Raw genomic sequence first — 144,179 nt, forward strand, 5'->3', positions numbered from 1 at the left:
TTCTAGCCGAGGCGACAGCCATCAGGAAAGCTAGCTTGTGTGACAGCAAATCTAATGGAATTTCCTTGAAAGATTCAAATGGTTGTTTCTGTAACACAGACAGCACAAAGTTCAAGTCCCAAGGACACATCGATGACCTAATGGTGGGAAGCAAGCGAGTTGCCCCCTGGATAAAGGTTCAGACTAGTGAATGGGAGGTTAAAGGCCTTTGGAAGAATACCGATATGGCCGAAATGTGACCTCTGATTGTACTTATCCTTGCAGACAATGGTAAAAAAAAAACTGAAGTGCTTCTTGTGTGGGAGGGTTTATATAGGGGATCACTTCCTGTCTAAAGACCTTGGATCTACCAGTGTCCATTCACCTGGAGATGAAGAATAACCAAGCAGGTAATGAATATTAGCCTGACTCTGTGTCCCATGATGTATGAAAAATAAAAAAAATGTTACTATCCAAAGTTAAAAACAACAAGGGTAGAAGATTTAATACAGTGGTTCTCAATCTGGGGGTCAGGAACCAGTCGGGGGTCGAGTGATGATTTGCCAGGGGACGCCGAATCCTGGGCTGTTCCTGATGCTCCTATTTCTCTCCCAGGCTTTTTGCGGCTGCCCAGTTGGGCTGTTCCTTGAGCCTGCGGCCACCCACTCAGCCTCTTTGCAGCCGCCCATCCAGTTCACACTGGGGGGCAGAGACTAGAGGTCAGCTGACTGGTGAGGAATGTGAAGTGGGAGGGGCTAGAGGGGACCCTATCTCCCGATTTCAGCATAGGTGTCACTGCTACGAGACACCACAAAGTTAAAGACATGGTGAAGCCGGACACACAGCTACCTGTGATTATAGTTACCAACTACAGTTCTCAGATCAGCAGATGACCTTGATCAAGAGCATTTAAGTTGGCTGATCAGAACTCCCCCCAGCACTGCCGCTCATCCCAACTCCCACCCACCAAGGAGTAATAGAGGTAATAAAAAAGAAAACATGGAAGGGAGAGGAAAAGAGGGAGAGGAACAAAGAAAAAGGCAGAGAAAGAATAAGAGAAAGAACAAGAAAGATGGGTAGAGAGGGATGGGGGGCAAGAAATTAGGATAGAGAGATAAAAGGGAAAGAAAGGTGAACAAAAAGAAAGTGGTACATCCTAAAATGTACTATAAGGGGTTTTAATGCTGTACGAGTGGAAGGGACTCAGGGAGCGCTAAATGCTCGTGGGTTAGGGGCGCAAATTACTTGTCTTGCCTCGAGTGTCGACAACCCACGCTACGAAAATAATTTTACTGTTAGGGGTCCCCACCACTTGGGAAATTTTATCAAGGGGTCATGGCACTAGAGGGGTTGAGAACCACTCATCTAATAGATGGAAAGTTGAAAAAAAAGACTGAAGGTCCGCTTTAAATCCACTATATGGCTGAAGGTTTGTGAACACCTGTCAGGTACGGATGACTTGCGTGACTTATCCGCCACCAACTAGGGTTTAAACCTCAATGTTTTAGTGCACTTTCTGCCTTGAAAACATCAATTTTTCTGGCCGCTGCTACAGCAGCGGCTGCAACAATACCTAATTTTTCAGGCATGTGTATATGCCTAATTTTTCTGGCCTCTGGTGCAGCACTGTGGCTGCAAAAACAAAACCAAAAAAAAGGCACATACATGTGTCAATTCCCCTTGATCGTTACCTTGTTGTGGTGAAGGGGCTTGCGTATCACAATGAAGCGACCACCTCTATGAGTGTGTTGGCAATGGCAATGTTGGCACACCCCAGATGATACGGTCGTTGCTTCATTGTGAACAGACCAAAAGCGATCGGCTGGATAATTTTGCATAGAAAAAATATTAATTTTCTTTGTTGTAGCATTGACCCCCGAAGGAGCTGCTGGTTTGATTTGGGCCTGCACTCTACCAATAAACCCCACTAACTCAATCCCCTTGGCACAGCTGTGATGCAATGCAATACAATACAATGTAAGACAGTACAAAATACCTGTATTGTCACCCCAGGATCCACTGACTGCACCTGGTGAGGGAAAACAGTATGCCACAACAACTGGATACTTAACCAGAGATATATTTGACTGTAGAATATGCAAAAAAGTGATTACAGTAATTGTGCTGCCATTCCAACGTAAGACGACAGCACAATTGATTTTAATATAAACAGTTTGAAAAAACAGTATGTAACGCTACCCCCGAAGGAGCCGCTGGTTGATTTGGGATCTACTCTCTTTTGGCTTAGCTCACCCCTATTTAACTAGCTCAAACCCTCCCTTGACACATCAGAAGTCTGGTGAGTGAGATATTGTGACCTCTGCTGGGCTGGGGTCACAATAACAGGCACACAGCATGCAGTGGCAATATAACAATGAATTACCTGTTGTTATGGACGGTCCCTCCAGATGAGAAAATACACTCCACACAGTGAATATATTTAAATATAAGGGGGTAAGTTTACTGTATAGAAACTTAAGGAAGACAGGCATCGGATTTAAACACAAACACAACTGGCAAGTAATGAGTCAAAAATCAGCAATTAATGTAAGTAAAAGAGATTTAAACCTAAGAATGGTACCATTCACCTAAACTAAACAGGCAGTCTATGCTCGCGAGCGCCCTCTAGCGGGCAGTTCTGCAGAACAGCTAAAATCACGTTGCGGCCGGTTGGTGCACGTTAAGTTTATAATCCACAAGTGATAGATAATAGGGGAAGAATGATTAAAAAAAGTATCCTGAACAGCAACGTTGGTGAGCTGATTGCTAGCCAGCATCAGTCACTTCAGTATATTAACTATGAACAGTGAAAGGGGCCTCTAAACTTCAGCTGGAGGCCCTACACGTGTCTCCGGCCTGTGAGATGGCACTAGGTTAACTGTCTAAAGGGTAAGTTTCAAGCTGAGCATGTGCTCTCTCACTCGACAGGCCGATCTGCCTGAGTCCTTCTCAGAAGGTGTGATGATAAATCACTGCTCCACAGCATAAGGATCCTGGATGGAGGGTTCGCCACTGTTTCAGTTGTCAGCTGGGTTGCCTCTCTGATCTCCGGGAACTCGGGCTGGATGCTGGAGTCTTGCTTCCTTCCGGATGGCTGGTCTCTCAGTGAATTTAGGTCCAGGCTTCTGGCCTAGCAGCACGGCTGTGCTCCTGAGCAGATCTGCCCAGGAGAAGATGCAGATCCCCAAGAGAGTGAGAGAAGCCCCTCCCTTTCCTTAAATAGCCTCTCATATCCGTCTGAGTGGCTGAGCAGAGTTGTCACATGTTCCAATAGCACAGGGCATTGTGGGAAGTGTAGTCTGTTTCTCCTAAGAGTCAATGGAGTCCATATCTCCTGCTACGTGCATAACTTTCATAAAGGTATCTTACATATTTACAAGCGTGAATAAAGTTCCAGCGGGGATGGCCTGTCATTAGGTTCTGACAGAAGGACCCCGCTACAAGTATATATATATATATATATATATAGGTTTATACCTGGGAGCTCCCCCTACTTTATAAGCTATGTGTGAGATCTCACTTGAAGTACTTAGTCCTGGATCTTCTTTTCTTCGCTAGCTAAAGTGGCTCCTTGTAATTTGTAATCCACAGTTTTGGTGAGTTAAATTGAAGTGAAAATGCTCCTGGTGTAGCTGTAACAACTATTTTAACATTGCTTGAGACATCAAGGTAGATAGGCCTCATGCCTTCTCAGTGTCAGTTGCTCTGCTCCTTTGTGGAACTATAATTTCCAGTGAGGCCTGCATATGAGTCTAACTGCGTGTGAGATTTAACAAACTGTGGCCCGTGACCCGCGCACCCACTGCCTAGAGACTCCGTGTGGTAACTTTTGTGCAGTGACTGCAACTTGCTTCTCCGTCAGCTGGGCCAATCGCTTCGTTCAGCTCCGCTGGGTGGTTCCGGTCCTCCGATGCTCGGATGAGTGTCTCTGGGTCTCTGCAATCCTGCCACCATCTCCCCACAGGTCCTCTCAGGCAGGCCACACGATCACACTTTATAATCAGTTACAGAAAACATTTGTTTTTTTTCTTTTGGGGATAAAGGTTTTGCGTAAATAAATAAAAGCAGATCATTTTAATCGCCGCTGCAAGTTATTTGTCTCATTACATGTAAGCTGTCATATTCTGCTGGAGAGCTTGAGCTTTTGAAAAACAGTAGACTTGATGGCTGGATCATCAGATGAAACTAGAAGAAAGAAAGCCTAAAAAGGAAACAAATGCAACCATCACATCTAACGCCGCGTACACACGACCATTTTGAATGGTCTAGAAAAAAACATTTTTTTCGACCTGATTCTTGTCAAGCCTGCCTTACCTACACACGATCATGAAAAAAAAAAAAGCTCTAGCAAAGCGCGTGACTTACAACACGTACGCCGGCACTATAAAGGGGAAGTACCAATCGGATGGCGCCACCCTTGGGGCTGCTTTCGCTGATTATGTGTTAATAAAAGTTTGGTGAGAGACGATTCACGCTTTTCAGTCTTCGTGCCTTTCAGTCTGTTACAGCGAATGTGCTATCTCCATTACGAACGCTAGTTTTACCAGAACAAGCGCTCCCATCTCAAAACTTGCTTCTGAGCATGTGCATTTTTTTCACGTCGTTAAAGCCTACACACGACCATTTTTCATGATGTGAAAAACGACAATGTGAAAAACGACGCAAAAAATAGAGCATGTTCTAAATTTTTAATGCCCATTTTTCACATCATGAAAAATGCTCTGGAGCCCACACTTTTTTTTTAAAAAATGACATTTTTCACGTCATGAAAAACGGTCGTGTGTACGCGGCATAAGAATTGGTAAGTTTGTGGATGGGTGCAATTTGGTGCTGCAGCACACTCAGATGCAAATAATGAAACTTGTATTGAAGTAAATGAAAAACAGTTCACAGGAAGCCCAACCGGGAACCCTCACAGATGACAGCAGCATGTAGCGGAGCAGGTTTTGGACGAATTGACAGCATCTGTCTGGAGGGGTGGAATGCGGACAGGTTGGACCGAGCCCAAGTGAGAAGGTTTCCAAGAAGAGTGGCAGATCCCTAATGCCGTGTACAGACAGTCGTTTTTTGTGATGAAAAAAAAAGTTGTTTTTAAAAACGTCATTTAAAATGACCGTGGTGAAAACGTTGTTTTATGTCTTCTGAAAAACTACAAAAAAAAAATTCGAACATGCTTGAATTTTTGGTGTCATTTTTCAAAACGTCGTTTTTTGTGTCAATTAAAATGATAGTGTGTGGGCAAAACGTTATTTAGAAAGACGTTTAAAAAACCTGTGCATGCTCAGAAGCAAGTTATGAAGCTAGCTTCAATGGAAAAGAGTGCTGAACGTAACTGCGCTTTTCTAGAGCATTTAAAAAAAACGATGGTGTGTAGGTAACGTCGTTTTTGAAAATTAAGTTTCAAAAACGTTGTTTTATTTCATGATTTAAAACGTTTTATTTCATCACAAAAAACGACTGTCTGTACGCGGCATAAGCTTTCCTTATTCATTTGGAACCTTTTCCTATTGCTAATACTGTCCCTGACAGATGGGTGACCTGCCCCTACACTACCCACCTGCTGAATGTGTGCCTAACCCATAAGCCAGTGCCTTAAATAGACTCTGCCTGACCCAAGACGGCTGCCAGGGTCACACGAGCTGTCTGCATCCAACCAGATCGCTGCCCCAGTGACCCAGGAAACCATAGAGGAATCATGCTCCTTCCTCTCCCTCTGCACTGCTGCTGGGGTTGAGCAGCACCTGCAGTGGAGAAAACAGACTGCACCTGCCTACAAGCTTCAATATAATAAAAGTTTGCTTTTGGGTTTCACTTCCTGACGGGCGTATGACTTTATACGGCCGCAGGGTGGATCTAAATTTCCGGGAGGCCGTCTATATATGGCCTCCAGCCACTGGGGGGCGCGCGAGGCACCCGCCAAGCACCCACGATCGGCGGTTACAGAGACAAGGACGTGGATCTGTGTGTGTAAACACACAGATCCACGTCCTGTCAGGGAGAGAGGAGACCGATCTGTGTCCCTTGTACATAGGGACACAGATCGGTCACCTCCCCCAGTCAGTACCCTTCCCCCACAGTATGAAAAACTATGCAGGGCATGAATTTTAACCCCTTCCTCACCGCCTAGTGTTAACCCCTTCAATGCCAGTCACATTTATACAGTAATCAGTGCATTTTTATAGCACTGATCGCAGTATAAATGTCAAAAGTGTCCGATGTGTCCGCCATAATGTCGCAGTGCTGATAAAAATCGCAGATCGCCGCCATTACTAGTAAAAAAAAAAAATAATAAAAAATAATTATTCTGTCCCCTATTTTGTAGGCGCTATAACTTTTGCGCAAACCATTCGCTTATTGCAATTTTTTTTTTTTTTTACCAAAAATATGTAGAAGAATACGTATCAGCCTAGACTGAGAAAAAATTTTTTTTTTTTTAAAAAATTGGGCTATTTATTATAGCAACAAGTAAAAAATATTGATTTTTTTTTCAAAATTTACGCTCTTTTTTGTTTATAGCGCAAAAAATAAAAGCCGCAGAGGTGATCAAATACCACCAAAAGAAAGCTCTACTTGTGGGGAAAAAAGGACGTCAATTTTGTTTGGGAGCCACGTCGCACGACTGCGCAATTGTCAGTTAAAGCGACGCAGTGCCGGAAGCTGAAATTTCACCTGGGCAGGAAGGGGTATATGTGCCCAGTAAGCAAGTGGTTAATACTGCTTTCATTTTACTAATATGCAAAACATGAAGATCGTTCTCTCCCTTTTTCCTTCCTTCTTTCCTGTTCATCCTTTTCCATACATGTATTTAGTTGATGGCTACAAGTGAGTTTCCTAGCTACAATGAACTAGTAAGTGCGTAAAACTCCATAGAATGCAATTTAGAACTTCCTTAATAAGACTACTTGGCATTATTTTAGAGGCTCTCTTTAATCAGGTACCTTTATAATCCTCTCTTGTATTCGTCTCATTCTTTAAAAGCATGTTGGCATCTGCAGCACTAATACATCACTACCTGTGTAATCCTGCTTTTAATCCTGCTAATCTGTTTTTCTGAAAACACACTTCCAGTTTATGAATAGCTGTATTATGTACACTGTACTCCACCCACACTGAAGTACCAAGACACTTTTGTGAACCACTCAATTCCACCTGAGCCAGCTAATGTTTACCATAACCTACCATCTTCCTTTGTTGTCACCTTTGTGTATCACAGGCCTTTCCTCACCTTAAGGCCCCGTACACACGACCGAGTTTCTCGGCAGAATTCAGCCAGAAACTCGGTCGGAGCTGGATTCTGCCGAGAAACTCGGTCGTGTGTACACTTTTCAGCGAGGAACACGTCGAGGAACTCGTCGGGCCGAAAAGAGAACATGTTCTCTATTTTCTCGTTAGTCAATGGGAAAAGTCGGCCCGCCGAGTTCCTCGGCGGCTTCCACACTGAACTCGACGAGGAACTCGATGTGTTTGGCACGTCGAGTTCCTCGGTCGTGTGTACGGGGCCTCACACCTTGCATGAGTTAAAAGAGCACTTTACACAAGTAATGTAGGAAACCGGCTGTGACGCTTGAAGGCTTCACTGCCAGTTTCCCTTACTTGCAATGCTGACGCCTGCACCCTAAGCTGATGGATGAATTGGCTTGGGGTGTGTCGACATTGCGGGATCCCTGGACAGGTAAGCATCCTTATATTAAAAGTCAGCAGCTACAAATATTAATAAAAAAAAAAAATCAGATGGAACTCCGCTTTAAGGGTTAATTCACACCAGAAACTGCACATAACTGCGCGTTTTAAAAAGCACGTTTACATGCATTTGAGGAGTGCTTGATGCGCACTTGAATGTCTTTTTCATGTGTTTTGTGCTGCGTTTTGCAATGCATTTGTAGCGCATTACCTGCATTTGTGGTGCAGAAAAATGCAGCATGCTCTACTTTTTCTTTTCTTTCAAATAACATTTTTTATTGATTATATCAATCAGCAAAAGAACATAAGAAACAAAATCAAACAAAAGCAACAATCTAGCCGGTGTTTACATTGTATCAGCACACAACATTGGAAATAGTAAAAAATCATAACTGACAGACTGCATATGATAGCAATCAAGAAATAACTGCCACAGACCTCTAAGGGCCCTTTCACACAGGCGGATCAGTAATGATCAGCTCCGTGTGTCCGCAAAAGCTCAGCGGGGATCCTCCGTAAAATCCCCGCTGAGCTGGCAGCTGACAGGGCGGTCCCCGCACACTGTGCAGGGACCGCCCTGTCTTTCCTCCGCTCTCCCCTATGGGGGATCGGATGAACACGGACCATATGTCCGTGTTCATCCGATCCGGCAGATGGAAGAAAAATAGGATTTTCTTCCGTCCGCAAATGCGGATCTTTGCGGAGGCGGACGATTACGGGTGTCAGCGGATGGTCATCCGCTGACACCCGTAATCACATAGGGACCAATGTATGTCCCGTTTTCATCCGCAACGGACGGATGAAAATGCTGACATACGGTCCGCACGTGTGAAAGGGCCCTTAGGCTGGATTCACACCTACGCATTTTTAGAGCTTTTTGCATTATGCAGATTTGCACTGCAGAACGTGTTCCATAGGAAATCATGTTAAATGGTCTGTAGTGCAAACTACAAAAAGCACTAAAAATGCAAAGGTGTGAATCCAGCCTAAAAGGCCAGAGAAAAACAGGAAAAATAAAGAAAAGAGCGAGATAGCAAAGCGAGAAAATGGAAAAATAAGAAAAACTGAGAGGGGGGTAACGGGGGGGGGGGGGGGAGAAATGGGGGGCAAGGATAGGAGCTGGACCTTCCGCTCAGGGCATGCTCTACTTTTTTAACTGCGCTGAACTGCACTGCAATGATGTGAACCATGCCCATTAAAATATATTGGTTTTGGGCTGTCTATGCAGTTCAAAATGCATCCAACTGCAGTTAACTGTATCCAACTGCATTCAGTGTGAAAGGCTCTTGGGCCGCGTTTTTTCCTTGTACATATACATGCATTTGATGAGTGTTTTACGTGCAGTTGATGTGCGTTTATCTACCTGCATTTGTCCTGTAAGGTAACTTACCTCTTCTTTTATTTCCTTGGGTTTTCTATGTGCACTGTAATGTGTTGAAGTGAATTTGCGTGCGTTTTTGTGCTTTGTGGTGCAGAAAACTGCAGAATGCTGTACTTTTCTGCACTGCACTGCAATTGTATGAACTATGATCATAGAATAATTTTGGACTGTCTTTGGAGTGCAGTCCAAAATACGTCCAACTGCATTCCACTGCGTTAGGTGTGAATGGGCTCTTACTCTTCTCCAAATAATAGTAAAGTATTAGGACTTTAAAGCGGAGTTCCAGCCTTTATTAGGTTTATTAAAAGTCAGCAGCTACAAAAAGTGTAGCTGCTGACTTTTAATAAACAGACACTTACCTGCTCCACGGTCCAGCGAGCTCCGCTTCGCTCCCCCCCCCCCTCTCTGGCCGGCGCCTCCATTCATAGTGTAGGCACCCGGCCGTGAAAGCTTTCGGCTGCGCTCTATGAATGGATAGGCGATCTCCTGGGACCTGTCACGTGTCCCTGGAGATCGCCTAAAGGGAGGGGCCGCCTGAGGCGGTCCCTGGGTGGAAGTAGGAAGTGGGACAGGAAGTCCCACTCCTACCGTAGCCCCCACTCCCCCCCCAAAAAAAATGACATGCCAAATGTGGCATGTAAGGGGGTGAGGAGTGATTAAAGCGAGGCGTGATTAAAGCGGAAGTTCCACTTTTGGGCGGAACTCCGCTTTAACACAGGCAGGTGTGTTAAAATGTAGCAGAATTTACCTTTTAGATAACAAGCGCCTCCAACTGTCTGAGATGCTTGTCATTCCTCTTTCAGAGCAGAAAAGGTGCAATAATTATAAACCATAATCAAAATCAAGAGCATCACTTGCTATTATCTAACTGTCTATGGCCCGCTTTACTGACAAGATTAGACAAGAATCATGTTGCTCTGCACAACCCAAGTCACCCCTCCCTTTATTTTCTTATGTGAGGCATAAAATGAACCAGGTCATCCTGCTTTTCAGGATCCTGTGGCTGTCAGTGTAATTGAGAACCCTCATAACATGACCTTGAGACTAATGCTGGTGGTTTAATTTTCAGTATTTAAAAATTATTCTAAATAGAATAAAAAAATCAAAGATCAACCCAGGAGTAAGAAAAACTGACACTATAGATATCTGATTTAAATCATTAAAACATCCTAGATATCAATAGATCTTAAAAATAACTTTATAATTTATGCGCCTATAAACACTGCATAAAAAAGAATCAAGCCAATTTAGGTTCATCGTTGTAATACAAGATACAAGACGCATAATTAAAGTGGTAGTAAACTCAGTTTTTAAAATTGTACCTATAGGTGAGCCTATAATAAACTTGTTTGCAGGGCCAGATCCACAAAGACTTACGACGGGCGTATCAGTAGATACGCCGTCATAAGTCCGAATCCGTGCTGTCGCAACTTTAAGCGTATGCTCAAACTGAGATACGCTTAAATGTTGCTAAGATACGGCCGGCGTAAGTCTCCTACGCCGTCGTATCCTAACTGCATATTTACGCTGGCCGCTAGGGGCGTGTATGCTGGTTTACACCTAGAATATGTAAATCAGCTAGATACGCCTATTCACGAACGTACCCCTGGCCGTCGCAGTAAAGATATGCCGTTTACGTAAGGGGTTCTCAGGCGTAAAGATAAACCACCAAAAACATGGCGCAGCCAATGTTAAGTATGGACGTCGGAACCGCGTCTAATTTTAAAAATTTTACGTCGTTTGCATAACTCGTCCGTGAATGGGGCTGGCCGTAATTTACGTTCACGTCGAAAGCATGAGGATTTGCCGACGTCATTTGGAGCATGCACACTGGGATACGTCCACGGACGGCGCATGCGCTGTTCAAAAAAAACCGTCATTTACGTGGGGTCAAGTTGAATTAACATAAAACACGCCCACATCTTTGTCATTTGAATTCCGCGCCCTTACGCCGACACATTTACGCTACGCCGCCGTAACTTTAGACGCAAGTGCTTTGTGAATACAGCACTTGCCTCTCAAAGTAGCGGCGGCGTAGCGTAACTACGATACGCTACGCCTGCTTAAAGTTACGCCGAACTACGTGGATCTGGCTCGCACTGTTTAGGAGATATGCACATTGCATGCAGCCGGTGGCATCACTGGCAACGGGTGCTGTGCCATAGTTGAGGGCTCTTGTGCGCATTCACTGGAGTGACGTCATCGCGGCCACAGCCACTCATGTAGGCCACGAACCCAGAAGGAAGAATGGGGGAAGATGGAGGGCTTTGTTTTATGGTAAGTCTCTCATAATGTGCTAGCATGCGCTGCATACTAGCACAATATGACTTTGCCTTGCAGGGGATTTTAGTTTATTTTTAAGCTGCTGTTTACTACCGCTTTAATATCACTAAAGTGTGAAAGGCTTTGATTGTAAGCTCTAAGGAGCTCTAAGCTCTGAATCCTACTGTATTGTATTTGTACTGTCTACCCCCAAGTTGTAAAGCACTGCGTAAACAGTTGGCGATATATAAATCCTGTATAATAATAATAATTAAAAAAAGAAGACTTTGCTTGTATTTTTATTTACTAGGATACTGGAAGGAAGAGGAAGAAAGAAAGGAGAGTAGAGTAAGGAGAAAAAGAAGAGAAGGAGGAAGCAAGAACCAGGAAGGAGAAAGGATAGAGAACATATATTTCTAGAAACTTTAAACATTTTCAACATGTTTCTTATTCATTTGGTGGTTTCATCAAAGCTCCCAAATGTCCCTTATGCCTCATTTCAAACAAAATCCCTCTATCCGTCTTTCCATTTAATTTGTCCCTCTTTTTGGTCTAGAGGTAAAGTCCCCTGTGGCCTATTGTGGCAGATGGCCTACTGTATGTTTAGTTAGCATTTGGCTGCCCAGGTTAGGGGGAAGGAGGTAATGTTTTGCCGCCTTCCCTGAGTGTGTTTGCGGGAATTTTCTAGGGTCCAGCCGATGTACGCACAGCAAGGTCCAGGAAGAAGATAGCACAGCGCGGATCTCTGGTCCCTTTTATAGTTCCTCCCAGGAGTCTCTTCAGGTTGTAGCAAGAATCCCTGGGATGTCATATCATGCAAAGGAAACCTTGGTCTGAAGAACTACTAATCCCACAATCCTTTCTGGTCGGGCTCACAGATGTGATGACAGTCACTGGCGCCCAGCACTAGAGGGATATGTCTATAGGTAAAGAATGATGGGGAATTGCACCATTGAAAACGTCAGTATATGACGAAACGCGCCTGGGTGAGACGTATTGACGTCACCATGGTGCTTCAGAGGAGGACGGGCTACTGTATTTGTCGGGCAGCAACTTTTTACACAATATTTTAATCCATTTACATGTAAGTATGTATGTAAGTATATGACGCTATGGTCCGTATTCCTTTTTTTTCCCTTGAGTATCCAATCTACTGTCACGGACCTCTATGACTTGGTGGGGGATATCCAGCTGGCCATTCCGATTCCTGTTTTAATTCCTGTTTTTTTATTCTACGTGCAAGCCAATGGCCTTGGCTGGGTTCAGGGCAGCCATCAGGAATTATGGGGCCCCTTACACAGCTTCAGGCATGGGCCCCCTGGAGCAGAGAACGGGGGGGGGGGGGGTGCTGTCGCCATCCGGGGCCCTGGGGACCTCTGGGCCCTTTAATAAAAAATAAATAAATATATATATATATATATATATATATATATATATATACACAAATTATTAAATTATTTTATTTTTTTATAAAAAGAAATTACAAAAAAGGGGGGTTGCCATCCGGGACCTCTGGGCCCTTTAATAATAATACAAATAAAAAAAAACCTCTGGGCCCTTTAATAATAAAAAAAATATATAAAAAATAAATAAATAAACAGTTATAAAAAAAGGGGGGGGGGTTGCCATCCTGGGCCCTTTAATAATAATAATAAAAAAAAAAGTATATATAAACAAAAAATAAAAAATAAACATTTATAAAAAAGGGGGGGTTGCCACATGGGGCCCTGGGGACCTTCTGAGCCCTTTAAAAAAAAGATTATATATATATATATATATATATATATATATATATATATATATAAGAAATAAAATAATATAATTTTTTTTTTTTTTATTAAAAAAGGGGGGGTTGCCATCCGGGGCCTGGGGACCTCCGGACCTCTAAAAAAAAAAAAATTGGCCCTTTAATAAAAAATAAAAATATATAAAAAATATATATTTTTTTAATAAAAAATAAATAAAAAAAAGGGGAGTTGCCATCTGGGGCCCTGTGGGCCTCCGGGCCCCTGGGGACCTCCGGACCCCTAAAAAAAAAAAAAATTCTAAGGGGGTTGCCATCCGGGCCCCTTACATGTGTACTGCCTGTACCTCCTGATGGCGGCCCTGGCTGGGTTACAGCCAAATGGTCTCTGTGTTTGCCTTCTGGTAAGCGGTAATTTATTTCGGTGGTGGGCACTTGCAATTGTGTGAATCACGGGGGTGTTGTTCATGGAGATTGGATCTAACACAAGGACTCTAGCTTACCTTGCTTAAAGGGTCACTAAAGGGAAATTTTTTTTTAGCTGAAATGACTGTTTACAGGGTATAGAGACATAATAGTTAACTGATTCCTAGATAAAAATCAATCATATAATGTGCCTGCAGTTTAGTTTCGTTTTTGCTGTTGTTTCCTGGTTCTCTGATGTACAGAGAGCCAATAGAGGGCAGTGAGCCAGTAGAGGGCAGTGATACTTTGTCTAAAACTCCTCAGCACCAATCCAGTTTCGTTTTACACACAGTAATCACACCTCCTTGATTAGTCACCACAGTGAGAAATCTCCCAGTACTGTGGTGATCAGGAAACAGACAACCAGGAAGTGTCCAGAACAGAGAGGAATTACAGCAACATCAAAGCAAAAACGAACAATGAGGACATGAAACCAGGACTGCAGTAAGGTAAAGGAAGCTATTTAGCTAAAAAAAAGAATTCCTTTAGTGACCCTTTAAGTGTTCAGCATTTTGATCTTCTTGGCGTGTTATATTAATGGTTTGGACACTATTGATATATGATACGGGCTCATGTGAAGATTGTGTGCTATATCAAATTTATGGGTCTTATTAAGTAATATTAAGTAATGTTTGTATTATCTTCAACATGTCATTTTTAATATGTCATTCTAAGAATTGATGTGTTTTCATTGGCGCGGCTTACTACCTTTGTTTAGGAATTGTACCATGTTATGACTGTAGTCCACATCGCTACATATGTAAGGATCCGCCGTCACATTCTACAGGTACATGAATCATACTGTAATGCCGCAGTCCATGTGCCTATGATCAGGGCCGTTTGAAGGAATTTGGGGGCCCCAAGCATAGAAAAAAAATTGTCACATTGTCACATTTTCAAGTTGAGAATCGGGGGGGGGGGGGGCTTACTGAATTTTATTAAGTTATGGCCTGGGGGGGGGGGGGTTTGCTGCCGAAAACATTACTTAATTTGTTAGGATATCTTACAATCTTCTCTAGCCTGCATACACGTGTATGGGCAGCACTCCTCTCCCCACCACCTGCATACATGTGTATGGGCAGCACTCCTCTGCCCACCATCCAGGATACCACTATACCCCCGCACAAGACACTCTACCTCTATCCTCCGCAGAGCCTCACAAGACGCTGGCATATGTTGGCGTCCACGCGGCAGGAGATTCAGTTTGCTGTTCCCGGGCCGGACTCAAAGGAAGTGAACACTCAGTGTGTGCACTTCCTGTCAGTCCGGCCGGGAACATATACATACACACACACACTTTTGTGTTCTAAGCTTTGAGTGCACACCCTAATGCCATGGTCTGCGCACACCTATGTGGAGAGGGGTGAATTTCGACTGAAGAAGGTGGTGGTCAGTGCATTTAGACTAAGTAAGATGGGGGGCAGTAAATGTGGACTAAAGAGGTTGCAGGCAAAATTCATACAGTAATTAGAAAAAGTTTTCACATCTGAAATATATGCAGTTACGATTGATGTCAACGTGCCCTTATGGCCCATCCTTAGATATAAGTTTGGCATGCTTGTTTTAAAACTAAACCTGTCATCACAGTATTATGGGAGTTGCCATTGCTAGCATTTTAAAGGAGTTGCTAGTTCTCTTACGTCTTTTACTTTAAAGCAAACCTCAACATCTGGACAGGGTTTTTGTTGGAATCAAATGCCGTTTTTTATTTTTTCATCATCTTTTGCATCTTATGCCCCGTACACACGATCGGAATTTTCGATGGAAAAAGTCAGATGGACTTTTTACATCGGATTTTCCGATCGTGTGTAGCCCCATCTGAGTTTTTTCATCGGAAATTCCAATGAATTCCATCACAGTTTAGATAAAGAATATGTTCTATTTTTTTCCGATGGAATTCCGTCGGAATTCCAATGTGATTTGGCCTGGCAAAAGCCTGATCGTGTGTACACGGCATAAGTGCTGCAGATCTCCTCCATCCTCTTTTCAGGCACTTCCTCTCCAGTATTGGCTGCTGTGGTTTGGCTCCCTGACAGTGGCAACTGATTATGAATCGTAGTCTTCTCCAGGGATGTGTGTTATGCCACATACACATGATCGGAATTTCCGATGGAATAAAATCTGATGGTATTTTCTGTCGGAATTCCGATGCAGCTGACTTCCATCAGTCTTGCATACACACTGTGGGCCAGATTCATGTACAATGGTGCAGATTTGCACCGGCGTGGTGCATCATTTTTAGACTACACCGGTCCAGCGCGGAGAGGCAGTTAGGTGATTCAAGAAACTTTTTTTGTCTACGATGCCCCAGCGGGGCGGATTTTAGACGGCGTAAGGCGGGGTAAGGCCAACTGGGAGTCACCCTATGCTAATGAAGTGCCGACCGTGGCGCAGGGGTCACGCCGGGGCGCATCTTAGACCGCACATGCTCAGTGACATCCAGGGGTAAATGCCCCAATCTGCACATGCTCAGAACTGCGCCCCGGCGTGATCCCTGAGCTACGCCGACCCACTACCAAAGCCCAGTCCATGAATCAGCCCAGACTTCCGCCCTGCAGGTGCAAATGTACTGAAGCTTTTTTTTTTCTAAGCTAGGTCGTTTGCATTGTGGTGGGGCAGTTATGGCTGATGAGGAATCCTCAGGTGGGCGGATGACCAATTTCAGCCCAGAGGAGAGGGCTGTAATTATTGAGGGCCTCTCCCAACATGGGGACCGCCTCTATGTGTTGTCCAGCAAGTGTTGTTGCTCAGTTCGTTTGTAAAGCAGCAGCGTTTGTAACGCTGCTGCTTTAGCTGCTCTCCAGCTGACCTCTGCAAGTTTGGTGCAAAGTTACCCCTACTTTTATGAGGTGTAACTTTGCACCGGAAATTTCAGCTCCGCTCACCGGGAGTAGCCTGCGCCGGTCAAGCTTAAGTTGATGAATCGGCCCAAAAACCTCATTTGCATATTTAAAACACAAAAACCATGGCCGCGCCAGATCTGACCAGCGTAAATCTGCGCCAACGCCGCGCCGGCGTGGAAAGGTTACACCGAGGCGATGAAGTCTATTTGGAGGCGTAATCTGGTTCTCTGGGTAAGGCGCAGCGATCCGCCGGCGCAAATCTGCACTTACGCCGTGCATCTACCAAAAAAACGGTGTAAGTGCTTCATGAATCTGGCCCAGTCAGACTAAATTCCAACCGTCCAAAATGCGGTGACGTAAAACACTACAACGAGCTGAGAAAAATGAATGCGTCGACTTGATTCTGAGCATGCGTGGGTTTTTTCTCCGTCGGAGTTGTACACAGACGATAGAAATTTCCTATCGTTCCTATCGTTTTTTTTTCCATCGGAAAAAAATAAAACATGTTCTATTTCTAAATACCGACAGAAAAAAAGTCTGATGGGGCCCACACACAATCGGAATTTCCGATGAAAAAAGTCCATCTGACATTTTTCATCTGAAATTCCGATCATGTGTACGCGGCATAACAGTGTAAGAGTGTACACCCCTCACAATTTTGTAAATATTTTATTATATCTTTTCATGTGACAACACTGAAGAAATGACACTTTGCTACAATGTAAAGTAGTGAGTATACAGCTTGTATAACAGTGTACATTTGCTGTCCCCTCAAAATAACTCAAAACATAGCCATTAATGTCTAAACCGTTGGCAACAAAATTGAGTACACCTCTAAGTGAAAATGTCCAATTTTGGTACAATTAGCCATTTCCCCTCCCGGTGTCATGTTGACTAGATGTGTTAAAAGGTCTCCGGGGGGGGGGGGGGGTTGGTGAGCAGGTGTGTTAAATGTGGTGTTATCGCTCTCACTCGCTCATACTGGTCACTGGATGTTCAACATGGCACCTCATGGCAAAGAACTCTCTGAGGATCTAAAAAATAGAATTGTTGCTCTACATAAAGATGGCCTAGGGTATAAGAAGATTGCCAAGACCCTGAAATTGAGCTGCAGCACGGAGGCCAAGACCATACGGTGGTTTAACAGGACAGGTTCTGCTCAGAACCGGCCTCGCCACAGTCCACCAAAGAAGTTAAGTGCACGTGCTCAGCGTCAAATCCAGAGGTTATCTTTGGGAAATAGACGTATGAGTGCTGCCAGCATTGCTGCAGAGGTTGAAGGGGTGGGGGTCAGCCTGTCAGTGCTCAGACCATACGCTTAACACTGCATCAAATTGGTCTGCATGGCTGTTGTCCCAGAAGGAAGCCTCTTCTAAAGGTGATGCACAAGAAAGCCCGCAAACAGTTTGCTGAAGACAAGCAGACTAAGGACATGGATTGCTGGAACCATTTCCTGTGGTCTGATGAGACCAAGATAAACTTATTTGGTTCAGATGGTGTCAAGCATGTGTGGCGGCCACCAGGTGAGGAGTACAAAGACAAGTGTGTCTTGCCTACAGTCAGGCATGGTGGTGGGAGTGTCATGGTCTGGGGCTGCATGGGTTCTGCCAGCACTGGGGAGCTACATTTCATCGAGGAAACAATGAATGCCAACATGTATTGTGACATACTGAAGCAGAGCATGATCCCCTCCTTTCGGAGACTGGGCTGCAGGGCAGTATTCCAACATGATAAGGACCAAGGGTCAAGTCCTAGGAAAAAAAGTGTAAACAAGCTCTTTACAAGATTCACCTGACTATTTATCATTGCTTCTACAAAATCTAAAATCTACATTTACATGGGGGGGGGGAAGATATGGGGCCCCCTTCTTGCCCGTAGATGCCCACAACCACCGGCCATGGTTGTGAAGATGCGGCCCTTGTCCCCATCAACCTGGGGACAGGGTGCTTTGGGGTGGGGAGGCAGAGTTGTGATTGGTCATAGTGATCACATGGTGTACACTCTACAGGGCCAATCAAAGGGGTATGTACCATGGGATAGCTGTGGCCAATCACAGCATCGCAATAGCGAACAGGAGTAAAACAAGAATCAGGAATGAACGCCAGTTGTGACAATTAAAATGATTGCTGTTACAGTGATCATCACTGTGACAAGCAATCACAATGTAAAAAAAATATATCCCTGTCACCTTCCCAGAGTAGTACAGTATCACTATAGTGACATTGTATTACTCTGGTGACTGTATGTAAAAACAATTGTAAAACTTATTTTTAAAGAGGAGTTCCAGTCAAGTATCTAAAAATGTAAAGTCAGCAGCTACAAAAACTGTGGCTGCTGACTTTTAATAAACAGATACCTGCAGGGCTTTTTTTCAGCGGGAATGCGTGGGAACGCAGTTCCGGCACCACCTGGACTGACTGTATGCAATGGCAAGAGGTGTTGGGGTGTGCTGCAGGGTATTGATGGTCACTGCTGGGGATCTTTTTTTGCAGGGGGTCTGTTGTTGCTGGGAAGTTCTATTGTTGCTGGTGGGCGACCTATTGTTTTTTGGGGGGGGGTCTTATGTTGCTGAGGGGTCAGTTGTTGCTGAAAGAGATCTACTGTTGGGGGAGGGGTCTATTGTTGATGGCAGCCAAAGAGTCTATTAATGCTGACTGTGCGGAGATCTGTTGATGCTGCCGGGAGTCTATTGTTGCTGGGGGGGGGGGGGTTTTGTTGGGGGTTGTCTATTGTTGTTAGGGGGATGATCTATTGTTGCTCCTATTTAGGAGACTTTAAAATTCATATTGCCTAAAAGGGTACAGGGAGGTGGGTAGGGGCGGAGAAAAGGGGTGACTCGGAAAGGGGGAGTTCCTGCACCTATTGTCTGTGAAAAAAAGCCCTGGATACCTGTCTCAGGATTCAACGCTGTGCTCACCCAAGCCGTTCGTTCCACCAGTCTTTGGTCACTAGTGGCAGAATCTTCACTGTGGGCACCCGGCTGTGACAGCTTGCGGCTTAATAGTTGGCTGCCCACTGCGCATGCGTGAGCCGCGCTGCTCATTGTGAATTGTCCCGCAGCCTTTAGGGACCTCTGATGTGTCCCAGAAGACTGCAGGGAGGGGGGGGGTACGGCAGAGAGAAATTCTAGGCAACCCAAGTGGAAGTGGGAGCGGTTACCTGTCGAAAACCAGGTACCCACTCCCTCTCATCCCCCAAAAAACACTTAAATTCCCGGGACTTTCACACCCTTCCTGCCCAGGCCAATTTTCAGCTTTCACTGCCGTCACACTTTGAATGACAATTCTGCGGTCATGCAATAGTGTACCCATATGAAAGCTTTATTTTGGTGGTGTTTAATCACAACTGGGTTTTTTATTTTTTGCTAAATGAAAAAAGACCAAAAGTTTTTCTTAGTTTCTGTTCTAAAAATGTGCAAAAAAGTAATTGTTCTTCTACACCGATGTGCGCTGATGAGGCTGCACTGATGGCCATTGATGAGGCTGCCCTGATGAGGCTGCACTGATGGGGACTGATGAGGCTGCACTGATAAGCTGTACTGATAAGCTGCACTGATGAGGCTGCACTAATGGGCACTGATAAGCTGTACTGATAAGCTGCACTGATGAGGCTGCACTGATAAGTTGCTCTGATGGGCACTGATAAGGCTGCACTGATGAGGCAGCACTGATGATGCTGCACTGATGGACACTGATAGACCACACTGATAAGCTGCACTGATTAGCACTGATGTGGCTGCACTGTTACAGTAATTAGTGCCCTGATTATCAGTGTAAAGAATGTACTAAGAGCCTTGCCGGTTATCAGCTCTCTTCCTCACACAGACACACCTTGTGAGGAAAGGACTGGCGATAACCGACATGTCTTTTTACATGTGATCAGCTGTGATTGGGCCTCTGTGATTGGCTCTTTACCTCTGTGATCAGCTATGTCCAAAGGACACAGTGGTCACAAAGCACGCCCATTGTACACCCCAGGAGGGCGTATGGGAGGAAGTCCATAGTGAGCCAATGAATAGAGAGGGGGCAGGGCCGGCTGCGGCTCTGTATCTGAATGGACACCAGGGGCAGACTGACCATTCGGGCACTGCCCAAGGGCCCCATGCCACTAGGGTGCCCCATCAGGGTTGCCAGCCTCAGTAAAACCAGGGACAGTATGTAAAAATCTGTGTTTTTTTTCACATCTGTCCCTGAAATGTCCCTTTCCGACAACCCTTTGGTCTAAAAAAAGATTATGGCTGACCTGCCTCTCCAGTACCTTTTCAGTGTGTGTAAGTGTATTCTGTGTATGCATACAGTATGTATGTGTGTATACTGTGTGGCCCTATTGCCTGGGGGCCCCATAATCTCCTATTGCCTGGGGGCCCCATAATCTCCTATTGCCTGGGGGCCCCATAATCTCCTATTGCCTGGGGGCCCCATAATCTCCTATTGCCTGGGGGCCCCATAATCTCCTATTGCCTGGGGGCCCCATGAGTTGTCAGTCCGCCCCTGATGGGCACACAGAGTTGCGGCTCGGCTCAGGTGCCCCATAACAAGCTCCTTGCTATAGGGGGAACTTGGCAGGGGGAGGGGCCAGAAGCACGCAAAGAGGGGCCCCAGAAGAGGAGGATCGAGGCTGCTCTGCTGGAGAGGAGGTGAGTATAACAAGTTTGTTATTTTCAAATGAAAAAAAAAACCTCAAACATTAGTACCACTTTAAAGTAGAACTTTCCCTTTTTGGTGAAGCTCAGCTTTAATGTTTTACACAGCTAAACATGCAAAAGGGGCCAGAATGAAGTCATTTAGCATGACTTAAAGCGGAGCTCCACTCAAAAGGGTAAGTTCCACTTTAAAGCGGAGGTTCACCCCAATTTAAAGTCAACCTTAATCACACGTGATCAGTTTCTATATTTCAAGTTCGCTGTCCAAAAAAATGTAAATCGATTCCATACCTTGTTTTGACGTTTCTGAACCAGGCACTTCCTGGTTTATCTCCCGCGGGAGTGGGCGTGTCGCTTTACCTGCGATCGCCCCAGTGATTCCTGGGATTAGTTTTGCAATGTCTCCTGGGAGCACAGCGTGACGCTGCCCAGGAGACGATTCTCTAGCTATCCAGAATCACTCTCGCGCGATTTGACACTGTATCCCGGAAGGATTTGCTTGTGGGCTTCAGAGTGCCCACAAGCAAGATGGAAGCGATCAGCAAACATTTTTATAAAATATCTTTTGCGGCAGAATGACAATGCGGAGGCCTCTGAAAATAGCACACGTGAGTACCCTCCCTTCCTGCAGTCATCTAGGATACGTCAGAGATCTCATTCCAGACAAGCAACGAGACTCGCGCATGCGCAGTGAAGCCGCAAGCTGTCGCAGCCGGGTGCACACAGTTAAAATGGTCAGCTGAATTCAGTCATAGAAACTGTATGGCTGAAATCGCATTGCGTTCGCACCAAAATGGTGCAGGACCCTTTTTTTTGTCCGCACTGGAATCAGATCACGTGGGTGTTTACACCCATGCGTTCCGATTCCTTTACCATTTCACAGTTTGAACCGATTTGAGGGTGACGTTAAAGCGGAGCTCCACCCTAAAGTGGAACTCCCGCTGATCGGAACCCTCCCCCCCTCCGGTGTCACATTTGACACCTTTCAGGGGGGAGGGGAGTGCAGATACCTGTCTAAAGACAGGTATTTGCACCCACTTCCGGCCACACAGTCTTGGGCAGACTGCGGGCATGAAGTCCAAAGCATAAGTCCATACCCCTGGAACCCCAACTGGGCTCCCACAAGGGATAATTAAGTAGTAGTTCACATCCTTCGCAGCATTTAGTTCCTTGAATAGGGAGACCTGGAACTGAACCTCTGAACATCTTACTAACTACAACCAGGGCTGGGACAAGGGGTGGGCAGGAGGGACGGCTGCCCTGGGCACTGTGGTATCATGTAAGGTGCGGGGCACCACAAGGAGATGGGGGGGAAGGAATTTGTGTGGGAGGGGGTATTTAGGGGGTAGCAGGAGGTAAGAATTGTTCCAGATTGTTTTGCTAATAAAGGTAATATGGGGGGGGGGGGTTGTGCTATGAGGGGAATTTTGGAGTGAGGGCGGACTTGTGCTCGAAGGGAAGATTTGAGTGGTAGAGGATTTGTGCTAAGAGGGGGGAATTTTTTCGGGGGGGGGGGCGTTAGCGCTCAATTTTTGGGGGGCATTTTTGCTGACACGTAATGCTCATATATCTTGCAGGGGGGGGGGCACAATTTGGCATATTCGCCCTGGGCTCTAGATGACGTCCCGGCACTGACTACAGCGCCCACGAGGTGCGGTTCATTCCCTTTTTATGTTACATAGTTAATTACTTAGGGGTAGATCCACATAGAAGTAGATCGGCGTAGCGTATGTGAGATACGCTGCGCCGCTGTAACTTACATTGGGCTGGTTTGAAAGAATTTGCGCCATAAGTTACGGCGGCGTAGTGTATCTCAAGCGGCGTAACGGCGCGGAATTCAAAATCGGCGATTAGGGGGCATGTCATTTAAATGAAGCGCGTCCCCGCGCCGAATGAACTGCGCATGCGTCGTTCCGAAATTTCCCGCCCGGCATTGCGCTAAATGACGTCGCTAGGATGTCATTTTTTTAACTTAGACGTGAGTTACGTCCATCCCGATTCACGGTCGACTTACGCAAAAAAAATTAAAAATTCAAATTTCGACGCGGGAACGACGGCCATACTTAACATGGCAATTCTAACTATACGCCGCAAAACAGTAGCTTTAACTATACGCCGGAAAAAGCTGACTACAGACGAGGTAAAAGAATGCGACGGCCGCGCGTACGTTTGTGGATCGTCGTAAATAGCCAATTTGCATACCCGACGCAGAAAACGACGCAAACTCCACCCAGCGGGCGCCAAAGTATTGCATCTAAGATCCGAAGCCGTACGCCTGTCGGATCTTACCCAGATGCCGTCGTATCTTGGTTTGAGAATTCAAACTAAAGATACGACGCGGGAAATTTGAAAGTACGCCGGAGTATCAGTAGATGCGCCGGCGTACTTGCTCTGTGGATCTACCGCATAGTTAGTCAGGTTGAAAAAATACACCATCCAATTCAACCATAAAAAAAAAAAAAAATATCGGAAGTAAATATGTTTTACTTCCCGAAAAATCCCGGGGAAATCCTGGCCAGCAGCGTTAACCCTTCTCTCCCTGGGAGAACCATTGCAGAAACATCCACCGGCTTACAAGCGTTCACTGGCGCGCTGGGCTGGGGAAGAGGGTGGGCACAGCTGGCTCTGCCTTTCAGTGGCATGCTGAGAGATGGAGCTACCTGTCAATCTGGCAGCTGGGTGGATCCCTACAATATGGACGGGATGCCTTCAGAACCTGGAGACTGACAGAAGACAATAATCTGCTGTCAGATGACTCTGGGTCACTCACATTGAGGGCACAAATAAGTGAGCTTCTGTGACCCACAAGAAAAGTATGGACAAAAGAACTTTGGTCATTCTTCTTCTATAATCTTGACACCAGTTGTTGCTCCTCCTCAGGCATGGCTGCGAGCTCCCCGGCATGTATAGTGTTAATAAACGGTAGGTGGGATTAGAGAGTGTACACCACGTGACACGTGAGTTGTGTAACGCAACACAGTCAGTTACACAAGATGCCCGGTACTGAGCACAGCGCCCCCTGCAGTCCATGAGAGGAGTGCGCTACTGAGGGGGAGAAGAGTCCGGTCACAGGGGCGCACCCAGTTTGGAAGGAGGAGAGGAGAGAAGAGAAGAGGGGGGTTCCCGTCCGTCACCATGGGGATAGAATAGGCGGGAGGAGGGATATAGCCCTATAGACAGCCCGCGCCCATCACTTAGCCTTGTATAACATTGTTTACAGAAGGATCCATGGAGCCCGCACTCCTCATCACCGGAGCCTCGTTCTGCTCATTCCGCTTGTTGAATAGGCGGCTGGGCACTTTGATTCCCGCTCCCAGCTCCGCTCTCCGGAACCCCTGGAAATGGAGGAACATCTGGACTTCATTGATACACAGCCTGCTCACCGGGATATGGGCGCTGCTCGGGTGAGAATCATGTCACGTGACAACAGGTGTCCCCCCTGAGCACACAACTCCCCTGGTGTCACCGAGCCCAGACATAGAGTCTGTGGTCACGACTTATCCTGACTTCACTATCACGTGTTCCTGACCCAGAGGCAAAACGCGCTGCTTTTCATTCATAAACGGCGTGTCGCGCGTTTTGTCAAATTATTTTCTAAAATTAGTTAGATACTTTTTCTCCATGTTATTAGTTTTTTTTTTATGGCTTTGGTAGCCCATTCACAGGCTGATGTACCTGTAATGTGTGCGTGTAAACGCACTGTACATACACGATCCGCGTTATTTATCGTCCCATCGGTGGTGGTATTGTGTGTAATCATAAACCCGCGTTATTTATCGTCCTATCGGTGGTGGTATTGTGTGTAATCGGAAACCTTTCCTGTGTTTTAGATTCTACCTGCACCCAGAGATGGCGGAGGACCTGATCTCCACACATTCGCGCTTCTCCCATTGGCTGGTCGCTGTGTCTATAGGTGAGCCGCACTTATCTTCCTCCCTTTTCTTTTTTTTTTTTTTTTTTTTTTTTATTCCTTTTTTTTTTTTTTTTTTTTTTTAGTTTTTATAAACTTTCCTTTTTACACCAGTGGTTCTCAAACTCTGTCCTCATGTACCCCCAACAGGCAACTTCCCTCAGATAAATTCGCTCTTATCAAATACCATGTCATTGATATTGATTTAACTCACCTGTGCAAGATAAAGGAAAACCTGCAAACGTGGCCTGTTGGGGGTACTTGAGGACTGAGGTTGAGAATCACTGCTTTACATGACTTCTTTTGTATGCCAAACGCCATAAGCTGGCCATAGAGGGGTTACAATTTTTGGCCATTTCAGGGAGCGGCTGAATTTCGATCCATCTGTGGCGGTTTCCGCACGATAGAAGTTGTTTTAATGATCGGCTGCCATTGAACGGGAATGTTGGAAAATGTTTCTGTAATGCTGCACTGCAGGAGATCCAACTAGCAAAGCCAGATATCGCCTTGTAAAGGTCTGATTCACGGTGGGGAAAATTATTATTGGATCTCCTGCAGATTTTGTAAGTTTGCCCACTTACAAAGAAATGAAGGGTCTATTATTTGTATCATAGGTGTATTTTAAATGATCGAGACAGAATATCAAAACATCAATTGCAGCCTCACTGTGCCTGTGCCTGAGTTTGGTGCCATGTAAGGATGAGCTCCGGCGTGTTCGCATAGAACACGTGCAGAGCCCGCCAGGAAGTGTGCACGGCGCTGTGCTAATCACAGCCAGGGAGACATTGTTCCCGATGCTCGGCTGCGGGGATCGTGAAATGTCTCCCTGGCTGTTATTAGCGCAGCGCCGTACACACTTCCTGGCGGGCTCTGCACGTGTTCTATGCGAACACGCCGGAGCTCATCCTTCGTGCCATGCCATCAAACGCAGTCACTGTGCCCATCAATTGTCGCCACTGTGCCCATCAATTGTCGCCACTGTGCCATGCCATTGTCGCCAGATTGCCCCTCCCCGCCCGGCACTTGCCTTTCTCGGTCAGCCATCCTCCTCCACGATCCCTCGATGTCGCTTCAGCCAATCAGGTTACCGGTAACCAGATCCAGTGAACCTGATTGGCCGAGATGCGTGTCAGTGTTAACCATGGAACGCACACCACGTGCGCCCTCTGGTTAACTATTTGGAAGCCGATTACAGCCGATGGCTCTCATGGACACTTCCACAGCCAACCAGCTGCCGTTATTCAGATGGCCGGTGCTCGCCAGGGGGTCGGCCATCTGAATAGTGGGCCGCAGCGGCAACACATAGATTCATGCAATGCATGAATCTTTGTATTGTTTTTAGTGGCGGTGCAGGAGTGAGAGGGGGCGGCGCTCCTGCGCCCTCTATGGCCACACCGCCACTGTACAAATGTTATTAATTGAGTTGCAGTTCAGTGAGAAAAAAAAGTATTTGATCCCCCTAACAACCAACAATAATAGTGGCTCCCACAGACTGGTTACAGTATGTGGTACACAGATTAGACCTACACAAGGCTGGAATGGGCTACAAGACCATCAGCAAGAAGCTTGGTGAGAAGGAGACAACTGTTAAAGTAATTATTTGCCCTTGGAAGGAATACAAAATAACCATCGATTGCCTTTGGTCTGGAGCTCCATGCAAAGTTTTGCCTCATGGGGGAACAGCAGAGGGGAGACATCCAGGGTCTTTTAGACATTGGATGTGTCACCAAAAAAACCCCCCAGAGTGCAGGGGTCCCCAGCCACTGGGCCACCGCACACTACCAGGCTGTGGCCTCTCTGTAGCCAGGCCATGGGGGCGGGCAGCATGAGAGAGCAGGCAGGTGGACGGGTGGATCAGAGAGGCAGGTGGACGGATGAGAGAAGCAGGCTGGCAAGGAGAGATGACATCATCTCTCTCCACCCACCCCCTCATCACCGCTCTTGTGCCATAACAGCGCAGGGCTCTTCAATGTCGGAGCTGCGCGGGGGGTGGCAGAGAGATCACATTGTCTCACCCCCCCCACCCCACATCACTGCCCTCGCTCAGGAACGACCACTAAATGAACCTGTGCTGCCACCAACGTAGTGACATTCCACATCTGGTGGCACTGCCAGGCAATGTGGCAAGTGTCATTCCACATCTGGTGACAGGCAGCGTGGCAAGTGTCATTCCACATCTGGTGGCACTGGCAGGCGATGTGGCAAGTGTCATTCCACATCTGGTGACAGGCAGCGTGGCAAGTGACAACCTGCATCTGGTGGTATGCGACATGGCAAGTGACAACCTGCTACTGGTGGCAAGTAACAAGCTGCATCTGAACACAGGCGACGCGGCAGGTGACATTCCACATCTGATAGCAGGCAAAGTGACAAGTGACACGCTCAGGGCTCCCACTGATTCCGAATTATGGTGGGTTAAACTATTTATTTTTATATTACAATGTAAAAATAGACATAATGCGCTTCAATTGCATCCAGGCACCATACCAACCATGGTGCCGTGATGATTGAAGCATCAACACCAGTCATTGCCCCAACAAATTGCCCGCAAAAAATTGCTTTTTGCCTACTGGGTGTAATGTAAAGTGGTTCTAATTCTATGCATGCTTAAAAATGAACTAACCCTTTAAAAATAAGGTAAAGCCCATGGCATTTAATGGGTAGTCGTCCTTTATTGCTCTGCTCTGTAGTGAGGGACGATTTCATTGCTTCCATGGATTACTTGGCATGTTATCATTCTCTCTGCACAGCCATAGAAAATTAGCCAGTTTTATTTCTGTCCCATGCCACATATTATGCAAAACCTATTGCAAAAATAGGACATGTCCTAACCTATGAAGGATAACCAGTGTATATTGATATTGGTAGCAGTGAGAAATTTGATTTGAACCCAGCACACAGAGGATAGTTGCAGGATTTTCACATAACTTTTCTGCGTCCTCTTCTCCCTATTTCTTTGAAGGGGTTGTAAAGGCAGAAGTTTTTTTTTTTTTTTTTTTTTTTTATCTTAATGCATTAATGAGGTCCCTCTCTGTCCAGCTATTTTCACGACTGTCTCAGCAGTCCGAGATTCTCCTTCCTAATTGGCTGAGACACAGCAGCAGCGCCATTGGCTCCTGCTGCTGTCAATCAGTCAGCTAGCCAATCAGGGGAGAGGTGGGGCGTTGTTGGGTTAGGGCTCCGTGTCTGAATGGACAAAGGGAGCTGTGATTCGGCTCGGGTGCCCCCATAGCAAGCTGCTTGCTGTGGGGGAACTAAACAGGAGGGGGGCGGCAGGAGAGCCGAAGAGGGGCCCGAGAAGAGGAGGATCCAGGCTGCTCTGTGCAAATCCACTGTACAGAGCAGGTAAGTATAACATGGTTATTTTATAGAAAAATAAAAACGAGCCTTTACAATCACTTTAAAGCCCAACTACAGGAAAAATAAAAAATCAGGCCGTGCAGGGGGGCCACCCACCCTACAAGAGTTAAATGCTTGTTTAACCACTTGCTTACTGGGCACATAAACCCCCTTCGTTCCCAGGCGAAATTTCAGCTTCCGGCACTGCGTCGCTTTAACTGAAATTTGCGCGGTCGTGCGACGTGGCTCCCAAACAAAATTGACGTCCTTTTTTCCCCACAAATAGAGCTTTCTTTTGGTGGTATTTGATCACCTCTGCGGTTTTTATTTTTTGCGCTATAAACAAAAAAAGAGCGACAATTTAAAAAAATATATATATATTTTTTACTTGTTGCTATAATAAATATCCCAATTTTTTTTTAAAAAAAAACTTTTTTTTTTTCTCAGTTAAGGCCGATACCTATTTTTCGACGTATTTTTGTAAAAAAAAAAATCGCAAATTATAGCGCCTACAAAAATAGGGGACAGAATTATGATTTTTTTTTTATTTAATTTTTTACTAGTAATTAGCGGCGATCTGCGATTTTTTTTTTTTTTTTTTTTTTTGGGACTGCGATATTGCGACGGATGTATCGGACACTTTTGACACAAATTTGGGACCATTCACGTTTATACAGCGATCAGTGCTATAAAAATTCACTAATTACTGTATAAATGTGACTGGCAGTGAAGGGGTTAACACTAGGGGGTGAGGAAGGGGTTAAATGTGTATCCTTGGTGTGTTCTAACTGTGTGGGGGGAGGGGGGTGACTGGGGGAGGTGACCGATGCTGTGTCACTATGTACAAGGGACACAGATCGGTCTCCTCTCTTTTGACAGCACGTGGAGCTCTGCACAGAGCTCCACGTCCCTGCTGTGTTCCCGACGATCGCGTGTACCCGGCGGACATCGCGGCCGCCAGGTACATGCATCGGCTTCCCAGCGATGCGCCGGGACAGTGTTTACCCGCTGCGCGCCCCCCAGTTGGCACCTGAGAGCCGCGCTGTTGACGTCTTTTGTCAATAGCGCGGGTCTCAAGTGGTTAAGCTGGACATAGAAGGTACAAATCTCAGCTGGTTCAAACCATGTATGGGCAGGCTGATTGTACCCAAGGCAATCAAACAATCAAATTGGGTCATTAAAATTCAAAAGTTTTATTTTAATAAAAAAAAAAAATATTTGAGAAACCGCAATACCGTGTAAAAAAAATGCTACACCCACCATTTTTTTCAGGGCCTCTGCTTTTAAAAAAAGATATAGAATGTTTGGGGGTATTTTCTAGCAAAAAATACAGATTTTTTACCTGTAAACTGTCAGAAAAAGCCATGGTCTTAAGATATAGGGTAGTGCTTGGTGTCAAACACAAGGCCCGCGGGCCAAATCCGGCCCTCCAGGCCATTTCATGTGGCCCTTGCACCTTTCCTGCAGCTGTGCTCCAGCCCTCCTCTGGTCCTACTCCAGACCCTTACTTTCTGCTTTCAAGCAATGCATTCAGCTTTTTCCCAGTAGCAGCATAAGAAAAAAGGGGGGTGCACTGTGATGCAAGGAAGAGTGGGGGGCTCAACTTCTGATGGTGGGGTGGCTCGTGACATCTTATGTAAAGGGGAAAGGGGAGGGGATGCGCTGGACATCTAATCTTACAGATACAACCGGCCCTTTTGAGGGCAATCATAATGCTAATGCAGCCCACGATGAAATTGAGTTTGACACCCCTGCAGTAAGGTATAGTTGATAAAGTGTTACTAAACTCAATATATTTTTTTTAATTATTCTTAAAATGATCCTTCGGCAATCTTGGATCCTCCCTCCTCCTCCCATAGTAGTACCATAGCCACTGGCTATGGGGAGAGGTAGATCCCGAGCTGTGTCTACAGAGCCGCACTCTATAGACTTACACAGCTGGACTTAGGCCCGCCCCCCACTTCCTATGACAGCAGCAAGAGCCAATAGCTCCTCCTGCTCAAATGCAGTGTAAAGTAAGGGGAGAAAAGATGCATCCCTGCACAGGGGTGATCTATTATGCTTTCTCTTCCCCTTCACACAGGGAAGAGGGGGGGGGGGGGGCACAGGGACAATTAAAACGTGTATATTAAGGTATAAAATGTTGTAAGGTTTAGTAGCATCTTCATTTTTAAGCCGTATTCTGTACAATGCTCCTGTCACTTGCTTTTTACAACATACAATATTTATACTAAACATTTAAATGAAAAATATTAATATCGAATACTATTGTTTTTCAATAGTAGTCTTTTAGTATCCTCATTGACTGTCTGTTCTTCCTAGTGACATCTCCTTCACGAGATTCACATTTCTTCAAAGGGTCCTTTGTTTAAAGTCAAATGACTATTCTTCCTTTTTTTTTTTTTTTTTTCTTTTTTCTAAACTTTTGAATATCTTCTCATTACAAATTGCTGTTAACAGTACAAAATGGTTTTCTGGCTAAATAAAATTTCATAAATGACTTGGATGCTTGTTGGAGCAACTGGTGACCCTGAAACTTGGTGTGTGGAATAAAAAGTAGTGTGCTTATATTCTTGAACGGCAGCAATATTCTTTATTTCAGGTAATTTTTATATAGTGCCAACAACTTACGTAACTCTTTACATATATATTGTACGTTCACATCAGTCCCTGCTCTTAAGGAGCTTACAATATTAGGTCCCCTAACTCGCATTCATACATACTTGTACTAGGGCCAATTTAGACAGGAGCCAATAACTTATTGGCATGTCTGGAGTGTAGGAGGAAATCTACACAATCACAGGGAGAACATGCAAACTCCAGGCTGGTAGTGCCATGGCTGGGATTCAAATTGATGATCCTAGTGCTGCTAGGCGGAAGTGCTAACCACTCGGCCATTGTGCATAAGCTTATGAAGGATGTACCGTATTTATCGCATTTTTTTCCCCTTAAAATAAGGGGAAATCGTGGGTGCGCGATATACGCCGATACCCACTTCCCGCGCTCAATTTGAATGCCTGCGCCGACATATACCGAATGCAGTACACTCGGCTACATTCGGCCAGGCTCGGCTTCGCTCGTGCTCACGCATAAACGTCACAGAGCGTGAGCCTGGCCGAATGTAGCCGAGTGTACTGCACTCGGTATATGTCGGCGCAGGCATTCAAACTGAGCGCGGGAAGCGGCGATTCAACGAGGGAGAAGCCGGGAGGACACCACCGAAGCCGGACCTGACGAGGCCGCCGCGCAAGACGCCAAAACTGTAAGTACTACCTTTTTTTTTTTTTTTCAGGATTTGCGGGTCCACATTAGGGGTTTTGCGCTATACGCCGGAGCGCGCAATACCCCGTTAAATACGGTAATTCACTCCAGATGTGTTTGGTACATTTTCAACACAATGTGCCAATAACAAGAACCTGTAAAATGTAAGGTATGCGAGTGGGAGCAGTTCACACTGGTGCATTTATTTATTTATTACGAGGCATTTTACGGTAATGTGGGTCAGTGAAAAGAAAACAGCAGGCCAGCACAAGTTTGGCACCTCTGTCTTGCTGTAGATCTTTCAATGTTCCAAGGAGTAAAGAGGACGTGTGTCTGGCTGTGTAAGGTGCACAGGTTGTGAGTGAGTAACTTGTATACCTCTAACAAATGCAAACTGAATCGCCTCAAGGCGCTTTTGTCCAACTTATCCAAGCTCCTTCAGAAGTGATGAGTCTTAAGTTTATTTATTTTTTCTGAAGGCCTGATAGTTTTCTTCCATGCAGGTGTTCGTAGGTAGAGCGTTCCATAGCTGTGGTCCTTGGACTGCGAATCTTCGTTCTCCTTTAGATTTGTAGCGGGACTTGGGGATGTGGAGGAGATTTTGATTCGTTAATCAGAGTGCCTGATTGGGGGTGTAATGTTTTATTTTCTCGCATAAGCATTGAGGCTCGTTTCTTTGTGGGTGAGGCAGAGGGTCTTGAATGTAACCCAATCCTTTCCTCAAGGCTGGGATGATTGTTTCCCAGTTTTTTTTTTCCTGTTATCAGTCTTGCTGCTGTGTTCTAGACGACTTGTAAAAGAGGAATCTGGTATTTGTGTAGTCCTAGGCAGAGGAAGTTTGCGTAGTCTAGTTGGAAATTGATGATTGTTCCAACTACTACTGCTGTGTCCTCTTCCGGGATGAATGGGATGAGTCTACGCAGCAAGCGAAGAAGATGACCCTATTTGGGCGTCCATAGTCATGTCTGAGTCAAAGATGACTCCGAGGGTTTTGACTTTGGTGCTTGGGGTGATGGTTTGTCCCAGAATGGTGTGAATGGATGCTTATGTGATGCACATGTTGTGGTGTGAATGGATGCCCATGGCAGAAATGAAAATGGGATGTCTTCTATATCCGTTTTTTTTTTTTATCAAAATCACACAACAATGTCAAATGAATCCAGTACGGTGCAGCTAAGCCCAGCTCTAAGTTGTAATTGCGCAATTTTACAAGAACCACAATTGGTGTCATTACTAGACTATCATGATCTCCATGCATAGTCAGGGCAATGCTATATTCAATAGATAGCACACCTCTAGTTTCACTAATACAATACTATGTGGATAGACATGATGCTAAAATAACATGCACATAAGGAGAAAGCTATTCGGTGACTCGCTCTGTTTTTTAGATACCCTGCGCACTTTTTGTCTGTATATTAAAACCAGTCAGCTAACGGATGCTGGTGTCCCTGCACTTTTATCCGTGGTGCCAACCCCAGCTTCTAAATGCCTGCTGCTGAAATCTGCCAACCTCAAAGCAAGCAACATCCAATCGCAATATTGCACAGTAATACGTTACTTCATACGGTTAGAGCATCATCTTTTATTAAGATCTAAACAGACGTGTCTTACCCACGTTACATCATGCAGCATCCTTAAAAGGAGCTTATCAGAGGTGCTTGTTGCTTAAAGTCTGGGATTGTCATACTTATCCTTGCTTTAACCACTTCCAGACCTGCGCACGACGATGTACGTCCTATTTTTAAAGACGGATATCTCGGTAACGGCAGCAGCTGCTGTCACAACCGAGGTATCCATCTTTAGTGTGCGCGGTCTGGAATCCGATAATGGCGGTCTCCGCGGCGGATTCACCGCGAGATCGCCGTTATCGGTGGGGCCCCCCCCCCTCCCGCCGCTCTCCCGCGCCCTCCGCCACTTACCGGAGCCGTCGGTAGCGGCGGAGGGGATCGGATGCTGTCGGCTGGTGAGCGGGGACGAGACTGAAGGAAAAATCTCCTTCGCCCGTCCCCATAGCTCGGCTGGGCGGAAGTGACGTCAAAACGTCAGTCCCGCCCAGCCTCTTAAAGAGACAAATTTTTTTTTTGGTCATTTGAAAAAATGACATTTTTTATTTTTTTTCTATTTTTTGCATTTAAGCCCAAATATGAGATCTGAGGTCTTTTTGACCCCAGATCTCATATTTAAGAGGACCTGTCATGCTTTTTTCTATTACAAGGGATGTTTACATTCCTTGTAATAGGAATAAAAGTGATAATTTTTTTTTTTTTTTTTTCAGTGTTAAAAATTCTAAAATAAATAAAAATAAATGCGAAAAGCAAAAAAAATTTTTTTTAAAGCGCCCCGTCCCGACGAGCTCGCGCGTAGAAGCGAACGCATACGCGAGTAGCGCCGACATATGAAAACGGTATTCAAACCACACAAGTGAGGTATCGCCGCGATCGTTAGAGCGAGAGCAATAATTTTAGCCTTAGGCCTACTCTGTAACTCAAAAAATGCAACCTGTAGAATTTTTTAAACGTCGCCTATCAAGATTTTTAAGGGTAAAAGTTTGACGCCATGCCACGAGCGGGCGCAATTTTTAAGCGTGACATGTTGGGCATCATTTTACTCGGCGTAACATTATCTTTCAAAATATATAAAACAATTGGGCCAAATTTATTGTTGTCTTATTTTTTAATTCAAAAAAGTGAATTTTTTCCAAAAAAAGTGCGCTTGTAAGACCGCTGCGCAAATACGGTGTGACAAAAAGTATTGGAATGACCACTATTTTATTCTCTAGGGTGTTAGAAAAAAAAATATATAATGTTTGGGGGTTTTAAGTAATTTTCTAGCAGAAAAAAATGTTTTAGTCTTGCAAACACCGAATCTGAAAAACACCTAAGGTCTGGAAGTGGTTAATGCTTGGAGTGGAATTAAACCTTACTGGAAACGAAACAAATTTGAGAAGTATGCACAGCATATTATCACGTTAGGTTAGACTTTCCTACCATCCAATCTCCTTCTGCAGTGCAGTGTCAATTTTCCTGTTGGTCACACACCTCCATCTTTTTTCCCAGTCTTGCTTCAAAGTTCTGACTCTTGAGCCACTTGATTGGCCTGGCCGTGATGATGTCACGGGAGTCCCATTGTTTCAGCACAGAGCTGTACTGTAAATGTAAACTTAACTGCACGTGTGCTGCTCAGTGTACGCTGACAGGAAGAGAGAAGCAGCAATGACAGAAGAGAAATTCTTGCCTGACAGATATTTTTGCAGAAAAGAAAACTTACTTTTTATTTTTCCCTAAGGAACCTGGCAAGGTCAGCTCAGAGGTGCAAACAAGCTCTGCAGCATTCAGGCTCTACCTGCATATGGGCTTACTGTTTATAAGCTGCAGGGCTTGATGATGAACTACGAGGCAGCTGATCAGCGACCTTGCAGTCCATTGAGAAGTACAAGCTGTCAGCCGCAATGGCTTATGGTAGTTGTAGTTCGTACATTCACAGGAAACTGTATAAATGATACAGCCGTGTGGATGTTCTTTGCAAATGGTGACAGCAGGTCTTGGGAGATGATTTCTCTCCTCTCGCTGTGACAAGGAGGTGGTTAGCGGCTGCAGCTGCTGGAATATATTACATGTTTCATTCTAAATACTGTTGGAATATGTTCCAAAAGGTGAACTCCTCTTTTAATGTCTGGTAAAACTGCTACAGGCAGCGAGGGTAAAGTTTTTTTCGAATGGAGCCCCAAAAACCAACATGGAATTCTAATCTTTTCCCCATGGTATCTAAAAGTAGAAAAAAAAAATTGTACATACATACATACATACATACATACATACATACATACATACATACATACATACATACATACATACATACATACATACATACATACATACATACATACATACATTCATACATACATTTTAAGGAACTATCAGATCTAACAGTGGAATGCACATGCTTGTTCGGAATCAGTTGGCAAGTAAGAAAATAATGACATTTGGACAGTGTGGATTTCTTAGCAAGTGCAGGTTCCTGTCCCTAGCTAGTCAGTGAGGCTCAATTCCATGACATATACTGCAGTATATGAGATCGAACACTGACACCAGTGTATGCTGAAGCTATCTCAATCTATTGCATGATTGAAATTAATATTTATAATAGAAAAGATGCAAGTTATGCAGTCTTTGGTCAGATGTTGGTGACGGCTATTGATCATTTTAGGAGACTTCTAGACTTTCCACTATTTGGGAATATTTAACTTTTATGATTCAATGTTCCAAGACTTTGCACTGACCCTTTTATGGACATGGGTTGTAACACTCGGGTGTCTGAATTGCATGTGTGCATTAAACATAAGGAAAAAGAGTTTACTCTTAAAGGAGCCATCCTATAACTATAATTCTAAAATCACGAGTAAATATTTTAAAGGTTTATCTTGTCACCATATCTCCACCTCTTTATCATTATACTGATGACCCTAACTTCCTATATCAGTTGTCCCAAGTCAAAAACACATAACTCGTTATGTGTGTCCCTTCTCTCAGGAAGCCTCTGGTGTAAGAATTCCCCCCCTCTCTGTAGGCAGGCTGGGGTGTGTAGTCTCTGCCCCCAGGGATTGCTATGGGGCCATTGGTGATGAGGACATAAGGGAGCAGGGGAGGGAGCATAACGGGTGGCTGGATCTCTGCGAGCGTCACTCGCTACACCTTTGAAAAGGAGAGGGAGGGGGGAGAAATCCCCTGCAGGAGCTGATAGACTCTGTCTTCCTCAGAGCCTGCAAGTTCACATTCCTGTAATGGCCGGCATGAGGTGCGGGGCCCTGGATGGCAGGACGGCACCTGCTACATAAGTGTACAGTTTATAGTAAACGCAGTTCTAGTTTGAATGCCCAATAGGAGTCCTAAATCAAATGCCCTCCTTTTCTTCTCAACTGGATCTATGCTTAAAGTTGAACAAAATGCTGAAAATAATGGTAAGCTTATTTTTTCTAAAGATTGCTAAAGTGTGCAAAGGCAAACCTTAAGTTACTTTCTTATTTGTTTCCCTTAGTACTTTACGAGTAACCCTGTGCATTTTTGTTCCAGGATATTTTATCCATGATTTTGTGGATATGCTGCAGAACCAAAAGATGCACCAGTCATGGGAGCTGCTATTCCATCACACTGTTGTAAGTAAGCCAGAAAACATTTTTTATTTTTGTTTTCAAGGTATTTTATTCACAAAAAACAAAACCTAGAAACAATCTTTCAGGGCATGTCCAGAGAGAAATCAAGGTAGCGTTAACAAGAAAGTAAAGGTACATTTCTATAACTGATTAGATGTGACGGCAGGTTTTCACAAATATCAGACTTCATAGATCAAGTACAAGGAAAACAGGGCAGTTTATTAGACCAAGAGAAAGACTAAGACCATATATTGCCAAATTTTTCGCATGGTATTGCAAAGATAAGCATCTCTCTCAAAGGCAATGCTTGTATTCACTTTATGTATCCACTTGTTCACGAACATGAGTGTTGAGGAGACTCATTTCTTTTCAATTCTTTTTAATAGTTTTCGATAAAGAAAAACTTACAATACTAGCATTACAAAGTATAATGGAGAAAATTGATATAACACAGCAGAGCTTGACAAATCCCGGGCGCCAGGTCGCCATGGCAACTAGAAATAGTGTCCTGGTGCGTGGGCTGTGGGGTCTTGGCTGGGAAGGTGGACATGGCCCGGGCCTCTTAGGGCTTCCAGACACAGAGTACTGCCCATCACTGTCATCATTTTGGAACGCGATTAGCGGGGATGGAGCAGTAAGAGAGCAGTACGACAGCCACTGACATGGCTGGAGGAGCAAGCGACCATCAGAGTGCAGTCCAACTGGGTATCCCTGACGGCTCATCATCTCCGCTGCTGTCACTCTCACCCAGAGTATTACTGGAGCAGGCCCGGCTGAGGGAGGGGGCAACTGGGCTCAGGGACATGGGGGCTCGGGAGTCGGTGGTTTCCTGGCACCCAGAGGAGCGCCCTGCTCCTCTGGGTGGAAGAGGTGCTGAGCCAGGAGCAGTTCATTAAAATGCTGGAGAACCAGGCTGGAAGGAGTGCAAGGAGGTAATTAGGACTGGGTAAAAAAATTTTTTTTTTTAGATATTATTTTTTTTTTTTACATAGGACCGGCACTCCGCGGACTAGGCCGAAGCCGTGGCCTCGCCTAAAAAATCCTGCCCGCGATCCTGGGAAAAGATCGCGGCGCACTGTGGGCAGGAAGTTTTAGACGAGGCTGCGGCTTCAGCCTAGTTCGCAGAGCGCACGCAGCCCTCTGCATAAATTGTCCAATACTGGAGAAATACCTGAAATGTGTCACTGCCCGCCCCTATGTGCAGCCTTCTTAACAAGGGCAATATATGACGCAGACGTTGAATCTGACAGATCCCCGAGCGGGCTCATTGTAGAGCAGGGGTCTCAAAGTACCGGCCTGCGGGCCGCAACCGGTTTTAAATGGCCCGCAGGCAGTGCGGGGGGTGCTGCGGAAGTGTAGATGCAGTGTAGTGCAGGAAGTGTCTATCATAAGTTCACTTGTCTCTCATGTCACGCTTGCGCTGCTACTCCCCGGCCGCCCCCCCCTCTCTTCTCGTCCATCCCCAGTTGCTTGTGACATCATCTGAGATGGACAAGAAGAGAGGGGGGAGGGGCCGCCGGGGAGTAGCAGCGTGACACGAGAGACAAGTGAACTTATGACAGAAGCTTCCTGCGCTACTCTGCCTTTGAAGAAAACCGGTAAATGCTGACCTGTGCCCTGATGTGCTCTCATGTGCCCTGATGTGCTCTCATGTGCCCTGATGTGCTCCTATGTGCTCTCATGTGCCCTGATTGTGTCCTGATGTGCCCTCATGTGCCCTGATTGTGTCCTGATGTGCTCTCATGTGCCCTGATTGTGCCCCATGTTCCCTCATGTGCCCCATGTACCCTCATGTGCCTCATGTACCCTGATGTGCTGGGCTCTGTACATCAGGGTACCCTGTGCCCTGTACCCTGATGTGCCATGTCCTGATGTGCTGTGCCCTGATGTGCCCTGATTGTGCTCCCATGTGCCCTGATTGTGCTCCCATGTGCCCTGATTGTGCTCCCATGTGCCCTGGTGTGCTTGTATGTGCCCCATGTTCCCTGATATGCCCCATGTGCCCTGATGTGCTCGGATTGTGCCCCATGTGCCCTGATGTGGCCCATGTACCCTGATGTGCCATGGGGCACATGAGAGCACATCAGGGCACAATCAGGGAACATGGGGCACACCAGGGAACATGGGGCACGGCACATCAGGGTACAGGATATGGCACATCAGGGCACAGCACATCTGGACAGAGCACATGGCACATCAGGGTACAAAGCCCAGCACATCAGGGAACATGGCACATCAGGGTACAGGACACATGAAACAGCACATCTGGGTACAAAGCCCAGCACATTAGGGTACATGGGGTACCCTGATGTGCTGGGCTTTGTACCCTGATGTGCTGTTCATGTTCCCTGTCCTGTACCCTGATGTGCCATGTGCAATGTCCTGATGTGATGTGCTCTCATGTGCCCCATATGCCCTGGTGTGCTCGTATGTGCCCTGATATGCCCCATGTGCCCTGGTGTGCTCGTGTGTGCCCTGATTGTGCCCTGATGTGCTCTGATTGTGGCCCATGTACCCTGATGTGCCATGTGCCCTGTCCTGATGTCCTGTGCCATGTCCTGTGCCCTGATGTGCCATGTCCTGTGCCCTGATGTGCCATGTCCTGTGCCCTGATGTGCCATGTCCTGTGCCCTGATGTGCCATGTCCTGTACCCTGATGTGCCATGTGCTGTACCCTGATGGTGAGTGGTCAGTGTGTAGTGGTCAGTGTGCAGTGTAGTGGTCAGTGTGCAGTGTAGTGGTCAGGGTTAATAATGCGTCCGCTCACACCAGTGCTGGGGGGTTAATAATTTGTTCGCTGACACCAGTACTGTTTTTAAAGTTGGAATGTTTGCATGCGCCCCCCCATGGGATATGTCTTGTGGCCCTCAGGTAATTTGAGTTTGAGACCCTTGTTGTAGAGTAAGGCTGCTTTCACACTGGGGCGCCTTGCAGACACTATTGCGCTAAAAATAGCGCCTGCAAAGCGCCCTGAAACAGCCGCTGCTGTCTCTCCAGTGTGAAAGGCCCGAAGGCTTTCACACTGGAGCAGTGCGCTGGCAGGACGGTAAAAAAAGTCCTGCCAGACGCATCCGATCGATCCTAAAGCACCCCTGCCCATTGAAATCGATGGGTCAGCGCGGCCGTGGCACTTTGCGGGCGGTTTTAACCCTTTTTTGGCTGCTAGCGGGTGTTAAAAGCGCCCCGCTAGCGGCTGAAAATTGCGCAAAAAATACGGTAAACTTTACTACCAACGCCCCAGTGTGAAAGTACCCGAATACAAAAAAAAAACAACTGGCTCCTAACTTTTTTAGCTGGCTCCTAGATTCAAACAAATTTTGTCAAACCCTGTAACACAGTAATAAATGACATACCTGAGTGTCTCTATCAGTTGTAGGGACCGCGCATCCTACTTCACAATGTGGATGCCACGGACCCCTGAAGTGGTTATGTACAGGTGGGTTATATATTTTATCAGAAGAAAGTAAACTTATTACTCGTCTATTGTAGGCAAGCCACTATATAATGAATGATGAAGAAGGTATAAGGAAAGTAAAAACAAATACAACTGTACCAAAACAAGAGGATTGATCATATATTGGTTGTAAGGCATCCATTTATAAGGTCAAGCATCATTTGGGAACCTAGAGGTCCATGGTGACCAATATGCATTAAAGACCTTTTAAGGTGTTAGATTGAATAGCAAAGTGTCTTTCATAATAATGTTGTGTTTTAACCCTTTGTACAAAGTCATCGGTGTTGGGGGGCTAAGGTAGTTTTCCATTTAGCTGTAATTGTTAGACGCCCCGCAATAAGAATGAGTTATTATGCTCATAAGTTGGGTTGGTACTTTCTTTATGGTGAGGTTAAGAAGGGCTAATTGGGGATTCGGTTTAATGATAAAGCCAGTTATGGAGGAAATTAAATTTTAAAGACTGCGTACCAAAAGTGTGAATATTTTTACACTCCCATAATATGTGAATAATGCTTCCCTTTGCGCCACATTGTCTCCAACAGGAGTTGGGTCCTGAAGGGAAGATCAAAGACATTCTTACTGGGGTGAGATAAGATCTGTGAAGCATTAGGTCCCAGTGATTAGTACAATGGGAATACCGGTAGCAAGTTTGAATCTCATCACTCCATTCTGTATGTGAATGTGTTGTGCCCAGTTCCTTTTCCCAATTAGTCATGTTGGAAGTTTTGGTAAAGTTGTACTTGTTTTGTAGGAGGGCATAGAACCAAGACAACTCTTTTTAGGCTTGTCGTAATTGGTCATGGGGTATTGATATATGTCTTTGTATTTAATAGAATGTTGCTGAGTGGGTAGCATGGAAATGCTGTAGTTGGATCAGGGCATATGTATGTGACACCAGCTGTTTAGAGAGTAATTATTTTATATGCGAGTATGTCTTCCTGTAACCAGGGGTGAATCCTAAGATTTGGGATTAAGTATTCATATATTTGGAGATGTGTGACTTCTTGACGTATTTTAGTAGTAGGGTCAATGTTAGTATGTATTTTTACCCATGCAGAAAGGGTCGCTGCTCTTGAAGGGAAAATGGGGGCAATTTAATGGTATATTTGTTAGTTTAACTAAAAGTAGGGAGGGTAGGTCTCTATTGTTTAGAATGGACTTTTCGATTCCAACGGCTGGTACACACGATAAGAGAATCAGACGAAAAGTACTGTTTTTTTTTTTTTTTTTTTTTTTTTTTTTGTTTTTTGAGTCAACGTCTGATAATCTGATTGTTGGTACACTGCTTTTGAGAGCAGATCATGAAAGCTCATGAGAAAATATCTAAAGGCACAGGCATGAAAATGTTTCTCTTACTATTTGTACAGAAAAAAAATCATGTGACTAAGACCACGCATGCTTGGAAATTAAAGAATATAATACAATACATCACTTCAAAATTAGTATTTTGTCCCTTTTTTATTTTTTATTTTTCTGAGAGAGAGAGATATCATCTCTATCTATATAAAAAAGAAATGGCGTTGTAATAAGAATAACACTAATGACTGTACTATAGCCTTCTATGTGGTATAATAGTACATTTTTCTATACTGCATATTACCATCAACTTTTTCAGAGAAAAACTAAGTCAGGATGAATTAGAAAAGGAGAAAGAACGGGGGGAGGAAGAAAAATGCTATAGTAGAGTAGCACCCAGCAGAGAGGACCACTATAAGTCTGCTATTAAAGAAAAATGAAAATAAAAAAAATTCAGTGATTCGCTAACTATTCTGGCTCGACCAAATATGGCTAGCATAAGTAAGGAGGAGACAGTGACTAGCTATCTTTTATAGGATTGGAATAAGGGAGATTGAAGAAACGCCACCAAGGGGTCCACTTGAATTTGTTTTTGTTTGCTGTAGAAATTAAGGCCTCCATTCGCATAGTGTGGTTCATCTCAGCTACCCACTCCTGTAGAGTTGGCGATATGTGAGATTTCCAATATTTTGGAATTCATGCCCTGCCTCCCATCAGCAGGACGCTGAATAAGCCCTATTTAAATTATTCAGGGATCATAGAAAAAAGTGCTACCCCTGCGGTCTCTGGCCATTTTTTGCCCATGACCAATTGACTAAGCTTAAATATAGCCGACCAATGTGGTGTTCTTACCGGACAGGACCATCAAAGGTGTAAAAGTGTGCCTTCTCCAGCATTGGTCTGATACAGCAGGATTAATATGAACAAGAAGGAAATGCGCCAAACTAAGTGCATTAAATATGGGTTTTAATTAGAAATAATGTTTTAAACAATAAATTGGCTACTCACAAAAGGAGTGAAAACACAAGCATGGTAGGGCAAGAGGCTGGTCTGGTGTCACAGCGGGTCATCTGTAGCTGCAGGGGTTCAGTCTGGCAGGTCTCAATACTGTGGAACCGGAGGAGATGGACATCCAGGAGTTAGGAAGCCATAGGGAAAACACAGGAGCTCCAGGAACCGCAGGTGCTGCTTCAGAACGGCGTGCGTTCCAGCGTTCCTACGTCACTTCCGGTCCTACGACGGTGCGTTGCGTTTCACGCTGGAACGCACGCCATTCTGAAGCAGCACCTGCGGTTTCTGGAGCTCCTGTGTTTTCCCTATGGCTTCCTAACTCCTGGATGTCCATCTCCTCCGGTTCCACAGTATTGAGACCTGCCAGACTGAACCCCTGCAGCTACAGATGACCCGCTGTGACACCAGACCAGCCTCTTGCCCTACCATGCTTGTGTTTTCACTCCTTTTGTGAGTAGCCAATTTATTGTTTAAAACATTATTTCTAATTAAACCCATATTTACTGCACTTAGTTTGGTGCATTTCCTTCTTGTTCATATATATCTTTCAGAGTTTGCTTCTGCTTCAGGATTGCTGCCGCTAGTGCTATTGGACTATTATTGCATGATTATATTCACTTAATTTTTATTATTGACATGGACCTTATGATGTGCTGATGTTACTGATTACTAATTATTGATTGAGCTTGTTTAGTCTTGCGCCATCTACCTATACATTTTTTACATACAGCAGGATTAATCTTGTTTAGTAGAACCAGGCAATGGTACCATCTTGTTAAAATCTTGCAATTCCGTTTCTGCTAGGGCTGTCAAATTTAATCGGTGCATCGCGTTTCGGGTGTTCCCGATTCGGCACCGATGCATGCGACCGTAATAATCGATGCCTGGCCCCGCCCCGTACACGCCCCCACCCCTCCCGGGAGAGCGCTCCGTCGTTCGGACGTTGCCTTGTGTTTGTATAAGGCGCGCTCACTCATGTTACTGCTCAGCCCGCCTTATTCTACGTCTCACGTCTCATGTCTCTCCTGGCGTCAGCCCCGCCCACTGACTGTAATGATCAGATCAGTAGAAAGGCAGGAGGGGCTGATTCCAGGAGAGACATGAGAGCATGGTGGAAAACTGCAGAGCGCTCCGCCTCCCGTCCTCAACTCCTCATGTGCAGACTGCCGAGACATCAGTGAGGCAACAGGCAAGTCTGTGGCTGACGAGGGAGAAAGAACCCTGGCACCGTGGCTGCAGAGAACACAGTGAGTGGAGCACAGAGGATAGAATCCTCACTGTGTATTGCTTACACACAACACAGCATGGCATGTTGCAGTATGTTTATTTACAATTATGATACTTGCACAGGCAGCATAGTCAGCATGTGCTCTGTAATGGTCTGTCACAGTGTCAGATTGCTGTTGGGTGCTTACTTTGTTATGGCTGTACTGGGTTAAAGTTTGTAACGCACAGTACAGCCAAAGTCAGAACCCAAAAGCCATTTTACACTGACAGATCCATGACAGAACACATGCTGTCTGTGCTGCCTGTGTGATTTTCATAATGCTGGTGAAGATGCAGTGAGATGTTGCTTTACACTTGCATTAGGGGGGGCAGTAAACAAACATGTGCCCCCAACCACTTCCCTATAACCACTTCCTGTCCAGCGATGTACTGGTACTATGCCCTCTGTACTGTACTATGCCCGCAGTCTCTGATCATCTCCTGTACTGTGCCCGCAGTCTCTGATCATCTCCTGTACTGTGCCCGCAGTCTCTGATCATCTCCTGTACTGTGCCCGCAGTCTCTGATCATCTCCTGTACTGTGCCCGCAGTCTCTGATCATCTCCTGTACTGTGCCCGCAGTCTCTGATCATCTCCAGTACCACGTCTGCAGTCTCTGATCATCTTCTTTAGTATTTTGGGGGGAGAGCCATGCGCACTTGCGCTGCAATCGTGATGCATCGTGATGCATCGCGGAATCGAATCAAATCGTGGACTTGATAATCGTAATCGCATCGAATCGTGAGACCGGTGAAGATGCGCAGCCCTAGTTTCTGCTAGTAAGAGGTTAGAGTTAATTTAAATGTGAGGGGGAAAGGATTTATCCTATTCCTCGGGTCAGCTTTTTGCCTAATTCTGTCTCCCAGTATCGGATGTAGAAAGGACGGTTGGAGAAAGCACATGATGGTAAAATACCATAGATTTTAGAGAGAGCATGAGGACATTTTGAGTCGGGGGAAAAAAACAGCTCCCCAAACTGAGTCAAGGCCCTACATAGCCCCTAATATGTGAGGAATACAGCGCAGGTCTATGGATGTAATTAATAGTGACGTGATGTCAAAATAAATTAGTGTGTGCGGCTGCTGCAGCAAAAAAAATGTTAGATGAACAAATGATATAGAATGTAAAGAGCATTTATTCTCTTTACCTACATAGCCCCTCCCTGCTCAACTCTTCATAGAAGTGGCATATAAGAAAATATTGTAGCCACTCTCCTCCCTTGGAGTTGAATGGGGAGCTCGGCTTTCCCTACGGTCTCAAGCCACCATCGATAAATGAACACCAGATAGGTCATGGGTGCCAACAAAGAAAGCCCTTATCTGACATACCTGGTGGAAACCCCAGATTACTCAATATTGGGGTTAAGATTCCTGGGTGTGTAGATATCTTATCTTATGTCTTAAAAACCTTGTCCTAAACATTTAAAATAAGAAGAAAGCGGGGGCGTTACCTGTGTTAGGAGGGTGGTCATTGGGAAGAAGCTATGGTAGGGGGGTCAGTAGTACGGGTTATAAGTCCAACTCAAGAGTGACCCACTGCTTAAAGGAACCATAATGGAGCCAATCTAATACCCTGCTAAATAGTGCGGCCCTATGATATATAGCGTCAACTGGGGCAAGCGAGCTCCACTAGCATCTCGCCTCATCACCAATATATCATACCGAGTCTACCCAAGAATTTAGGCCAAATAAAGTAGTGAAGACCGTGCTGATCTATAGAACGAATGTGAGACTTGAATCAGGATAGTTTTATAAAAAATGATATAGAAATCTCGGGAGGATGTCCATCTTAAAAAATTAAACATCTGCCCCAACCATGAATGTCGCATTGATGAACATCTCTTAAGGCGTTGTTGCATATAATGCAAAAGTGGGTGGTGGTTTAGCTCGTATAATTTATGTAGTTGCCCAGGTATCTGGATCCTCAAATATTTAATAGAGTGCTGGGCCCGTTGGAAAGAATATTTATTGGCAAAAGAATCTCGAGTCCCTGCAGGAAGAGAAATATTTTAAGCAATGTGATTTGGCTGCATTGATTTTGAAATTTACTTGGAGTACTAAAAAGTTCTAATGCCTTTTTATAAGAAAGGGAAAGTCTACTAATGGATCAGTTATATCAGGGGTCTTCAAACTACGGCCCTCCAGGTGTTCAGGAACTACAATTCCCATCATGCCTAGTCATGTCTGTGAATGTCAGAGCTTTACAATGCCTCATGGGAAGTGTAGTTCCGCAACAGCTGGAGGGCCGTAGTTTGAGGACCCCTGAGTTATATGAAGCAAAAGATGGTCCGCAAACAGGCTAATTTTTATATTGCTTGCCAGCAATATCGACCACCCCTATTGAGTTGTTCGTTCGCAAGAAAATTTGCCAAGTGCTCCATCGCTAATATGTACAGGAGTGGCGAGAGTGGACACCCTTGGCGGGTCCCGTTAGATATAGGTACTGGAGCCGAAAGTAGGCCATTCACCCTAACACAAGCTGATGGGCAGGAATACAGGTCCATAACAATTTGAATTAATACCAGGGGTAAGCCTATTTGTTCCAATGTCGCTTTCAGGAATGTCCAGTCCAGACAATCAAAAGCTTTTTCTGCGTCTAATGAAAGGAGACAGAGGGACCTTCTGTGACCGATGCTATGAGATAAGAGATAATAATTTAATGGTGCTGTCCCATGTTTCCCAGGTAGGGACAAGGCCTACCCTATCTAAACTAATGATAGAGGGTATAACTGACTGAAGTCTAACTGCTATTATTTTTGCATAAATTTTAAGATGGACATTGATTAAACAGATTGGATGATGCCTTGAACATTCAGTGTGATCTTTCTGGTCTTTATGGATAAGGGACATGTGGGCTTCCTGGGATTGACCAGGGAAGTGGCATGAATCAGAGATCTAGTTAAATGTCTAGAATAGAGGCTGGAACATCCCTTAAAGTTGTTTGTAGAAAACGGTTGTGAAACAGTCAGCACCTGGACTCTTGCCCGATGGGAGTGCCTTAATGGTTTGATTTTCCTCTATAGTGAAGGGAGGGCTCAATAAATCAGCAGCACCCTGTTCTGGCCTTGGAAGAGTTGTATTCCAGATGTATTGAGCAATCCTTTCACGTCCCTGTGTGTTCCGAAGTTGTATTCTGTCCTACAATAATTTTTGTAACTTTAATAACCTATTGATTTTCGATATGAGACAAGCATGCACCTTAATGCATCCTATGAAAAAACTTCTGACCCTGACCGGCTCAAAAGCTTAGGGCAACACCACAATTGATTTAATTGGGGCTCTTTCACACAGGCAGCCAGAGAAAAATAGAAAATGTGCTATGAGCAGAAAAGGAATATATGGAATACCATAATTGCATGCAATAGCCGCATATAGCTTTTGGAATACTGTAGTGACCAGCAGAGGAGAGAGCTGGAAGAGGGCGTTTTTTTTCATTTAATGGTAATCCTTTTCGAAATTGTCTAAAATGGCTTTGTTTCAACATTTTAGCAGTGACGGACAACAGACATTTACTAGAAGTCTAATTCTATCAAGCATTTCATGTTTATCCTGTCTTTTACATAGCTGAGGGAAACCTGTTGGGGAGTGTCTGCATTGTCTTCATGTCAGGTATTTTGTTTCATTGTAGCCCAGTAACATGTCATGTATGAGTGACATTCCCAAAGCTATTTTTTTGAAACAATCTCTAGCCATTTGACACATCGCATCTAGGTGACTATCTAATTATACTCTGCATTCTGTTTGCCTTTGGCTTGCTTTCAGACTTCACAGTGCGAGAAGTTGTTGAAAACCAGAGATGCTACATGACTTTTAGTGTGTGTGTGTGTGTGTGTGTGTGTGTGTGTGTGTGTGTGTGTGTGTGTGTGTGTGTGTGTGTGTGTGTGTGTGTGTTTTTTTTTATTTCTCACTGAATCTGTTGCATCTCTTTGAGAATTGCATATGTTTATTCTCCAAAAGCTTGTTCTAGAGGCTTAACCAGGATTTGCTGGGCACCAATATTCTTTGACATTCCCACCCACCTTTCTAGGCATGTCAAGGCTACGTAAATATGCCTTATTTTTGGCAGCTATTCTACTTCCTAGAAAGGTAAAAGTGACTAATAAGGATGAGCCAAACCGTACGCTGGCATTAGATGTTGTTTAATATAATTACGTACAAAATACCTGACCTTCTTTTATGAGCGATTTTATAACCTTTTCAGATCATTTAAAGGTAAATGATTGTGTATTTTCAATTAAATTGATATTTGAAGGTAGTTTTACAATAATTTATGTGACTGCAAAATCTTAGCATATTTGTATAATCCTATGTAAAATACTGATTTGTAGCTTCCTCTTCTGTCCATTATAAAATGCAAAACATCTTTTGCAAACTATTCCAGGTAAGCAACCTATTCTGTGCAGTGGTTTAAACTAAATTATTGTGGGTCTTTGACGTAGACCAGAGGTCTCCAAACTTTTTAAACAAAGGGCCAGTTTATTGTCCTTCAGACTTGAGAAGGGCCAAATTCTGGCCAGCAGGGGCAGAAAATGTTACGGGCCCGGCATGAGGATATGGCCTCAGGATTGGTGGTCAATCGGTCAATTGGTGGTCAATAGGAGTGGGAGTACTGTCCCTATCGTGTAAAGAAATAGTGCCGCATTGTTGGTGTCAGTGGGAGGAATAGTGCCCCAAGGGCCGGATAAAGGCTAGCAAAGGGCCACATCTGGACCTCAGGCCATAGTTTGGAGACACCTGACATAGACCATCAGATATGTCTGATAGCAGCAGGTTGTGACACATCTATCTGTTGTAGCTGGACTGTCTTTTACTTTATAATGTTAGCCATACACACAGTTGTGCTCATAAGTTTACAGAATTTGTTTTCTTGGCCATTTTTCAGAGAATATGAATGACAACACAAACTTTTTTTTCTTTCACTCATGGTTGGTGTTTGGCTTAAACCATTTATTATCAACTGTGTTTACCATTTTTAAATCGTGATAACAAACTACCCAAATGACCCCGATCAAAAGTTGACAATTTTTTTTCTCCTGATAACATGCACACACGCAAGGCAACCATCCTCACATGTGATCTGTTTGCTTGTATATTTGTGTGTGTGTGTGTGTGTGTGAGAGAGAGAGAGAGAGAGACTGACTATAATGAAAGGTACACCATTCCTACTGTGAAACATGGAGGTGGATCACTGATGTTTTGGGGATGTGTGAGCTACAAATGCACAGGGTGTGTTGTCAAAATTGATGGCAAGATTAATGCAGTACATTCTCAAAAAACACTAGAGAAACATTTGCATTCATCAGCCGGGAAGCTGCGCATGGGATGTACTTGGACATTCTAACATGACAATGATCTAAAACACAAGGCCTAGTTGACCTGGCATTGGCTACAGCAGAGTGAAGGTTCTGGAGTGGCCATCTCAGTCTCCTGACCTCAATATCATTGGGCTACTCTGGGGAGATCTCAAACGTAAAGTTCATGCAAGACAGCCCAACAGCAACAGGAGTCTTTTTGCCAGGAGGAATGGGCAGCTTTACCATCTGAAAAGATAAAGAGCCTCAGCCACAAATACCACAGAAGACTTCAAGCTGCCATTGATGTTAAAGGGGGCAATATATGGTATTAAGAACTGGGGTATGTAAACTTTTGATCAGGGTCATTTGGGTAGTTTCTGTTGTGATTATGATATAAAAAGAGTAAACACAGTTGATGGTGTTTGGCTGAAGCCATTTATTAACTATGAGTGAAAAAAGTTTTTGTGTTATTCGTATTCTCTGAAAAATGAGCACAACGGTATATAAATTCCTCCATCCATGCTTAATGCTGTAGATGAAGGAATCTTCCCTGCTGGCTACCCAAACAGCAACTGCATCTAGTTGAATGTAATCCTCATTTGGCTGACCATATTCCACCTGGCTCCTTCAACAAAAGTATATGGAACATTTTACTTTTGTTGAACTTGGGTGAGAGAGCCACCCATGGCACTAATTTTAGCTGATTTGGCAGCAAGGTGGATTTGATTTAAATCGCTAGTAAAAAGGCTTGATTTTTAAATCATTTTTAAAGAGCAACGGTTATCTCTGTCCCTTTAGCGGCTTATCCTCTGGCCCACTGACGGCCCCATTCACTTTAATGGGATGGCTGGTGATGTGGCAGTGACACAACAAGGTGAGGGAAGTGGCGGCAGCAGATGAGTGGATGCTGCCATGATGGATCTGAAATGATAGGTGCTCTTTAAATGTAAGGACTTATTCTTGCTGGTAGTTGGAATCTTTAATATTTTCAAACAAAATGAAGGTTCAGATTTAGAATAATAAGCTGTCAGGTTAGTAAAATCAAAACCAATTCAATCATACAGTTTGTAGTGTACATAGATTTGCAAGGGGAACAAAACCGGAAGCGCCACCTAAGTGCAATATGTCAGTCACAATTTATTTGGTTAAAAGGAAATGCACTTACAAACATGTATTAAAAACAGGCTCATCTGTGTGTAGTAATCGCAGTGCGGTCTGGTTTCAGGTGCATCCAGGCTCACGGGTAGGCAAGGAAGTGTTGTTCATCCTGTGGCCATCAGGAAGCTGGCCAGAACCAGCGTGGAACGCAGACGATGACGTCACCGGAACCAGAGAGCATCGAGTGAGAGACAATATGGGACAAACCACTGAGAAACTAGGCTACGCGCTCGGAGCCTTCTGCTTCTTCTGAAGGCCTAACACAGTACTGCAGCTGTTGTGCTATTTATGTGCTGTGACCGTCAGTGGGACAACAGATCCAGCACACAATAGAGGCAGTTGACAAAAAAAAATATGCTAAAATACCAAGACCCAGAATGGGGGGGAAGAAGGGGATGGGGAAGGAAAAAAATGGGGGGGGGGGACGGGGGTAGAAAAAGATGAATAAAGTGTATATATACAATGTAAATTTAACTGGCAAAGGAGTCTTAAAGCGGAACAACCGCAAAAAAACGGGAAACTCTTTACGGTGTAAAAACTGTATCTTCACCATATGATACATGTCAATAATTGCATGCTAATATATAGGGACTATAAAAATGCAATTATATAAAGGAAGAGAGGAGTATATATGTAAATGTATTTATATATAATAAGATATGTGCATATGCACTAAATAAAATGTCTTCTCATATAACACATAAATATTAAAACTAATGGATCACATATCCACATTTAAACACCGATATTGCACATGTACTGAGACGCCCTGTACATAAATAATAGAAAGGTACAGTGTATATTGTATTGACTATGTGTGTTGTAACGTATGCACACTAATATATTCATGTGTAGACAATATGAGTGCGTATGACATTGCATCCTATATACAAGTGGGTGTAAGCGGTATGGGTGGATATGCCACCGGGTACTAAAGTCCCTAGAGAATATATCCAAAAAGATTGCTGCTGATATATTCTCTAGGGACTTTAGTTTTTGCGGTTGTTCCGCTTTAAAGACTCTTTTGCCAGAAAATTTAGAGTGTGTGTGTATACTATTTTCAGTTATTTCTACCCCCCGTCCCCCCCTTTTTTTTTTTTCCTTCCCATCCCCTTTTCCCCAGTCTCTTCTGACTTGGGTCTTGGTATTTTAGCATATTTCCTTTTGTCAACTGCCTCTATTTTGTGTGCTGGATCTGTTGTCCCACTGACGGTCACAACACATACATAGCACAACAGCTGCAGTACTGTGTTAGGCCTTCAGAAGGAGCAGAAGGCTCCGAGCGCATAGCCCAGTTTCTCAGTGGTTCGTCTCATATTGTCTCTCACCCGATGCTCTCTCTGGTTCCGGTGACGTCATCGTCTGCGTTCCACGCTGGTTCTGGCCAGCTTCCTGATGGCCACAGGATGAATAACACTTTCCTGCCTACCCGTGAGCCTGGATGCACCTGAAATTGGACCGCACCGCGATTACTACACACAGATGAGGCCGTTTTTAATACATGTTTGTAAGTGCATTTCCCTTTAACAAAATTGTGACTGACATATTGCACTTAGGTGGCGCTTCCTGTTTTGTTCCCCTGTCTTCCCCTCACAGAGCCGGTTTTCTCTGAGGACAGCTGCCGCCTATCATCCTCTCTCTCCCCCCCCATTTTAAAGGGTTGGTTATCACTATATACCAGCACATGGACTAAAGAACTGTGACTGTGTTTTTTAGATCTATCCTCTGTACATTTGTTATGCACTAGTCTTTTGCGCTAACCATTTACCTTATTGTTTTTACATAGCTTTGCAAAACCATGGGATAAAGGAATATTCCTGAACTTTGTTTTATCTCATGGTTACTGTGAAATTGTGTGAATGCATCAATGCAGTACATGTTATCTCAGCTTACAGAGCTTGGATTCATTGCATAAGTTTACCAAAAACATATACACTATAAACAGCATTAGCGCTACACGTATGCATCCATTTTTTTTTTTTAATAAATTTAATATATATTTATAAATTCTAATATATTTATGCGAGTGTGTGCCTGTGTAGTTGTATTAGTAATATTTTATAAATTATGCTGCTATTTATAATGGCATCCTGGATGCACCAGGGAACATAGGTTTACCTATCCCATAGGGGTGTGTGTGTGCGCCACTTGACATTTGTTGCAATTTTTCAGTTGCACACTAAACTAGATTTAAGTATGCTGAGTAAGCATACCATCGTGTGTGTGTGTGTGTGTGTGTGTGTCTGTGTCTATGAGAGCCTCTAGGCCCCTCCGCTTTTATGTTTTTAGTTTATGCACAGCAAGATGGAAGACCTGCCATCATTGTCTGTTCATCCACTTTTTTTTTGCCCGTTCATCACTGTTCACATTCACAAATAACATCTGATTGACCGTGTGTATACATTCACTTTGGTCACTAATGGATGTCTACACAAAGATGGTGGCCATTGAGCTCTGAGGATGACCTCCTCATTACACTGTGATGGGTGAGCAGGAAGTGACATCTGGAGCGCATTTCCGGGTGCACCTCTTGGGAATATAAACACTACAGTGTGCGTTCCAGGCACCAGCGTGATAGCCGCGGTCAAAGCACATAGCAACGAAACTGATGTCCATTTTTACATTACCAGCAATGTACAACAGTAGCATACATAGATTGGTATGTCACTATGCCAATGTATGGACTATTGGCTATTACACTATACTCTATCATTATATGTCTATGTATGTAGTATCCTTGCACAATATGCTTGGTACTCAATGGTTTAAATGTTTCAATCATGGTTATACTACGTAGTGTGGTAAAGTCACTTTCCATCTGTCATTGTATTCCCACCCCTTCGTAGGAACACCCCCTTTAGTGGGTGGTGGCCTGAGGCTCTCAAGAGATTTCTAATAAATGTATATGTGTATATAATTAACTGAAGGAGCCATTACCACCAGGCTCTGAGGAAGAAGGTACACCTTTGAAACGCGTCAACGAGCAGCGGTCCTGATTTCCTCCCTTTTGCTATTCGGAGATTGTTGGTTCCAGCACTGATTGCCACAAATAGGTGGCTTTTAAAAAGCAATAATTCTCCACATGTTTGAGTAGTAAATTGTTTTTTTTTTAATTGCATTGGTATAATGCATGAGGCTGGTGTGCCCTCCTTCTTCTTTTTATCTTCTTTATGACTATTCGGATATCCCCTATCATGGAGGGCAGCAAGGCCAGAGAAACTATCCCTTGAGTCATAGACCACCTGGTCATCGCACTAATGTGCAAGAGTGTTTGCTGTTGCAGAATATACAGCCTCATGCTACATAATAGAAAACATCATTAGATATATTTTTACACCAAAAGCATTTTATTAAAATACATTTAAAAAAAAAAAAAAAGTTTTTTTATTATCCACCTTGTTTAGCAGGTGGATGTTGCCCAGAAAAGATTGTTCGCTAGTCAGCCATTGCTCCTTTGTGCTGCGAGAGCAGCTTGAAGCTTGAAAAATGCATATGGCCCACACAGACGAGGCCACCGAGCCAGTCTGATTTCAGAGTGAATGCATAGAGACAGCCTGGGTACAGAAAAAAACAGTATGCCTGGGCTAAACAATTGACAGTATGTAGGGTGAGCAGACAAGTCCAGTCTGGTCACAGTCAGGAGGCTGAAAGATGCTGTTGGTGGTTCTGAAGAACAACCCCTGCATTGGCAGAACACTTGTTACTTTGACATTTGGATGAATAAAAGTGTTCAAAAAGCCCTAAAACACATCCTGCTGAGTGGACTGAACTTTTTGAAAACTCTCCCTTTTTAAAGCTGAATCTCGCACTGTCCTTGCCAAAAAAATAGCCACATTGTCAGGAACCACCAATGTTCTGCTTCCCCTTTTGAAAGCGTGATCTTTATAGCTGATCCAGTTGTGGTGAGATAGCGGTAACTTACAATCTCCGTAGCATTTGCAGACAGTGACTCTATCCAAATATCTGGCAGATCATGGAAAGATCTAATCGAAAACTTGTTCAGCTCTTCACAGATGAACACCAAAAAGATGAACAGGACAAAACTTATAGTAGGTGTAGCTTCAGCATTTAAATATGCACTGAAAAGAGCGTAGGACTAGCTATATAGAGTGACTACAGGCACTAGCTACAGAGTGAGGGAGGGACAAAATATATTTAAAGACAAATGGCAATGCATGTTTAACACGATACTCCCTGTTGAAATCTGTTCTTTCAAATATTAAACAATTAAGTATCAAGCCCATATATCGCAAGAGAAGAATATTCCTGAAAAAGAAGAAAGGGGGAAAACATTGAAAAAAAATGCAAACCATGAAGAAGTATGGCCAAAGCTATTTTGGCCTTACTTCTCCTATGGATCACAGGAGACCAGTTAGTTCTGCACGCCTGTGACTTTTCAGCCGACAGTGAGCTAAAGTCCACTGCCAGTCCAGGCGCTGGATCCTGACTTGACAGTTGAGATCCGCCCAGATGCTGGGATCGGCAGATGCCTCAGCCTCTGTGAGCCGCTGAGGTAAGGTGCAAAGGTAATCCTTCTCCCAATGACTCCAGAAGACATAACACATTTGTAAAGAATGAAGGAATGAAGTTGTGATTGGACTTCCTCAGAGATCTCTCTCCTATGTCTGGGTAAATCCAATCAGAATGCAATCCATCAGATGGGAATGTCCATGACATCATCACAATGGGCAGAGAACTGAGGAAGACCATGCTGGCTGTGTTGAATGAGCTGTCAGACCGGGACACAGGCAATTCTGAAAACTATGATTTTATGGATAGTATACTACATGCAAGTCTTTTTTTAGAGAGTACGTACACCCAAAATGTAATGTTCTTGATCTGTGCCATGCACCAGGACTCGGCCCCACGTCATTGGATTTGAGCCAATGGCTGCGCTGCTATCAATCTATCCAATTGGGACACCTGCTAGAGCTGGTGTGCTCATTCCCAGCCGGAAGATGACAGCTTTCAGGTAAGTAAAACGGGGGGCGGGGGGCTGCAGCACTACAGCAGGGTTGTCACCTTAATGCATAGAATGGATTAACCACTTCCCGCCCGGTCAATCGACAATTGACATCCGGGAAGTGGTTGTGAAAACCTGACTGGCGCCGATCGTTGATGCGGGCTGTCAGTCTGACACCCTGCATCTCTGATCTCGGTAAAGAGCCTCCGGCGGAGGCTCTTTACTACGTGATCAGCGTGTCCAATCACGGCTGATCACAATGTAAACAGGAAGAGCCGGCTCTTCCTCACTCGTTTCTGATAGACGCGAGTAGGGGTGCAACGGATCAAAAAACTCACGGATCGGATCGATCCTCGGATCAGGAGTCACGGATCGGATCATTTTCGGATCAGCAATAAAAAAAAAAAGGTTCCTTTTTTTAATTGGTCCAAAAAAAATATATATATATATATTTTTTTTTTTGGACCAATTAAAAAAAGGAACCTTTTTTTTTTTTTTTTTGCTGATCCGAAAAAAGAGCACAATAGCAATTCACAGGGGTGGATTAAAGAGGAAGCAGGTGAGGCTGTTTGGGACTTAAAGTACAATCTTGATGTTTTTACAGCAAAATATATATATATATATATATATATATATATATATATATATATATATATATATATATATATATATATATATTTTTTTTTTTTTTGCTGTAAAAACATCAAGATTGTACTTTAAGTCCCAAACAGCCTCACCTGCTTCCTCTTTAATCCACCCCTGTGAATTGCTATTGTGCTCTTTTTTCCCCCCTTCCCCCCCCCCCCTCCTCTCACACCAGTGCTTCACTGCTAACATTCCCATTCAGCTTGCTAGAGCCCAGTGCACAGCGTGACACGCCTCCCCGGGGAGGCGGGGAGGCGTGTCACGCTGGGCTCTGGCAAGCAGACTGGCCGCCGCTCCGGAGCTAGGCCGAAGCCAGGGACTTTCCTGGGCCTAGGCTCCGGAGCGCTCCGCGGATCGCGGGGTGTGCCGATCCGAACGGGGTGGCCCGTTCGGATCACGGATCGGTGACGATCCGTTACACCCCTAGACGCGAGTAGAGGAGAGCCGATCGGCGGCTCTCCTGACGGGGGGGTTTGCGCTGATTGTTTATCAGCGCAGCCCCCCCTCGGATGCCCACACTAGACCACCAGGGAAGGGGGAGCGCTAGGACCTGATGACCGCCAGGACCACCAGGGAAGGGGGCAACATGTGGATGGCCAGGTACATCCCCCCCCATGGCCATCCACATGTAAAAAAATAGGCACAATAAATGCCAATCAGTGCCCACAAATGGGCACTTACTGGCAACATGGGCACTGATTGGCAAAATAGTAAATAAACAAGTGCCACCCCTCGGTGTCCATCAGTGCCACCCCCCAGTGCCCACCCATGAGTACCCATCTGTGCCGCCCATGAGTACCCATCTGTGCCGCCCATGAGTACCCATCTGTGCCGCCCATGAGTGCCCATCTGTGCCACATGCCAGTGCCACCTTATCTGTGCCCATCAGTGCCACCTTATCGGTGCCCGTAATTGAAAAAGAAAACGTACTTATTTACAAAAAAATTAACAGAAAAAAAAGAACTTATTTTTTTCAACATTTTCGCTTTTTTTTTTTTTTAGTTGTTGTGCAAAAAAATAAAAATTTGGCAGAGGTGATCAAATACCACCAAACGAAAGCTCTATTTGTGGGAACAAAATTATAAAAAAAATTGTTTGGGTACAGTGTAGCATGACCGCGCAATTGTCATTCAAAGTGCGACAGCGCTGAAAGCTGAAAATTGGCTTGGGCAGGAAGGTGCGTAAGTGCCTGGTATGGAAGTGGTTAAGGTGAAAAACCATGAGGGTTTACAAACCCTTTAAGGTCTGGAGACTGAGTAGGCCACTTCATGACCTTTTTAATATGCTTCTTCTTGAGCCACTCCTTTGTTGCCCTGGGCAGTATGTTTTGGGTCATTGTCATGCTGAAAGACCCATCTATGACCCATATTCAGTGTTCTGGCTGAGAGAAGAAGGTCCTCATCCAAGATTTTACTATACAATGCAGTTAAAGTGTTAGTAACGGAATTATTTATTTATTTTTTCTATTTAAAATAACAAACATGTTATACTTGCCTCCACTGTGCAGTTCGTTTTGCAGAGTGGCCCCGATCCACGTCTTCTGGGGTCCCTCGGCGGCTGTCTCTGGTCCTCTCCGCAATTACTCACCACAGTCATGCGAGAGCTCGCATGGTGGTCAGTAATTTCGGGCGCGCTCACTGTATCACTCGGCCCCGCCCCTCGGCGCGACGCGTCACTGGATGTTCTTGACAGCAGCGCCAGCCAATGGCTGCGCTGCTCTCAACCAATCCGCTCTAGCCAATCAGCGGCCAGGCTGAGCAGCGAAGAGGATCTCGGGACTTTCGAGGGGTCAGGTAAGTAAAACGGGGGGGGGGGGGGGGGCGGCAGCATCCGATTTGTTTTTTTCACCTTTAATACATAGATTGCATTAAGATGGAAAAAAAAATCTTTACAGTCTATCTTTTTAGCAGAGACATCGCCCTTAAAGCATCATGTTCCCACCTCAATGCTTGACTGTAGAAATGGTGTTCTTGGGGTCATAGTCAGCATTTTTCTTCCCCCCAAACACTGCGAGGCACGTGTGCAGTCATACCAACGAACATCGAAAGGATTCGGAGAAGAATTGGGAGAAAGTGCTGTGGTAAAGATGAGACCAAAATTAAGCTCTTTGGCACTAACTTGCTTTTGCCGTGTTTAGAGTAAGAAAAATGCTGACTGTGACCCTAATGCCACGTACACACGACCGTTATTCATGTCATGGGGAAAAAACAATGTTTTTTTTTGACGTGATTCCTCGCCTGCCTTGCATACACACGTTCGTGAAAAAAAATGCTCAAGCAAAGCGCGGTGATGTACAACACGTAGGACAGCACTATAAAGGGGAAGTTCCATTCGAATCGCGCCACCCTTTGGACTGCTTTGCTGATTTCGTGTTGGTAAAAGTTTGGTGAGAGACGATTTGCGCTTTTCAGTCTTCGTGCTTTTCAGTCTGTTATAGCGTGATGAATGTAATATCTCCATTACAAACGCTAGTTTTACCAGAACGAGCGCTCCCGTCTCATACCTTGCTTCTGAGCATGCTCGCCGCCCCCCCCCCTCGTTAAAGCGTATACACGACCATTTTTCACGACGTGAAAAAGAACGACGAAAAATAGAGCAGGTTCTACATTTTAACAGGCATTTTTCTCGCCGAGAAAAATGCTCTGGAGCATACACACGTTTTTCACGACCAATTTAAAAAATTGCATTTTTCTTGTGTGAACGCGGCATAAGAACACTGGGCCAGATTCACCAAAGAGATACGACAGCGTATCTCCTGATACGTCGCCGTATCTCTGTGTTAGGGCCGTCCTAACTATGCGACTGATTCATAGAATCAGTTACGCATAGCTAGCCCTAAGATCCGACAGGTGTAATTGAATTACACTGTCGGATCTTAAAGATGCAATTCTAGGCCGGCCGCTAGGTGGCGAAGCCATTGCGGCCGGCATAGAATATGCAAATGAATACTTACGGCGATCCCCGAACGTCTGAACGGCCCATCGATCTAACTGTACGTCGTTTCCGTCGAGTTACGCCGCGTAAAATTAGGGCTGAGCCCTAGTTGTCCTAAGCCATGTTAAGTATGGCCGTCGTTCTCGCGTCGAAATTTAAAAATCAACGTAGTTTGCGTAAGACGTCCGTGAATGGCGCTGGACGCCATTTACGTTAACGTCTAAGCAAGTGAAGTTGGTGCGACGTTATTTAGCGCAATGCACGTCGGGTAATTTACGCGACAGAGCATGCGCAGTTCACTCGGCGCGGGAACGCGCCTAATTTAAATGGTGCCCGCCCCATTTGAATTGGGCGGGCTTGCGCCGAGTGCATTTACGATACACCGCCGCAAGTTTACAGGTAAGTGTTCTGAGAATCAGGCACTTGCGCTGTAAACCTGCGGCGGTGTAACGTAAATCACATGCGTTACGCTGCCCAGGAGCAACGTAATTATATGTGAATCTGGCCCACTATCCCTACAGTCAAACATGGAGGTAGAAACCAGATGCTTTAGGGCTGTTTTCTTTGCTGAAGCTACAGGCTGACTTTGCCGCATTGATGGGCCATGTATTGTAAAATCTTGGATGAGAACCTTCTTCCCTCAGCAGAACACTGAAGATTAGAACTTTTAGAGAGGGAGCTTAATCTTCAAGTTGCCAAGAGACAGCCAAGAAACCTTTAAAGATGTAGAGAAGATCTGTAAAGGGTGGACCAAAATCCCTCCCTGAGATGTGTGCAAACCTGGTCACCAACTACAAGAAACGTCTTACCTATGGTTTGCTTGGATCAAATACTTATTTTACTTACTGAACTGTAACTCAATTTATAATATTTGTATCGTGCAGGGTTTTTTTTTCTGGATTTTTGGTTGATATTCTGTCTCTGTTAAAAGTGCAGCGTGCATGTAATGTGCCTATATCCATATATGATATAATAAAGTGCAATTGTGCAATAATTAATACAATATGAAATAAATCATAACATATGTGCAATATAATAACACAAACGTGCAAACAAAGGAATACATATGCAGCTTTGTTTTTATTTTTCATCAGAAGTCCCATGAAGAGGGGATATGTTGGAAATGATGTTCAAATGCATGGCAGCGTGATGCCCATCCCCACAGATAAAATAAAGGCTGACCAGAACCCCCCCTTCCCCCCCCCCAATCCCCCTTAGGAGAGGTCCAAGGGCTTTGTTGGATCTGAGACAATCTGGTAAACGTCACTTATGACAGAACGATCGGGACAGATATGTACACAAGCTACTGCACATGTGTAATCGCTGTCTGGGTTTTAAGGAAGTGTTTGGATTGCTTGGCTTGAGGCATGCTTTCAGTTTGAACGTTTGCCATCTTGTGTATATGCACTGCTGCTAATAAATTGCAGAGAAGAGACAATATTGCGCTATGTAGAGTCTTTTTTGTCTCTCTATATACTCCGGCTCTGAGGCTTTTCTAAAACGCCACACCCTGATCATCTGTGAAATTTCTGGTGTATATCTTCTGAGGCTACTGGAGAGAGATGTCGGGACATCTTTTCTGTAAAATCACTGATCCATCAAAGCGCTTTGTGACCTCCCTGAATAAGGGGGGTCGCTGGCTTTCTGGTAAGCCTTTATTTTATTTGTGGTGATGGGTATCGTGCTGCCAAGAAGTGAATCATCATCATTTCCAACATACCCCATCTTCATGGGACTACTTCTGATTAACAACAAGCTGCATATGCATTCCTTTGTTTTCACGATTTTGCACTTGTGTCATTATATTGCACATATGTTATGATTTATTTAATTTAAAATTGTATTAATTATTACAATTTATTATACCATATTTGGATATATGCACATCACGTGTTGTGTGATTCGTATGAATTGTACTTTTTGCCCTAGTGCTGCACTTTTTTTATGTAAACAATTCTTTCCGTGCCTGATATCTGGGGTATAGTGCTCAGCTGCTGGCTATTTTGGGCCAGATTCACAAAGGTTAGCGGATCTTTAGATCCGTGTAACCTATGTGAATTAAGATCCGCCCTCGCAAGTTTGTGAGGAAAGTGTCAAATTCACAAAACACTTACCTCCAAACTTGCGACGGCGGATCCTAACTCCCCCAGCGGAATTCAAATTCCGCGGCTAGGGGAGTGTCATATTTAAATCAGGCGCGCTCCCGCGCCGATTTAAATACGCATGCGTCGTCCGGGGAATTTCCCGGCGTGCATTGCTCCCACTGACGTCAATAGGACGTCAGTGGTTGCGACGTGAGCGGGACTTGCGACGCGCGTGTTCGTGAATCGGCGTACGCAAACGACGTAGGGAATTTCAAAATCGACGCGGGAACGACGGCCATACTTAACAATACTTACCCCTGCTTTTAGCATGGGTAAGTATACGACGGGTACCGCGCTACGGAAACGACGTAAGAACACCGCGTCGGGTCCGCGTACGGTCGTGAATTTCGCGTATCTCGCTGATTTACATATTATTCAGTGTAAATCAGCGGGAACGCCCCCGGCGCCATTTTTAAATCAAAAAAAAGATCCGACAGTGTAACACAGTGTGACACTGTCGGATCTCAGCCCTATCTATGCGTATCTGATTCTATAGGACTAGAAAAAATCCGAGATACGATGGTGTATCTGAGATACACCGTCGTATCCCTTTTGTGAATCTGGCCCATTATGTACAAAGCACAGATATCTCTTTACACTTTATTCTGTCTCTGATTTAAAATGCACCTATAATAAAAATATTAGACTCTATTCTTTTCTTTGTAAGTGGGCAAGTCACTGACCAATGGTATTATCGTGGGACTGTGATAGTATGGCAGGTAATCTGACACTAACAGGTCCTTTCACACGTGCGGACCGTTCGTCCGTTTGTTCATACGTCCGTTTACGGACTGCAATGCTTTCCAATGGGATAGCGTACGTTAGCGGATGAGCATCTGCTAACGTCCGTTAACATCCGTCTCCGTTAAGCTCCGTTTTTTTGAACGGAAGAAAACCCTATTTTTCTTCCGTCAAAAAAACGGAACGGATGTTAGCGGACGATCCGTTTAACATCCGATCCGCTAACATCCGTTTTTCATCAAAATATATGTAATAAAAATAAAGTTCTAACAAAAAAAAAAAAACAGATTAAAAACGGATGAAAAAACGGATCAACTGATGATAAAAAACGGATCTAAAAAATGGTCTGCACATGTGAAAGGACCCTTACTGACACTGACATAACCAGTGACACCTCATTTTTCCTGGACTGTACTGGAGCACACTGGACCCTATTATAGTGGGGGGGGGAACTGCAATGTATCAAAAACTTGCGTACAGAAACGTGTTTTTTTTTTTTTTTTTTTTTTTTTGTGAACCAACCCATAGGCAATATGTTGGCTGCCAATGCTGGACCTGATTCTAGTAGTTGCCCAGCTATCATGTTGGTCCAGTAGCTTTAACATTCAAAATCTATGACCAGGCAAACCTTTTCAGCAGGATGCAAGCAATGGCATTCTGCATATTATTTTTTATTTTTTTTAGTTCAGGTCTCGTATAATCAGCATATGAAACGTGATTGTCTTTTTCGGTTCATAAATTATCTTTTCTTCTCCTTCCCCTTTTTTTTTTTTTATGGTTAATACTGCTGTTGCATACTAGTTGTTTTGTGTGCCTGCTATACAAAACATGAAGTGGTGTAGATAAACGATTAAATGAGAGATAAGATAAGCTTCTCAGTGGACATAAGTGAACTCTAATCCCATTGCAATCCCCTTGCTGTGTATTTTTCAGTCTTTTTTCACCTGGCAGCTTGGTGCTTTGCACATCAAAGGAAGAACAAGTTTGCACCCTATATATTATGAATAGTTTTATTTGCACATATGTATGCATAACAAGCAATCTGAAGAAATACCTGTACAGGGTTATTTGAACTATTCAGGTAGTAAATCTTTCAGCTGGACTCTGAATCTTATTTTTCAAAAGCAGGACAGGAATTATCACAAAATTTACTCTAATTGTCTCTCAGGACAGTACCTGAGAAAACATAGCCCTTCCTGCAATTTCTAGCAAACAATGCTACATCCATCGTTTAAAAAAAAAAGGCACCTCTTCACATATCCTGCTTTTTTAGTGTTTGCAGAAACCATGTGGGAGCTGTACTCTTTCGGGTCCTGTCCTGGAGGAGTGTGACTTCCTTACTTTATTCAGTGTGCTTCAAGCTGATGCCCAATGCTACTCCAGGAACCCGCTTCCCCCCCCCCCCCCCCAAAGGTCCAAATGTGGCAGTGGAGGAGGAAGGGGGGGATGCAAACAAGTAGAACTTCCCCTTTTGGGTGAAATTCAGCTTTAAGTACAATCCGCATACAGGACATTCTGATGGCGACATGCCACTTTTGTCAGCGGGCAGCCCCATTGCTCGCGTTATACCACTATTAAACTCGAGGCCTAACCTGGTCCAAAAAGGACAAAGCAGAGATAAGATGGGTAGATACATAAAGAAGAAAAAGCAAGGAAAAAAAATGTCAGGGGAGGAATATGGGATGGTCCCAGGCGCCCCTCTGTTGGTGCACTGAGGAAGAGCCCTGTAGATCCAAAATCATAGGAAGGCTACCATTGGGAGGCAAGAGGGGTCTAGCCTTTGTAAATAAAGTTTAAGGGCCCGGATTCACAAAGGAGTTACGACGGCGTATCTCCAGATGTTGCCTAGATACGAGCGGCGGAAGTCTCTTACGCCGTCGTATCTTGGGGTGCATATTTATGCTGGCCGCTAGGGGGCGCTTCCGTATATTTCCGCGTTGAATATGCAAATGAGCTAGATACGCCGATTCACGAACGTACGTCCGCCCGGCGTATCAAGATACGTCGTTTACGTAAGGCGTTGGACCGGCGTAAAGTTACCCCTCAAAGCAGGAGTAAATCATGTTAGGTATGGACGTCGGAAACGTACGAACAGTGTCGTAAAACACTCGTTTGCGTAAGTCGTCCGTGAATGGGGCTGGGCGTAGGTTATGTTCACGTCGACTAAGCATTGAGCGGGCGTAATTTACTTTGAAAATTCGACGTGATACTGAGCATGTGCGCGCATGCGCCGTTCGTAAAACGCGTCATTTACGTGGGGTCACCAATCATTTACATACAACACGCCCCCTACCAGCCTAGTTTGAATTAGGCGGGCTTACGCTGTACCATTTACACTACGCCGCCGTAACTTAGAGCGCAAGTCCTTTCTGAATACGGGACCTGCCGATCTAAGTTACGGCGGCGTAGTGTATCTGAGATACGCTACGCCCGCCTAAAGATAGGCGCTTCTTTGAGAATCTGGGCCAAGGAGTCCAAATTTTCCAATATTTCCCATCTTGAACTTGCAGCGCCATAGTAAGATTTTCAATTTCCTGGACCTCAGTTATCCTGGATAACCTATGGGATCTGGTTGGTGGGGTCAAACTTTTCCATAACGATGTGATGCACGCTCATGCAGATGTTAAAAGGTGTTTCAAGAGTGAAAAAATATATATTATAATATAATCCTAATCCGTTTTCCGGATTCCCCCCCCCCTCTCCTGCCCTCCGGTGTCACGTTTGGCACCTTTCAGGGGGAGCAGATACCTGTGTAATACAGGTATTTTCTCCCACTTCCGGGCATAGATCACTGCAGTACCTGCAGCGATCTACGCCATGTCCGCCCCCCCCCCCCGCTGTCTTCTGGGAGACACGCAGGTCCCAGAAGACAGCAGGGACCAGTGAGATCGTGCAGTGTGACTCGCGCATGTGCAGTAGGGAACCAGGAAGTGAAGCCGCAAGGCTTCGCTTCTCGATTCCCTTACCAAAAATGACGGCGCCTCCATCCGAGAGCCGAGGGACAGATCGGCTTCGGGTGCCGACATCGCGGGCGCCCTGGACAGGTAAGTGTCCATATAGTAGGTCAGCAGCTGCAGTATTTGTAGCTACTGACGTTTTCATTTTTTTTTTTTTTTTTTTTGGCGAAACTCCACTCTAAGGACCGAGCCTCTTTCTGAGATCTGGTGTTTACAAGTTAAAAACATATTTTTGTTTGCTAGAAAATTACTTGCAACCCCCAAACAACATTATATCTTTCTTTTTATAACACCCTAGAGAATAAAATGGCGGTTGTTGCAATACTTTCTGTCACACTGTATTTACGCAATGGTCTTACAAGTGCACTTTTTTTGGGGGGGGGGGGGGAATACACTTTTTGGAATTAAATAATAAGACAACAGTAAAGTTTTTTTTTTTTTTTTTTTTTTTTTTATATGGTGAAAGATAATGTTACACTGAGTAAATTGACATGTCACACTTCAAAATTGCGCCAGCTCCTGGAATCATGACAAACTTTTACCCTTAATCTCCATAGGCGATGTTTAAAATTCTACAGGTTGCATGTTTTTTTGAGTTGGAGGATTATTGCTCTTGCTCTACCATTCGCGACTATACCTCACATGTGTGGTTTAAACACCGTTTTCATATGTGGGTGCTTCTGCACGGGGAGTTCGGCGGGATGGGGCACGTTTTTTAAAAAAGCCTTTATTTTACCTTTTTTTTTTTTTTTTTTTTTTTTTTTTTTTTTTTTTTTACACTGTTCTTTAAAAAAAAAATTTAATTTGACCTTTTATTCCTATTGCGAGGAATGTAAATATCCTGTGTAATAGGGGAAAAAAGCATGACAGGACCTTTTTAAATATATCTGGGGTCAAAAATACATCAGATCTCATATTTACACTAAAATGCATTAAAAAATAAATAAATGTAATTTAAAAAATAAATTAAAAGTCTCTTTAGGAGCCAACGTTTTTATTAAACATATATTTTTTTTTTGTATAAATTCTTTATTTAAGAAGGAAGAACATGCAGTAATACAGAGACATCTCTGAAGTACATTTCAGTCAGTAACACAATGCCATACATATATATATCACACTGCATATAATAGAAAGTCTGCTTACTGAGGGGACTCATAGTGCTTATCCAGGGGGCAGGAAACCTCTGCACCCCGCACGGTCAATCTTACAGCCTCCGCCGTGTTTTGTCTTCCCGTTTTGTTTGAAAAAATAAAATAAAAAAAAAGAGATTGAGCCAGGTGAGAACCGGCTCTACAAGCACAGCACATTCGTGCAAACAGAAAAGTGAGAAGCAAAGGAAACAGAAGAAAGGAGAGCACAGTAAGGAACAAAAGGTAGAGGGTTAAGAGAGAAGCAAGGGGGGGGGAGACGGGGAGGAGAACAACAAAAAAAGGAGGGGGGGGGGTTTGTGGGGGGAGAGAAGGAGGGGCAGGGAATATCCTTCAGATGCAGTCATCCCATCTGGGGAGCCATTCACGTCAAACCCCATCAGGGGGATCGGGCCATCAGCTTTCCGTATTCCTCTGAGTTAATGAACTTGTGCCAGAAAAAACATGTTTTAGAAAATCTGTCATGCAGGCCTTTTTCTGTGGCTACCAAGTGGATAGCCGCCACTCTTTTCAACCAACCGGCCACCGACGGAGGCTGGGTCTTCTTCCAATTTAGAGGAATGCAGCCTTTTGCCGCCCGGGATCAGGAACGGCAAAATGGATCTCTTATAAGCCTTACCCGGGATCTCGTAGTGGTGCAGAAGGAAGAGCTCAGGGACCATCTGTAGTTCCCGGTCTGTGAACGTCTGCGTGATCCGATGAACCTCTGTCCAGTAGGGTAGTAATACACGGCAAGACCAGAATACATAAAGGAGCGTTCCAACCTCCTCCCCACATCTCCAGCATGAGTCGGTGCTCTGAGGAAACAACCTATGGATCTTTTCTGGTGTGTAGTACCAACGGGTCAATACTTTATACCCCGTCTCCTGGAGCCTAGCACAAATAGAGGTCTTGTGAGCGAAAAGGATGATTTGATCGACCTGTTTCTCTAAGTTGTAGGCCCAACTCACGCTCCCACCTAGCGACATAAGGAGGCCTGTATTGCGGGGGCGGAGATACCAGTATTTGGTATGTCAGAGAGATTGTATGTCTCAACGGGGATTGGTCCAGACTTAGTAGCTAAAAGGGGGTCAGTTGTCTCCCGAAGGCTTTCGGTGAGGGCATCGAGCCAATGTAGTGTGATAACTGTACTTTTTGCCAGAAAGATAGCCCCGCCAGGGCTGGATCTTCCATGATTAGTTGCCTACTCTTCCACTGACCATTGGAAAGGAAATGTCGTGCCTGTGTTCCCTCCACTCGTTTTAGATCCAGGAATTTGGGGTCGTTAAATCCCGGACTGAAGGCCGGGTTGCCAACCACCGGAGTGAGTGGGGACAGAAGTGGTGCAACCGACAGCTCGCGGAATGCTTTCTGAGCTGTCCGAATTGTCACCCCTACCGTGGGATGGTCGGAGATCCTTTTTGGCAGAGGCGGTTGGCACCAGGGCAGAGAGTCTAGCTGTGTCCCTGCCAGGGCTTGCTCTATTTGCACCCATTGTTTCAGGGCGCTATGCCGACTCCAATCCAAAATGCGGGTGAGGTGACAGGCTGTGTGGTAGAGATTGGCATCCAGCAGGGCCATGCCTCCCCTCAGCTTCGGGAGTCTGAGAACAGTCTGTGCTAACCTCGAGGGTTTCCGGGCCCACACAAACTGAGTAAGCACTCTATTCACTGCTCTCAGGAAAGAGGCAGGAACCCCTATAGGGAGTGCTTGAAAGTGATACAGCAATCTAGGCATTATATTCATTTTAACTATGCCACATCGACCGACCATAAGAACATACCATGCTGCCACTCCTGTAGGTCTTTCTTTATGACCGCCAGAAGAGGAAGAGCTAACGTTTTTGACATCTTTCACCCTGACGTCTCTTCCGCCCCTCACTTGTCTCCATACCAAGCCAGGGAGCAGATGTGTGATCGCCTCCACCGACCGCTCCGGTAAGCCACGAAGGGCACCGGAAAGCGGCAGGGGTCGTCTCCCGCCACGGATAAAATTGATCTTGCAGTGAATCCACCGCAGAGACCACTTTTATCTTAAACCGGACTGCTCACTGAAGAAGAGGATACTGTGGTTTTGGTAGCTAGCTGCTACCATAACAATGACACCCCAAATACATTCTGCTACTTTTGAGTATGGCAATACCCCATGTGTGAGACTTTTACACAGCCTGGCCACATACAGAGGCCCAACATTCAGGGAGCACTGTAAGGACTAAATTTTTTACAATTTTGTGAGGCACTGACTCTAGTTTACGCTTTTCCAATTTGTAGCAAATGTGCATGGCAAGTCTCTAGCAAGAGCAAAGTTGCAGTGGTGAGTCTACAACAAGAGCTCTGCAAGTCTACAGCATGAATATTCAGCCACAGTGACCCCTGTGGTGGATAAATATTGCTGAATCAGAACTTGCAGCAGACTTGCAATATGTTTGCAAAGAAAGTTGATCTGGAGTCATGTAATGCAGACTTGCGGCAATTTGTGAAGCCTGGCAAGTCTAGAAATGGCTTGGCAAGACCTTTTCAAAACTTGCAGCACAATTGCTTGCTATCTGGGTATGGGCATGAATGAGGCACAGATCGGACATGGTGAGGCACGGGTGAGTGCTGCTGCAGTCTCCCTCCTCTCCTCGCACGCTGTACTGATCAGTGTGTACAGCGTGCGAGGAGAGTGCTGAACCGGACATGCATCGGTTTCTTGAAAAGTGATTACCATGCAATTGCGTTTAATGAAGGAGCAAAGGGCCGCTGTCATTGGCCCTTTTCCCCGATCTGTGGCGCACCGGGTCCGGAGGACCCGACGGTCACGGACATTCCAGGGTGAACGCCCCAGAGGGCTCGCAGGTGTCAGGAAAATGTGTCAGAAGTGATTTAGCTGATGGCAAAGGAACCAAGCAGCAGACGGAAATTAAACTTGGTGCTCTGGATTGAGACAAGTACACACTATAGAGGGATATGCTTTGTTGATAATTTGTCTGAGGTTTACAACCAGTTTAAATTGGAAGAGCCGCAGTATTTGTGATCTTGTGATTTCAGTCAGTTTTTGACTGTTGCTAGCCAAGCTGTACTTTTTATAAGGGCTATTTGCTGTGAGTACAGCAGAATTTTCCTAATGTAATCAATTATTTAAGAACAATGCAATGAAGTCACTCTTTGCAATTGATGCAGCACTACCGTAGTTCATATTTCCGCACAAAACCATTTATTTTTAGTAATCTATTTCCATTAAAAGGTTCAAGTATACATTAACAGTACTCCACCTCATTCTTGAAGTATCAGCAGATTTCCTTCCCCTCTGTTTTTCCTGTTGCACATTCCTCATCTAGAACCTGCATGGAAAAAAGTACTTGGAGGGGGAAGAAATGTGCAGCTTTTGCGGCAAGCTTCTTGTGACCCATGTAATCTTAGATGTTTACATTGTAGATAATATAGTGATGATCTTGTAAACTAGAAGTTTGCTTTTAAAGTCGGCTTATAAAATAGCCCAACCCTGTTGTGTAAATGTCCTTTATCATGTGCTGGATTCCAGGAGCTGTAACCTTTGAGAACCTACTACACCTCCCCTGTTATCTATAGGGAGATGTTATGAAAGATGATGGTTGATGATGATTAACAAACTGCTTATCCAACCACTGAGGCCAGTACAGGGAGCCTTGAAAGCTTGAAATATAGAAGATCTGTAATTGTATAAAGTTATCCTTTAAGGCTTCGTGTACACGGGACGTTGTTCAACCTCTCCTGAGAGGATTTAACTTGACAGCTAGAAACCAGCGTCTAAAAACGGCCATTAAGCTGCGTTTTACTTGCGTTTTCGTCTAGAATATTTTATTTTTTTTCTTTACTTCTTCAGACCCAGGACCATTGTAAAAAGGTGGCTCTACAGGTCCTCCGGCCACTGGGGCGTCTCTGAGATGCTGATGCACGTGCCTGGCGGCTGCGATGTCCGCCATGTACCCGCGGTCGGCAGTGACAGAGCACGGACGTGGATCTCTGTGTGTAAACACAGAGATCCACGTCCTGTCAGGGAGAGGAGACCGATGCTGTGTCCATAGTACATAGGGACATTGAACGGTCACCTCCCCCCACAGTAAGAATCACTCCCAGGGTACACATTTAACCCCTTCTTCGCCCCCTAGTGTTAACCCCTTCCCTGCCAGTCACATTTATACAGTAACCAGTGCATATTTATAGCACTGTTCACTGTATAAATGCGAATGGTCCCAAAAAATGTGTCAAAAGTGTCCGCCGCAATATCGCAGTCCTGACAAAACTAGCAGATAACCACTATTGCTAGTTTAAAAAAAAAAAAAAATCAGAATTCTATCCCCTATTTTGTAGCCGCTATAACTTTTGCACAAACCATTCACTATACGCTTTTTTTTTACCAAAAATATGTAGAAGAATACGTATCGGCCTAAACTGAGAAAAAAAAATTGTTTAAAAAAAAAAAAGGATAGATTATATATATATATATATATATATATATATATATATATAATATATATATATATATATATATATATATATATATATATATATATATATATATATATATATATATATATATATATATATATATATATATATATATATATATATATATATATATATATATATATATATAGTGAGGAAAATAAGTATTTGAACACCCTGCTATTTTGCAAGTTCTCCCACTTGGAAATCATGGAGGGGTCTGAAATTGTCATCGTAGGTGCATGTCCACTGTGAGAGACATAATCAAAAATTTTTTTTCCAGAAATCACAATTTATGATTTTTTAACTATTTATTTGTATGATACACCTGTCTATCAGCTAGAATTCTGACCCTCAAAGACCTGTTAGTCTGCCTTTAAAATGTCCACCTCCACTCCATTTATTATCCTAAATTAGATGCACCTGTTTGAGGTCATTAGCTGCATAAAGACACCTGTCCACCCCATACAATCAGTAAGAATCCAACTACTAACATGGCCAATACCAAAGAGCTGTCCAAAGACACTAGAGACAAAATTGTACACCTCCACAAGGCTGGAAAGGGCTACGGGGAAATTGCCAAGCAGCTTGGTGAAAAAAGGTCCACTGTTGGAGCAATCATTAGAAAATGGAAGAAGCTAAACATGACTGTCAATCTCCCTCGGACTGGGGCTCCATGCAAAATCTCACCTCGTGGGGTCTCAATGATCCTAAGAAAGGTGAGAAATCAGCCCAGGACTACACGGGAGGAGCTGGTCAATGACCTGAAAAGAGCTGGGACCACCGTTTCCAAGGTTACTGTTGGTAATACACTAAGACGTCATGGTTTGAAATCATGCATGGCACGGAAGGTTCCTCTGCTTAAACCAGCACATGTCAAGGCCCGTCTTAAGTTTGCCAATGACCATTTGGATGATCCAGAGGAGTCATGGGAGAAAGTCATGTGGTCAGATGAGACCAAAATAGAACTTTTTGGTCATAATTCCACTAACCGTGTGTGGAGGAAGAAGAATGATGAGTACCATCCCTACTGTGAAGCATGGGGGTGGTAGCATCATGCTTTGGGGGTGTTTTTCTGCACATGGGACAGGGCGACTGCACTGTATTAAGGAGAGGATGGCCGGGGCCATGTATTGCGAAATTTTGGGCAACAACCTCCTTCCCTCAGTTAGAGCTTTGAAGATGGGTCGAGGCTGGGTCTTCCAACATGACAATGACCCGAAGCACACAGCCAGGATAACCAAGGAGTGGCTCTGTAAGAAGCATATCAAGGTTCTGGCGTGGCCTAGCCAGTCTCCAGACCTAAAACCAATAGAGAATCTTTGGAGGGAGCTCAAACTCCGTGTTTCTCAGCGACAGCCCAGAAACCTGACTGATCTAGAGAAGATCTGTGTGGAGGAGTGGGCCAAAATCCCTCCTCCAGTGTGTGCAAACCTGGTGAAAAACTACAAGAAACGTTTGACCTCTGTAATTGCAAACAAAGGCTACTGTACCAAATATTAACATTGATTTTCTCAGGTGTTCAAATACTTATTTGCAGCTGTATCATACAAATAAATAGTTAAAAAAAATCATACATTGTGATTTCTGGATTTTTTTTTGATTATGTCTCTCACAGTGGACATGCACCTATGATAACAATTTCAGACCCCTCCATGATTTCCAAGTGGGAGAACTTGCAAAATAGCAGGGTGTTCAAATACTTATTTTCATCACTGTATACTGTAGATGGGGAAAAAAGAACGTCAATTTTGTTTGAGAGCCACGTCGCACGATCGCACAATTTTAATTTAAAGCGTAACAGTGTCGAAAGCTTAAATTTCGCCTGGACAGGAAGGGGGTATATGTGCCCAGTAAGCAAGTGGTCAAATGAAAAATGTCTGTAAATGATTTTTGCCTTTAGTACCATTTTTAATGTGCAACTGCATGTATACTTCTCAGACCGAAAAGCCTATAGCCAAGTAAATGACCCACCCAGATCTATATATTTTTTTGGGGGGGGGGGATTGCTGCAGCAGGCTAAAAATGAATTCTTGTGTAAGATCTGAAGCAGGATCGCAGGGAATTCAAAAAACAGCGTCTGCACTGTAGTATAATTGCAGCCCGTTTGTATCAAAATGTTGACTGCTATTTTCTATGGCAGATCCCATGTTTGTCTCACATATTTGCTGGGCTGTTGCCCACAGCCTGAGATTTATTTTGCACACAAAAAATAGAAACTAAAGCTTCTTTAAGGGTAATATATTTGAATGTGGGATATTTTAGGGTTTTACTGAGGCAATGGAATTTTTATTTTTTGCCTTGTCTGAGGAAAAAAGTGCAGTTGCAATGCATGTGTGTTTTGGTGATTGTTTTGCTCATTAGATCTTATTTTACTCTCTTCTAGGTGATCATTTGTTTTGGGATATCCTTACTTCTACATCGCTATGTAGGTTTTTCCGTGGTGGCCTTGCTGGTGGAAATTAACTCTATTTTTCTGCATCTGAGACAGATCCTTCTTATGGCCAACCAGCTGAAAACCACTTTCTACCGGCTTAACAGCTTACTGAACCTGGGGACGTATGTCATCTTCAGAATCAACACTCTGGCGTGGATGACAAGGTGGTTGGTTCTAAACCGAGAGAACATTCCACTTCTCATCTATACTATAGGTAGTGTTGGAATGGCCATCATGACTCTGATGAACATTGTGCTTTTCTGCCGACTCCTTCGAAGCGATTTTCTGAAGTCAACCCGTGACTTGCCAAGTGAGAAGGATAAATAATTTTATCTGTTTGAGCCTAATTATCAAAATTCAGGGGGGCTTTTTGACCAATTCAACCTCCTGCAAGATGACACTACTTGTGATGGAAGCATACATATTTTCAGTACTGGAGAACAGTTTCCTCCAGCATTCATACAACTCCACTGCACTCTAGGCTCTGAGAAACCCTAATGGCTAGTAGGGTTTTTGTTTTTTTAAAAGAATGATCTCTCCAAATTGTTGTTCATTCTGTATTGGGGCCTTTGGAAGTTGTGTTCTAGAATCTGTATTTATAATGCTTTTATGCAAAATGGCTCAGCCATTTTTTAGCAGTAATGCTAATAATGTAACAACAATGACCAGTTGTCCTCATTTGTTCAAGGCTTATGAAAATTTAATTTTGTGGATGGGAAATATGACCAGCCAAATCCTTTTAGTAATACATATTTAAATGCTTGTGATGGTAATGATACTCTGCTTTGGAAGTAAGAATAGATCCCGTGCAGCATCTGCTGTTTATTTCTCTGTAAAATTAAATATTTTGCATATAGACAGACACACGTTGTAGGCCCTTTTATCTATACTACAGGCATGCATTTTGTGGACTTAAAGCGGTTGTAAACCGCATATATAATTTTTTTTTTTTTTTTTTTTAAACCTGCAAGGCAAAAGGCATAATCAGCTAGTATGCACCGCATAATAGCTGATTATGAAATACTTACCTCGGAACGAGGTGTGTAGCACTTACCTGGTCCACGCCGAGCGAGATGTCATCTTGCTCCGGCGTGTCTTCCGGGTATCGCCGCTCCAGCGCTGTGATTGGCTGAAGCGGCGATGACGGCACTCCCGCGCGTGTGCGCGGGAGATTTAAAATCGGCAAGGATTCCCCCTGCGCATGCGCCGCTGCAATCAGCGGCGCATTTCTGAGGGGAATATCTCCTAAACCGTACAGGTTTAGGAGATATTCTTTATACCTACAGGTGAGCCGTATTATAGGCTTACCTGTAGGTAAAAGTGAAAAATAAGGGTTTACAACCACTTTAATCAGTTGACAAGAGTGCATCGTAATGAATAGATATGAAAAGTACATAAACAAAAATGGCTGCTTTTCCTGTGAATAAATGTTTAGAAAAGAAATTTGGACACTATATAAAAAGTTTTCCACTTTCAAATACCGTGGACGCTTGCCCCTTTTTTTTTTTTTTTTTTTTTTGCAGGTGGACATTGTTTTATTGTTATGACTTCACTACAGCGTGAAATTATTTTTTCCCTTGTGGGGAGATGACGTTATTTTCTGCTTCAGACTTTCGCAGATGTAGAAAATGTCTTTGAAGTACTCCTGGTCCCTATTTTTTAGCGGAATGCCTTGGTCTTCACAGGCCATAAATTTCTCCATATCCATTGTAAAATATTCCTGTTCATTGAGGATCGGTTCTGGTGTAAATGCTGGGGGTGACTTTCTTTTCTCCACCTCGGCCCAGTCAATCTTCTTGAAAAATGGATTCCGTCTGATGTGATGTACCAGGCGTGCCCGTTCATCCTGGTCTCCACATAAGAGCATAACTAAGAGATAATGGAGACCAGAGTCCATATCTTTTGGATAATGGGGGGTCATGGTGGGGATATTCTTCCACGCATCCTTTCCTTCTTCCTGTATATCATTATGCAATGGATGCTTGCCCAGCGCCATCTCATACACTATCAATCCCAAGGAGAAATAGTCCGCTGTGGTGGTGTATGACAAATGTTCAATGACCTCTGGGGCCGTGTAAAATTTTGTACCCACAAATCCTGTGATCTTTTTATACTTATAGACCTCGCTCTGTGACAAACCAAAGTCTGCAATCCTGATGTGTCCCTTGCTGTCCAGAAGAATGTTCTCCGGTTTGAGATCCCTATGGATGACCCCACCAGCGTGCAGGGATTGCAGGCCACAGATGATCTCGGCAGTGAGACGTCTTATGGTGATGACTTTAAGTGGGGCTGAAGCCTGCCCTTTTAAATCCACAAAATTTAAATCCACAAATAATAAAAAATTAACAGTCCCACCCCCTTACACGGAGGTCTATCAATTCTAGATTTCATTTGCAGGACAAAACTGGCACTGCAGATCATCAAATCTAGTGATATTCCAGAAGCGCTACCATAAAACCATAAATGGCTTTTAAAAGGATGGCTATTTTCCTATGAGGCACTTATGAGGGCTGGACCCCTTTGCTTCTATTCACTGCACATAAAAAGATCTGAAATTTGACCTTTTTAGTAAAAGTGGAAATCCCTTTTGTACAGATTTATATTGCTTAGTGATGTCAAAAACTGAAACAATATATTGCATTTTCTTCTAGGATATTCAGTACGAAGGCAGGTAAGGGTGCTTTGCATTGTTTTTTTTTTTTTTTGTAGCGCTGTATTCCAGGGTATATGGCTACTGTTATTTATACACACACATCTTTTACATATAGGTTTACCATATGAAGCACTGATGCGGATTTCAGAAAAGTTGACTTAGATCCTACCTCTTTGTTATGGTGCTAGGAATTTTAGCTTCCTCTTGTTAACTGGCCAGCTGAGAGGATATGTAACTTTAGCAAGTTTTTCCTCTCTGCAACATTTGCCATTCTACATGCCAAAGGTATGCTACTTTCCTCACAACACTACCTCACAAGCCCTTCTCTGAGGTCCCGAGGAATCTCTGGTGCTTTGCATTTTTACTGCAATGTTTGTTCCAGTGGAAAGGAAAAAAATCACACCGCCATCTCATTTCTAGTCTTCTTTCTTCTCTAGACTGCTAACAATTGCTCTCATATGTGATCAGATTTTGGAACTGAAGTACTAGCCTGGATGTCTCTCTGCTACACTTGCATTGAAGAGTTAGACAGGGGGTGCCACCCATCAAACTCTGCATGTATTGCTTAAATTGCAAAGCATCGCAGCTGCGGCATTGTGTTCTAAGAGGCACCATGTCTGCTTGTATGTTGGAGGTAAAAACACAGACCAAACACCTGTTTTTGATGCCACCTAGTGGCCTGTGAGAATGGCGTCTAAATGCTTTGCTTCTCTGTATGGCTTGCATAACTTAATACTGCTGAGTAGTACAGAGGATGTGTTTTATGTGAAAACTGAATTTGATAGCAGCCGATCCTCTAGAAACCAACCAAAAGATTCATTAAGATCTTTGCTTAAAATCTAATCTGTTAGAATGGAGCAGAAGATGGTGACTTGTTGCCCAAAATAAGTGCAAAAACATGTACCGTGGTATAGTGCGATCCCGCGTGGAGCGCGCACCCCTAAAGTTGCCCGAAATTCCTGTGGGAAAAAGATTTTTTGTACTTACAGTTTTGGTGTCTTGCGCGGCGTCCATCGGTGGCCTCGTCGGGTCCAGCGTCCGTCTGCGGCTTCGGGTGTCCTCTTTCTTCGAGTCCGGCGTCCTTCTGCGGCGTCCTCCCCGCTTGTTTCCCGCGCCGAGTTTGAATACTGCGCCGACATATACAAAGCGCAGTACACTCGTGTATGGTCGGGCAGGCTCAGCTACTCTCGCGCTGACGTCCTGTACGTCCAGGACGTCAGCGAGAGAGGAATCGAGACTGCCCGACTATACACAAGTGTACTGCGCTCGGTATATGTCGGCGCAGTATTCAAACTCGCCGTGGGTAGCGACGTATATCGCGCACCCACGATTTTGCCCTGATTTTCAGGGCAAAAAAGTGCGCGGTATACGCTGATAAATACTGTATATTACGGTTAACATAACATGGTTATTCATAAAAATGGTGTAGGGCCCACTTTATATTCTTCATTTAGCTCTCCCCACCCTAACTTCTGGCTTTGATCTAGCCTACCTTGGAATCTTACCCCTACAGTTACAAGGCTATTCTTACTCTTCTGTTGTATTCTGCATAGTATAAAATAAGCTAATATCTAGTGGCAAGTCCTTCATAATAGCTGTAGTAGATAACCTGGGAACACACAGATATTACTGGTGGAAGAAATTGGTGACTACTTACTAGCATCTACTTGGGGGGTATATTTACAAAGTAGTGAATGTGACTTTCATTCCACATTCAATAGAGGTGAATCATTCACCATTTAAGACATTCACTGCAGGCAAATCTACCTGGTGCCAGTTTGGTAAATGTCAGATTAACTGCTATACATATGCCTTCTTTAAAAATACAAATTTCAATGCCCTAAATTTTTTAATAACTTTTTTGAATTAAAGGTAGGTAGTAATATTAAGTGTGTTAACAGATAAGGTCACCTTTTAAAAAAAAAAATATATATATATATATATATATATATATATATATATATATATATATATATATATATATATATATATATATATATATATATATATATATATATATATATACACACACATTTTCTTGCAGGTTGGAAAATATATAGTAAAAGCATATTTTTATTTGTGTAAAGCATTGCACTAGTGGTCAGCAGATTGCTGATGCCATGCAAGTATCCTGCAGACTGTCAGTGTGAGCTGTCTGCCCGTAAATCGTACGGACAAGCAGTTTCACACTGACAGGAATACTCGATGAACTACCACAGCACTTAACAGTGCTCCACTATGCACAGCGGACATGGACACAGCCTGCTGTTCTCCTATGGGGCAGTCGGCTAGAAACGGACGCTGGATGGATGGGGAATGTATTCCCCATCCCTCTGTTTTTAGCGGACCGCATTGTGAAAGGGGTCTAAACCATTCCCAAATAAAGTGCGTACGAAAATACAAATGAATTGCTTGCAGGAATACGAATCCTGCAATGATTTGTGTTGCTTGCGCTCGTTTTTGTTTTCTGGTAAATGCTCTGATGTCAGAGCTCTGCTACATACTGTTGCTATGTGACAACAGTGAATTGTATCTAAGCAACTCCCAGCTTTTACTATTTATTAGTAGGCCATCTAGGTGTGCACTGTTTACTTCTGATAAGCACTATGTCCATTACTAGCACTATATGTTAGCCTGCATTATGATGTACAGTGTACAAAAAAGTTATACAGGAAATGTATATGGAAACCACAACACTGACCAGTCATTCATACACCCAGAGCAAATTTAGTTTACTCTCAGTACAGAATTGCTATTTTAGTTCAACCCTTTTACATTTCATTTCTGTATATTTAATTCTTTTGTATGATTAAGTGTCATAAATGAATGCACAAAACCATAAATTCCACTTAGCCTAATGTTTTCTAAAATGAAGAGCTACAGTGGGGGAAATTATTGGTTCCCTGCAGATTTTGTAAGTTTGCCAATTTTACAAAGAAATTAAGGGCCAGATTCACATAGAACTGCGGCGGCGCAACGTATCGTAGATACGTTACACCGCCGCAAGTTTTCATCGCAAGTGCCTGATTCACAAAGCACTTGCAATGAAAACTACGCTGGCAGCCTCCAGCGCAAGGCGGGCCAATTCAAATGGGCGTGTGCCATTTAAATTAGGCACGCTCCCGTGCCGGACCTACTGCGCATGCTCAGTTTCGCAATTCCCGTTGTGCTTTGCGCGCCGTGACGTAATTTTTTCGAACGGCGACGTGCGGAGCGTACTTCCGTATTCCCGGACGTGTTGCGCAAACGACGTTAAATTTTAAATTTCTAAGCGGGAACGACGGCCATACTTTAAACAACAATACGATTGCTGAGTAAAGTTAGGGCAGGTCAAACGACGACTAACTTTGCGACGGGGAAACTAGACTAGCAGCGACATAGCGAACGCGAAAATCCGTCGGGAATCGCCGTAACTCCTAATTTGCATACCCCGACGCTGGTTTACGACGCAAACTCCCCCCAGCGGCGGCCGCGGTACTGCATCCTAAGATCCGACAGTGTAAAACAATTACACCTGTCGGATCTTGGGGATATCTATGCGTAACTGATTCTATGAATCAGGCGCATAGATAGAAACAGAGATACGACGGCGTATCAGGAGATACGCCGTCGTATCTCTTTGGTGAATCTGGCCCTAAGCTTCTTACATTTTTATCATGGGTGTATTTTAAATGATGGATACAAAATATTAACCAAAAATCCAGGAAAAAAAACACCTTAAATCAAATGCTATAAATTAAGTTGCAGTTCAGTGAGTAAAATATTTGATCCCCAAGCAAAACATGACTTGGTACTTGGAGAAACCTTTGTTGGCAAGCACGAAGGTAAGATGTTTCTTGTATTTGGTGACCAGGTTTGGACACGTCTCGGGAGGCATTTTGGCCCACTCTACTTTACAGATGTTCGCTAAATCTATAAGGATTCTTGGCTGTCGCTTGGCAACTCCGTTTCGGCTCCCTCCATAAATTTTCTATAGGATTAAGATCTGGAGTTTGACTAGACCACTCCATGATCTTAAAGGGGTTGTAAAGGTTGTTTTTTTATTTTCAAAATATTTTCCTTTAAGCTAGTGCATTGTTGGTTCACTTACCTTTTCCTTCACTTTTTCCTTCTAAATGTTTTTCTTTGTCTGAATTTCTCACTTCCTGTTTCTCCTCAGTAAGCTTGCCCCCATCATCCAAGCTGTTCTGGCTCAGGGGTTAGTCAGCCAGAACAGCTTACTGAGGAGGAACAGGAATTGAGAAATTCAGACAAAGGGGAAAGAAAACATTTAGAAGGGAAATCGAAGGAAAATGTATTTATTATTAGAAAATAAAAAACAAACCTTTTACAACCCCTTTTAATGTGCGTCGTCTTAAGCAACTCCTTTGTTGCCTTGGCAGTATGTTTTTTTTCATTATCATGCTGGAAGACCCATCCACGACTTATATTCAGTGCTCTGGCTGAGGGAAGAATGTTCTCTTCCAAGATTTTACAATACATGGCCCCGTCCAGTGGCCCCTTAATGCTGCATAGTCAGCCTGTTCTTTTAGCGGGGGAAACGGCCCCAAAGCATCATGTTTCCACCTCTCTGCTTGACTAAGAGTGGTGTTCTTAGAGTCATGGTCCAGCATTTTTTTCTCCAAACACGGTGAGTTAATGCCAGAGAGCTCAATGTTGGTCTCATCTGACTACAGCACTTTCTCCAAATCCTTCTCTGAATTATTTAGATGTTCATTGGTATGACTGTACATGTGCCTTCTTGAGGAGGGGGACTCGCTGTGTTTGTAGGCAGAAAAATGCTGACTATGACCCTAAGGACACCATCCCTACTGTCAAGCACAGAGGTGGAAACCTTATGCTTTGGGGCTGTTTTTCCGCTAAAGGTACAGATGGCTTTGCCACATTGAGGGGCCAATGAATAGGGCCATGTAATGTAAATTCTTGGATGAGAACCTTTTTCCCCCAGCCAGAACACATGTCATGGATGAGTCTTTCAGCATGACCATGACTCAAAACATACCACCAAGGCAACAAACGAGTGGCTCAAGAAAAAGCACATTAAGGTCATGGATTGGCCTAGCCAGTCTCCAGACCTTCATACTATAGAAAAATGTATGGAGGGAGCTGAAGCTCAGAGTAACCAAGTGACAGCCAAGAAACCTTAAGGATTTAGAGAAGATCTGAAAAAAGAATGGACCAAAATCCCTCCTAAGACTGGTAACCAACTACAGTAAACCTCTTACCTCTGCGCTTGCCAACAAGGTTTCTCCACCAAGTACTAAGTCATGTTTTGCTTGGTGATCAAATCCTTTTTTTAATCACTGTAAAAAATGATACTCTTCATTTCTTTGTAAGTGGGCAAACGTACAAAATCTGCAGGGGATAAAATAATTTCCCCACTGTATATGCTTTGCATATTTCAGGAATTTTACAAATAACAGAGCTTGCTTCTCAGGATTTCAGAGCCTCCAATGGGGAACATACAATGACTCCACTAGAGTCCAACTTTTGTGGACATCTTGAACACTAAGCTTAAGAACAAGATAATTTGGGGAAATTTCTTGGGGTAGATGCACACAGACAATTCAAATTTTGCTGTAGCACTCCTTGCCGCTTTCGGCACTTCACTGCACATCAGAACTTAATTTCTTTAGCAATGGCAGTGCAGTAAATCAAAAAAAAAAATCTACCTAATGAAAGGTCCCCATATCAATGAGAGACTCAAACTCTGCCACATATGAAGCATTGTCGAGCTAGCGTAAAAGTAGGTGTGAGAGTGCCCTCTGCTGACAAATAGTGGGACTGGGTCCTGCCATTGGCAATGAGCAAATTGTAGGTATGTGGTGAAACTTATTTATTTTGTTATGTTATTAATAAAGCCTGAAAGATGCTTTATGAAAGTATAAGAAAAGGCAAAAACCTTTCTGATCACCAAAGTCACAGGGAGAGGAAGTGAGGGCCGATCTGGAGTGGCCACCAGAACAGGAAAAGTGAAATCTTCCATTCTCAAAAATGGAAAAAAAGTTCAGCTCTCCAATATTCTTTAACAAATGCATATTTGAAGGCTGACACCTTATTATGTGCATTGTATTTGCAAACCTGTAATGATCCATATCTTATGGATGTTAAAAAAAAATTAAAAAAACGTATGTGTTTTCAAAAATTTATAACTTGGATACTTTAGTTTGACACATTTGGGAGACTTGTCTTCTGAAAATGTGACTGTGCAAGCTTTCAGAATACTAAGAGCCCTTCGTCAGGCCTTTTTATTCCTGATAGATATTACAGAAAATTCAGGATATAATTACCACTCAGGTATTTACACATTATACATTTTTAATTCTCGCTACTACAAAAAAAATATCTCTAGAAAATCACGTTTTACATACACTTTCCCTTTTTTTTTTTTTTTTTTTTTTGCTTTTGCACTATAGGATTATAATAGTTTGTACAGCCTGCTCCGGCTCTAAATATTCCCCTTTGCTCTTCTTCTTCTCTCTTTTTATTTATTTTTTAAATTTTTAGTGGCAAGTGTTTAAAAAAAATTTGATATTTGCTTTTTTTTGCTATGGAGACTCACTACCAGTCCTTATCATTTACCCTATGCAGGCAGCTATATTGTTATTTTTGTCTGTTTTTAAAAAGTAAAAAAAAACTCCATGCGGTTGCGAGCAGTGTTCTAAATATGGATCAAATGCATATTAATTGTACTGTAATTTTAATAAGTAATTTTGGCAAATTGTTTTATAATATTTGAATATCTTTTTTTTTTTAATTTTGTGCATATTAAATATATGATTGAGATGCCTTGTTGTTTTTGTTTTTCTTCTTGTTCAATGTTCTATATCAGTCACTTTAATTGTACGATTGTTAAATATAAAATGCTTACACTGAAATGATCCTTCACCCTTTCTTTTGTTTTGCTTGTATAATGGCTTTCGTTGGTATAAAATAGAAAACATTTCTGAGATGCAAATGGGGGGCTCACGTTGCCAGTCCCTTTCTGAAGATGTCTGTGAATGTTCTCATTAGTCCAGGTTATGGTATAGCTAATAGAATTTAGCCACATGCAATTGAATTTATTCTGTTATGTTGAAGATGTTTCATAACTTACCAAGTTACTTCTACTTCTGTCCCAATGAGTGTCAGGAAGATACCTGAGCATTTATATTCGCACCTTTTTAAAGCAGAGTTCCAGCCTGGGGAAAATTTATTTTTAAAGTCGGCAGCTACAAATTCTGTAGCTACCGACTTTTAACCACTTCAGCCCTGGATCATTTGGCTGCCAAATGACGGGCCACTTTTTATTTATTTTTTATTTTTTTGACACTGCGTCAATTTAACTGACAGTTGCGCGGTCGTGCGACGTCTCCCAAAACAATTTGACGCCTTTTTTTCCCCACAATTAGAGCTTTCTTTTGGTGGTATTTTTGCGCTATAAACAAAAATAAAGCGACAATTTTGAAAAAAAAAGCGATATTTTTTTTTTTACTTTTTGCTATAATAAATATCCCCCAAAAATATATATATAAAAACAATGTTTCCTCTGTTTAGGGCGATGTGTATTCTACATATTTTTGGTAAAAAAAATTGCGATAAGCGTTCATTGATTGGTTTGTGCAAAATTTATAACGTCTACAAAATAGGGAATAGTTTTATGGCATTTATATAAAAAAAAATGTTTTACTAGTAATGGCGGCGATCAGCGATCATTTTTTTTTTTTTTTGTGACTGCAACATTATTGCCGACACATCGGACACTTTCAACGCCATTTTGGGACCATTGTCATTTATACAGCGATTAGGGCTATAAAAATACTGATTACTGTGTAAATGACACTGGCAGCGAAGGGGTTAAACACTAGGGGGCGCTGAAGGGGGCAAGTGTGTCCCAGGGAGTGATTCTAACTGTCTGGGAGATGGGCTAGATGCCCAGACCGACATTAGATATAAGATTGATGAGGCGAGACTGGCACTAAATCTTAGTCTGACTACCCAAGCAGAAAAACATATTAGCTGGTCTAAGCATAAAGACTACACAACGGCGACAAACACACCAGTATGCTGGCTAGGAAAGTAGTACTAGTACCTCGACAATACATACCAACGCAACCCAAATTGAGACTGCCTACGGGGCACCCCACTCAGAACCCTGAATCTATTCTCGGGGAACTTCAAAACTTCTACGCCAAACTTTATAGTCCACCATCTAATTATGCAACGTCTAAAGCGGAACAGTTTTTTCGAACGTACAACTGCCCCAACTTACTCATGCTCATAGGGAACTAATGGATGGGGAATTTACGGTATCTGAAATTCAGGCGGCCATAAAAACTATCCATCCATCAAAAGCTTCAGGACCAGATGGCTTCACTGGCAATTATTATAGGAAATTCACAGCGGCTCTTGCACCTCATTTATGTTCCTATTTTAATGACCTGAGAAGGGGAAAAGCAGTTCCTGACCATGAAAATGCGGCGTATCTGCATGTTATACTAAAACCGGGAAAAGATCACGGAGATTGTGCTAACTACCGCCCGATCTCCTTGATCAATACAGATCTAAAAATATTAACGAAAGTGTTGGCCTTCAGATTGAATACCTTCCTAATTACATTCATCCAGAACAGGCAGGGTTCGTTCCGAATCGTCAGGCCTCTGATCAGACTCGCAGGATTATAAATTTAATCTCGGCAATTTAGTCAGACTGGGACAGTGGGGGACCTAGGCGGGGAATGCTGCTTTTGCTGAACATCCAGAAGGCGTTCGATTCCCTCTCCTGAGAGTATTTATTTGACGTACTACGTCGCTTTGGATTTGGCGAGCGCTTTCTGGTTCTCCTGCGGATGCTGTATGATTCTCCTTCAGCGTCGTTGAGGCTTAGAGGATATTCATCCCCACCTTTTTCTATTAGGAGGGGAAATAGACAGGGTTGCCCATTGTCCCCGTTGCTCTTCGCTCTGGCAATACGGCCGTTGGCAATCAGGATCCGCATGAGTCTAGATGTCAGGGGCATAGTCTGCGGGGACAGTGAGCATAAGTGCTTAGGCCCCGTACACACCATAGGATCCATCCGCAGATAAATCCCAGCAAATGGGTTTCAGCGGATAGATCCTATGGTGTGTACACGCCAGCGGATCTTTTTCCGCGGATATATCTCCCCTGGGATGGATTCCAGCAGATCGAATATTTGCTGACATGCAGAACATATCCATCTGCTGGAGTCCATCCCAACGGATGGATCCGCTGGTCTGTACAGACTCATCGGATCCATCCGTCCGAAGGGATCCCCCGCATGCGTCGTAATGATTCGACGCATGCGTGGAATTCCTTATATGACAGCGTCGCGCACGTCGTCGCGGCACGTCATCGCCAGAGGATTTCGGCGCGGATTTCAATGCGATGGTGAGTACACTCCATCGCATTAAAATCTGCTGAAATCCTCGAGAGGATTTATCCGCGGAAACGGTCCGCTGGACCGTATTCGCGGATAAATTCTATCGTGTGTATGGGGCCTAACTCTTTGCAGACAACCTTTTTATTAGCATTGTCATCACCTATTATTTCCCTCCCCAACTTATATGCAATTTTACATCCATTCTCAGAGATCTCGGGTCTACAAATTAATCATGATAAGTCTAGGGCACTGAATCTCTCTCTATTGGAATCTACCCAGGAGACACTTAAGCGAACGTACCAATTTCGGTGGGAGCCAGAGGCTCTTTCCTATCTTGGAGTAAGTTTGACCTCATCCATTCAAATGTTCTATAGAAGGAACTACCCGGCATTGTTCAAACGCCTGACTGATGACCTTGCTAGGTGGTAGATTCATCCCCCGTCGTGGTTCGGCAGATTGCACTCAATAAAAATGAATATTTTACCAAAGGTTTTATAGTCCGATCTGACCTCCAAACATTCCAAAACAAAATTCTTCAGTTTATATGGGGTGATAAGAGGCCTAGGGTGAATCGTGGAACATTGTACACTCTGAAACAAAGAGGGGGTCTGGGACTGCCTGACCTGATAAAATACTTTCATGAGGCCCAGCTAGCCCAACTTACAAGGTTCCATTCCCAAAAACCTGCAGCCATTTGGATGACTATGGAATCATATTCCTGTCGTCTGGAACCTATTTCTCATATTATGTGGCTCCCGATGAAGGAGAGACCGATCATAATCTGCCCTACTCTTTCCTTTTTCACTGTAAATTTGGGACAGATTTTCAAGGTCCTGGAAATTTTAAATCCCCCCCCCCCCACGACCCGCTAGCCCCTCTACTGAAAAACAGGGACTTCACCCCGGGCCTCACTCCCTCTGTGTTTGAATTGTGGACTAACAAGGGCTTAATACGAATAGCTGATCTTTGTGACCATAAAGGGATATTATTGGAACAAACGTTAGTGGAAAAACATCAAATGCCAGTTACGGAATGTTTTAGGTATACTCAATTATGCCATTTTCTACAAAGTTTAGCCCGTAAAGGGGATCTATTAACTATGACTACCATGGAGCGTCTGTGCAGGCAATATGATAAAGTCAGAGGTCACATTTCCACTGTATAGGCTGTCCTGACACATGCCTTAACAAAACTAAGCTATATGCTTCAATGGGAGCAGGATCTTCAGGAAACGCTTGAGATTGATGAATGGCATAGGCTGTCGGAATCCGCATCTCGATCGCCTGTTAACACCTCTATTATAGAGGCTAACTATAAGGTCTTACTGAGATGATATATGGTTCCAGGCCAGACTGGCCACCTATATGCCTGGTGCCACTCCGGAGTGCTTTAGGGGATGTGGCCAGGATCCACCTATCATGTATGGTGTACATGCCCCAAAGTCAGAAGATTCTGGATCCGGGTGTATAATTTTGTCTACAACCTTACTCAGATCAATTTGGTTAAATCTGCAAAGCATGCGTTCCTGGGGGGCAGAGTGCCTGAGGCATCTGGATCCATGAGCTGATTACATTTATTTTTATCTCAGCTAAAATAACTATTGCGAGAAACTGGAAGTCCGCGGCCTTGCCATTCGATCAACTTAAACATAAACTGTCTTGGCTTATGTTGAACGAACGATTAACAGCGATTGCACAGGACAAGATGAAGTTGTTTCACAAAGTCTGGGACCCATGGATCGGCTACCTTACCAACGATCCCAGGACGAGTGCAACATAGTGGGGTCCCATAAACTGCTTTAAGAGGCACGGAGCATCAACCCTTTCCTTCCCTCCCCCGTTCTACTGATTCTTCCCCCCCCCCCCCCTGTGGGTTTGTTTTCCTTTTCTGCTTTACCTTCCTCTTCTCTATTTTCTTGAAGTATTATTGAGAAACGTCAATAATTGTTTCTTGTTTGCTAATGGGTTATGTATGCTATGATTGAGACCTATACCTCCAATTCCAATCTATCATGGAATGATAGATTGGGGAAAGGGGGGTGGAATTAGAGGTATAGGTATAGATTTGGGAGACTTATGCCTCCCAATATCCAGCACATATGTGCTCTCAATTCCCCCTTACTCCCAGCAAACTTCTTGTTCAATCCTCCATTATACCAATGCCTCCAGAACATCACAGCACAGTGTCACATTTACCATTCTCCTCCAGTCACAGGGCTCAGGCATCGGCGCACACTGTGGGTGGAGCGAGAGGGTTTGAGCCTGCCCACTTAGAAGACATGCACCGCCCCTCTCCTTGGATGTGCAGCAGGAGGGAGGTGGAGAGGGGCAGTTACAAGTGGCAGGTAAACTTTTTTGAAAATTCTAGCTGCCTTTAGTTTCAATTCTCAATACTGATCCATAACAAGTATGAAGTGAGTCAAGTAAAATCCCTCAATGCATATTTTTATCCAGGTCAAAGGCTCAGTATAGAATTGTATGAATACTGTATTCATTTGAATTATTCAGTTATATGAGAAAAGCAAACTACTGTTTTCTATTTGCACACGCTTAGGCATTTGAAGTAAACCAGAATTAGCTTTTACATGACTGAAAGATAAGGGCCCATTCATTACTGGATCCATATATTAATCTCAAACTAAATCCCATATTACATTCAGACTGTACAGGTATAAATAGATATGTAAAATCACTTGAGGTTTATTATATTGGTATGTAAAATTCAACACAAAACCTTAAAAGGTTTCAAGCTGATGCATCATTTGTTACCTTTGCACACTAATTTTCGTTCCATATGGTATGCCTAACACCATTACCTAAATATGTACTCGTTTACATCTCTTCACCACCATTCAGTTAATCTGTGCATTACATAGTTATGGCAAATATTAGGTTTGTATCCATTATTGATGCGTTTCACAGATTTAAAGTGAAACTGTAGTCCGAAAATTAATTTATTTTTGGCCACTTTAGGCTGGCTCCTTTTGCAGGTATAGCTATGTAAAACGTTTAGCTGGATTCAGGATGGCGGGCGCATAGTTGCGGCGGCGTAGCGTATGGCATTTACACTACGCCGCCGTAAGTTAGCGAGGCAAGTACATGATTCACAAAGTACTTGGCTGCTAAGTTACGGCGGCGTAGCGTAAATCGGGCGGGCGTAAGGGCGCCTAATTCAAATTCGACTGAGGGGGCGTGTTTTATGCTAATGGGGGGTGACCTGACGTAATTGACATATTTTACGAACGGCGCATGCGCCGTCCGTGTACATATCCCAGTGTGCATTGCGGCAAAGTACGCCGCACGGTCCTATTGGTTTTGACGTGGACGTAAATGACGTAAATCCCTATTCACGGACAACTTACGCAAACAACGTAAAATTTTCAAATTTCGACGCGGGAACGACGGCCATACTTAACATTACTATTCCAGCTATTTGATGGAATAACTTTAGGCCTGATAATGCGTTACGTAAACGGCGTATCTGTACTGCGTCGACCAGGCGTACATTCGTGAATAGGCGTATCTAGTGATTTACATATTCTACGCCGACCGCAATGGAAGCGCCACCTAGCGGTCAGCCTAAAAATTACACTTTAGGATACGACGGTGTAAGACACTTACGCCGCTCGTATCTGAGCCTAATTTAAGAGTATCTGGTTTCCAGAATACGCTTAAATTAGCGCCAGCGCACATTCAGACTTAGGCTGGCGTATCTACTGATACGCCAGCCTAAGTCTTTCTGAATCCACCTAATTGTCTCTACTGTTTCAAATCCAGTAATGCACTGCCTCACCGTGTTTTGCACATGCTCAGTTGATCTGCATTATAAGGCACTGTCCAGTTTGTAGAAGCCGACCTGCTGACAGGTTTAAAGTGGAATTAAACCCTCCTATCCTCTACAGCCAAGATAGCAAAGCTGCTTCTGTTTGATCTGCAACTGCCATGGTGCTGCACATGTGATAGGTTATGACATCAGCCATTTGATGGTGTCACAGTTTGGTTGAGGACACAAGCAAACGTGACCGTTGGCAATCCCGGCATTCCAGGAATGTAACTCATTTTTGAAACCATTGAATCTATACGTTTAGTTCCGCTTTATGATTTACTGCTGTTCAGGGGCTCTGGGCTTCAGCAAAATGGCAGCCTCCGGCAAGAAGAGACAGGAGCAATGCTGGAGGCAATTTACAGCACACACTAATTTTGGTAAAATAATTATTAATGTGGAATGTATGTTCATGGCTAAATAACATTATTTTTAGCAAGTTGTTATGTGTAAAGTTTTGCAATAGTATGTTTCATTGGGATAGGATGATGAAGTCTGTAACAGTTTTGTAGTGCAATGTGTGTTTGTATCATATCTAGAACTGCTTCAAAAACCATTTACTGGGTGTAATGGAGTAACCTGAAGATTCCCCACAGAAGACATATATACTCTCAATGACTAATGGCCTATACCCCAGTATCACTTCATTGCTTGAATGAACAAAGTTGGAAACATACAATCCCATGAGTCCACTCCTATAGCCATCAAACCATTGGGAACAGTGTACACCAACTTCTAGGGATAAAAGGACCATGCACCTCTACAGCGGTCGAAAAGGTGTTCCATAAAGTTCTGTGGGATATGGAAAGGAATTCTTCACTCCTCATTTATTGTTTTGTGTTAATTTTTTTTATATATAAATTAGAGGTCGACCGATATATCAGCCGATTATTTGGCAATTTTGGAGAAATCTGCATCGGCCGATTATTATCCAAATTAGGCCGATATTGAACACTGACCGCACCATGCCCACGTTCCTCCTCCACACTGTTGGCGGAGCAGCGCTGCGGTGTGTGAAACTGACATGTAACTGAATGGGGACAGAGAGTGAGAGAGAGAGGAGCTGTCAAAATTAAGCATTAATGTTGGGGGTGGGTGGGACCCAGCAGCTATCCAACACTAGCCAATGGGATGGGATTTGGGTGGGCTGCTACGTGTATGTGGCCCTGCCCCTTTCTTAAACAACCCAACCATTGGCTGGTGGATAGCTGCTGGGTCTCTCCCACCCCCCACATCACCAATGAATTTGATAGCTCCTCTCTCTCTCTCTCTGCATTCAGTTACATGTCAGTTTCACACAGTTACACTATCGGCTCAGTATGAAACCTGCCAGTGCCATCTGCCAACCAGTGCCACCTGCCAGTCAATGCCAGCCAGTGCCACCTGCCAATGCCATCTGCCAATCAGTGTCATCCATTGCCATCTTCCAACCAGTGCCACTTTCCAGAGCCAACCAATGGCACCTGTACTGTACAATACATCTAGTGTGTGGTAAAGTGACAGGGGGGGGGGGGTGGAGTGGGTGAGTTTATGAGACAAAAGCAAAAAAAAATAAAAAATATTGGCCGCAAAAATCGGCATAATATATCGGCCACCACGATTTCTAATTATCGGCATCGGCCAGAGAAAAACCCATATTAGTCGACCTCTAATATATACAGTGTGTGTGTGTATATTATATATATATATATATATATATATATAGTCCAGATGTAAGTTATGATTTATTTTGAGTTTTCACATGATTAGATAATTGAAGATGGACAACCCCTTTAGTAAATCAACCCAAGAGGGCTAGGAGGATAAATAGCTTTTTTAAGATGCAACAACTGATTGAAGATGCAATGTGCGGAACATACATTAATAAACATCCTTTCAAAAAGCTAACAGCTGACGCTTTTATCTGCTGCTGGTTCTCACTTCCTGCTTTGACAGTTTCGGTCCCCACTGCCAGTTGGGAACCAGAGTGGTTTATGATCATTTATTTAGGTATGCTAATTGTTTATAAAGATATTGTCGATTAACTGATGCATGTTGACACTCCTATTTTTAGCCTGGGTATGTAGGCATCAATTGCCTCTACTCATGGAAGAGTTACGATAATTATAAGAGTCGGTTCACACAGGGGCGGCACGACTTTGGGGGCGACTCGGCAAGGCGTCCTGAAGACGACTTCAGAGGCGACTTGCAAAATGACTTCTGTATAGAAGAACCTTTTTCTAAGTCAAGGCGACTTGCGTCGCTCCTATTAGAACGGTTTTATTGAATACAATGGGACGCGACTTGTCAGGAGGCTGAGTCGCCTGACGAGTCGCCCAGTGTGAACCGGCTCTAAATGTGCAAAAAGATTCGGTGGTCAATGTGCAATTTGCAGATTTATGACTGTCCCTTCAAATGTTATACATGGTGTTGTGTTTCCATTCAACTTTATAAATACTGTTCCTTCTTATAGCTGTTTGAATAATGGTGTTTTTGTTAATTCGTTCTGACCATGACACTACAAGACCATTATGTGGGTACAATGCCTTGTTTTTTTTGTTTTTTTTATAGCATTGCATCATAATTCTCCAGTTAGGAGCATACTTTGTCCTTTAGTTAGGAGCTAAACAATGCATGATGATTGTGTTCTTACTCTATCCCATCCTCTGCATTGTCACTTAACTGATACCATATACAGATCAAGCTTGCATTGTACATTCCAGTGGAGTTTCTGGCATACTTGTGTGGGAGCTGCTCTGTTTAGAAACAGGAGCATTAAAGCAGAACTTCCAGAGGCAGACGTTCCACTTGTCCACCTCTTTCCGCCCCCCCCCCCCCAATCTCTTTTGGATACATTTGGGGGGGAGGTTGGGGAGCGAGTACCTAGGTTTGGCAGGTATCTTCTCCCACTTACTGAAATGTGGCTGTAGAGAGATGCTTCTCAAGTGTTTTCATGGCCACTATATACCAAAACACATGGATCTGCTAATTATTCTTTTATGTAGCATTTCATGCAGCCATAGAAAATAAGCTATACCCGAGCTATAAGAATAACATGAATATAGCAATAACGTGAATTGGATGCAGGATCCCAGCATCCAATTCACAATAGCAGGAGATTTTGACTGGCTCTCTATGGAGCCGGTTCACATATTTCCCCTGTGGTTCCAGTGTGAATTTGCACAGGTTCGAGTTCAGCCAAAAATTCGGACTGAAATCGGACCTGAAACAGTGAACCGGGATGCACCGGACCCCTGCTGTGAGCCGCATGCGAAGGTGAACCCAGCCTAAAGCTGGAATCTTTCCTGAACCTGGACCAGCTGATTGACGTCAGCCGACGAGAAAAATGGCCATTAAAAATTTAGAACCTGCTCTATTTTAACGACGGGGGAAAAAAACGCGCATGCTCAGAAGCAAGTTATGAGAAGGGAAATTTGCATAATCAGCCCAAAAGGTGGCGCCATTCGATTGGAACTTCCCCTTTATAGTGCCGTCGTACGTGTTGTACGTCACCGCACTTTGCTCAAGCATTTTTTATTACAGTCCTGTGTCCGCGGCATTACTCTTTTTGCTGTCCTTAGCAATTTTTTTAAAAACATTTTTAATAGGATATGCAAGTTTAAAAAAAAGGCTTGATTTATTTACAAGTACTGTATACTTTGTACCGAAAATTCTAGTTAAAGTGGTTGTAAATCCTATAAAAAAATAAACAAAAAAAACCCCCTGCAATACACAGCCATAATGAGCTAGTAAGTCATTATGAATCACTTACCTTAGATCGAAGCCCCCACAGTGGTCCTCGTAGCCCCCTCTGGCCAGCGACATCTCTCCCGGAGCGACTTCCAGGTATCGCGGGCTCCGGCGATGTGATTTGCCGGAGCCGCAATGATGTCACTCCTGTGCATGCGCCGTTGCTTCAGTTTGCTTTAGTGCGCATGTGCCAATGACATTGTATATCTCCTAAACCGTGTAGGTTTAGGAGATATCCTGGATAGCAACAGGTAAGCCTTACTATAGGCTTACCTGTAGCATAAAGTGGTTTGTAAAGGGTTTACAACCACTTTAACAAAAAATTGTCACTGGTCAAACTGGAAAAAAATGTATTTTGTTTGTTTTCTTTCTCTGTCTTCAAAATAGCAAGAAAATTATATAACATTTCCAAAAAAATATCATTGACCTCCAGCTGAAATATAGAAATGTTTCTGGAGCTCAGCTGGTTTATATTAATAGCTGTAAAAGTCATCATTGCGCTGTAAGGAATGTTAAATATGGACATGACACAGTCCTTTAGCAAAAGTCGAAATACAGATATATAATGGCACTCTTTATGTGTTGCCATGTTTTTATACTTTTTAATTTTGATAGCATGGCTGTTTAGAAAAATCATGTTGATCTACACTTCTACAGCAAAATTACATATAACTCTGCACTGATTATCTACTATACTGTAACAACAGCAATACTGGTGCTATCTGCCCCCTGCTGGGCTCTCTACAGACATACACAAAGAGTCAATGATTTAAACCAAAAAAGGTCCATTATAGCTATTTTTTATAAGCAGCACATATCACGCTTCATAAAGAGAGAAATGGATGCATCATGCATTAGCTGTAGTTTTGTGACTTCTACACAGTTGCCTTATTTCAGCCTACCAACTTTCACTTCTGAAACCGAAAACATGTCTGGTACAGGCAGCTGGCAATGCACTAGTAGATTTTTGAATGAATATTCATATGAAAATTCTCAGTACATTCAATGACTTGACGAGTGGCATTCAAAAGTACTTAAAAATGTGTTTGCTTTAAAGCGGGAGTTCACCCAAAAAAAAAAAATTTTACCCTTAGATTGATGCTCATTTTGTCAAGGGGAATCGGCTAGTTTTTTTAAAATCGAAGCAGTACTTACCGTTTTAGAGAGCGATCTTCTCCGCCGCTTCCGGGTATGGTCTTCGGGTCTGGGTGTTCCTATTTGATTGACAGTCTTCCGACAGGCTTCCGACGGTCGCATCCATCGCGTCACGAGTAGCCGAAAGAAGCCGAACGTCGGTGCGGCTCTATACGGCGCCTGCGCACCGACGTTCGGCTACTTTCGGAAAATCGTGACGCGATGGATGCGACCGTCGGAAGCCTGTCGGAAGACTGTCAATCAAATAGGAACGCCCAGACCCGAAGACCCATACCCGGAAGCGGCGGAGAAGATCGCTCTCTAAAACGCTAAGTACTGCTTCGATTTAAAAAAAACTAGCCGATTCCCCTTGACAAAATGAGCATCAATCTAATGTTAAAAATTAACATTTCCGGGTGAACCTCCACTTTAAGGGAGCACTTTAGGCAAAACTGAGGGAGGGTTATAATTAATGTTGGTCCATTTTTCCCACATCCTTACAAATTAAAGGAATTATCTGGAGTCTTCCAAGCCACCAGAACTAGTGTCCTCATTAGAAGATTCCCCCTTTATTACTTTTCTGGTGACAACCCAAAATTTGAGATTTTCTTTTACTTTCAATGATAATGGTAAATGGTCCTGTCAGGGGAGAAATGCCTGACCGTCTGTTCCGATCAGTAATTTCCCCTAGTGAGTCCACCCCCCCCTACAGTTAGAACACACCCAGGGAACCTACTTAAGCCCTTCCCTGCCCCCTAGTGTTAACCCTCTTCCCTGCCAGTGGCATTTTTATAGTAATCAATGCATTTTTATAGCACTGATCGCTATTAAAATGCCAATGGTCCCAAAAATTTGTCAAAAGTGTCCGCCATAATGTCGCAGTACCGAAAAAAAATCGCTGATCGCCGCCTTTACTAGTAAAAAAAATATATTAATAAAAATGCCAAAAAACTACCCCCTATTTTGTAAACACTATTACTTTCGCGCAAACCAATCAATAAACGCTTATTGCAATTTTTTTTTTTGACGAAAAATATGTAGAAGAATACGTATCGGCCTAAACTGAGGAAAAATAATTGTTTTTTTATATATATATTTTTGGGGGATATTTATTATGGTAAAAAGTAAAAAATATTCATTTTTTTCAAAATTGTCGCTCTATTTTTGTTTATAGCGCAAAAACTAAAAACCGCAGAGGTGATCAAATACCACTAAAATAAAGCTCTATTTGTGGGTAAAAAAAGTCGCCAATTTTGCTCTGGTCTTTGACCAGCAATATGGTCCGGGGCTTAAGTGGTTAACATTCTGTTTTGGACGAATGGACTTTCCTGAAGTCGAAGTTAAAAATTCGATCATTTAAGAAAAAATGTCCATCCTGAAGGATAATTGAACAGGTGGGGAGATTGGTGGGACTTTAAATGAAGCACCCTGCTAAAAATAAAAATGCATTTATGTTTATTGAGTCCTGATACAAAATTATATGATGGTAATAGCTATAATAGTGATAATATTGGGTAACAATTTAATAGTACATACGTATACATATATATATATATATATTCCAACATAGATAGGGATTGTAAATAAATACATATAACCATATATTGTCATAGGCCTTTAAAGGAGAACTTCACTTTCAGAACATGTAACATGTTCCAGCTCTTGCAGCTCTCCCCCTGTCCCTGTGACAGCAGGGCCACGTAATTTTTTACAGTTTCCTGTGGGAGGGTGGGGTTCAGGCCTGCCGCTGGTCAGGTGCAGAAGGAGGGGGCAGAGGAAGCTCAGGGACAAGTGTGTGCGGTGATGTGGAAGCGATTGCAAGATGGAGGAGGGGGAGAGGAGGACCAAAGCCTGCAGGCACCTACGGGGGTCAGTGTGTGATAGCTCTGTGGGGCAGTCAGACAATCACTCTATGGAGAGTCGCTGATGTAAGGGGCAAGTGGAAACCCTAAGGTAGGGGGGATCCTGATATACAGGGTCCCCCTTATATTAATGTCCTGACTCCCCTCTTACATCAGTGAACCCATTTACCTTGGTGTATTCACTCTGCAGACTCTGGTATAAAGGGGAGCTCTGATGTAAGAGCACCCCCTTACCCAGCATTTCCCCTTATCTCCGAGTCAACAAAGTTCACACTTACAGTGCAAGAGAAAACTTAACATAGTCTGAGGTAAGGAGGAACTCTGCAAACTCTAATGTAAGGAGGGATCTCTGGTGACTAGAGATGGGCTGAACACCCCCCCCCCCCTGCTTTGGTTTGCGCCAGAACTTTCGAACATTCTAAAAACTTGGAGCCAAAAACAAAGAACTCCATTACAGCCTATGGGACCTGAACTGGAAAAATCCAAAGTGCCCAGTGCAAGTAATTGGGCCTACAAGGGGTATGAAAAAAAAACGTTTTTAAAAAAAGATGATTTTTAAATGAGCAATGATTTAAAGTGAAAAGTGGCGCATCTGTACTGTCTGTATGATGAGGCGACAATTTTCTGCACTTGGAAAAAAGATCATTTTTAAATGAGCAGTGATTTAAAGTGAAACTAGAAAAATGATAAATTAATTTAAATATGGTGCCTAGGGGTCCCCTTAGTCTTCCTGAACAGTGGCGCATCTGTACCGTGTATAAAACCTGCTGCAGCAAAAAATATTTATAAAGAAAAAAAATGACATTTTCTCTGCAAGCTTTCTTCATTTTGTAAACAACAACTTGGGAAGCTAGGGCCAGATCCACAAAGAGCCGGCGTAACGTAAAAATTCCCATTTAAGTTACACTGCCTTAAAATTTCTACCTAAGTGCCCGATCCACAAAGCACTTACCTAGAAATTTTCGAGTGTGTAACTTAAATTCCGCCGGCGCAAGGCGTTCCTCTTCAAATGGGGGCGATTCCCATTTAAATTAGGCGCGCTCCCGCGCCGGCCGTACTGCGCATGCTCGTGACGTAATTTTCCCGACGTGCATAGCGCGAAATTACGTTACGCCGAGCTTTGTGGATCGCGACGGGTCAATAAAGTTGCGTCGGTAAAAAAAAAAGATATGGCGAAAAAAAAAAAATTTAAAACAAAAAAAAAAAACGCGTCGCTGGACAGAAGGGTCTGCTTTTACAAGGTGTAAACAGTTTACACTTTGTAAAAGCAGCCCTAATTTTACACATGCAACTTAATACTTACGGAGAAAAAACGAAGCGTAAAAGCTTCGTGGATCTCAGTAAGTGCCAATTTGCATACCCTGAAGCGGCATTTCGATGCGAAATGCCCCCAGCGGCGGATGCGGTACTGCATCCTAAGATCCGGCAGAGTAAGTCCCTTACACATGTCGGATCTTCTGTCTATCTCTTGGAAACTGATTCTGTGGATCAGTTCCAAAGATAGAAACAGGGATACGACGGCGTATCAGTAGATACGCCGGCGTATCCCTTTTGAGGATCTGGCCCCTAGTCTGTATGATGACACGACAATTTAGTGCACTTGGAACAAGATTAGAGATTTTTTGGATAAATTCTGGCAGACTTTGGATAGAGTTAGGCCCCGTACTCACGACCAAACATGTCTGCTGAAACTGGTCCGCGGACCAGTTTCAGCAGACATGTTTGGCCGTGTGTAGGCACGAGCGGACCATTTTCGGGCGGATCGGACAGGTTTCCCCGACATGTACGGTCGTCTGTACAGACCTACCGTACATGTCCGGCCGCCCGCCATCCCTCGCATGCGTCGAATGACTTTGACGCATGCGTGGAAGCATTTTAAAGGCAGGCCGCCCACGTCGCCGCGTCATTGTCGCGAGGACACCGAGTCATCGCGGACACGCCCCGCATATTGTTTATATGGTATCTGTTCGATGGTGTGTACAGCCATCGAACAGATGTCCCCGGGCAGACATGTCCGATGAAAACGGTCCGCGGACCGGTTTCATCGGACATGTCTGCTCGTGAGTACTCGGCCTAACAGGTTCAGAAAAAATGGGCCTTGGGTGTTGGCGGTGCCTTCACACCGTAACCTTATAGAGGTACTCTTGATGAAAGCAAGAATTGGCCTTACTGTAAAAAAAAATTATTATATGCCCCAGTCAAATAACGGCTAAAGAATTGGGTTATGGATGTTGGTGGAGCCTTCAAACCGTAACCCTGTTGAGGTACTCTTGATGAAAGCAAGAATTGGCATTGCTGTAAAAAATTGAAATTATTATTATTCAGGATTGTTATAGCGCCGACAGTTTATGCAGCACTTTACAACTTGAGGGTAGACAGTACAAATACAATACACTTTAATACAGTAGGAATCAGAGCGCCCTGCTCATTAGAGAAAATTACAGTAGCTCACAAAAGTGAGTACACCCCTCAAATTTTTGTAAATATTTTTTTATTATATCTTTTCATGCGACAACACTGAAGAAATTACACTTTGCTACAATGTAGCGTAGTAAGTGTACAGCTTGTATAACCGTGTATATTTGCTATCCCCTCAAAATAACTCAACACACTAATATCACATTAATATCTAAACCACTGGCAACAAAAGTGAGTACAACCTAAGTGAAAATGTCCAAATTAGGCCCAATTAGCCATTTACCCTCCTCTGTGTCATGTGGCTCGTTAATGTTACAAGGTCTTAGGTGTAAATGGGGAGCAGGTGTGTTAAATTTGGTGTTATCGCTCTCACTCTCTCATAATGGTCACTGGAACATGGCACCTCATGGCAAAGAACTCTCTAAGGATCTGAAAAAAAAGAACTATTGCTCTACATAAAGATGGCCCAGTCTGTAAGAAGATTGCCAAGGCCTTGAAACTGAGCTGCAGCACGGTGGCCAAGACCATACAGTGGTTTAACAGGACAGGTACCACTCACAACAGGCCTTGCCATGGTCGACAAAAGAAGTGCACGTGCTCGGCGTCATATCCAGAGGTTGTCTTTGGGAAATAGACGTATGAGTGCTGCCAGCATTGCTGCAGAGGTTGAAGAGGTGGGGGGTCAGCCTGTCAGTGTTTAGAACGTACTCCGCACACTGCATCAAATTGGTCAACAGGGCTGTCATCCCAGAAGGAAGCATCTTTTAAAGATGATGCAAAAGAAAGGCCGCAAACAGTTTGCTGAAGACAAGCAGACTAAGGACATGGATTACTGGAACCATGTTCTGTGGTCTGATGAGACCAAGATAAATTTATTTGGTTCAGATGGTGTCAAGCGCGTGTGGCGGCAACCAGGTGAGGAGTACAAAGACAAGTGTGTCTTGCCTACAGTCAACCATGGTGGTGGGAGTGTCATGGTCTGGGCCTGCATGAGTGCTGCCAGCACTGGGGAGCTACAGTTTATTGTGGGAACCATGAATGCCAACATGTACTGTGGCATACTGAAGCAGAGCATGATCCCCTCCCTTCAGAGACTGGACCGCAGGGCAGTATTCCAACATGATAACGACCCCAACACACACCTCCAAGATGACCACTGCTTTTCTAAAGAAGCTGGGGGTAAAGCTGATGGACTGGCCAAGCATATCTCTAGACCTAACCCCCATTGACCATCTGTGGGCCATCCTAAAACGGAAGGTGGAGGAGCGCAAGGTCCAACAACAACCAGCTCCATAATGTCAAGTCATAATGGAGGAGTAAAAGAGGACTCCAGTGGTAACCTGTGAAGCTCTGGTGAACTCCATGCCCACGAGGGTTAAGGCAGTGCTGGAAAATAATGGTGGCCATATAAAATATTGACACTGTGGGCCCAATTTGGACATTTTCACCTAGGGGTTTACTCACTTTTGTTGCCAGCGGTTTAGACATTAATGGCTGTGTGTTGAGTTATTTTGAGGGGACAGCATTTGTACACTGTTACACAAGCTGTATACTACTTTACATTGTAGCAAAGTGTAATTTCTTCAGTGTTGTCATATGAAAAGATATAAAATATTTACAAAAATATGAGGGGTATACTCACTTTTGCGAGATACTGTGTATGCATCTGTCTAACACGTGTGGAAAAATTGGTCCATGGGTGTTAATTGTGCCCATGAAACCTATACCAAAACATTTCTTCCAGATAAAATCAACACCCACAAAGCTAGGTAGCCTAGACAGTCTTGCAGAGATTCCACATCCCAAAAACACTTAATCGGCGACATCGGCATCAGGGGCCTTGATAGCGGCTGCTAAACCAGGAATGATTCATTTTGATAAATGTCAGCCGGTCAAGGGAGTCTGTGGACATACGCAGGTTTTAATCTGTCACAAAACCTCCGGCAGCACTGAATACCCATTCAGAAAGCACGTGGGATGCAGGGTAGCTCAATTGCATACTGGGCAAGTTTTGGCCAGCGGTCTATTCACATGATCCAGTAACCCAGTGGATCATCGACTGGAAATCTCTCTATGTCTGTTTTCACCCCTAGATAAGCTCCCACCATATGATGCAGATGCTACCGAGGGGTTGTGAAAGCTGACAACTCTAGGCGCCAAGGACTAAACAACCTTTGAAATGCATCACTGAGGTTGCCCCCTTCTCCACTGCTTTTCGGTTGATCAACAGAAGCCTCAAAACTAGCTTTTCTATGAGACTGTAACCTACCAGAGTCTGGAAAGGCATAACATAAACTCCTCTTTAAGGTATCCTCAAGATATTTCATCCTCTGCTCCCTCTGTGGGGACGGGATGAGGGTTGCCAACCAATAATGATCCTTTTCCTTGATGCCACAAATTCTTGGGTCCTTTTGCAGGCTTTGAAGAATAAGGGAGCCCATGCACCGCAAGTTTGCAGAGGCATGAAAAGCAGAGTCCTCGTGGTCACTGAGGATTACTGCCATCTCCCAGCCACGTACACACACTCCTAAACCTTGTGGAAGCCTTCTCAGAAGAGCGGAAGCTGTTATAGCTGCAAAGGGTGGGCCAACTCAATATAGAACCCTACAGACTAAGACTGGGATGCTGGTAAAGTTCATGTGTGTGTAAAGGTAGGCGTCCCAATACATTTGGTAATATAGTGTATGTCTTCCTCTGCTTCAATGCCTCCAAAGCTGCCATAATCCTCCTCCTCCCCCTCTCCTCTTGTGTGTTCTGTGGCGTCACAAGAATGGTGTCTGCAAAAAGCAGGCCTTGAGAGGACAAGATGTTCTCCTCTTCCTCCCGCTACACTCTACCTCGAGTACCCTGTTCATAATGCCATGCAGAGTCTGCTCCAGCAGGAACACAACAGGGATTGTGTCACTGATGCATGCATTGTCACGGCTCACCATCTTTGTCTCCTCCTCAAATGGTGACAGTACAGTGCATGCATTCTTTATCAGCAGCCATTGGCATCAGGAAAAAAAGCTGAGCCGCCCTCAGCTTTTTTTCCTGATTCCCAATGGTTGCTGATAAAGCCATACTCACAAGGTACTCTTTGAAGGCCCTCTGCTGCATGTGAAGCCGCTGCAGCATTGGCAAACTTGAGTTCCACCTGGTGGGCATGTCACAAATAAGGCAGCTTATGGGCAGGTGGAATTCCCACTGAATTTCAGCCAACCAAACACTGGCTGTGTATGACCACCTGAAATAGCTACAGACTCTCCTGGCCTGCCTTAGAAGATCTTGCAACCCTGGGTACTTGTTTAAGAAATGCTACACCACCAAATTGAGGACATGTGCCAGGCCTGACACGTGTCAATTTTCCCTGTCGAAGGGTGGACAGGAGGTTAGTGCCATCATCACACACCATCGTTCCTAACTCAACCTTCCGTGGTGTGAACCACCTCTGGGCCTGCCCCTGCAGAGCTAAAAGAACTTCTGCTCCGGTGTGACTCCTGTCCCCTACACAGACTAGTTTAAGCACTGCATGGAATCTTTTAGCCTAATGCCCCGTACACACCATCACTTTATGTGATGAAAAAAAACGACGTTTTAAAAAACGTCACTTTAATTGACCGTGTGTGGGGGAAAACGTCGTTTTATGTCTTGTAAAAAACGACCAAAAAAAATTGAAGCATGCTTCAATTTTATGTGTCGTTTTTCAAAACGTCGTTTTTTACTTCACAGAAATTGACCGTGTGTAGCAAAAAACGTCATTTAAAACAACGTTTTTTCATCCACGCATGCCCAGAAGCTAGTTATGAAGCGAGCTTCAATGGAAAAACGTGGTTGAACGTAACCTCACTTTGCAAGATCATTGTGAGAAAACGATGGTGTGTAGGCAACTTCGTCTTTGAAAATGGAAGTTTCAAAAACGTCATTTTTTACTTCACAGAAAGTGTCGTTTTTTTTCATCACATAAAGTGATGGTGTGTACGCGGCATTAGTTGCAAGCAGAGTTACCCGGTGTGCTGTGAATAAAATATATCATCTCTGACTATGCTTGCTGGACCAAGATTCAGCAGTAAGGTGAACCTTATGGCTGACTGCCTTGCCAATGATCCCACAACATTGCCTTCCACGTGAAGGTACAAAACTAGAGTGGCCTTGCTTGCAAAGAAATAACAACTGAAAACCTGCCATTGTTGTACAGCACATTCTGCAAATTCACGGAAGAATCCACCAGATGGAAAGCCAGCAGCTTGGACAAGCTGGAATTTAGACGCATGTGGGTGGGTGGCAGTGACTGTATTTTTTTTTTTTTTTTGCTGCAGCAGCTGGGGCAGAGAAATTTGCTTGCTATACTCTAAAGCTGCCAGTGTGTTGCTGGCAGATGTGATGCAAGGACCTGTGACACCCTTCACTATACCATCATCCCTGTCAGTGGAGGCTGCTGAGAGGTCATGAGATATATCCGGAGTATGCCTGAAAGGTGAGGAGGAGAACAATTGTGTCCCTTTTGTGTGGCTTTTAGGTGCGCTTGTCAACAAACGTAGTGGTGGGAGGTTAAATGCCTTGTCAAGCATGTGGTACCCAAATAGTTGGTGTTTTTACCACGCTTTATCTGCTTGAGGCAAAGTTTTCAAATTGCAACAGTGTGATCGGCTGCACATGTGCTAAAAAAGGGCCAGACAGCTGAGCTGCGGGAAGTGGACCTGGAGATAACAGCTGCACAATCCAATGGAATAGGGTGGCTGCTCTCCACTCTTCCATGATGGCTGCCTCTGGAAAACATCCTGCCTCATTGGGGTTATGCCTCCCCCTCACTTTCCTCATCTGCTCTATCCGGCACCCAAGTCGCATCATTGGCCTCCTCCTCATCATCCCCTCCATCCTCATCATCACTAAAGCCAACTTGGCAATACGCTGCGGCTGGGGGAACATGACTGGCAATTTGTTGTTTATCAGTGTTCTCCCCTCTCTGTAGACTCCTTTTCCTACCTTCCTCAACCTCAGAGTCAGAACCAACATCAGGAACAAGTAATGTCTGTGCATCATTAAGGAGCAAGTGGTTGGTGCTGTGTTCAAATAACTCTGCTGACTCCTCCATGCAGAATGCTGGGGCTATGGCAGGAGTAGCTGTGCACTACGAAGCAGAGTAAGCTGCTCTGGCAGCTGTGGTGGACTGAGCACTAGTCTCTGCTTGGGCGAGGGAGGATGAGGATGGTTTAGTAAGCCAGTCCACCACCTCCTCTTCATGCTGTGGCTGTATGGCACCGGCAACCTCACTAAACAGAGAAAGTGGTGCCCTGCCCTAACCATGTCCATCTTTGCCTGTGGACACAGTCACTGCTGGCCCCTTCACAGTGGCATGGGAACGTCTTCCTCTCCTTGTTGGCCTTTTAGACATGATGGGGGGGGGCTTGTTACCGAAATGTAATAGAGTTGAGAAAATGTGTACTTGGATGCACTTTAATCAATGGAAAGTGGTGTTTGGTGCACTTTAACTTGAGGACTGCCAGTGACAGAAATATACTGCAGTAAAACTGCACTGACACGCTACAATATACTGCAGTAAAACTGCACTGATGCACTACAATATACTGCAGTAAAACTGCACTGATGCACTACAATATACTGCAGTAAAATGCACTGAGGCACTTTAATATAATGCAGTAAAAATGCACTGATGCACCTTAATATACTGCAGTAAAATGCACTGATACACCTTAATATACTGCAGTAAAACTGCACTGACACACTTCAATATACTGCAGTAAAACTGCACTTCAATATACTGCAGTAAAACTGCACTGACAGCCCAACAAACAGTCAAACGACCTGACAATTCTGGAGTTCGCTGAATGGGCAAAAAGCTAATGTTTGGTCTGAACTTATGCTTGGCCTGAACTATTTGCCCAAGACTACTAGTAACCAGAGAACCTCTTACACCATAGTTCCCCTTTAAATCTGGGTCCGCAGAGTTCCCCTTTAGCTCAGGGTCCGCAGAGTTCCCCTTTAGATCAGGGTATGCAGAGTTCCCCTTCACATAGGGGTCCGCAGAGTTCCCCCTTGCACTGTAAGGCAAAGATGGAAACTTTGATGTAAGAGGGGGATTCTAATGTAAGTGTAGGAAGGGGGTCTGCTGCAGAACATGTACAAAGGTCCCACTGCAGAACCGTAATAATGGGCCCCAGGTTTGGGTGGAGGGCCCCTTAATTTTTTTTTACACTGACATTTCTAGTTATGCCTCTGCCGCACCGCTTCTGCCGCAAACATTCCTAAAGGCTTAGAGGAGTAAAAAGGGAACCCGGAGTCGGAGTAGCAGGCGCTGTCCAGCCTGACCTGCCTGGTGAGCAGAGAGGACCTGGAGTGGACTCTCAGCCTGAGATTGGGAGGAGGGAGGGAAGAGCGGGAGTGGGGCTGCACCATGGGCCTCTGGGTTTTACTTGCCCTGGGCCAAAAGTTGGCAGTCAGCCCCTGCTGTCTGTGCCCCTGTTAGTGAGATTTATCCTCTTTACTGTTATCATCAAAAGTGAAGGAAAATCCCAAACTTTGGATGGATACCATACCAGTAATAGAAGGTAAATCTTTCAATGGGGACACTGGTGCTGCTGCTGCTGACACCCCAGGATTTTCTCAATTTGGAGGGATTTCCTTTCACTTCCTGTTTTGGCTATGGGAAAGGAAGTGAAAGGAAATCTCCCCTATGGTAAGGTGACCAGATTTTTAATATGAAATCCAGGGACATATTTTTTTACTAGCAATGGCGGCAATCAGTGACTCTTTGCCTGCCGCTGCCGCCGCCCGCCTCAGAGCCTCTCAAGTCTTATGCGGCGTACACACGATAATTTTTCGACATGAAAAAAACGTTGTAAAAAATGTAATTTAAAATGATCGTGTGTACGCGGCATAACTATCCGGGCCCCGGCTACTACTCGGTGGGGAGCGGAGGAAGATCACTCCACCAGGGAAGGCAAGGAGATAAACAGGCAGGCAGGCTGGGACTTGACCCAAGGCAGAAGAACATACGATCGGAGCTGAATGGGCATGCACCCGAAACTGAAGAAATATTCCCTCCACTCCAAACAGCACATGATCATCAGAACGGGGCACAGATAATGGAAAAAAATAGACCCCCCTAAGCTGGTAGGAGCGGCGGAGCGGGGGTGCGTAATTCAGATTTTCTTTATTAATTTTGCACTGACTGTCTTTGAAATTGCCCCAGCCCCTGTTCAAATCCAATCCGGGGACAAAACTGGGGACAGACTTGGTCCGGGGACAATGTCCTCAATCCAGGGACTGTCCCCTGAAACCGGGGATGTCTGGTCACCCTACCCTATGGGACACAGATGGAAAAAACACTGACTGGGATTATAACCCTCCCTCTAGGTCTATTTCATCCAAAAAAAAAGAAAAATTGCTTTTAAATCGAACCTAAGGTCCAGTAAGGTTATAAAAACCCCTCGTGTGTTACTACTCCCAGCATTACTGATCCTGTTACACAACTATAACGAAACTATATCACGTTTGCTTGCATTCATTTGCCACAGCACAACACATAGACACCCTAACCCTATAATACACTGGCCACGCCCTGCGTGCCCTTTCGTCACTTCCACATTTGGTGAGTGCCATGATTTCATTGGTGTAACGAGAGGCCAGTCGCTGCCTTGCACTTCCGGGTCACAGGTTGATCGTGTGTTCCGCGTTCCTCCGCCGTCTGTGTTCTGGGAGGAAGTTGGGCCTGGCAAGCGGGAGAGACGAAACGAGGCCGGAGAGCCAGGTGTGTGATCCCCGCAGGGGAAGCAGGCTGGTGGGGTGATTTGGGGCCGCTGAATCGTTTGACTTGCACGGAGCGGGCTCAGGCCTGAGGCCTAAAGTGCGGGGGAAACTGAAAGCGGCCCGGTATGAGTGTAGCACGTCCTATGTTATTGTACGGGGTGGCTGTGTAAATACGGAGCCCTGAGGGAGGGGAGGACATGCTGGTTGTCTGCTAGGCCTGAGCTCCATATAGGGGGCGCCGTGTGCTCGCTGTGAGGCCGGATCTCCATGTGTTGTTATCTGGATACAGGGAGTGAGGAGAACGTTGGCTTTGTGGATGTTCTGATCCCAGCCGACCTTCCATCGTGAGAACCAGCCAACGGCTACACCCTGCCGTCCTCCTAGGTGGACAGTTGCTCTTCAGTTTTCTCCATCACTTTGATTTATTTTTCAAATGAAAGTGCTGGAACTTTACCATACTTCTTTACCCATTACAGTGATCAGTATTGTGTTCTGCTAGCTGTGTAATCTACATTTTATTTTTATAATGCTCCATTAATTACTTGAGACCAGCTTGACCAGCAAATGGTTGCCGACGTTGCGTTTTGTGACGCTGACCATACACGCAAAGATCTCTGGTTAGGCCGGGTTCACATATGTACGAATTGGATGTGTTTCCTTGTATCCAATTTGCAGGACACGCACGTGTAACTGGCTCTCAATGGAGCGGGTTCACACAGGTCTGGGGCAGCTGCGCTCCACATTCCAAAAGGGTCCTGTGCGTGTTCAGGTCCGGTTCAGATGTGAGTTCAGGCAAAAATTCATGCCTGACATTCACCTGAACGGGTGATCGGAAGCGCACAGGACCCAATGCTGTGAGCCGGCCTCAGAGGGTAACTCCACTTTCATGGTAAGAAAATATATAGAGTAGAGCTGCACGATTCATTCATTCAGAGCTGCACGATTCTAGGTAAAATGAGGATTGCAATTTTTTATTTTTATATTTTTTGCTTAGAATGAAGATCTGCTGCATCATGGTTTACCCACACCGTGAGTGCAGTGCAATGTATCTGCAGCTTCCCTGCACTTATAGACTTCTATTTTATCCTGTGGGTTTGCTGCACTTTCTGAAAGCACATCGAAACCCCTGAATGCAGGAGTTTTGGTGCACCTCCAGAAAAGTGCACCACACCTGCATAATATAATAGAAGTCTATGGCAAAGCTAACCCAGGAAAGTTGCAGATGCACTGCACAAATCAGTGTGAAAGTAGCCTCGTGTAAGGGGCTTGGAACAGTAAGGGTTATTTACATTTGCAGTCTGGGGGGTGGTGAAAAAAACAGTAGTTAATACTAAGGATGAGCTCTGGCGTGTTCGCATAGTACACGTGCAGAGCCCGCCAGGAAGTGTGCACAGCGCTGCGCTAATCACAGCCAGGGAGACATTTCACGATCCCTGCAGCCGAGCATCGGGACAATGTCTCCCTGACTGATTGGCGCAGCGCCGTGCACACTTCCTGGCAGGCTCTGCACGTGTACAATGCGAACACGCCAGAGCTCATCCTTAGTTAAGACAGTGGCCAAGAGTGTACACATGCCCCTGCAGGAGGTTGGTGGGTGTAGCTGACAAGCATGATCCATTCAAGTGAATGAGGCCCTTCAACCTTGTGCGATACAGCAAACAAAAGGTTAAAGCAGGCAGCATTGTGTTGCTTTCATTGCCACCAGTTTTAACCCCTTGGACCCGACAGAAGCATAACGTTGCGTGGCACTTGCAGAGTGGTCCCATTTATTTAAATGGGTCGCGATTGGCGGGCTGTTGCACCCACCATAAGCAACAGGGGGCATGTGTACACATTTGGATGCTGCCTCAGCAACTAAAGAGGGTAGCGATTGGGGGGGGGGGGGGGTTTGGGTTGACATATGTTGCCTCCTCACCCCCTGATTTAAACCCATATTTGCTGTGCTATGCACGCAATTGTGACACGGTAGCATGGTTTAAATCAGGTGTGAGGAGGCAACACTGTGCCCGGTGACCTTTAACTTCTCATTTTGTTTAGGTAGATCTCCATCTCTTTAACCACTTGCCGCCACCATCAAATGACTCTTGTTCTGGGTGGCCGTCATATGACAGCGCACCAGAACTGCTGCTCTTGCTAGGACACAGCCTGACCCTGATCTCTCTAAAGAGCAGCTGATGGGGCTCTTTTTAACCATGTGACCGGCTTTGTCCAATCACAGTCACATGTAAATGCAGAAGTGCCGTAAATCTGCTCTTCTAGCCTCCTACTGACAGTGTGTGGTGAGGAGAGCCGATCAGCAGCATCGCCTCAAAGGGAAGAACAGGTAATCAATCGTTGGTGCCCTGATTACAGTAAAGCCCCATCAGGGCCACTAATTGGTGCCCATTACTAGCACCAGTCAGTGCTACCTTCTAGTGCCCATCAGTGCGGTCTAATAGCACCAACTAACCAGTGCACATTGGTGAAGGAGAAAAATTATTTATTTACAAAATTTACTGACGGATACTAAGGAAAACTTTTTTCAAAATTCTTAGTCTTTCTTTTTTTGTTGGTACAAAATAAAAAAAATCGGCAGTGATTAAATGTCACAAAAAAGCTCTATTTGTGTGAAGAAAATTATTAAAAATTAATTTGGGTACAGTGTTTTATGACAGCGCCATTGTCTTTCAAATTGCAACAGCGCTCAATGCTAAAATGGCCTGAGCAGGAAGGGGGTAAAAGTGCCCATATTGAGGTAGTTAAGGTTGCCCGCCCCTCTAGAGATTCTTCTAGTACTGAACAGCTATGTAATCTGTAAAGTTCTGCAGGGAAACCAACTGACCTAAAAATAATGTAAATAATGCGTTCATCTTGTAGGTAATCAGACTCATTAACTGAGCTAGTACTACATTGAGATCCCTTTCACACTGAGGGTGATACATTGAGATCCCTTTCACACTGAGGTGCTTTTCAGGTGTTTTATCTCTAAAAATAGCACCTGAAAGGCACCTCTCATGCTCCCCCAGTGTGAAAGCCTGAGTGCTTTCATACTGGGGCGGTGCGTTTGCGGGACAGGAAAAAAGTCCTGCAAGCAGCATCTTTGGGGCGATGTATACATTGAAATAAATGGGCAGCGCTGCCGAAGCGCCGCAATATAGGTGCTTTTAACTCTTTGCTTGACCGCCAGTGGGTATTAAAAGTGCCCTGCCAGCGGCCGAAAAGTGGCGCTAAAACGACAGTAATGTTTAAGTAGCCTGAACCTCATGAATAATAGTACCATAGACAGATCTATTATGTGACTGTATACATTTATTCAGCATTGCAGACATTATCAGTGTAAAGTTATTGTAGGAAAGAGTCCATTTGCAGTGAATGTTTTTTTTTTTTTTAAAGCAATAGTAAACTGAAAATAAAAATTGGGCTCCTGCAGGATAATGTGGTGCTATGCACAACATACTAGCACATTATGACAGACTTTGCTTAAAACCAGAAGCTCTGGCGGTGCACTGTCACTGCTGCTGGGGCTTCCATCTTCACCCAGTCTTCCTTCTGGGTTTGCGGGCTTTGGCTGTTTAAATGGCTGGCACCTCGGATTTAGAGCACAGTCAGCATGCGCCGGTGATGGCACTGGCTGCTACTAATGTATGTTTGAGGTATTATGAGATATTTACGTTACTGTAAACCTACAGTACCTTTATTATAGGCTTACCTGTAGAGGTATACATCAATAAGAGGTCTTTACTGCTGCTTGTGGTGAATCAGGTTATTTACTGGCACTTAAAATATTAGTGTACCACATAATGTCTGTCGTTTGGCTGTGTTTGTGATGCTTGTGTTAAATTTCTTTATTTTGTTTTTCAGCTTGAAACACCATGGCTGGGGTGTTTCCATACAGACCTGGGGTTCCCCCCATGCCTGGACCACCACCAATAGCGCCAGATTACATGTCTGAAGAAAAGTTACAGGAGAAAGGTGAATTATTTTAAGTTAACCAATATTATAATTTGCGTATCTCGCTACACTACAGGTCAATGAAATGTTTAAGCTGTCAATGCTTCTAAACATAAAGTAAACATCTGCTGAGCAAGCATGCAGCTAGTGAGAGGTTATAGTAAAATGTGAAATCGTGTTTTGCATACTTTTTCCAGGTCAGTGCATGAAGTTGCATTTTTAGTATACAAGGGCATTAAAGTGGTTATTGAGTCAAAAGGGTTTTTTACCTTAATGCATTTTCTTCTTTGGGGCAAAACATTTTTCAAAAGTTACTCCCCCAAGCCCCCCTTAAACACTTGACCTATCTCGATCTAGCGCGGTGCCCATCTGCAGCAACTCTTCTCACCTCTTTATCTTCTCACAGGAGACTTGGCGGCAGCAGAAGCCATCAGCTATGCTGCTGTTTGTCAAATCCTGTGAGGAGGAAGCAGGGGTGGGGCCAAGCCAGGCTGTGTGTGTCTATAGACACACTCAGCCTAGTCAGAATTTAGCCTGCATGAGTTGAGTGCCCCTATAGCAAGCAGCTTGCTGCATGGGCACTCAGAAGAGAAGGAGACAAGATTTCCTGCAGGGGACCCCAGGAAAGGTGGTTTATGGGGCTCATCTGTGCAAAACGATTGCACAGAGCAGGTAGGTAAACCATGTTTATTATTTTGAGGGGGGAAGCTTTAACCACTTGGCGCCCAAGCCAATTCTGACACTTTGCTCCTACATGTAAAAATCATATTTTTTTTTTTTTTTTTTGCTCGAAAATTACATAGAACCCCCAAACACTATGTGTTGTGTGTTTTATTTTTTTTTTTTGCAGAGACCCTAGAAAATACAATGGCGGTCATTGCAACTTTTTATCTCACACAGTATTTGCGCAGCAATTTATCAAACACTTTTTTTTGGGGGGGGGAGTTTCATGCTTTAAAAAAAAAAAAACCTCCAGTAAAGTTAGCCCATTTTTTTTTGCATAATGTGAAAGATGAAGTTACGCCAAGCAAATAAATACCTAACATGTCACGCGCTTGTGGAATGGCGACAAACTTCGGTACTTAATAATCCCCATAGGCGACGCTTTAAAATTGTTTACTGGTTACATATTTTGAGTTACAGAGGAGGTCTAGGGCTAGAATTATTGCTCTCGCGGCGACACCGCACATGTGTGGTTTTAACACTGTTTTCTCATGTGTGGGCAGGACTTGCGTGTGAGCACATGGGGACAGGGGCAGGCACTTTAACAATAACATTTTAATTTTTTATTTTTTTTTGACACTTAAAAAAAAAAAAAAAAAAACTGATCACTTTTATTCCTATTACAAGGAATGTAAACATCCCTTGTATTAGGAATATGACAGGACCTCTTTACAGTGAGATATGGGGTCAATAAGACCCTACATCTTGTAGTGATATAAATGTATAGTGTCCAGTAGATAATTTAGGTATTGTATGATGACTATAAATTATGTTGTTCCGCAGCAACACACCAGGCTCTCCAGAGAGTGCATTTATTTGACTTCCAATACAGAATAAAGTCCAAATCCAACAAAGTAATTCAAAGTCCCATCTGACTAGATCAGCTCTAGACTTGTGCCATACCCAGAGAATACACAGAGAATATTCTCAGTGACAAGACTGACTGAATGCCAGCTTGAATGTCTCAAATACTGGTCTCGCACTGGAGGGAGGGGTTCTTCCATGTCAACCAAATGTTTCCCATGAATGAATACCCCTCAAGTCTATTACCATCAATAAATACTTCCTAGGTAGTCTTGCATAATATTAACACATCAAAGGGTCTTCAGCTGTCCCTTTTGATATGTTTTATAATTCAGCTGGCTTGGACAGTTCAACTGATTTCCTGGTCAATATGGTAATGCAATACAATATATTGTGCAATACATATAACACAATATATTAAATACCTACACATATATATTAATATTACAACACATCTCACCACTAACCAACAACATTTGATGAACATACCCCTGTAGGGCCGCTGCTAAGTAAGTAGGGACACTGAGTAGTCACTCATTATAAGGGAGGTCTCTACCATAGCCAAAACATTATTGCAAGAACCTGGGTGCTATCATAAAGGGGACCTCAAGAAAAAGTAACTCTTAAGATATAAGGGGCTACTATAGGTAGTGATGGAAAAGACTCAAGGTAGGTGAAAAAATATGAAAAATAATTTATTAAATTGAAAATCCCTACAATATAAAATGTAATAAATTATTTTTCATATTTTTTCACCTACCTTGAGTTTTGTCCATCACTACCTATAGTAGCTCCTTATATCTTTAGAGTTTCTTTTTCTTGAGGTTCCCTTTATGATAGCACCCAGGTTCTTGCAACACCTAGGCTGGAAAGCCTAAAATAAAAAAACGATCACTCTTCCCAGCTGAGGCGGCGCCGGTTTTTGAATGCAGAGGCCGGGCGTGACGTCATGACATCGCACCCAGCCTCCGACGATCATAGACTCCGACGACCATCTGGTCTGCCGAAAATCTCTATGATCAGCATCCATGGCCGGCGGATCCGTTCTCCGACTCGCTGATCGCAGCGCTGAGTCGGGAGAAGCATCGGGGGGGGGGGGTGTCTCCTTTCGCCACCCGTGAGAACAATTAAGCGATGGAACCGACGCTATGATCATTCTTATAGTGTAGGGAATCGCTGGCTGAAAATGCCAATATCTGAATGATGTCTGTAGCTGCAGGCATCATTCAGATATACCCCCACAAAGCCCAGGACGTTACATTGCAGCCTCTGGGCACCAAGTGGTTAAAACCACTTTAATGGCAGGATGCATATTTTCTCTGTTTATAACAGCAAGTGTTTGCTAATATGATTTTTTTTTTTTTGCATTAGCTCGCAAATGGCAACAGCTGCAGGCCAAACGTTATGCAGAGAAAAGGAAATTTGGCTTTGTGGATGCTCAGAAAGAAGACATGCCCCCAGAGCACGTGCGGAAAATCATCCGTGACCATGGTGACATGACAAACAGGAAGTTCCGTCATGATAAGAGGGTCTACCTCGGGTAAGGTCACATTTGTTTGAGAGATTTTGATGTCAGATAGTCTTATAGTTACCTATGTATCTGTTGCCAAATTCCATTGCAGTTGTGTTTTATATAGATTGTTGTGCATTTGTTTTTCAGAGCTCTGAAGTATATGCCACACGCAGTGCTGAAATTACTAGAAAACATGCCCATGCCTTGGGAGCAGATTAGAGATGTGCCAGTGTTGTATCATATTACTGGAGCCATTTCTTTTGTCAACGAGATCCCTTGGGTTATTGAACCTGTTTACATAGCACAATGGGGGTAAGAAAAACTACTTTGTTCCTCCCAATGTATTTTGTATTGTTTAATATGCATTGCTCAGCATTTTGTTATGTTTTAGTGGTAGGTTTATAATAATGTCTGAGGGGGGGGGGGGAAGCCACTGAAGGATACGAGGTGCAGGCACTTGTAGATCCCTGCACGTATTTGCATTTGCCCAAATGTCAGGCTAATCTGATGGGCAAAATATTGTCACTTTCTGGTAGTTTTGGAGCTTGGACAAGTGTGGGAGGGCTGCACTTCAAAGCTGTCAGCAGATTTATTTAGTTTATTTTTTTTTTGTTAGAAACTCTTTCCCCACACCACCTAAAAAAATTATACTAATGAGATTCCCTCATTTTTGGGACGTTTCCTCTAACTGTAGCATCTCTCCCTCTGCTTTCATTAACAATAACCTACTGCTAATGCTTGGGAAGTAGAGCAGATCTCCACTTGCTATGTGTAAGGTTGCTCTTGCCCTTGGCGCTCTGGCCATATTTGGCACACTTGCTAGATTATTTTATGATGTTGACAGGATGAGGTCTTCCTGTTTGTCACTGTGTCCTATGTAACTCTTCAAACAGGTCCATGTGGATCATGATGAGGAGAGAAAAGCGAGACAGGCGTCATTTTAAGAGGATGAGATTTCCCCCCTTTGATGATGAAGAGCCACCTCTGGATTATGCTGATAACATTCTTGATGTGGAGCCCCTGGAGGCTATTCAGCTGGAGCTGGACAATGAAGAAGATGCTCCAGTCATGGACTGGTTCTATGATCACCAGCCCCTAAGAGACAACAGAAAGTAAGACTGCTCACACTCAACTTTGTGATGTCAACATTCACAAAATCTTTAGAGTTCTATTTTGCGATTTATATAAATTAAGTAAAGAAAAATGACTTCCAATTATGCGATTTCCTTCTAGGTATGTGAATGGGACAACATACCAACGTTGGCAGTTCACACTTCCTATGATGTCCACTCTGTACCGACTGGCCAATCAGCTGCTCACAGATCTAGTTGATGACAACTACTTTTACCTTTTTGATTTGAAAGCTTTTTTCACATCTAAGGCTTTAAACATGGCAATTCCAGGTGGGCCAAAATTTGAGCCATTGGTTCGCGATATAAATTTGCAGTAAGTCTGAAACATACTCTCAACTTGGCTTTATTATCCAACATTTTATCCTTTTGATTTTACCAGTAACCTTTGTTGTGTGTGTGTTTTGTTTTTTTGCCCTCTACTCAGGGATGAAGATTGGAATGAGTTCAATGATATTAACAAAATCATTATTCGCCAGCCAATTCGCACAGAATACAAAATCGCATTTCCGTATCTGTACAACAATCTCCCTCATCATGTGCATCTGACATGGTAAGGAATAGAGCCAGATATTTTGATACATCATTATATACAGTGATTGCCAGTTCACCACAACTTTACATCATCCTACAGGTACCATACACCAAATGTGGTTTTCATAAAAACAGAGGATCCCGATCTCCCAGCTTTTTATTTTGATCCTCTTATCAACCCCATATCACACAGACATTCTGTAAAGGTGAGTGTTATGTTCAATTTTAAATTGAAGTGTACAAACCCTGTTTTGAAATGGGGAACTGCTACTCACAATTGTGAGCGAGTTTGTGAACCAGTAAGAAACGTCTAAAGTTTGTGATAATGCTGCTTAAAATGCAATTTAATTTTGTAATAAATGACAGGCTTTGTTATCCCATCCAAATAAAATATGTAAAATCTGTTTTCCTTTTTTAAACAATTGAGTTGGAACTGAAAAATTTACCTAGTTACATTGCCATAAAATTTTATTAGTTTTATATACCTGCACTGTAGCTGTATCCATAGAGAAAGAGGTCTTTTTAAACCCTTGATTGTGTATTCTTACTAAATGGACTTGTGTTAAGTATCCTTTATTGTAACATAATGTAATTCTGTCCTCCTTTAGAGTCAGGAGCCTTTACCAGATGATGATGAAGAGTTTGAGTTGCCAGAATATGTGGAGCCATTCCTCAAGGAAACTCCTCTTTATACAGACAACACAGCCAATGGCATAGCTCTGCTTTGGGCGCCTCGCCCATTCAACCTGAGGTCTGGTAGAACACGAAGGGCTGTTGACATACCTCTGGTGAAGAACTGGTAAGTGCTGTCATGGCATTCAGACATGTTAATACAAAATTTTGTAGTTTTGTTTCTCAAATAGTCTTATCTGATTTGTTAAGGTACCGGGAGCATTGTCCAGCTGGTCAGCCTGTTAAAGTTCGTGTCTCTTATCAGAAACTGCTGAAGTACTATGTCCTTAATGCTCTTAAACATAGACCACCTAAGGCCCAGAAAAAGAGGTGAGTTGTCCTGAGTGGCTAAGTTTTTTATTTTTTTTTGGTATTGTTTTTCCCGATATCCTAAAAGTTTTTCTGTTTGTTCAGGTATCTATTCCGCTCATTCAAAGCTACAAAGTTTTTCCAATCCACTAAGCTGGACTGGGTGGAGGTTGGACTTCAGGTTTGTCGCCAAGGCTACAACATGCTGAACTTGCTGATCCACAGAAAGAACTTGAATTACCTTCACTTGGACTACAATTTCAATTTGAAACCTGTAAAAACTCTTACCACCAAGGTATAACTACATACATTTGTTCTGAGTATCGGTACATAAAAAAATGTGGGCTTTACAAGGCAACTTTAAACAATCACAAGTTATAGATTAAGGCTATATTTACTCTAGTATCACTTTAAGCGTTGAATTTATCTTCCTTCATTTCTGCAGCTTGTGTGTGTGTGTGATGGCACAGCTTTTTAAGTAGGCAAGACTTGTGGCTCTCCAGCTGTTGTAGAACTAAAATTCTCAGTTTGCCCAGTCTTTATTAAGCAATTTTTAGAATGGTGTAACCCTGTAGCTGGGCTGAAATCTATTTATATAATAGGCTCTGTGCGATCTGTTTTGTAGAACAAATGGGTGCAATTCATTAAGGTGAGGTAGGGCCTCACAAAAAAGTAAGGTCAGTCCTGTGTTTTGAGCACCTAAACAAATTTGCCAAGTCGGGTAAAGATGTGTGGGTTGCAATCTAGAGAGGTGGCAGCCTAACAGCCAGGAGAGCAGCCCATCTAGTAGGGGTGGTGATGGTAATGCAGGAAGGCCTAGACAGTTTGCAGCAATTGGGGAGTCTCTAATTCAAAGGACGGATTGAAAAATCTGTGGCCAAGATTGCCTTGGCCTTCTGTCTCCCTGGTGCCAGGGTTTGGCATGCGGAGGGGTCGGTAGGCAAATTGGTGGGATGGGCTGGGCTGTGACCCAGCTGTCGTGGGTTATGTTGGCACCAATGACAGAATACATGGAATATGGTCAAGATCTTTCCGCAAAACACATTTTATTTAAAGTAGAATTCTCTGCTCAACTTAAAGTGGTTGTAAAGGTAAATTATTATTTTTTCCCCCCCTAAATAGCTTCCTTTACCTTAGTGCAGTCCTCCTTCACTTGCCTCATCCTTCGATTTTTGCTTTTAAATGTCCTTATTTCTTCTGAGAAATCCTCACTTCCTGTTCTTCTGTCTGTAACTCCACACAGTAATGCGAGGCTTTCTCCCTGGTGTGGAGAAGCTTCTTGAGGGGGCGAGCAGGAAAGTCAGGACACTCTCTACTGTGTGTTAGTGGGCGTCCTGACTCTCCTGCTCGCCCCCTCAAGGCTTTCTCCACACCACTGTGTGTAGTTACAGACAGAAGAACAGGAAGTGAGGATTTCTCAGAAGGAATGAGGACATTTCAAAGCAAAAATCGAAGGATAAGGCAAGTGAAGGAGGACTGCACTAGGGTAAAGGAAGCTATTTAGGGGGAAAAAATTACCTTTACAACCCCTTTAACTAATATTAAAAATCACTGACTTTGACAGCAGGGGAAGCCAATGGTGCCGCTCTGCTGTCTCAGTCAGTGAGGGAGAGTCCCGGACAGCTGAGTCTCTCATTCAACATTGCTGGATCTAGATGGTCCTTGGGTAAGTATTGGGGGGGGGGGGGGGGGGGGCTGTTGCACACAGAAGGCTTTTTATCCTAATGCATTAAGAGAAAAAAAAAACTCTGCCTTTACAAACACTTTAAGGAACACTCTCATCACTTTTAAGTTATTAGGAATATAACTGAATATGTAAAAAGTAAATGGCCAAAAATAAATAAACCTTGGGGTACAAAAAAAAGTTATGCATAGAAAGATAGAAAAAGGGCACATCAGCCCTTTTGCATTACCTATTTATTAATGTCCGAAGTAAATAAAACTCAAGTCCAGGCCTTTAAATCGCTACAGTGCTAGCTCCAGGACAAGACGGGAACAGAAATGTTTTAAGAGGACCTAGACACCGATCCACAGCAGATACAAGTTCTGAGGGAGAGATTATATCCCTTGAACCTCAGAATGTGATGCTGTTGAAGTATTATTGCTGCCAAGCAGCTAGCATTGTTAGAAAAATCATCAGTAGCAGTTTAGTTTAGCACTGGTTTCTGGTTTACTTGATTTGCCGCCCCCCCCCCCCCCCCCCTATAAAAGCGTGTGCATTTCTTATCAAGGTACTGAGTGACTGCTTTATTTAACCATTCTCGTATATCTTCACGCAGGAACGTAAGAAGTCTCGATTTGGCAATGCCTTTCATTTGTGCCGAGAGGTTCTTCGTCTGACCAAACTGGTGGTGGATAGTCATGTGCAGTATAGGCTTGGTAACGTGGATGCCTTCCAGGTAGATCAATGGTCCACTTTACAACCCCCCCCCCCCCCATGCACTAAAAAATTACTTTATAAACCATAAAAGTAGTTTGGCAGTCTGGGTAACTATTGTGTTTTTTTCTTTTAAAGTTATCAGATGGACTTCAGTACATCTTTGCCCACGTGGGCCAGCTGACTGGCATGTACAGATACAAGTACAAACTTATGAGACAGATCCGAATGTGCAAAGACTTGAAACACTTAATCTATTACAGGTTTAACACAGTAAGTGCACTTTACGTTTTGGATTTATTTTGACTCGTATCAAGGACTGTAAGCTAATTTTTTTTTTTTATATATTTTTTTTCCTTAATTCTTCCATTTGCCCTGAATTAGGGTCCAGTGGGAAAAGGACCAGGTTGTGGCTTTTGGGCAGCTGGGTGGAGAGTTTGGCTTTTCTTTATGCGCGGCATCACCCCGTTGCTGGAGAGATGGCTTGGAAATCTTCTGGCTAGACAGTTTGAAGGTTGGTAATCAGTTGCCTTTAACTGCAGCTCTCAGTGACTTATAGGAATTGTACTTCTTCTCTGTGCTTATGCATGCTCTCCTCCTTTCTCAGGTCGTCATTCCAAGGGGGTAGCAAAAACCGTGACAAAGCAGAGAGTGGAATCTCACTTTGATCTGGAGCTGAGAGCAGCCGTCATGCATGACATTTTGGACATGATGCCAGAGGGTATCAAGCAGAATAAAGCAAGGACTATCCTGCAACACTTGAGTGAAGCCTGGAGATGCTGGAAGGCAAACATTCCCTGGAAGGTGAATGCAGAAAATGTCCTAGATAATTTGCTTGAAATATTTTAGCACTTTAAAAATGTTGCTGGCTTGAAAGGTGTGTGTGTGTGTGTGTGTGTGTGTGTGTGTGTGTGTGTGTGTGTGTGTGTGTGTGTGTGTGTGTGTGTGTGTGTGTGTGTGTGTGTGTGTGTGTGTGTGTGTGTTTTTTCTCTCATGATCACAATAATATCTCAATTGTAATTGGTTAACACTTGGGCTCTCACATCTGTACTGTTAACTTGATAGGCAATAACTTTGTCTTTACTTTACGTAACAAAGTAATACTTTATATTGTCTTTAACCCCTTTACGATTGACTTTTCTACTGGGCACTGCATATATGCACGTAGCTTTGTGCACAAAGCTACGATCTCTTGACCATGTGATCAGTACTGTGCCAACCTGCCCTTGTACAGTGGGAGGAGAAGAAGATACATTTTATCTTTTTCTTTTCATTAGAGAAGTCCAAAAAGTAAAAAATATAAATCTGTTTGGGAAAAACGGTGCTAGTGTCAGTGTGTTTTTAAGTTTTAAAAAGCGTTCCTGTGCTATTGCATTATTTGATTTTAACTGCTTATTTTTCTTTAAGGTACCTGGTCTTCCTACACCTATTGAGAACATGATTCTCCGGTATGTAAAAGCAAAGGCTGATTGGTGGACAAACACTGCTCATTACAACAGAGAGCGTATTCGTCGTGGTGCAACTGTGGACAAAACTGTGTGCAAGAAGAACTTGGGCCGTCTGACTCGTCTGTACCTGAAGGCTGAGCAAGAAAGACAACACAACTACCTAAAGGTGAGTGCTAGAATTTCTGATGTAAAAAAAAAAATCAGTTCCTTATACTAAAAGTTGAATGTATTTTGCTCCACTGCTTAACTGCTTCTCATGGGTTTTAGGATGGGCCCTACATCACTGCTGAAGAAGCTGTAGCAGTATACACCACCACAGTGCACTGGCTGGAAAGCAGAAGGTTCTCTCCCATACCATTCCCTCCTCTTTCATACAAACATGATACTAAACTGCTCATCCTGGCTCTTGAGAGATTGAAGGAAGCATACAGGTAATTATGTTGCCCTTACATTTACCCAATTGGTTTAATTGGCAATCTGTTTCAGTGAGCAGATGCGTAGAAACCCAGTAGCCCATTAGTGTTGTAAGTTTAATTCTAAAGTGTTTGTTGGCAGTTCCAACCTTAATTTTTGCAGATAAAATACCTTTGTTCTTGTTTAAACTGAACAGTTGCAGGTGATTGTACTTTTATTTTTTATTTTCCTATGTCCATTAAAACTCGATTCTTCTTGATTTAGTGTGAAGTCCCGTTTAAATCAGTCTCAACGAGAAGAGTTGGGGTTGATTGAACAAGCGTATGACAATCCCCATGAAGCTTTGTCCAGAATCAAGCGTCACTTGCTCACTCAAAGAGCTTTCAAGGAGGTAATGGACAATTTGATCTCTGTGTAGGTTTTTAGATGGGGTTTTTAATTTTTTTTAAGATTTGTAAATTGCAAAATTCTCATTTTTGACTTTTTATTTTTCAAAATTTTAAGGTGGGAATAGAGTTCATGGATCTTTACAGTCACCTAGTCCCTGTCTATGATGTTGAGCCTCTCGAGAAGATCACTGATGCTTACCTGGATCAATATCTGTGGTATGAAGCAGACAAGAGACGACTCTTCCCTCCTTGGATCAAACCTGCAGACACAGAACCCCCTCCTTTGCTTGTGTACAAGTGGTGCCAAGGTAAACTATAGACGCTACTTTCTGCAATATCACCACTTTAAGAAAGCTACTGAAATTTTTCAAAACTTGTATTGTAAAAATGTATAGGGTTTTGATTTGATTGCTATTAACGAGGTGCCATAGCAGAGTGAAATATCAAAAATGTGTTGGGTTACACAATTCTGAAAGCTTATTAACGTTTAATTGAAAATGCAGTTTGCAGATGTAGTGAGCTTTAAAGTGACACAAAATTTTCACTATTTTATTTTTATAACAAACATGTCATACTTGCCTCCACTGTATAGTTTGTTTTGCACAGAGTGGCCCTGATCCTCCTGTTTTGGGGTCCCACGTCGGCTATCGCGACTCCTCCCCGCAGTAGGTAACCCCCTCAGTAAACACAACTGTTCTATCCATCAATCTGAGCAGTTAAAGGAAAGCTATAGTGGGAGGAATTTATCAAAATGGGCGGCCAGGATCTCAAGCAAATCTGCATGGCAACCAATCAATCTTTTATTTTCAAAGCTTAAAGTGGAACTTTAGTCATAAAATTAAGTCCTGCTAGATCACTTTAGGCTGGTCCTCTTTGCAGATATAGCTATGTAAAACATAAAAAAAAATAAGTGTCCTATATGGTTTAAAATCCAGTAATACACCAGTTCATCCTGCTCTGCGCATGATCCAGTTGCTCTCCATTTTTAGGCACTGCTGAGTTTGTAAAGGCCGATCTGACAGTCTTAAAGAGGAAATTAACACCTCCTATCCTTTACAGCCAAGGAAGCTGCTTGGTTTGATTTGCAACTGCCATGGTGCTGCACATGTGATCAGTTATGAATCCAGACATTAGATGGTTTGACAGTTTGGTTGAGGACAAATACAAATGTGATAATTGGCAATCTTGGCATTCCAGGAATGCAACTGTTTTTTTAAACCAATGGATTAAGTTCCACTTCATGATTTACTGCTGGGGCTCTGGGCTTCAGCAAATTGGCAACCTCCGGCAGGAAGCAGGAACATTGCTGTAGGCAATTTTCAGCACACCCTAGCATAATTATTCATGTATGTTCCTTGCTAAAGAACATTATTTTTTATCAAGTTGTTATGGCTAAAGTTCAGTTTTTTTTTTTTAACTGAACAACCTGAAGATGGACGCTGATCTTGTTAAATGGGGTTTTACGAGTATAAACTAATAATTGTAGGTTAAACCTGTATTTTTTTTTTTCTTTTAGGATTGTATAATACTTGGACAGTTATCAATTCAAATGCATTTCTTTTTGCGATATTGCATCTTTGAAACGTGCCTTTTCAGTCAGACTGAATTCCTTGTTGCACTGCCCCCATTTATACTTCAGTGCTGCTGTTGGCTCTCTGTGCCGGTCTATGATGATAATATGACTTCAGCACACTTTAGCATGAGATTTGCAAGTGCAGTAAAATTTGCAACTCAAATTGCTGCCATTCAGTTGCAAAGTTACATGTGGTTATGATCATTTGGTAAACAAGAAATCCTATTGTTGGTAGTAGGGACTTTTTTGGACTTTTATAGCATTTGTAGGTGACATTTTTAGCATCTGCTTGACTCTTCATGAGCTTCCTACGGAAGTCTCCACCAAATTGGCCTTAAATAAGGGAGAAGGGGGGAATCTGGGGATGAAGGACCATGCCATGATAGAAATCCAGTCCGAGAATCCCTAGTCCTCAGAATGCTACATGGGTAAAATTGGAGATTTCAATGTAGACATCTTGCTACCTACCAGAACATTCATAATTTGCTGGAAAGCTGACCTCAAAATTTTGTATATTGCAGGCATCAACAACTTGCAGGATGTGTGGGACACCACTGAAGGAGAATGCAATGTAATGCTTGAGTCTCGGTTTGAGAAGATGTATGAAAAGATCGATTTGACTCTGCTGAATCGTCTTCTGCGTCTAATTGTCGATCACAACATTGCTGATTACATGACAGCCAAAAACAACGTTGTGATCAATTACAAAGTAAGTATGTGGAGGCAACATTTTATTAGATTGTATAGTTGAGTTGGTGCCTAGTGTATGTGCTGTGAGCAGGAATAGGATTTACATGTAATCTGACATCAGGGACACGCATATTGGCAATGTATCCAAGTGCCTTAGTAGCGACCCTGTTAAAAACAAATCGTTAAAGGTAACCTATATTGCAAGCTTATTCTCACTTTTCAAATGTTTACCCCTCTTGTAGGACATGAATCACACAAACTCCTATGGCATTATTCGAGGACTCCAGTTTGCTTCTTTCATTGTTCAGTATTATGGTCTGGTGATGGATCTGTTAGTCCTAGGTTTGCACAGGGCCAGTGAGATGGCTGGCCCACCTCAAATGCCAAATGATTTCTTGAGTTTCCAAGATGTGGCCACAGAAGCTGCTCACCCCATTCGCTTGTATTGCAGATACATTGATCGCATCCACATTTTTTTCCGGTATGTTACATCTAAGTTCAACAATCGCATTTTCTGAACACTCCATGTAAGTGATCATGCAGTTAATTGCTGTTATGTTAATTTTGTTTGTTTGTAGATTTTCAGCCGATGATGCTCGAGATCTTATTCAGAGGTACCTTACAGAACATCCAGATCCCAATAATGAGAACATTGTAGGGTACAACAATAAAAAGTGTTGGCCGAGAGATGCCAGAATGAGACTTATGAAGCATGATGTTAATCTGTAAGTAGTCTAGATCTTCCTTGCCAGATAAAAGCTATTGTTGTGGTGATGCGAGTTTTCCAACATAAAAAATATTTCCCCATTTTCATTAGCTGTGTACCATTTCAGGACATGTGTAGGTATGCAATGTTGACAAATGCTTTATATTGCATTTCAAAACATTTCTATTTAAAAAGCATTTCAACGCAAAAGGTTGCACTTGACCCACTTTGCCTGCACCACTAACATACCTTCTGCAGCCAAAGATACACAAAGCAGGACAAATGCAGCTTCTTCACCACACATCAAAAGTGAATGGTAATCTGCAGAACTGTGTTTAAAATGCACTCCAAATGCAGGAAAACTCACATCTACAAGAGCCTTTTATAATATGTGTATACATAAAAAAAACTATTATTGAAAACCGTTTAACATCCTATGCCAGACTAACTATTTTAATATTTTCTTAGTGGCCGCGCTGTGTTCTGGGACATTAAAAACCGTCTTCCTCGTTCTGTCACTACTGTACAATGGGAGAACAGCTTTGTGTCTGTGTACAGTAAAGACAACCCCAACTTGCTCTTCAACATGTGCGGATTTGAGTGCCGAATTTTGCCCAAGTGTCGTACAAGCTATGAGGAATTCACTCATAAGGATGGAGTCTGGAACCTGCAGAATGAGGTTTGTTATACGTGATAAATGTAATCGGGGTCAGTGTTAAGATCATGCTTCTCTTTAGTCATTTTGTTTTATAGCTCATTCACACTATATATGCAAAGACCATCAGTTTTTGTGCACTAGAATGATGCAGGTCTTTTCAATGATGCACAGAAAATAATTTTACATTTCCCCTGTTTAAACTAAAACAAAGCCCTTGAGTGTGGTGCAGAAAAATGCATTCTTTGCCATTTTCTTTTATTGACATGTCAATAAGCTAGTAAAACATTTATAAAGAAATGGCCTGCATTTGTAAAATGCAAGACACCGCCCACAAAGCCAGAACAGAGTACTGTCCTGCACAAGAAAACAACCTATTCTCATGTGACTGTGCATTTAAAAGGGAATGAAGACCTAAAATCCAACACATTCCAGTCTAGAAAATACAGCCCTAAGAGATGTTTGTAAAATAGTTTGAATTGCATTGCCTAATTCTTTTGGTTGTCGGCTTTTTAGGAAACTTGTTTAGGACTGTGCTAACCAACAGATGGCACACATAAAATTACAGTTGGTAGCAGATATGATCCACCTAGTGACTGCAGCCACTAAATGATATCGAATTGGACACTTTCAGGCATGTTCATACAGTAGAGATGTTTGGACAACTGTATAGTTGAGCTTTCTATTATAGGAAGCATAGAATATGCATTTATTACACATGGATTATTTTCCCCAGAGGTGTTTACACAGAGCATGTTTGGTAACTTGGGTGGGTTTGAGTTAGTGGTCCTGCTATTTCTTCAAAAAGGGGGGGGGGGTTCAATTGGGAACTTATTTTTATCCAGTATAGGCTTAAATCGGAAAGCTTGGCACGCCAGTATATGGATAATTTTTTTAATGAGTTTTCAGTTGAGTCAGATTTTTGGATTTGCAGTCACATGGCTCAAAATAAAGTACCATTTGGGTTAAAGGGGTGGTTCCCCCTAAAACAAATTTCTAACAATACATTCGTAAGACCCGTTACACTGCGGGTAGGCTGGCTTTTGTTTTTTTAGTACATACCTCGATACCTCGATATCGCCATTTCGTCCCTTGGCGGTGGGCGTTCCTAGTTGATTGACGTTCCTCCGACGGGCGCATACTGCGCGTGACGACTTTCCGACAGAAGCCGAACGTCATTGCGCAGGCGCCGTATAGAGTAGGCTCTATACGGCGCCTGCGCAGCGACGTTCGGCTTCTTTCGGAAAGTCGTGACGTCACGTATGTGCCCGTCGGAGGAACGTCAATCAACTAGGAACGCCCACCGCCAAGGGACGAAATGGCGATATCGAGGTATGTACTAAAAAAACAAAACAAAAGCCAGCCTACCCGCAGTGTAACGGGTCTTACGAATGTATTGTTAGAAATTTGTTTTAGGGGGAACCACCCCTTTAAGGAGGTGACAATTTGCAAAGATGACTGAAAATGTATTGTATAGAATGACCAACTTTGATGCAATCTGGACCCCTGGGGTCAAACCTTTTTCTCCCAACTACCATTTATAGACCTCTATTATTACACTTGCAATTTAGTTGGCTAATGGTGTGAAATACCTCAAGCAGACTACAGGATGCCCCTCCCTGTCTTTTTTTCATCTCTCTTCTGTCTTTTCATGAGGGCCAATTGGCGCAAGGTCACTATTATACTTTGCTGTCCTGCCACATATAATCTTCAGCGTTTACAAATATGTTTTTTTTTGAGTAACTCCTGACTTTCTCCATGTCTCTTCTACTCGGTTGTTTGCATCTCACTTTTTATGTCCTTGTTCTACAACATTCGGCCTTGCATTATTTATCTAGTTAACACTAAAAGATTTGTGGAAATTAACATAGTAACTGTAGGCTTGTGTAAGTCTTTGTGAAATGAGCCCTTGTGAGGTATTCCTGATAATAAACTGTTGGCTGCAAAACTAGTTCAGTTTGTATTGTATTTTATTTTACAACTGTGATTGGTGTAAGAAGTAATTGCTTTCATAGTAGCTCTTTGCTTTTGCTGCCTGCTGCACTTGACTTGGGATATAGGCTAATGTATTACTTTTGTAGGTGACCAAAGAACGTACAGCTCAGTGTTTCCTGCGAGTAGATGATGAGTCCATGCAGAGATTCCACAACAGAGTTCGTCAAATTCTGATGGCGTCAGGATCCACTACATTTACGAAGGTAGGTTGTCATTTATAGTATAGCAAATATTTTCAGCCAGTTTAGTCGGGTTTTAATGTTTTATCTGCTATGTAAGCTTAGATCGACGTCATCTCGCCGTTCCCGCCGGGCACCCGCGATTGCTCGTTACAGAGCAAGAACCGGGAGGTGTGTGTGTGTGTGTGTGTGTGTGTGTGTATAAACACAGCTCCCGGTCCTGTCAAGGGGGGGGGGGGGGGGAGAATTACCTATCGTCTGTTCATACCATGTATGAACAACGATTTGTCATTTCCCCATGTCAGTCCCACCCCCCCCTTCAGTTAGAACACACCCAGGGAACATAATTAACCCCTTCCTTGCCCCCTAGTGTTAACCCCTTCCCTGCCAGTGAATTTTTTACAGTAATCAATGCATTTTTATAGCACTGATCGCTATAAAAATGCCAATGGTCCCAAAAATGTGTCCGAAGTGTCCGCCATAATGTCGCTTATTGCAAATTTTTTTTTTTTTTTTTAGAAAAATATGTAGAATACGTATCGGCCTAAACTGAGGAAGACATTTTTTTTCAAATATATTTTTGGGGGATATTTATTATAGCAAAAAGTAAAAAATATAATTTTTTTCCAAAATTGTCGCTCTATTTTTGTTTATAGCGCAAAAACTAAAAAACGCAGAGGTGCTCAAATACCACCAAAAGAAAGCTCTATTTGTGGGAAAAAAAGGACGCCAAATTTGTTTGGTAGCCACGTCGCACGATCGCGCAATTGTCAGTTAAAGCGACGCAGTGCCGAATCGCAGAAAGTGGCCTGGTGTGGGTGTCAATACAAAAGTATTGACACCCACAGATCGGTTCTGACATGTATGAACCCAGGCTGATTCAACTTTCATAGGATTTGGCTGAACTAGATTGCTTATGTACACGCAAGATTTCTATTGGAGATTTTATCAATGTTTGCATCAAAGGTAATCCTTTTGTTTGTTTGCCCAGATTGTGAACAAGTGGAATACTGCCTTGATAGGCCTGATGACTTATTTCCGTGAGGCTGTGGTAAACACACAAGAGTTGCTTGATCTATTGGTGAAATGTGAAAACAAAATCCAAACCAGAATTAAGATTGGTCTGAACTCTAAGATGCCCAGTCGTTTCCCTCCTGTGGTCTTCTACACACCCAAAGAGCTTGGTGGTTTAGGAATGTTGTCTATGGGACACGTGCTCATCCCACAGTCTGACCTCAGGTAATGTGTTTTTTTTTTTTTTTTTTAAATCAGTGTAAAATATTTCCAAAACTGAAATTTCTTTGATTGGTGTAGCTTGTATAATAAACTCCAGGTTGTTCATACACTTAAAGGAATGTGTGCAATATTACTGTTCATTGTATTTCTTCGTAACCTCATTTATTTTTGTAACAGGTGGTCGAAGCAGACAGATGTTGGCATCACCCATTTCCGTTCGGGTATGAGTCATGAGGAGGATCAGTTGATCCCTAACTTGTATCGCTACATTCAGCCCTGGGAGAGCGAGTTCATTGACTCTCAGCGAGTCTGGGCTGAATACGCTCTGAAAAGGCAGGAGGCCATCGCTCAGAACAGGTGAATATTGTAAAGCTTGTCCCTTTTTGATGCCAAGTTGTGTGTTTTTTTTTTTTTTTTTTTAACATTTTATGTATGCTTTTGTTTCAGACGTCTTACACTGGAAGACTTGGAGGATTCTTGGGATCGAGGCATTCCACGAATTAACACCCTGTTCCAGAAGGACAGGCACACCCTGGCCTATGACAAGGGCTGGAGAGTTCGTACAGACTTCAAACAATATCAGGTACTAAAAGTCATTTAGTTTTGATTACATGATTCTCCATATACTTCATGTTTCTGTGAATTACATTTTATTTTATTTCTCCCCCCTCAGGTACTAAAACAGAATCCATTCTGGTGGACACATCAACGTCATGATGGAAAGCTTTGGAATTTGAATAACTACCGTACAGATATGATCCAGGCACTTGGAGGAGTGGAGGGGATTCTGGAGCACACATTGTTCAAAGGCACATATTTCCCCACATGGGAAGGTCTCTTCTGGTAAGAAGGTCTACCTTTTTTGTTCCTTAACAGTATCCAGCTCACATATATATGCGTCGACCCAATGGCTCCTGTGGGCAGATGTAAACGAGTATTCCCCATTCTTCGTGTGATCGCCGCCACTACTAGTGTAAAAAAAAAAAAAAAAATATATATATAAATGCCATATAACGATTCCTTACTTGGTAGACTCTATAACCTTTGCGCAAACACATTGCTTTTTTTTTTTTTTTATTATTATTTTTTCCAAAAATATATGTAGAATACGTATCGGCCTACACTGAGGAGGGAAAAAAAAATATATATATATATATATATATATATATATATATATATATATATATATATATATATATATATATATATAATACATTTTGGGGATATTTATTATAGAAAAAAGTAAAAAAAAAATGTAAATTTTTGTTTGGGAGTCACGTCGCACAAAGGCTCAATTGTCAGTTAAAGCGACACACTGCCGAATCGCAAAAAGTGTTCTGGTCTTTGGCCAGCCAAATGGTCTGGGGCTGAAGTGGTTAAAGCCGTTTTTAAATATTTATCCAACTGGCTGTTAACCGCTTGCTGACCAGCTGCAGGTCGACTCTCCTGTGCAAATCGTTGAAGCTGTAGGCCTGGAGCGTGCTCGCGCGTCGGGCCGACTCTGTCCGTCCCGCGACTGTGGTATACAGAGGCAGAAATGGGGATCTGCCTTTGCAAACAAGGCGTCTCCCCCTTCTGACAGGAGACATGACAGATCTGCTGTTCCTAGTGATTTCTGTATTGAGCCTACCAGCCCATTCCCTCACACACCAACCCCCCCTTTACAGTTAGAACACACTTAAAGCAGTTGTAAACCCGCGATAAATTTTTTCTTTTTTTCACCTGAAAGGCAAAAGCCATAATGAGCTATTATGCACCGCATATTAGCTCATTATGAAATGCTTACCTCGGAACGAGGTGAAGAGAACTTACCTGGTCCTCGCCGAGCGAGATGTCATCTTGACTCGGCGTGTCTTCCGGGTATTGCCACTCCAGCACTGTGATTGGCTGGAGCGGCAATGACGTCACTCCCACGCATGCGCGCGGGAGACTTCAATTCTTCAATGTCCGGCGGCTGCCGGTCCTTTAGCCGAAGATCCCCGCTGCGCATGCGCCGCTGCAATCAGTGGCGCATTTCGGGGGGAATATCTCCTAAACCGTACAGGTTTAGGAGATATTCTTTATGCCTACCGGTAAGCTTTATTATAGGCTTACCTGTAGGCAAGTCATGAAGTGGGGTTTAGAATCACTTTAAATCCTTGATTGCCTCTAGTGTTAACCCCTTCCCTGCCAGTGACATTTATACAGTCCTCAGTGGCTAGTTATAGCACAAATCGCTGTATAAAGATCAGTGATCCCAAAAAAGGGCCCACTCTGTCTCGCTAAAAATCACAGATCGCTGCCATTACTAGTAAAAAATATTGAAAATGACACAAATCTATCCCCTATTTTGCAGATGCTATAACTTTGCGCAAACCAATCAATATAAGTCTATTGTGATATATATACACACACACACACAGGCCCTTTCACACTACCAGTGCCCGAAAAACACCGCTAAAACTAGCGGCGCTTTACAGTTTTCCGGGCGCTCGCAGGCCCGCTAGTGGTCGAATAAATGGTTAAGTGCCCACAAAGCGCTGCCAAGGCGCTTCCCATTGATTTCAATGGGAAGGGGCGTTTTAGGGGTAGTGTTTTCACCACTCCTAAAGCGCTGCAAAGAAGCTGCTTGCAGGACTTTTTTGGAACTCAGGCTTTCACATTGGAATTGCAGATGAGGCGTCTTTTTTTTTTTTTTTTTTTTTTTTTTTTTGCACTAAAGCATCTGAAATAACGCCCCAGTGTGAAAGGGGTCGTACAGTGCATGGCCAGCTTCAGCAGCAAGTCTTGGGACAGTGGTACATTTTTAATTGGAAAAATTGCACATTTGACAAGCTAATAAACAGGCAATTAAATTTACATTGCAACAGAAGTGTTTGTGGAAAAAATTTGTTGGCGTATATCGGTTATGGTCCATCATTTTTATCTTATTTTTTTACCAGGGAAAAAGCCAGCGGCTTTGAGGAATCGATGAAATGGAAGAAACTAACCAATGCTCAGAGATCTGGTTTGAATCAGATCCCCAACAGAAGGTTCACTCTCTGGTGGTCCCCTACAATCAACCGAGCCAATGTATGTTTATCATTAGAGATTTTGCTGTGTTGTGTGGTTTTGTTTTTGTTTATTTTTTATTTATCTTTTGTTTAACCCCCCCCCCCCCAAATTTGTGTTTTGTAGGTGTATGTTGGTTTCCAGGTGCAGCTGGATTTGACTGGCATTTTCATGCACGGCAAAATTCCCACTTTGAAGATCTCTTTGATTCAGATTTTCAGGGCTCACTTGTGGCAAAAGATCCATGAGAGCATTGTAATGGATCTGTGCCAGGTGAGTCATTAAAATGTTTGTGTGCCCTGATTGATTTATTTATTATTATATAGTTCGGACTAAGTAATTCCTGTTATTTTTGTGGTTCAGGTGTTTGACCAAGAGCTGGATGCACTAGAGATTGAGACTGTCCAGAAGGAGACCATCCATCCCAGAAAGTCTTATAAGATGAATTCATCTTGTGCTGATATCTTGCTATTCGCTTCCTATAAGTGGAATGTCTCTCGTCCTTCTCTACTGGCTGACTCCAAGTACGTTTTATATATAATTTTTTTGCATGTTTTTGTTTTTACTACTTTTTTTTTTTATTATTATAAGATACCGATTTAGCAAACGACTATGTCGAAAGTCAACTTAGTGGTTTTTATATATTCTCCGTTTAGGGATGTCATGGACAGCACAACAACACAGAAGTACTGGATTGATATCCAGTTGAGATGGGGAGACTATGACTCTCATGACATTGAACGATATGCCCGTGCAAAGTTTCTGGACTATACCACTGATAACATGAGTATCTACCCATCACCTACTGGTGTGCTGATTGCCATAGACCTGGCTTATAATCTCCACAGGTGAGCAAATGTCGCCTTCATGGATATTCACACATCACAGAAGTTACTGGCTGGAATGAGTAAATTGTAATTTGTGTGAGCAACCATTTTTTTTTTTCTTTCTTTTTCAGTGCTTATGGGAATTGGTTTCCTGGTGGGAAACCTCTTATTCAGCAAGCAATGGCCAAGATAATGAAGGCTAACCCTGCTCTTTATGTGCTGCGTGAGCGTATCCGTAAGGGATTGCAGCTGTACTCCTCAGAGCCCACTGAGCCTTATCTGTCTTCTCAGAACTATGGCGAGCTCTTCTCCAATCAGATCATTTGGTTTGTGGATGACACCAATGTGTACAGAGTAACCATCCACAAGGTACAGCTCATATGTGTATGTCGCAAATAGTAACAAAATGTTTTTTTATACATCAGACAATTCACGTTCCCTTTATTTATTTCTTCATTTTTAGACATTTGAAGGTAACTTGACAACCAAGCCCATAAATGGGGCTATTTTCATCTTTAACCCCAGGACTGGACAGCTTTTCTTGAAGATTATTCACACCTCTGTTTGGGCAGGACAGAAGCGATTGGGTCAGGTATGTTTGAAATGAGCCTAAAATAGAACCAGTCTTATCTACTCAAGCATCTGCTTTTGAAATATGAGGTTTTATGACCCTTTCACACGGTTTGTGGGGGGCGGGGCGGTTGGGGGACCGATTGGGTCTGCCTGTCAGTTTTTCAAGTGGACCCTCTAGTTTCCTGTGACATCCAATCTGATCCTGTCTGCTACGAACAGACTGATGGGGATTCCCATCTGCCTGAATTGGATGGCAGTCAGGTGTTAAAGGACATGCATTCCGAGTAAGTTAAAATATTGTCGTGTTTAGCCACCCGCCACTATGCCATTCTGATGTGATTGGTAATAATCCAGTGGTGTGCTTAGATCCGCATCCATCTTAGGAAACAGGCTCCCTCTACCAGTGAGTGACTCTGTGCCGAAAGTTTGGTGACAGTTGCATGTACAGTCAAGCTTGCCGCTTATCACTAAATGTATGTATAAATGACTAGTCAAAAAAAAAAAAAGTGTGTAAATTTTTCAAATCCTGTAGCTGCTGACTTTTAATATAAGAACACTTGCCTGTCCAGGGAGGCCGCCATGTCCTTATCCAAAGCCATCCTGTCCCTCAGCTCCGCGTGCTGCCACCGGCATCTTCAGTAAGGGAAACAGGAAGTGAAGCATTGCAGCTTCACAGCTTGTTTCCTACTGGGCATGTGCGAGTCGCGCTGCGCGTTCTGAATGGTCCCCGCTGTCTTCTGGGACTTGTCTCCCCCAGAAGACAGCGATTGAGGGACCTGACATGGCGTAGTTTGCTGAATAATCTGCAGCGCTCTTTCGTGGGAGAAAATACCTGGATTTGACATTCGTCGAATGCTGCGAATCTGCTACAACGGACATCTGATCAGCCATACAGCTAAAGAGTTAATAAATTGGTATAGGAATAAATGGTCAGAATAAAATGGCGCACCCTGTAGGTTGCTGAGTGTATAGATGAGTGCCATATACACATGTCGGCTTGGCTTCCCTCTATCCTAGCTCTGCTCTCTAATCTTTGTCTCTAAAAAAAAAAATATTGGCGTGTTTTTTTTGTTTTTGTTTACTGTTCTTGTATTAACAGACACCTGTACAGAAGTAAGATGACTTCCATTTTTTGGTTTCTTTTAAAAGTTGTAGGTCTCTGAATATAATGTTGACAGTATGTCAAGCTTTACCTTTTTGATTTGTGTGCCGCTGATATTTTCAGGGAGTCATAAAGGACACCCTTGTATCTTTCCTGTGTAAATCTCCCTCTTTTATTAATTAAAACATTAGCTCTGTGACAAGTGTGTGAACTAAAATTAACTTAAGTGTATTGTTAACAAAAAAATATACATCTGATAACCTAATATGTGACCTACAAAATTGGAACTACAACCATTTATTTCATTCTCCAGGCCTAATATGTACATTTTATCGTGTGCAAAAAAGGCACCTGGCAGCAAGAGGGTTTAGTGCTAATGGGCACTGATTGGTGGCAGTGGTGGGCACTGATTGGTGACACTCAATTTCTATACTATAATCAGGGCACTGATTGGTGCCCTGATTACATCCCTAGATGTCCCCCTGCGTGGAGATGCCGCTGATCTTTTCTCCTCGCCACAACTGTCAGTGTGAGGCGAGGAGAACCGATTACCGGCATCTCTGTGTTTACATGTGACTGTCTGTGATTGGACACAACTGATCGCATGGTTAAAGAGCTGCTGATGAAGCGCTTTAGAGATCGGGGTCACGCCGTGTCCTAGCAACACAGTGCGGCCATTCTGGAACGCTGTCATATAGCGTTGTCCCAGACCCGTCATTTGACGATGGGCGGGTGGCAAGCAGTTAAATGAGGCATCACATTGTACTTGGTAGAATTTTATATATAATCTGAAAATTGTTTTAGCTAATTTTAGTTTGTTTTAATGTCCTAATCTTCTAGGGGTAGTGGAAGATATTTGAATAGGTGCCTATACAAGTTTATCTCGACCATGAATTAATTAATGTCCATTGATTGTTTGCATGAGATCTATTACAAATATCATATTAATATTCTTCTTATGATTGTATTAAAAATTATTTATCTATATAATATGCTTACAAATATCTTGGACTACCCTTAGGGTATTATGACATTAAAACAAACTAAAATTATCTAAAACAATTTTCAGATCATATATATATTTATTTCTACCAACTACAATGTGATGCCTCATTTAAAGTCCCATTACCCCTTCACATACATAGTTTAGTGTCACTTTTAAAGCGGTTCTTCAGTCTGAAACAAATTTAAGTCAGCAGCTACACATACTGTAACTGCTGACTTTTTAATAATGGGACACATTTCTGTCCAGGGATTCAGCAAAAATAAAGTTTCAAAAGTTAGAGGGGGGGGGGGGGCAAGCAGAACCCCCCCCCCCCCCCCCCACTTTGAGAGAAGTTCTGCTTTAAAGTGATATTAAATTAAAATAACATGTTATATTTACCTGCTCTGTGTAATGGTTTCACACGGAGCAGTTCAGATCCTCCTCTTCTTGGGTCCCTCACGACTGCTCCTGCTGAGTGCCCCCACAGCAAGCAACTTGCTATGGGGATAGCTGAGCCGCTGCTCTGTGTCCATTCAGACATGGTACGTATCAGGGGGGCTGCTGACCACAAGGTTTTTATTTTAATGAATAGAATGCATTAAGATAAATGTCTACTTTTTAGAACCACTTTACGTAAACTTGTTCTTTACCATGTGCAATTGATTACCCCTATGTAGCTGGCCAAGTGGAAGACTGCAGAAGAAGTTGCTGCTTTGATTCGATCTTTGCCAGTTGAGGAACAGCCGAAACAGATCATTGTCACCAGGAAGGGCATGTTGGATCCTCTTGAGGTAAGAACCCATTGTTTAACCTCCCACGTGAATTTGCTGCAAGGGTGTTTTTCTAGTTCTGCATCTCTCTCATTGAAAATTTCATTATTTTTTTTTGTAAATTTCAGGTGCATTTGCTTGACTTCCCAAACATCGTGATCAAAGGCTCTGAGTTGCAACTGCCTTTCCAGGCCTGTCTAAAGGTGGAAAAGTTTGGAGATTTGATTCTTAAAGCAACAGAGCCCCAGATGGTTCTTTTCAATCTCTATGATGACTGGCTGAAGACCATTTCTTCATACACAGTATGTGATTCTCGTATTGTTGGCACTAAGATTTGTAAAACTGGAATGGCTGTTTTTAGAATGTGTGGTTCTAGCCTTATGTACAACAGTGGAGTACTTGGGCAGGATCATGATATTTTAAGACCACTGATAGGTCAGTTAATATTATTATTTTGGTCATTTTCGTTAATTTACTATAATCTGCCTTGCAGGCATTCTCTCGACTGATTCTAATTCTGAGAGCATTGCATGTCAACAATGACCGTGCAAAAGTCATCCTAAAGCCAGACAAGACGACAATCACTGAACCTCATCATATCTGGCCCACACTGACTGATGAGGAATGGATCAAGGTAGAAGTTCAGCTAAAGGATCTGATCTTGGCTGACTACGGAAAGAAAAACAAGTAAGACATAACTTTTCTAATATTGTAAGCCTATTTGTCACCATATCTGTTTCAGTAAAATATAAATGAGATGCAGGGGTAAGGTGCAGATGGATGGTAGGTTCCACCTCAATGGAGCTTGGCACTTAGGCCTCTGAGGCACACGATACTGATGTTTGAGCATCTGCCTTATTTTTGACGCAATTATTTTATTTGCACATGCAAAATACTGACTGGGAATATAGATATTTAAAAAAACAATTTTTTATTTTAACTGTGGAATATGCAGCGCTTGTTTATATACCTGTAAACAATGGGCTGCATTTTATATCGGTAAAAAAAAAAAAACCTCTGCTGAGCTTTTTCAAGCTGCAGTGTGCTAGAGGCACCTGTCTTCCATTCTTCCTCCACACTGCTATATTCTTACCATTTACCTAGTGAGTTTAATATTTTTCTCTAAATAGAATAAATCCTGGACATCTATATATTTGTGTCAGGCAAAACTGTCTGTGTTGTGCAATCTAAACACGTGACTCCTTCTGTTTTTCAGTGTAAATGTTGCATCCCTAACTCAGTCTGAAATCAGGGATATCATTTTGGGTATGGAAATCTCTGCACCATCCCAGCAGAGGCAACAGATTGCTGAGATTGAGAAGCAGACAAAGGAACAGTCTCAGCTCACTGCTACCCAAACACGCACTGTTAACAAACATGGAGATGAGATCATCACTTCAACCACGAGTAACTACGAGACGCAGACCTTCTCCTCAAAGACCGAATGGCGTGTCAGGTACAACTTCTAGCAGCTCAGAATTGACTTGTCAATCGTTTTCTTTGAAATCTCTTGTTATGTTGCTTCTCTGTTTAGTCGCACTTAATACGAGTTCTGGCTCAGACTTTTAAGCCTTGTATACACGATTGGATTATCCGTCAGGAATTGTGTGATTACAGGCTGTTGTTTGAAAGCACTACTGTTTGTATGCTCCATCGGACAAATGTCAGATTTTCCACGGACAAATGTGGGATGGCATGCTTTTAAAATTGTCTGCCAACAAATTTGTGTGTTGGATTTTCCGATTGTGTGTACACAAGTTCGGTGGATAAAACTCCAACGTATAAACACGCATGCTCAGAAGCAATGCTCACCATAACACCACATTAGCAGTTGCCCAAAGGGTGGTGCTAAAGAGCTGAAAAACCACGTAGTTTTTGTTGGCCGACAATTCTTTGTCGTTTGTATGCAATACAAGTTCCTGGCCAACGCCCTTCGGACAAAAGTTCTACGCTTTCTCCGATGAAAATGCGATCGTGTGTACGAAGCTTTAGTCTTCCAATGCTAAAGTCATGCTTTTATATTTTCAGTCACGGTTCTATTATGGTTCCTGGGTAGTTGTTTATGTGACTGAAATGTCAGTGTGTGTCTATTCTATAAAATGTTCCTTCATTTTGCAGAGCTATATCGGCTGCAAATCTTCACCTGCGAACCAACCACATCTATGTGTCATCTGATGATATCAAGGAAACTGGTTACACATACATCCTGCCTAAGAATGTGCTGAAGAAGTTTATTTGCATTTCAGATCTGCGAGCTCAGGTATGCTTTAATCGGAATGTAACTCTAGTGCTGTCTTATCCTTCTCTCTTTTATTTTTTTTTATATAGATTTTGCATTTCTATCAGCTGCAGTCCTCAATTTGAAGTGTATAAAACACCACTTATGCAATAAAGTGCATCCAATCACACATTTCCCAGTTTCAATTTAATTTGGGTAATGAGCCTCCCCATCATATCTGGGAAGACAACAGGGAGAGGTAGACATTCCCATGCCACTATGAGGGGGCCAGCGGCATCTGTGTCCAAAGTGGACGTGGCCTGTCCTCAGGTAGGGCACATTTGTCTCTGTTTAGTGATGTTGCCCGTTCTATCCAACCACAGCACGCAAAGGAGGTGGTGGACTGGCTTACTAAACAATCATAATTGTTAATCTTGTCCTGAGTGTACTATAATTTGGCTTGATCACTGATACAAAAGTGTATTTCAATCCAGTCTGCCAAAGACACCAGAATTTATCCCAAAAACATCTCTAATCTTGTTCTTGGCACACTAAATTGTGGCCTCATCATACAGACTGGCTCCCCAAACCACTGTTTACAAACTAAAGAAAGCTTGCAGGGAACATGTCAGGTTTTTTTTTGAGACCCTAGAGCAGTGATGGCGAACCTTTGCACCACAGATGCTTTTGGAACTACATTTTCCATGATGCTCAACTACACTACATAGTATAACAGATGAGCATCATAGGGAAATGTAGTTCCAAAACACCTAGGGCTTCAAGGTTCGCCATCACTGCCCTAGAGAACAAAATTGCGGTCGTTTCAATATTTTATGTCACACTGTATTTAGTGTGACATAAGAGTAAATTTCTAACATGTCGTCATGCTTTAAATTTGCGCGAACTCATGGAACGACGGTACTTTAAAAAAAATAAAGCGTCGCCTACGATTTTAAACAGTTAGAGGAGGTCTATCTACCTAGAATTATTGCTCTTGCTCTAAAAGATTGTGGCGATACCTCATGTGTGGTTGTAACACTGTTTACATTTGCAGGCATGACTTAAATCTGCGTTTTTACTTTGGCGAACAAGCACAGAGGGATGCGGTGCTTTAAAATGTTTTTTTTTTTTTTTTTTGGAGGGATCTGGGGTCGATAAGACCCCAAATCCCTCCTTTGCACTTAAAAGCATTCAAAACGCCAAGTTTGGCTGTTTGAATACTGATATTTTCTTAAATCTGGTGTCTTTAAGGGTCCAGTAAACCAAAAGTGACATTGTGACTTTGCTTCCATGTCTCTCTAGAACCAAGATCTGATCAAAACCGATTTCTGGCTTTTGTTCGGGTCTCCGGCCAGACAGCGGATGTGACGGCTGGTCGCTCGGCCTTCCCAGTAGGACTGGAGAGCCTGGGCAGAGTGGCGAGGGACGTCACCTCCCTCTGTTGTGATAACAATCGAGCGGCTGGTTAGCCCCATCGGTTGTTATTACAAGAAAGCAGATTGTCGACTGTAAAAAAATAAAAAAGGTCCGCTGCTGCATCCACCTAGGTAAGTATAATGGTTAAAATAAATAAATACTTCTTTTAAAAGCCCAATTTGTCCTGGGGGGGAAAGAAAAAAGACTACGTGGGACAATAGAAGCATGCATACACATAGATCTGGTACTCAACATAGCCATTAAATATCTGTTGCCATGTTCGTTGGCAACTCCAGAATTTAGCCAGTTTGCGCTCCAATGCGATTGCCAGCTTTAATCCTACAGAGATGAAGCATTGTATCATCAATACAATTTACATAACTGCACATTACAAATGACATATGACATGAATATTGCAGTCTTGATAGTTGTGTCTAATGGTTCAAAAACTGATGCTTTGATAGGTTATCTTCAGTTTCAATTTTGTGCTTGGAACAATGTTCACGCTCATTAAATCGCCAAAGCTGTGTATGTTGGTTACAAGAAAATGCTGTAAGAAAATAAACGCTAAATTGTAAATGTTAAAGATTAGTTAAGGTTTATTAATTTTGCTGCTTATTACCCTTTACATGTAATGGGGTGATATGGCATTTGCTCTAAATGTTTTACTACGTATGTTCTAAATTTTACATTTTGTGTCTAGATCGCAGGCTACTTGTACGGAGTGAGTCCACCAGATAATCCACAAGTGAAGGAGATCCGTTGTATTGTGATGGTTCCACAGTGGGGAACTCACCAAACTGTTCACTTGCCTAATCAGCTGCCCCAGCATGAGTATTTGAAGGTAGGTTTTAGACATTTTAGTGTTTATTTGTGGTGTGAACACCACCTAGCAGTACCTTCTTTAGTAAGTGACCAGAATCCACCACCTAATGTTCTTGGGTTGAAAAGCCCATGCTTGTAAATGGTGCGCTTGTTAAAGCGTATGGATACTGCAAAATTGTTACAAAATATAGAACACTTCCACCAAATTATTCTCCTCTAAATGACCTCCACCCTCACATAATGAACATTTTCAAAGTGTTCTTAAAGGGTTACTAAACCTGTGTGTGAGAAGAAAAAAAAAACACATACTTCCCACCTCTGTGCAGTTGGTTTTGCACAGAATGGCCCCGATACTCCTCTTCTGGGGTCCCTCAGCGGTGCTGGTGTCTCCTCCTCCTTCTCGAGTGCCCCGTCTGAGAAGTGCTCTCCTTTAGGACACCCGTGGGGGTGTGTGCGCTCCCAAGTCCTGCTGCAGTCTATTGACGCAGACGGCAGGACTGTGCCCCACGTCATTGGAGTTGATAGCAGCTGGAGCCAATGGCTGCGCTGCCATCAATCTATTCAATCGGGACACAAGACACCGCCCATAGCTGGTGTGCTAGTTCCTGTCGCAGGAATTACAGGGCTCAGGTAAGTGAAAGGTGGGGCTCGGGGGGCTGCTACATGAAAGGAGGTTATTCACCTTCATGCATAGAAAGTTTACAACCCTTTTTGTAAATGTGTGCACCAGTTCTCAAAACGCTGATAGCCTTAGTTTTATTAGAACATCTAAAATTACAATTGGTTGTCAACCATAACTATAGTTAACAAGTTTTTCTTTTAGATCTACAGTGAAACCTCGAATTGCGAATAACGCGGTTAACGAGCATTTCGCAATACGAACATTTAAAAAAAAATGTCTCGCAATACGAGCAGGATTCAAGCCACAGCGATGTGCAGAGCCGTTCAGAAATACTCTTTTCCCGAGTTCAGCCGAGTATTTCCGAGGCTCTCCTGCGCCCCCCACCTTTGGCCACATGCAGTATTGCATGCCATAGAAGTCCATGCAAAACTAATTATTTTTGTTTCCATTGACTTCTATGGGAAAAATCACTTTGCTATGCAAGTGCTTTTGGATTACGAGCATTCTCCTGAAACAGATTATGCTCATAATCCAAGGTTCCACTGTATGCTGCATCATTCTTTCTGTATATTCTTACTGCTCTTAATTTGTGTTTCTATTCCCTTATTTATTTTTAGGAAATGGAACCTCTGGGATGGGTTCACACACAGCCAAATGAGTCTCCACAGCTGTCTCCACAAGATGTCACCTCTCATGCTAAAATCATGGCAGACAACCCAGCCTGGGATGGAGAAAAAACTATAATTATTACCTGCAGGTTAGTATGGGTTGGTTTGTAATGTCTTCCACAATAAAATGTTACACTTTAAGACAATGCATTTACGTTTAGTTAGAATTTTGCTGGTTGTCACACATCTACTGAAAAAAAAATCTAACTGACCCACTTCTGTATAACAACTATAAGTGTTTTTTTTTTTTTTTTAACATAGTTTATAGCTAAAATATATAGTGTGTACCTGCTCACTCTGGCATTTTTAATCCCCCTCAGCTTCACCCCTGGTTCCTGTACATTAACTGCTTATAAACTGACCCCCAGTGGATATGAATGGGGAAGGCAGAACACGGATAAAGGGAACAACCCAAAAGGCTACCTACCATCTCATTATGAAAGAGTCCAGATGCTGTTATCTGATCGCTTCCTAGGGTTCTTCATGGTGCCTGGACAAGCATCTTGGAATTACAACTTCATGGGTATGTATTGTCTCCATTATTGAGTTGATTGGGTTTGTCACTAATGTTATCTGTAGAGAACCACAGTGCGGTTACCTTTTGGCCAATTAACATCCGTAATTGTGGAAATGATTATGGCTTTGCAATTTGCAGTTTTAACAGAATGTGATTTGCATTTGATTAGGGCTCTAGGGAGTTGGAGGATGATGAAAACAGTGTTTGCTTATGCTGTTCTAGCAGTAATAAACACCAAAACAACCCCTTTATTCTATTGCAGCTTACCAACTCTTAGATGGGATGGCTTCAATAGTTTTCTTTTTTAGGCTTTTCTTTATTTTCGTCTGGCGATGCAGCCAGTAAGTCTGTTATTTTATTAACAGTACAAGCTTCTGCAAATGTAGCAGTTAGAATTGAAACAAATCATTTATGACTGAAGGGTGCTAATCGGCTTTTATGTATTGATGTCAAATCTTTGTCAAAAGAAGAAAAACTGTTGCTGTAACTGCAGTGTGAGCTGGAGGCTGGCTTTATTTGTTAGCGTATCTAAATCTGCTAGTACATCTTAAAACCCCCTCCCAGACTGCCAATGCTGCTACCCAGAGCTGCCTCTGTGTTCCTTCAGAGTGGGAGCACTAATGCAGGATGGTCAGATAACTAGGGGAAAAGCCCCCAAAAAAACAAATGCAGCCTCCTCACCACAAGGACTGGTAAGCTGCAACATCTTCTTTTAAGTCTTTGATTTAATACTATTTAAAAAAAAAACAATTCCACCAGCTGCAGGTATTCTTAAAGTGCTGATTGATGGAGAGCGTATTGCTCCTTTTCTTCATGTTTTTGCCTTTTGTTCTTCTAGGTGTCAGGCATGATCCAAACATGAAATATGAGTTGCAACTGGCTAACCCCAAGGAATTTTACCATGAAGTCCACCGCCCCTCGCACTTCTTGAACTTCGCCTTGTTGCAGGAGGGTGAGGTGTACTCTGCTGACCGTGAAGACATGTATTCCTAGTTTGTGCATTAAAAATAAACGTGGAACTTGGATCACTGTTGATATTCAACATAAGAATTATAAACATGAGCCCAGAATTACACATCTCCACAGTCGTTACTTTGTTGCTGTGGTTTGTCCGGTTAAATTCTCCATCCCCCATTTTTTTTTCTGACTGCAGCTGTATAGAAAATTGTATGCAATGTCTTTATTTTCAATATCTTAAAAGGTATTGTTGGAACTAGTAACAATGTTGCTCTAATAAATGTTTTTTAAATTATATAGTGTTTTTATCTTTTTTTGCTTTCTTTTAAAGCTGAACTCCAGAAATAAGGCCAGCTTGTAAAATGTCGACTTAAAGCGGGGGTTCACCCTAAAAAAAAAAAAAAAAAAAAATTTCTAGCATGCCATTCAGCATACTAGCGCGACCTACAGTATGCCTTTATATATTTTTTTGGCGCCGTACTCGGTTTAATCACGTAGTAAAGTTTCAGACTCCCCGCGGGGAATGGGCGTTCCTATGCAGAGGGAACGTGATTGACGGCCGGCTATGGCGCGTCGCGCTTCCCGAGAAGAGCCAAAATAGGACTTTGCTCTTCACAGCGCCTGCGCAGTCAGCTCCGATGTCTGTGCGCAGGCGCCGTGAACAGCCGAGTCCTACTCCGGCTCTTCTCGGGAAGCGTGACGCGCCATAGCCGGCCGTCAATCACGTTACCTCTGCATAGGAAGGCCCATTCCCCGCGGGGAGTCTAAAACTTTACTACGCGATTAAACTGTGAGTACGGCGCCAAAAAAATATATAAAGGCATACTGTAGCTCGCGCTAGTATGCTGAATGGCATGTTAGAAACTTGTTTTTCAGGGTGAACCACCGCTTTAAGCAGTTTGTGATTGGGCAGGGAGGGCTTGTTGCATAGTGGCTGCATGTGACTCCACAGCTGCAGGAGCTATCCAACAGTCTTTGCTCCACATGGCTTTTGGAGTGCTGCATCTGGACATTGCAGGAATAGCCTGGAAGTGACCTTCGGGTATTGGCTTCTGCATAAGGTCACTCTGTGGGTAAGCCGACCAGGCTGAGCACTTTGGGGCCACCTTATTTGCTTGTATCACTGGATGTCTTTAAATTTCCCAAGCTGACCAAGATGGCGGTGGACAGACCCGTCCAGCGAAGGAGAACTACAAGGAGACTGCCCATAATTTTTCTCCAAGCATATGCCCAAAGAGTCTCTTTTTGTTGCCAGCTCTGCAGGTTGACCTGGAAGACGATCTTGCATAGAAGGGAATGATAGTCCCGCTGGAAGATCCTGCAACCCCACTGCTACCGTGGGACAATGTGAGTACCCCAGCGAGCAGCTCTGCCATGCGGTCAGTCTCTCCATCTGACCCTGAAGGCCCAGAACCTACTTTGAGAGACAAATGAGTGCAGTCATGTCCTGCAACGCTTCTTTAGCAGCTCTGACATCAGAAATAAAAGGTGTTAAAATGGTCTCTCTTTTCGGACAAGACATGCAGAAATCGCAGGGCCGAACGACTGCATTGGAGGGACGATTAAGTACATTGGAGGATGACTGGGCCCCCATACAACGTAATGTGCACTACAATATGGTTACTGTCGCTAAACAGGCTGCCTGCATCGATGACATGGAAAATGGGATACAGAGGATTAATATTGGGGGCCATAGGCATTCTGGAAAAAAACTAAAGGGAAGAATCCGGTGCAGTTTATTGAACAGTGGCTCCTGCAAATATACGGGAAAGACTCCTTTTCTCCAATGTTCTGTGTATAGGGAGCGCACATTTCTATTCAAACTGCCCAACTACAAGGATTGTGACATTATCCTCTCGAAAACAAGGAATCTGTGGGGATGCTTTGGTGATGGCTTACTCAACGTTGCTATTCCCAGATTTCTCTGCTGAGGTTCAGAGACGGGAGGGCTCAATTCAACAAGGTAATGAAACGTTTGAGGGCTCTCGACGTACAGTACGCCATGTTTATATCCTGCTTGTCTACATGTGGTGGCAAGAGACGAGGTCCATGTTTTCGAAAAAAAGCAACTGCTGTCACAATAGCTGGACAGAGGAGCGCTCTATTCAGGAGGAAGCGGCAAACCCGGATGCAAGCTGTCTGATGGCTGTGAGTTTGAGAAATCTTCAACGTTTCAGCATGGCTTGTCAATGTCCACTTCTATTTGTTTTTGGCAAGGTGGATGACCTGAAAGTAGAGCAATAACTTTAACTTTTACATCTTGGCTTTGCCTGTTGTGACACTTGCACGTGCGATGCGCCCTGGCAGGCCAAAGACACCCAAAGGTCCCATGTGGGCGCAGGTTTCCTTTAAGTTTTTCGCAGAGACCCTGTTGGTCTATTTGCTGATTTGTTTTATATATCAAAGCTTTACTTAGTGCTTTGTAGGGGCACAGCCCCAGTCTGATGCCGATCCAGTGGAAAGAATTGAATCGGGTAATTTTTGGAACAGACATTGGTATGGTAATTATCTGTCTTGAGATGGGAAGACACAATATCTCCCGTCAGTAATTTTTTTTACGGATATGCAATGGATAAATCCCACGTAGTGCTTAGCTGGAATGTGAGGGGCTTGGGAAATGGGGTGAAAAGGTTGGCTGTAACAAATGTGGCTGAACGCCTACGGTCTTCAGTACTTTGTTTGCAAGAAACAAATATGCAAATCAGACTGCAGTTCTTTTTTTTTTTTTTTATTCTGTTTTTATTTTAAATAAGAGACATACAGAGATGAAGATAACGGGCACAAGCAAAATCCAACAATAATACAAACATTGTATATAAAAAACTTTACATCTTCCTCTTCAACTATATTACCTTTCATATATTCCATCAGAGGAAAGTACTAATCTATCCATAGCAACTTGAAATCCAATATAGCGGGGAAAAATGGCACAAACAAAAACCTTCTTTAACATAAAACCATTTTTCCCCAGTTATTTCATTTCCTGCCCTGATTAATCCATATATTCCATACTTTTTAAGCTAATCCCCCCCCCCCCCTTTTTAACTCTGCATGTCTTCCTTCCTCATTTCTTATCCCTAATTCCCACACCCCT

General features: G+C 43.4%; 2 protein-coding genes and 1 non-coding gene across 3 annotated transcripts; all 3 read left to right on the forward strand.

Moving 5' to 3' along the window:
- Positions 1-23,967: 23,967 nt before the first annotated feature.
- On the forward strand, positions 23,968-73,417 carry TLCD2 (TLC domain containing 2). The gene is made up of 4 exons (XM_040338382.1): positions 23,968-24,400; positions 24,827-24,909; positions 36,579-36,661; positions 72,503-73,417. Exons 1-4 carry the CDS (start codon positions 24,225-24,227, stop codon positions 72,878-72,880), a joined length of 720 nt encoding a protein of 239 aa, XP_040194316.1. The 5' UTR covers positions 23,968-24,224; the 3' UTR covers positions 72,881-73,417.
- A 31,751-nt stretch (positions 73,418-105,168) lies between these two features.
- On the forward strand, positions 105,169-141,380 carry PRPF8 (pre-mRNA processing factor 8). Its single transcript, XM_040338383.1, has 43 exons — positions 105,169-105,299; positions 109,139-109,249; positions 112,127-112,295; positions 112,416-112,580; positions 113,162-113,380; positions 113,502-113,714; positions 113,826-113,951; positions 114,033-114,138; positions 114,541-114,731; positions 114,815-114,934; positions 115,019-115,208; positions 117,193-117,312; positions 117,429-117,563; positions 117,675-117,804; positions 117,898-118,094; positions 118,698-118,904; positions 119,006-119,169; positions 119,417-119,543; positions 119,657-119,849; positions 121,636-121,823; positions 122,047-122,285; positions 122,383-122,529; positions 122,979-123,189; positions 125,247-125,363; positions 126,331-126,578; positions 126,753-126,932; positions 127,023-127,158; positions 127,249-127,418; positions 129,497-129,626; positions 129,732-129,878; positions 129,969-130,129; positions 130,262-130,453; positions 130,564-130,801; positions 130,896-131,024; positions 133,770-133,883; positions 133,991-134,164; positions 134,356-134,549; positions 135,079-135,318; positions 135,981-136,122; positions 138,200-138,340; positions 139,561-139,700; positions 139,932-140,134; positions 140,967-141,380. The coding sequence occupies exons 2-43, from the start codon at positions 109,150-109,152 to the stop codon at positions 141,119-141,121; spliced, it is 7,008 nt and encodes a 2,335-aa protein (XP_040194317.1). The 5' UTR covers positions 105,169-105,299; positions 109,139-109,149; the 3' UTR covers positions 141,122-141,380.
- Positions 131,319-131,443, forward strand: LOC120929777. Its single transcript, XR_005747477.1, has one exon. It is a non-coding gene; the product is annotated as a small nucleolar RNA SNORA65 (small nucleolar RNA).
- Positions 141,381-144,179: the final 2,799 nt, after the last annotated feature.

This window comes from Rana temporaria, chromosome 2, assembly GCF_905171775.1.
Source record: "Rana temporaria chromosome 2, aRanTem1.1, whole genome shotgun sequence".
NCBI classification, from domain to species: domain Eukaryota; kingdom Metazoa; phylum Chordata; class Amphibia; order Anura; family Ranidae; genus Rana; species Rana temporaria.

Coding starts and splice junctions, on each gene's coding strand:
- TLCD2 (XM_040338382.1), top strand. CDS start 24,225: ATGGAGCCCGCACTCCTCATCACCGGAGCCTCGTTCTGCTCATTCCGC. Junction 24,401..24,826: donor GGGATATGGGCGCTGCTCGG/GTGAGAATCATG, acceptor CCTGTGTTTTAG/ATTCTACCTGCACCCAGAGA. Junction 24,910..36,578: donor GCTGGTCGCTGTGTCTATAG/GTGAGCCGCACT, acceptor TTTTTGTTCCAG/GATATTTTATCCATGATTTT.
- PRPF8 (XM_040338383.1), top strand. CDS start 109,150: ATGGCTGGGGTGTTTCCATACAGACCTGGGGTTCCCCCCATGCCTGGA. Junction 130,130..130,261: donor TCTCTACTGGCTGACTCCAA/GTACGTTTTATA, acceptor TTCTCCGTTTAG/GGATGTCATGGACAGCACAA. Junction 140,135..140,966: donor TTGGAATTACAACTTCATGG/GTATGTATTGTC, acceptor TTGTTCTTCTAG/GTGTCAGGCATGATCCAAAC.